The sequence below is a fragment of the Condylostylus longicornis genome, unplaced genomic scaffold (genome assembly GCF_029603195.1).
Source record: "Condylostylus longicornis isolate FDR11 unplaced genomic scaffold, ASM2960319v2 ptg000140l, whole genome shotgun sequence".
Classification (NCBI taxonomy): domain Eukaryota; kingdom Metazoa; phylum Arthropoda; class Insecta; order Diptera; family Dolichopodidae; genus Condylostylus; species Condylostylus longicornis.
Window position 1 is genome coordinate 52,746 of NW_026578108.1, and position 126,102 is coordinate 178,847.

At 31.8% G+C, this 126,102-nt stretch overlaps 2 protein-coding genes across 2 annotated transcripts; both read right to left on the reverse strand.

Annotated features, from left to right (window-relative positions):
• Positions 1–28,502: 28,502 nt before the first annotated feature.
• LOC129615639 (uncharacterized) lies at positions 28,503–29,443 on the reverse strand. The gene has a single exon (XM_055530953.1). The coding sequence runs from the start codon at positions 29,211–29,213 to the stop codon at positions 28,503–28,505; it is 711 nt and encodes a 236-aa protein (XP_055386928.1). The 5' UTR covers positions 29,214–29,443.
• Positions 29,444–59,869: 30,426 nt separating this feature from the next.
• On the reverse strand, positions 59,870–121,380 carry LOC129615637 (uncharacterized). The gene is made up of 9 exons (XM_055530950.1): positions 120,836–121,380; positions 119,929–120,223; positions 108,952–109,074; positions 108,745–108,896; positions 108,274–108,614; positions 83,253–83,544; positions 78,312–78,818; positions 73,577–73,987; positions 59,870–60,548 (listed from the first exon to the last, which is right to left on the reverse strand). The coding sequence occupies exons 1-9, from the start codon at positions 121,115–121,117 to the stop codon at positions 60,228–60,230; spliced, it is 2,724 nt and encodes a 907-aa protein (XP_055386925.1). The 5' UTR covers positions 121,118–121,380; the 3' UTR covers positions 59,870–60,227.
• Between the last annotated feature and the right edge of the window lie 4,722 nt (positions 121,381–126,102).

A 126,102-nucleotide genomic window follows, 5' to 3' on the forward strand; every position in this document is an offset into this window, starting at 1 on the left:
CACAAATTTGGAGTCGAGCTAAAAGAGTTATGAATTACAAATCTTCTTCTAAAAAAAAAAGTTCTTATTACAAAATAAGCGAAAATTTGTCAACAAATTCTATAGAAATAGCATAAAGTTTTGCTAATAATTGAGAATATTCAAAATTTACTTGTATCAATTACACCCTTTTAAATATTTCTCTTACATAAGAAAAAGTATATTAAATTAAACTGCCAATCTCAATTTGAAAATTCTTGAAAAAGAGACTTAACATTATTTTTAAATTTCTAGGTTATTAAACTTTGCTTTTATCTTATTTGGTTCATCACATGATTAAATATTTTATGTCATTTCCCTTTTTGTTAACACCTGATTCTTCCACCACTACACCAATTAAGCAAATTTTTTTCAAAATTTAAATTTTCTTCCTTTTAAAACTCAATTGGTTAAGTTTCTCAAATTTGATTCAATACTTGTTGGTTTTTTTTTCAAGTAGGAAATTTTCATTTTTAAAAATTCTAATACTGTCTCCAATTATTGACTCTAATTGCTCTTTTTCACTTACTTGAAAATTGATTATCATGCTTCATTATCCAAACGCCTCTTTAAATTTTTTTCTATTCTTCCTGATTTAGGTCTTCTAAATTAAGATTTGCTTGTTTTACGTATTGACTAAGTTGTTTATTGTAAATCTTAATTTATAAATCGTTGTACATTCGTTAGAGATCTCATAGCTCGTTGTACATATTAATATTTATTATAGCCCATTAAGAATACTAGCATTTAAGACAATGTTTTATACAAAAAATTTTAACTCACACGATTCGCAATTATATTCTTCATTTACTTACAAGTTGGTAATGATTGAGCAACCATAAAATTTTTTGATACTTTTTTGAATTTTAAGCGAAACTTTTCCACCAAATTTTTTAAGCAAAATATTTCAATATATTTCGTCACATCATCGTAATGATTTGAAATAAATTATCTACTAAAATAATGTACATTATAACAACTAAAATTCTTAAAAATGTTAGCTGCTTTTTAGAATAACTTTTGTGATCAAAAATTAATAATAGTTCATAATTACAGCACTTTAACTCAAGAAAATCTAATGTAAACACATAACCGACCGCGATGTATATTGTCTAGATTAATAAGAGTATTCGAGAAAATTATGAAAGTACGTTTTCAACTTTTCTTAGCAATTATAAGGACAATGATAAGCTTTTAGTTGAAATAACCTAGAAAAATGTGAATTTTGCTCTTAGCAGAGTTTCATTTTGTAAAATCCGAATTATATGAAAAGTTTGTCAGCAACTTCTTGTAACAACCAGCGCTCATATATAAAATTCCAAGGAAATCCATCAATTTGTTCGTAGATATAATAGATAGAAACTGTAAAATCGGCCCACAGATCAGTTTTCGACCCCTGATTTTTCCAAAAAATTTATATGTTCAATGTTTTAATGTGAAGAATTTAAATATTAATTTTCAATCAAATTGGTTGATTTTTTTTTATACGTATAAATTTATATTTAGCTCGTAGTAAACGTCCAGTTGCTGATGCCTGATTTCTTCCAAAAGTTAGGAGGTTTAGCAGACGGTTGAGTGAAGCTTTTATATAAAATTTAAAATAAATCTGTTGAATATTTTCTTTATAATGGTGAAAAATGTAAAACAGCCCCACTAAAAAATAAAGTTCCCGAAGGCTGATATATCCCAAAAGTTGATCAATCCGTGCCATAGTCGAAATAAACTTACATATAAGATGTAACGTCCAAAGGAAGAAACAACCGTCGGTTTCTCCAGGGCGAAGTTCATTGATGGGATAGGTAAGAAAAATCCAAGCCTGAAGATGAGCTCTTGGAGAAAAGAACGGCGGGTGCTGAATCATCTTCTCCGTAGACGATTCCGGTTTGGTGGATCTGTGGAAAGCCGAGTTCCGTCTTTTTATTAATTTCCTTCGAGTAACCATCAGGACGAAAGGGAGAAAGTCACTCCAGTGTTATGGCAGGCTCTAAGGAGTCAACAAGTTCAACGCCTGGCGCAGAAATGACGAGCTGTTCTGGGGAACCAAAAGAGCATAAGCCCATTGAGGGATCTGAAAAGGCTCCAAAAGGAGCGGACGGGGCCTGCACCTTAAAGGAGAGTGCCGCGCCTGCGTAGTCAAAAAAGGAAGACGGCCAGGAAAAGAAAAACTTACCGGCGCGCAAGTCAAGAAGGCCAAAAGGAGAAGGGGGTCTCATGTAGAGCCTTTGTCTAAAGGGCTCAAACCATGGACAAGAGCCGAAGGGAATGATATGGCTATGAGGTGCATCCAAATAAATCTACAACATGTCAGGGCATCTACGGATGTCCTTGCTCATAGATTTATGAAGGATCACCTCGACATCCAAGAGCCTTTTATAATGAAGAATCAGGTTAACCTAGTGGAGTTCTGTGGAAGGAGAAACTTCCAGCTGACAACAGGAAGTGATGTCAATTCCCATCACACCGTCTGGAGAAGCAGTGATATAAATAAAAGAGCTAAGTGCCTATTGAATATATCACTAAATATATGAATTTATATTTAGTAATAAATTAATGAATGAGGGCGATAGGCCGATATTCATAAATGCAATTGTGGAAAAAGTCCTTGACATCATCCTTTGCACTGAGTTTAGCAGTAACAGAATTGATGGATGGCATGTCTCAAATGAGACATCCATGTCTGACTATAGACAGATAAGTTTTATATCCTGGTCTCCGAGGGCCTGACAGAAGAAATGGATCGGGTGCCTCAGTTCACGGATTGGAGTCGATTCGAAATGCTGTTTATTGAGGGGGTTGGCTCCATTCCTGCTTCTGTCAGAGGCCTTCACTGATGCCTATCATGGTAGCTGCTTCGCCAAGCCAAGACGGAGCAATAGGAGATGCCCGTCGTGGGATGAGGAGCTTTCAAGGCTTAGACAGAGGACCAGAATGCTCTTCAATATCCCTAATGCGTCAGGTTCGGGGAATATAAAGACTGTCATGGAGGGCGTTCTGCAAGGGCATAGATGAACCCCCCAGCAGTGCGCGTCTGCACAGGGCATGATAGCGGACTGGGGCTGATGGAACGGCCTAATGGCTCCACGACCGAGAACTGAAAGCAGACGTTTGAGCTGATGGCTTCAACGTACTTTTCTGACTTGGAATCACTCGGATACGGTCATTGGCCCAGGAGTAATGACTGGCAACGATCTCGCACGGTCTTAACAATGGGCAGGATTGAGTGGGCTGTGTTTTCGTTCAACCCCTTCAAATCTCCGGGTGATGACGGCATATACCCTGTGTTTTTGCAGAGGGGAACATATTGCTGGGGCGTTGTTGGAAATTTTTCGTGCCAACTATGTATGGGTTTACATCTTCCAGGTGTGGAGGGTGGCCAAGGTGACATATATTCCGGAGACAGGTAAGCGGCCAGGCAACGACCCAAAATCTTTTCGTCCCATCAGCCTTACCTCTTTTTTATTGAAAGCAATAGAAAATGTGGGTGACGTGACCCCAGCTTATGCTGGGGTATAAGTCGTAGGATGGCATGGTGGCTATATACGGCTCTTACTAGGCCAATCGTCACCTACGCGTCGAGAGTGTGCTGCGAAAAACACAACCAGCGAGTGTACGGCCTAAGCTGGAAATGGCTCCCACTGCCGAATTGGAGGTTATGATTGGATTGCCACCACTGCATCTGCATATAGTGAAGGAGGCTCGGCTAATGACTTACCGACTTCTCTCTGCCGAGGACTAGATGGGGCGAAAAGATTGGCCCACAGGATTCACAGCGATTTTATTGAGGGCGATCCGATTCTGAGAACTGCTGATTCATTTGTCCATCGCCGAAACCGATTTTCTTGCATAGTCATTATGTTTTTGGTGACAGATTGAATAGTTTTGAGGCTACCAAAAAGTGCCCTGGCGTTAACGATTCTATATCATCTATGCCTCTTGCAAATGGTGTAAATGGACAGGAGTATATATCAATTTCGACTTTTACTGGAAGGGTTCGTTATTAGTTTTTACTCCAGGAAAGTGGGGAGTGCCTGGAGGAATAAAATGAGTGCTCCGATATAAAATGGCCTAATTTCTTGTTGGTTTTGACTGGTTATTTGCTCCTACAAAGCTGATGCCACTGTCACAGTAAATATGCGTCACATTTCCTCGTCTTGCAATAAATCGTTTTAATGTGACAAGAAAAGTTTTGCTGGACGGGCCTGATATGGCTTCAAGATGAAACACCTGTATTATGAAGCAAACAAGCACACAAATCCAACCTTTTATTATTTTGACGTCACGCTACGTGCTTGATTAAAGTTACATTAGACCAAAAAAGTCTACACCCGTGTGAGTAATCGGTGGGGAAACCATTTCTCTAGCTGCAGGTTGATCTGCAGCTAGAGTAATGCATTATTTTTGATGTGCGTGGTCTATTATCAGTGACGCCAAATGACTAGAACCTGGTATTATAATAGCATGTTTGGAATTGTCGTCTATATTTGCTCTTCGTAGTCTGCCCCCCACTCTTGATATACCATTTTTCAAAAATGGGCGAAGCTTTAGTGTCTTGCTGCTACCAGGCAGTAACTTGTTTTTTATTAGACAGCTAATTTCTGTGTTATAAATAGTTTGTTCTAGTTTGATTATGGGATACAGTGCAATTTCCAAATCAGTTGTTGTTAGTTGTCCAGTATTCTTCCTTTTTGGATTTTTTGCATTATTACAAAATCATTGATAGAAGGCGATAGTTCTTTGTAGCCTTGTAATGATGAAACGAAAATTTTTCAATGGAAAGAGTTTTGATTGGTATTCTTGTTGACGGGGGGGAACTTATTTTTAACTCCAACTATGTTTGTTAAAGTGCCTTGTCTGTCACATTTCCACTTACTTGGGTTTTCCTGGAGCCAGGAAAGTACTACTTGGGAATCAGTCCATGCATATAGTACTGTATTCGATATTTCTAAAACATCTGCAACCTTGTTTTGGCGGTGATTAATGTTGTGTTGATTTGTTGTCGTTTTAGTGCAGTCGTGAGTATACTACTCGGGCATATGCTCTACCTGAAGCGCCACAGAACCCATGAAGTTGAAGTGTTTTGGTTGAAGTATAGAAAAGCCACCTGTGAACTTTTACATAATCTATAGATTGCAATTGGTTACGAAAATTGATGTATTTATCATGTATACATGACGGTAATAGCTCATCCCAATTGGTGCTCCCCAAGTGGTTCGAAAATTCTGGAAATTTCGGAGAGTACAATCCTTATTCAAAAGGTTACAATTATTATTCGAAATTCATCTTCTTTTGGGTACCATGGTATTCCTAATATTTTACGTGACTCAGTTTGTATCGTTCCCATTTCAACTTATTTTGTCCACATTGTATTGTTTACGAGTTGTGGGTTGTTACCTGTTCATTTTTTTAAGTCTAAGGCCAGCGCTTTTTAGAATGTTTACAAGTTGTAATTTCCCTTGTACGGCTTGTTCAACTGTATCGCTACCTGACATTACATCATCTACGTACATATCGGTTCGAAAGATTTTGGCTCCCACTGGAAACATATTTTGCTCCTCTGTGCCTAGTTTTAGTAGAATTTTCATTGCTAAATATGCAGCTGCAACTGTTCCGTAGGTAACTGTGTTTAACGTATATCATTTGGTGAATATCTCCAGACAATTTTTTGCATATTCCTGTCTTCGTCATTGATTAAAATCTGGCGATATATTTTTTCCATGTCTGCCGTATAAACATATTTGTGTTTCCTCCATCGGGTTATAACAGAAATTAAATCTTGTTGAAGTTTAGGACCTGCCCTCAGGACATCACTGATACTTATATTGTTTTGCCACTTACTGGATCCATTAAATACAACACGAAGTTTCGTGGTTGCGCTTTCTTCACGAACTGCGTGAAGTGGTAAAAAATATGATTCACCTTGGTTGCCTATATCATATAGCTATCATATGGCCTAGGTTCTCATATTCTCTTAATGGGATTCGAGCAATATATCTCCCTTCATTATTACGCTTCATAAAATGCTTCACGTTCTTCATCTATTTTTACCATTTCAATCTTCGGAATTTCTTCGACGGTCCAGAATCCTTTGACCTGTGCATTAATGTCATTCAGTGTAACATGACATTGTCAAGCTGTTTTTAAGGGTTTTCACTGCTTCAGAACTCGTTACAATCCATCCAAAGATTTTTTGTTGAGCTATTGGATGATACGATTGTCCTTTTATTATTCCACTAAGCAATATTTCACCAATGACATCTGACCCTAATATAAGATAAATTTTTGCATGTTTTTCAAATTCAGGTGTCTTTATATATTTGTTCTTGCGGCAGGATTTTCGTCAGGTTTTCCAGGACCTAAGCCGTGGTGGTAACCGAAAATTTTTTAGATTGCTTTGATGTAATTGTTATGTTCACACTATTTTTACAGAGCTTATTTCTTTTGCAAAGATTACAGTTATTATGGCAAAAATTTTTGTTCTTTTGAGTTGTAATTGATTTGCAATTTCCCTTGTTATAAACTACGACTGCGACCTTTGGTCTATTAGAGCTCGCAATGGTGTATTTTTAACGCATACATTTGCTGTAGGTAATAAAACTAACGCATTCTTCGGTATGATGCAGTTGTATGATTGCCCACCTGAATTACTCTGCTTTCTTTATATAACAGACTGTGATGATTTTTGTTCATTTCATGCAAGTGTTCTTTGAAATGCACTTGTTTCTCACATGATTGCTGCTGAGACAGTTTGAACTAAAGTTGGACCTTCTTATTGCTGCCCATTTTTGAGTAATATTCATGTCTTTGAATCTTTGACATGAGTGCATTTTGTGCTGCTCTTTACAAATCTGATATTCTTTTACCTTCATCACGCTGTGATACATTTGGTTGCTTCGATTTTCATGTTTTGGTTTTGTTGCTGGGTCCTCCAAAGTTTCTAACGCTTGGAAACTTATTTCTAGGAACTGTAACATAGCTGCCAATTCTGGGATCGGGGTTTGCTTGGTGATTGTAGAACCTTAAAGTTTCTTTACCATTTTTTTGTAAAATTAGAAAAGTAATTGTAGAGCCCCAGGAATCTGTTTCAATGCCTAGGTTTTTTATAGCACAAAGGCATTCTTTTGTAGTGTCCAACATGTTTTTTAACCCAGCCGATGTTTTATTATTTAAATGAGGTAGAGATAGCAGCTTATTCATGTATGTTGAGAACAGTATTCTTTTATTGTACCTGGCTGTTATTAATTCCCATACAGTAACGTAATTTTCATTAGTTACTAGGAGATATTTTATTAAGTTCATTGGCTCTGGCGACAGTATATTTTTGGGGTAATGAAATTTTTTAACGTTATCCAATTGGCTATTTGAATGTATAAGCGAATTAAATAGGTTGAAAAAGCTGAGTCATACAGCTGGCCGTTGAAAGTTGGTAAGTTAATTTGCGGTGATTTTACTTGGTTTTCTTGTACTCTTGTGGACTCAACCGATAGAATTTGCTCCCTAATTCTTGTAACGATTTCCTGATGCTTCTTATTCAATTGCGGCATGGGAAATAATGCCATCATTTGTTCTAATGATATCTTTCCAATCAATGTTTCAAGATATTATACACACGCTGTATCAGAGTCCTTTTGTTGCATGCAGTCGTCTACCTTATTGACAATTCGATAAAATATTTTTATTTTATTGTGCTGCTTTTTGTAACGCTGCTGTTGCTCTCCATTAAATCGTTAGAGTTTAACTCAGGATCGTCATTATTGTTCTGTTGATATTAAATTGTTGCCATAGTTTGTTGAGTTTATCTAGCCTAGTGGCTAGATATTCTGCTGTTTTTCTTGAAGCTGGATCTTTCTTAAAGTTAATTAGTAACTTCTCTATGTCTTCTCCTAACCCCTTTTGTTTGGCAGCAGTTTCATCCAAATTCAGATTTTGTGACATCTTTTTTGTATTTTTTGGTTGAGCCCTCAAAATGTTAGATAGTTTAATTAAAAAACTTCTTGTTGCTTGTTTTAAAGTTAATTAATTTCTTCTTCTTCTGCTGGCGCTACATCCCGTTATGAGATTTGGCTTTCTTTACAATTTTCCTCCATTCTACTCTGTTTTCCGCTTTTCTTTTCTATTCGCGAACTTTACGAACAGTAGTAAATCACTTTCAAATCCGTCCAACCACCTAGCCTGTGGTCTGCCCCTTCCTCTACTTAACAATTACTTATACTCAAAGATTCATTTTTGTTTGCGGTCCTCAGGCATCCGTTCTAAGTGGCCAGCCAATCTTATTCTTTGTGATTTGATGTGTTTTACAATATCTTCGCCATGGATTAACTGATTCAGTTCTTCATTCGTTCATATAAGAAATGTCCTGTCTTCAAGTTGCTTGGGACAAAAAATCTTTTTTAATATTTTTCGTTAGAATATTCTTAAGTTATTTTCGTCAACCTGAGTTAAACCCCATGCCTCGCAACCATATGTCACTATCGGTCTAATGATTGTTTTGTATAGAGTAATTCTTAATTTTCTTGACAATAGTCGAGACTGAAGCAGTTTTTTTTTTGCGTAATAACTTCGATTCGCATTCTGAATCTTTTCGTTTACGTAGGCGTGCATACTATTGTCATTGAATATCATTGCATCCAGATACCTAAAATGCATGACTCCTTCGAAATTATATTCTCCTATGGTGATTTTTTATGGTGTTCTTCTTCTTTCGTCTCTACTCATTTTTAAATACTTCGTTTTTTCTTCGTTAACTAACAGACCAACTCCAAGTGCTCTTTCAGTCAACTCAACGAATGTTTCAACCATAGTTTGGGAGCTCCTTGAAAAAATGCACACGTCATCAGCGTATGCCATTATCTGATATGGTCTGGTGAGTATGTGGCCCCAGTTTCGAGTGGTCCAATAGCGTGCTGTAAGACCATATTAAATATCAAGATTGATAAAGCATCACCCTGCCTGACTCCAACTTTGACTGGAAATTCTTTAGACGTCTGTCCCTGAATCAATAAGGCAGTTTTCGAGTCCTGCATTGTTTGCAACGTCATTTGTATTAACTTGTGAGGATTACCCCATCCAACTAACGCTTCTTGTATCTTGCTTCGTTTTACAGAGTGAAAGGCTCGTTGAAAATATATACAAAGTATGTGTAGATCCATATTGTATTTATAACACTTCTCCACTGTTTGTTTTTATAAGAATATTTAATCTACAGTTGAGCGGTTCTTTCTAAATTCACAATGGTATTCGCCAAGGATTTCTTCGCTGAATGGCTTTAATCTATTACGAATATATATAATATTGGACAATATTTTGTACAGAGCATCCAACAACATGATGCCCCTGTAATTTTGACATAGGGTTTTGTCGCCCTTTTTATGTATGGGAACAAGTAGCTCTAGTGTCCAGTCGTCAGGTATTCTTTCATTGCACCATATACTGCAGATCAGAGTATGTATGTTATTTAACAACACTTCACTACCACCTCTGACAAGTTCAATCGTTATTCCGCTCTTTCCTGGGACCCTATTACTTTTCGTTGGTAGGTCTATAACTGGATCCAGAGGTAAATTATTGTACATGTTTACTTCATTGGGATTCTGTCCTTCATTTAATGTTTTCTGAAAATACTCGACCCACCTATCCATAACCTTGCTTTCTTCAGTTATAATATTACCTTCTGCATCCTTGCAAATATTAAGCTTGGCTTGATATCCTTTGGTTTGGTATCTGGTCCTTCTATAAACTTCCCTGATGTTGCCTTCTAAGAATGCCTCTTGAATTTTTTCCACCTGTCTTTTGATCATTAATTTCTTTTTCTTACGGCATAGTTTGGTAGCATACTTTCGCTTTTGATTATATTCTTCGTGGTTTGATCTTGAGTTTCGCTTTAACACTTTTTGCCTTGCTTTATTTTTAATTTCAATAGTTAACTTACATTCATTGTCAAAACAATCAATGTTTCTTTGAACCGGTTTTCTTCCTACAATTTCGTCGGCGACTGTGTTAATGGCATTTTCAATTTGTTTCCACTAGATTCACTTCCTTGGGCGTTGCTGTTGGTATTCAAAATCTCGTTAATTCTGCCTTGAAACAGTTCTCGAATTTCAGGATTTTTTAATTTTTCGGTGTCCCATTTAATTCTTTCTTTATTTCGCAATATTTGAAATTCGCTGTCAAAAACAAGCTTTATCTGGAAGTGGTCACTTCCTGATAAGTGGTTTGCCCTCTATATGACCTGACACTTAAGATGGAAGACGCTCTTCTCGAGAAGATCCATACGTGATCAATTTGATTAACCATATACCTTTTCTTTCAAAACAAGTACTTTTGATTTTCCATGCAGCTTCACTAGCTAGGTGACACAGGCGTAAACCATTTTCACTTGTGATGTTATGTAGAGAGTGTTTACCTGCAACTTCCCGTACAAATTCCTCTTTCAAAATTTTCGCATTAAAATCGCCCAAGTGTATAAGATTGTCGTACGACCCTACCTTTTCACATAATGTACTTAGATTGTCATAAAAATTATCTCTTTCCTGTTCTTCAGCATCTTCTGTTGGAGCATACGCACATATAAGTGTAATATTACAGAATTTTACCTTCAGCCTCAGCGGGCATAGCCTACTATTAATGGGTGTAAACCCTAATATACTATGCTTTAGTTTTTTATCTATGATGAATCCTGTACCGTACCTTCCTCTTGTATTTTCATCACTACTGTAGTATACTATATAATCTAGCTTACTAATGTTACCGTATCCTTTCCATCTGATTTCTTGTATTGCTAATATATCTATTTTATATCATAGGATTTCATGTGCTATTTCTTGCATTTTTCCAGGTTGTAACATCGTTCTTTTGTTACAAGTACCTGATTTCAAATCATTGTCCTTTAAATGTTTCTTAGTTCTTGTACCATTATTTCCATCCGCTATTCCAGGCATTTGTAAGGATTGCATAACACGGTTAATTTTTTTGCAGTGTCCTGGTGTTAACCGTACGACTAACCCCAAACCTGGAGGACCGGGTCATTTGATTTCGGAGTTTCAGTCTCCTAGCCTTTGAGAAGCCAATCCCGTGTCGTACAAGGCAGCACCACCGGCAGTTGCTTCGGGATTTTGTCCCGCATCAAGGAGTCTAGATAGCTATGCTATCAGGCCTTCCCTACAAATCAAAAACACTACTCCTTGCACGCTCTACCTATTAGCCCCTTTTATTGGTGGTCAGGAGGGACCACGAGGAGCTTGGTAGAATACGGTTTACTCCCCCAGTTAATTAATTTATTTATTTAATTTATTTATTTATTAAAAATCTAACCTATTTATACAAAAATAATACTACTTAAAATTAATTACTTCCCACAGAAATAGACTGGTAAGCAATTTTATGCATTTATAAAATTCATAATTTTCCCATGTTAACTTAACGTACGTATCATATAGGTTTCAAATTTACTTAAAGTAAAATTAACAAACAAAATAGATGTAATATGACTCCTATTAAAATATTGTGAGAAAGTTATGTATGGGAAAATATTTACATTAACTAAATATAATGTTTGCAAATACATGTGCGTTAATATTAAGTTTGACAATTCTAGCAATTTTGGTAATTTAATTAAATGGGAAAATAATAATAAGAGATTTAGAATTCAGAATAATTGTTGTTACGCAACAATTTCGATTGCAAGTGCAGGGTTCTGCTTCGCGACCGACGGACGTGGGAGCGGAGCGGACCGGTAATTGAGTCGAGTTTAAGCGTGTGGTATGCGAACGGGTCCAAAACGGAGTATCCACTCGTATATAAGTGTGCCTAGACCCGTGTTACAAAGTGTACATGCAATAGAGATCTGTCTCAGAGTCAGTTAGGAAAGAGGGTATAAGAACCGTACCATTTATGTCTTCTCAGACAGCAGGGCGACATTGCTAGCGCTTCACTCGGCCCAGGTTACTTCCCAGTTGGTCTTGAGCTGCTTTACCTCACTCGTAGAATTGGTATCGGTAAACAAAGTTACACTTATTTGGGTCCTTTGCCACAGTGGACATACGGGCAACAAAGTTGCCGATGAACTTACGCGAAGGGCGCCTGGGGCTGACTTTGTGCAGCCGCTGCCTTTGTGTAGCCGCTGCCTTTCTGTGGTCTGCCTTCCTCCGCCGTGCGGGTTAGGCTCGCCTGCCTGCTTGCAGCGGAGTGCGGTCTTCACTGGCGGGACACGAAAGGATGCCGTCAGGCAAAGATGTTTCTTCCAACATGCTCGGGAAAGTTCACCGCGAAAGCTACCCCTGCCTGCTTTACATACTTTGCGACTACCCGGTACTGGCTGTCCGGCGGCGCAATTGTTTTGAACACGGAACAAGTGTTCGGGAACTGGAGTCTAACTCCCTTAGGCATATCTTCGGTTTTGTACTTGGGAAGGAGATATTACAGAGGGACGTGGGGAGGCTACAATAAATCGCGAATGGCTGCGGTAGCCCGGAGGATACTCTTGCCCCACTCAGTTCCCTTGAAAAATCTAGAAAAAATATAAGATTTCAACAAAATCGGTTCAGCCGAACTTGAGATACACGGGTGTACGACAGACCGACAGGTTGCTTAAATAGTTCATTTACACTTCCCTACCATGGAGGAGTGCGTTCCCATCGAAAACTTGATATGCAAAATTTGTTGACATCACGTAACCTACCTATTGCATACACAAAGCGTTCGGTAAAAATGCAAAGGAGTTTAAGCATTTTGGGTCACTGTAAAGTAGTTTAAATTCTTGAGTTGAAATCTATATACATATATACACAAAAAAAAACGTATAAATAAAATCCGTAAAATCCGTAACGGTATTGTTTTAGTATTTGAAATTTTTACTGGAAACATATTGGTTTTTATAGAAAATTTGCGATATTTTTACAGTACTACTAATGGTCCGTTAAAATTGGATTTGTTAGTAAATGTTCTTTTTTAGCTATGTTTACTTTCAGGCATTATACATATTTGTTCTGATTATCGTATAATCGATGATTTCCAAAGAAACAGATTTTCCAAAGAAACTTATTTAATTACACTATTCAAAAACAATGCATAATCTAACACTTCATAACTAAAAATATATGCTAGTTTACTTAATTCATTATTTCTGGCAATATTTATATGACATGCATAAGAAAAGTTCTATTTTACATATTAGCCAGTACATATAGAAGGCATTTGGGAAAAGTATACAATATCAGGGGCTTTCAATAAACTTTTTGGAATGTGATACTTTGTAGCGTTCACATTGTAAGCGCATTATTGAAATAACGGTATGTCTATTTTATAAGTAACTCGAATCGTTCCAAGCCGTTAGTTTTCGTTTGCTTTCCACTATTATCGAAATATTCCATTTTTATTAAGAAATAGATGGTAATAAAAATTGTGTAGGCAGAAAAAACAAAAAATATTGTTAACAAACAAGTGTCCCAAAAACAGCGAAATGAAATAAAATTAAAATAAGTAGATGAAAATTTTGTTATTCAATAAAAACAAAATTTTTTTTTCCATAACATGTTATTTTTCATTTCATATAATACCTCACTTATATAAACATTCTAATTAAAGTTTCTTATACTGTTATATTGTACATACATATGTATATAATTTACATTTGCATGTTACATGAACAGTATGATGTAGTAATATGTATACACCCTCTTTATATGGAAGTTTCAAGCCTATTTTATTTCTATATAAACATTTACTTTACTTGAAGCCGACTTCACTCAAGTCAATTAAAATTTTGCTTACTTGACTGGAAATGTTAATATGATTTGAAATCTAATAATTAAAGGTTAATGTAATAATTATAGTGCTTGTAAGTTCGATAGTGAAGCTTGAGTTTAAAGCTTATTTTAAATCAAGTACTGAAACAATATGCAATTTGTAAAGTAAAAATTCGTTTGCATACTAATTCACACTTTATGAAATGTATTATCGATATGTGTACGTAACGTATATTCATAGGAAATATGTATTTAAAATTTGTAAAAACAAGATTAAAATAAAAATTCATAATTTATATTTATTAATTGCAAATATAAATTTTTTTTAATATTATTCGTCTTTTTATAGTTTATTTTTATTATATATTAAAATTATAAATAAATTATAATTATTTTTTTTTATTTTAATGCTTAGCTATTTTAGCTAAGGGAATTTTTTTGTATACAAATATTGGTGAGTGATTGTGTTAGTGTGATGTAAACGCAGAGTCGAGTTACTTATAAAATAGATATACTTTGATTCAAAAGTTTATCTCAAAACATTCAAAAAAGAAGACAGAAATTTCATAACTAAAAAACTAAAAATTTAGTATGTATATGGCAAAGAGCGAAACGTAGTATGAACATGTAAGTGAAGAATGAGAAACTGAAAATATGAATTGAAATCTAATTTGGTACACACACTGAACTCAGTATACACGCATGCAAACACAGACCAACAGAACGACATCTCTTCAAAAATACTGTATTTACAGTTCATCACTCTGAAGTAATGCGTTTCGACCGAAAACTCCTTAATGTCATCACATTACCTCTGATACTGTATTAAATTTTTTTGCAAGAAAAATACGCAAGGTAAAACCCAAATACAGCTTTACTATACAAACTTATGAGTGTAAATTTCTGAATTGTGTAGTAATACGGTTTTGGCATATTTTGGATGTCGAGGATAGTATAACAAAAAATAATTTAAAAACAGCTTTCTTAATCCAGACAACTAGCGTATTCAAATTTTTAGTTAATATACTCTGTAATTTTTATTTTCTATTTTAATATGTATGTCTCAATGAAGTCATGTTCGATATACATAATTAGTGTTCCATATATTTTCAGTCAGAACACTCAATTTCTTATTTACTCCATTGCAAAACTTAGTAAAAGTTTGCTCCACATGCACATTAAAAACTAATTTGTAAACGACTTGAATTAAATGGGGCAAACTGTTCACTGTGACTTATCCGATAAAATAAAAGATTTTTAGATATCGGCAAATAGTTAGGCGACAGCTTTGAAATTTGGTTTAGGGTTAGTAAATTAATCAATAATTTAGTGTGAATTTTAATGACACTTTATCGCACAAATTTTTTTTAACGTTCATACTTTCTTTTTCGAATTTCTAGAAATGTACCATTCAGCGAATTAAAAGGGATTTGGGCGACGATTAGTGTCAATCATATACAATTAAATTTTAATTTTAAAGAAAAGTATCTTTAACATATTTTTGCCATTTTGGTACCTACATACATATGTATTTTTGTTTTTCTTAAAAGTCTCATTGTAACAAGAAAAAAATGCCAAAAAAAAAAAATTTTCCAATAATTCGAAAGTAAAGGACGTAACTTATTGAATAATAAGTAATAATGTTTCAGTCGGTATAAACCGATTGAATTATAACCTGCACCTTTCGTTATTGTATAGCAATAACTCGAACCTGTGAAACCATCCTATAAAAACTTCACAGATATGTCTGACCTATAATTGAACACATAACTGCCAAGTTTCATGAATCTGACTTCATTAATTTTCCGAATATAAAAAATTTGCTTTTGGAGTTGTATGGTAGTCATCCGAACCGGTGCAGCTATCCCATTAAAATTTTTAGAGCTTGTGTAGAATATAATTGGACACATGTATACAAAATTTTATATTAATACCTTTATAAGTTTTTGAAATTTTTAAAATAAACTCTTTGAATTGTATGTTGAGCTGCCGGACCCCTTGTGCGAATTAGTCCAATTACAGTAGGGTTTGTCCTTGGCACAAAATAAAAAAACTTGTGAAAGTTTAGTGTTGATTGCATTATTCGTTTTTGTGTTATCGTGCGATCGGACGGACGGACGGACGGACGGACATGTCTAAATCAACGCAGAATTTTACGCCGAACAAGAATATATATATGTGTCCGCAAATGACTCCTTTAAGTAGTTATAAACTCCATACCAATGTTAATATACCCTTCACGAAGTGCAGGGTATAAAAATATATTTCGTCTGACAAGTCACAATATATGACAACATAACGACACCTGGCAGCCTTCATCATGGGTGAGTATTATCTTGGTTAACCACAATGCCAGAATGTATTTTAGTTAACGACAGATATCCTCTAATAAACGATTGATGGTCGAAAAAAATGATGAGCGTGTGTATAATAGAATGACCTGGTAACTTGTTTTCAATTTGTATGGCATAAGTACACATTAGATAAAAAAAACTTCAATAATTCCGTGTTTTACCCCTACAAAAAATTAATATGACGAAACTAAAAATTCAACTTTTGTAAAGTTATTGCAGTTGAAATTAATTTTTTTTTAATTTGAAATTCAATTTTTTTTTCCAATTTTCTTATTTCGAATTCAAAATTTTTTTGATTTATAATTTTGTACTGCTTTTTAAAAATAAGCAAATACAAAATTAATAAAACTAAATTTATAAAACAAAACAAAAAATTGATTTAATTACAAGTAAATATGTAATTAAACAAAGTAGATATTAAAGTAATAGTAACAAAAAAAATCTAAATTATTTATTCATTATGTAATATGTAATTCAATTATATGTTATACTAGTCGTGTGTGCTTACATTGCAAGCCTTGCAAGTATCATGTGTGTAGTTTTAAAATTGTGTTGCATTCTGCGTCTGAGATATTTTAAGTTTACTTTCTTTCCTCAAAAACACAGCAGTAATATACATATAGATATGTTTTATTTCTAATATTTTATCTTTTCTTGTGTCTTCAGAATGATCTTAACCGCATCTACGGGTGGGGTTCAAGTAATAACCTAAAAATCAATGTAAGTAAATGTGCACAAATGTGCTACCACAGGCAAAAACGGCCATTTTTTACAAACTATACTTTGAATGGCCAAGCTCTTAGTCGAGTTGATTCAATAATGGACCTGGCCGTTTGCTTCGATAGCAAGTTATCCTACACATCCCTAGTCCATCCTCATCTTGAATATGCCTCACAACACAAGTATGGTCACCCTATTACGATATACAAATTAATAGGATTGAGCCTATTCAAAAAAAATTTTTGAATTTCGTACTGCGCCTTCTTCCTTGGGAAGACCCCATCATTCTTCCACCTTACGAGCACAGACTCAAGTTAATTGACCTACCCATACTGGGTAAAAGACGTGACGTCGCGGATTTGTTATTCATTTTTCAGCTTATGAAAACGGACTTTATCTCTCTTGACATTTTAAATAAAATTGTAATTAATTCCAACCTTAGGTCTCGTTCCCATGATCTTTTTATGGTTCCTTTTCATAGTACCAATTGTGGGAAACACGAACCTTTCAGCAGAATGCTGCGTTTATGCAACAAATACATACTTGAATTTTCACTGAAGAAAGACACGATGAAAAAACTTCTATTTATTTATAGTTAAGTATAACCCTTTTCTTTATTTTAACAAAATGTTCTTGTTTTAGTTTTTCATTGTCTATATTCATATATAATGGAGTATTATTACTGATAAGTTTTATTTTGTATAATTTTTAAATTTAATTTTTAAGTCAAAAATTTGTTCTGTCTAAAAAATATGTATGTATCTGTATATGCATTCTTTAATTTTAAGCTATGTAAAATGTTTAAGCTAAACATAAATAATTTAATTAATTAAAAAAAAAATATGTTTTTTTTCTAATATATTATAAGATAAAAATTAAAACAAGAAATGGTCTTAAAAATAATTACGAAAAAGTGAGTTCGTCTAAGATGTAAAATCTTTTGAGTAATTTATTTTAACAATAAGCACTTTAAGCGATAATTTACTGTATACGCGTAAAATATTTCCAAATACACGTATGTATTTGGATTTTATAATACATGCGAATAAAATGCGTGAATGTATAACTAGTTAATACTAATACTATAATATTTCGTGGCTAAATTTTCAGGCTATTTCGTGGCTAAAAATATCCAATGTCAGATTTTTCTGGGATACTAGAGGCTAAATCCTGTCTGATGCCTTTCGTCCCATGTCTCTAGTCCTTCTAGAAGCACCCGTACTTTTTGGCACCTGAGAAGTAACTATATATATATAATTAAGTGTGAAAATTGAATTCGTTTCTTGCTTGAAAGTAGTTGAATATTTGAATGAAACTGAAGCTAAGCTTTAATTGATCTTTCAAATGAGTTCCTGCAACGTGGGTTCTTAAATTAGTTTTAACTTTTGGCCTTAATGAAAAAATTTACTCGCAGTGGTATGTAGAACTTCAAAACTGAAAAGTAAACTGATAGGGGTGCATTATCTCGTACGCATAGATATTCAACGCTTTCTTGTGATCTCTATTTATGATACTCATGTGTTTAAGTATGAATACCATTAACGTCAACATAGTTTATAGAACTTTACCGTAAGAGGCGGATCTTTTGTAGTCCAAAATTTAGAAACAATAAAAATATGTGCGATCTATAAAAAAATATTGAAAAACAACAAATAAAACATAAATAAGATACTGGCAGAAAACTGCCAGTGACGCACTTACCTACATGTATGGAGAAATACGAAAATGGAAAGACTAGCTCACAATAATAGCAAATTATAGCTCCTTAAAATCAGCAATGAACGACCGCCCAGAAATTGCAACCTATCATAAAAAGGAGCTGTCTAAGAAAGATGGAGCTCTACGCAAAACGTGATAAAGAAAGATCTGGCCGTAACAATTTCCTCATGAATCAAAAACAACTTTGAATTAATAGAAGAACAAGCTTATTTGAAGTTAGCATTCGAAATCATTAAGAACCGTTGAGCAATGTATTGAAGTATATTTCATTTCTAGCTTTTAAATAAATTTGTATCAAAAATAGCGAAATCAAATAAAATTAAATTAACTTAGATAAAAATTTTTTTACTTATATTATAATTAAAACAAAATTTATTTTTCATAATACATTATTTTTCCTTTCATAAAAGGTAAAAATATGCGAAAGCATGAAAGCAATAGATACTCGTATAAGTTAAAAATTTGATGTATTGCTATTTTATAGTCACGTGTCGTTCGCGAACGAACTAATCTTAAAGAATGAATCAGTTCACTGAACTTAGCTGATTAGTTCACTTCTTCAAAAATGAATCGTTCATCGTTCACTAAGAATTACAATTTTCTTTCACGGACGGACTGACGGACTGACGGACGGACAGAGTGAAATTAATAAGCACTTTTTTTCAAAAAATTTTTGGAAAAGTGCTAAAAAGAAAGCCTTGAACTGGCCTACCATATATCTTATATTTATGCATAAAATATTTGAAAAAGTATAATAATTATGATCGCTTTTTTTACTTAAATATTTTAAATAAAAGAAAAAACTAAAAAAAAAATTAATTATTATAAGTTAACATTCTAACGCATTAGGGACTAAAATCAAACATTAAAGTTAATTAAACAAAAGTTTAAAAATTATAGAATAGGATTTTAGTTTTTTTCGAGGACTAAAAATAAAGAGAATTATAATTATTTTTATTCTATAAATTTCTTATAAGGAATAATAAATTTAAACTCAAATGGTTTAAAATTTTTATTACTTCAAATTTAAGAAATTACTCATAATTTCTTATAATAAGTTTTTTAAGTAAGTTTTAAAACAAAGTTTTTAAAGTAAAAGTTTTATATTTTTCTCTACGTTTTAAACTTTTTGGATTATAAAAGGAGAGGCATTTTGTGGTTCAAAACTTATTACTAATTTGCAAGTCCATTACATATTCTTTTCTTTAAAATTTACCATAAATACGAATAGCTATATAATTATAACCAAAAACATGCAATTATATATGCAGAAGGCAAGTGAACGAAATGAACGATTGAACGAGGTTTTATAATCGGTCAGTGAAAAAAAGTAGTTCGCTCAGAACGAATCACTGAAATGAACGATATTTCCCATGACACATGGGTAAGGGCCCAAATCGCGCTGTCATCTCCAAGTGGTGGGTGCTGGTAATGGCGGAGGATAGAAAGGTGATTGAAATGAACAAAGTTACATTCGTGTCGTTGTCATTTTTTGCGGCGAATCCCTTGCTTTGTGAACTTCAGAATGATATATATATATATGTCAGCTAACAACAAATGGAACAAAAAATGAATAATAAAACAAAAAACAACAACAACGATAACAGATATAACAGACAACGACGGCAACGAGGACAATAAAGACGATAAAATCAGGAAGGACAATAGGGACAATAATGAAGTGGCCGGTAATACCGTCATCGGTGCCCTAAGGTCTTCGGAACCAGAGCTTATTTCGACCGACGCAGAGGTGGAGCTTCTTCTCACGCCGGTGGAAAATGCAGCAGTTGCTCCGGTTGAAGCGGATAAGCAGGATCCTATGGGACCTCTTATCAAAGAAGCCCAAGAGGAAATGAAGAGGTTGGAGATCAACGGAAAGAAACAACTTTTCTCTGATGCCTCCAAAAGACATATCGCGGCATACATCAGGGATGGTATTTCCCCAAAAGGAACCCGCGAATATGAAAAGAAAAAACCGGAATCTCCAGAAAAGGGTAAGATCAGAGAGTAACTCTCCTCAAACCTTCAAAAAAAGGTCGATGGCGGGTAATGCTGAGAAACAGATCCTTGGGAACATTTCTCAACAGAGCCCAAAAAGAATCTCTTACAAGGATGCAGTGGTGCAAATCAAAGTAGTTATTACTCATGGTTTGCACCCCAATGAGAAGTTATCCGACGTAAAGGTGGGGAAAATAAAGGTAGCCATTATGGATGAAATGGACAAAATTCCCGACTTACATCCCAGGTCTACTGCGTCGTCGCGAAGGGACGGATGCATATCCACCAAATGCAACAACAGGGACACCAGGGATTAGATTAACAGTGTCTGCACCAGGATTAAACCTTAGAGCGGCTGTAACATGGCTAGATAGCGACTACGTTCCCAGACAGCACATCTCCCAAGTAACAATTTTTATCTCATAAGACTCTTGTAGAGCCATATTAAGAACTCTTTAAGAATATTACTCTTATAATTTCAGTCTTGTAGAACACTAACAAACCCTAATAAGATCTTTATAAGAACAAAAAAGCGCAATTACTAGAGTTATTAATTCTTGTAATGAGAGTTTCGCTTCCATTAAAAGAGTTTTCAAAGCATATAACTCTCATACTAGTTTTGGTATACGAAAACTCTCACAAGCCATTAATAGCGTTACTAGAAAGAGAAAGCAATACATTGTATAATAATTATATCGGTCTTACTTCGGACTTTATAAAAAATATATCTATTCCGCTTTTAATAATTAGTTTTTTTAACAAAAATGAAACAAAATATACATATCTTTACGTATATGATATGTCATCAACAAATATTTGTATTCAAAAAACAAAAAAAAACAAAAAAAAAATTATAAGAGTGCTGGAGTGTGGTATGAGAGTTTTATGATAGTTTTGGTCAATTTTTTAGGGAATTACTCTTGAAAATTGTTACTTGGGCTGTGTCACCTATGTCCCAAAGGATGAAACAACCGTCGGTGTCTCCAGGGAGAAGTTCAATGAGAGGAGAGGAAAACAAAATCCCAGCTTGACGATGAACTGTATGGAGAGGGAAAAGAAAGGGGATGGTCAATTACCTTCTCCGTAGACGTTTTCTGTTTGGAGGATCTACGGAAAGCGGAGTTCCCTCCTTTGCTTAATTTCTCCCGAATAACCGTCAGGGTGAAAGCGAGAAAGTCACTGCAGTGCACTGGCATCAGGCAGGTTCTAAGGAACCGAGTAGACCAAGGCCTAGCACTTAGGTGACGAGCTCTTCAGGGGAATCAAAAATCACTCTACACATGCCTGGTCCGTCCACATCTTGAATATGCCTCACAAGTGTGGTCACCCTATTACGATATACAAATTAATAGGATTGAGTCTATTCAAAAAAAATTTTTTGAGGTTCGCACTGCGCCTTCTTCTGGGTAAAAGACGTGACGTCGCGGATTTGTTATTCATTTTTCAGCTTATGAAAACGGACTTTATCTCTCTTGACATTTTAAATAAAATTGTAATTAATTCCAACCTTAGGTCTCGTTCAGATGATCTTTTCATGGTTTCTTTTCATAAGACCAATTATGGGAAACATAAACCTGTGAGCAGAGTGCTGCGTTTATGCAACAAACACAAACACAGACTTGACTTTTCACTGAAAAAAAACACGATGAAAAAGCTTCTTTTTACTTATAGTTAAGTATAACCCTTTTCTTTATTTTAACAAATTTTTATTTTAGCTTTTCATCGTTTATATTCATATTTAATGGAGTATCATTACTATAATAAGTCTTATTTTGTATAATTTTTAAATTTAATTTTTAAGTCAAAAATTTGTTCTGTCTAAAAAATATGTATCTGTATATGCATTCTTTAATCTTAAGTTATTTAAAATGTTTGAGCTAAACATAAATAAATAAATAAATATTTGTTCTAAGAATTCCTGCTTGTGTCGGAATAACGGTGGATATCGAACTGGCCAGCGAAGCCATGGCGACGGCTGTCACTAGTTCCTATCATGGAAACTGCCCCTCCAAGCCAAGGCGGAGCAATAGAAGGTGCCCGTGGTGAAATGAGGTGTCGGGTTCGTGGGGGAAGTAGAAAAGCTCACTCGCGATATACAATATTTACGAAGAAATAAGTAAAACGGAAAGAAGCTCATCGAAGACATCCTGCAAGAGCATAGATAAGCTCGTCAGCAGTGCACGTCTTCACCCAAAAAGTATGCCGGCGGGCTGGGGCTGATCGAACGGCTTGATGGCTCCATGCCCGAAAACGAAAAGCATCCTGATTCGGAGACTCTACGGAATCATTCGAATGCCTCGTACGGACCTGTGTTTTCTTTCAAGCCCTTCAAATCTGTAGGTGATGTCGGGAATTTCCTGTGTTTGTGCAGAAAAGTTCGCAGTATATCGCTAGAGCGTTGTTGGTTTGTGCCATTTACGCATGCGGTTACATCCCCCAGGTATGAGGGGTGGCCAAGGTGACTTATATTCCGAAGGCAGGCAAATACCGAAGGCCACTTCCTCCTATCAGCCATACCTCTTTTTTATTGAAAGCAATGACGTACTTGAAACCAATCCCTTGTATGAGTATCAGTATGCCTATCAATCAGGAAAGGCTACTACGCTCGATCTGAAGGGTCTAGCGGGGGTCCTCGAGAACTCACTCGATGTGCGGAGGTGCCAGCTGGGTGCTTTCTTGACATTGAGGGTACTTTTAATGACACCCCATATCATGTCACCTACGAGTCGTTGCACAAACGTGGGGTTGATGCGACCACGGGCAGGTGGGTTAGTCTGATTTTACGGGATAGGTTCATTAAGTCCACCATAGCTGACGACGCACGTTTCATCTCCTTTGCAAAAGGGTATCCGCAGGGTGGCATTCTTTCGCTCCTTCTGTGGTGCATGGTAGTGGATATATAATCGCTGCATTCGGGGTCCGGGGCTCCGGAGAGGGTATTTGTGGCTACGACGGCGATGTGGCCATCGTCATGCGGGACAAATTTAAGAACACTATTGTGGTACAGATGCTTGGGTTAAATATAAATCCCAGCAAAAGCAATTTACATTCATCAAACAGAGAAGCAGGCCAACAAATTAGCGAGCCCAACTCCGTTTGGTGAACGTATTGGTTACTCTAGGGAGGTCAAGTACCTGGAGGTAATGCTATATATTCGCCTCTCCTGGAATACCCACATTGATAGAGTCATCTAGAGCTTTTTGTGTTTATAGAAATTTGAAAAAGCTTGCGGTTTCGGAAATATAAGGTGTCAAAAATTCAAATTTTACAAATTTCAAGAGGCGATAACTTGAGAAGGGGTGAAGATGGAAAAAAATTCTTCTAACGAAATAAACTATTGATTAATGTCTAAAACCCCCTTAAATTTCAAGCTTCTACAGGCTGGGGTCTAGAAGAAAAACTACATCAAAAATTTGGAAATAAAGGACTTTAGACAACGGTAAATTTGAACGGCCATTTTGTTTTTCTAAAATTTAAATATATTATAACGCGCTAGGGGAAGCAAGCCGCTGCATTTATGGTTTCATTGCAACAAATAGTTATGTAAGACCATTTTAAGGGTTTTGGGGGGTATAACTTCTAGAGGTGGGGAGATAGGTAAAAATTTTGTTCTACGGAAATAAGTTTCTAGTAAAGATCTATGTACGTATTAAATTTCAGCTTTCTATCTTCAAGGGTGCAGAAGTTTTGTAAACAAAAAAAGTGTCCACGGACGGACGGACGGACTAACGGACGGGCGGACGGACGGACAGAGTGAAACTAACAAGCACTTTTTTTCAAAAAATTTTTGGAAAAGTGCTAAAAATGGCATTTTTAGGATTTTCGGGGGGAAAACTTCTAGAGGGGGGCGTTAGGTGAAAGTTTTCTTCTACGATGTAGAAGTTTTAAAAACATGTCCACGGACGGATGCACGGAGTGAAACTAATGATTTTTTTTTCAAAAATTTTTATTAAAAGTGCCAAAAATGATTAAATCGCTAAAAAGAAGTTACATTTAAAATAAGAAGTTTACATTTAAAATATATGTACATAAAATATGAACATTTAACCTAATTAGATTGAAAGAATTGGAACAATGGTTTTTACTAGACAAATAATTCTTCATGAAATTCGTAATCACTTGAAACAGTTTTCTGTTGTATAAACATTTAAACATATATTCTCGCTAGCCGTAAGATTCTGGGTTGATTTTCATAAGGGCCTTTGTTCCTTCATACAATAATCCAAGAAAAAGCAAATATCACAAAACTTTCAAAGATTGTTTTTTTATTTCTGCCAAGGACTGTTGCTGACTTTATGGAAACAATTCGAATCACGGTTAGTTGCTATGCCACTCAAGAAGATTATTTTAAATACTTCAAAAACTAATAAACCTAATGAAAGTCATTTGTTAAATGACAGTTCAGGTATGTCTCAGAAGTTTCCATGAAATAGCTTAGCAGTTTTGGATAAATGCCTAAGGACTAGTTTCAAATATTTGAAGTCATAAAGCTTTTTAAGTTGTATGAAGGGTTGCAGCTAATTGTCCAATTGCAGTTCAGATACATTTTACAAGTTTTAGTGGTATGTCTTAGTATTTCCGGGTAGCCGGGTAGCACCAGAAAATTCGGTAGGAATTCGGTAAAGGTTGGGGTGACACCAGGAAATTCGGTAAAGAACTGCCAACTTATAATTTATACATGTCAAAAATTTTCTTCAGCTAGTTCATTAGGATTTGATTTTGTAATCAGATTGTCAAGATATATTTACAATTCATATCTGTATAGGCTGGCTGAAACATTTTTATTTGTTTTTAAAAGATTCGAACATTAAAGTACGGTAATGCTCAAGCGCTTGCAAAAACATGTTTTAACGATGGCTATGTATGTTTTAAATTTCCGTTTGGAAGGCGTTAACTGACGTGTAACAGTCAACTATACCTGTTGTTGATAAAAAAATACTTCAATCACATATAAGTGTGGACAATAAACTCAAGTAGTTGATGACGAATCGTAAACGAAACTATTTAAGACTATTCCAAAAAAAAAAATTTCAATTCTCAGTGATTTTTTTGAACAATTTTCTTGATGTTGATTTTAATGAAAATTTTGATTTTCCTTAACACTTCTGTCAAAAAAAAATTTATAAATAAATATAGAGAAAAATATAACAACAAAGTTTCATAGTGATGAACGGCTTTTGAAAAAAGTAATCAAGGCAGCATTATAGTTATTATATAGCAAATTAGAAAGAAACTGTAAACAATTTAGTTTAAATTTATTTTTATAAATTTAAAGTTAAATTAGTAAAATTTAACCTACACTTTTAAAAAATTAGTTGATATTTACTTAACCAGAAAATTTTTAGAACTTGTAAATTTCTGCATGAAACTATTAATTCACAAATCTAATAATATGTCATCTCTATTATGTTGGGACAGGATAGGTTAGCGAAGCGGAGATTTATTTTTCTTTTTTAAAATTTTTTTTTGCATAACCTGAAGCCTTTTAATGAAAGTGTTGACGCATTTGCCCTAAACAGGTGCGCCGCACAAAATCATTGACTGAAAAACTACCTTAAATATAATTAGCTTTTTTTCTTCATTTACCTACATTTTCAATTTATAAAACGATACATGGTCCGTATTATAAAATTGGGTTTGTCAATTATATAAATGAACATGAGCGTAGAAAATTAATTTTAAATCAATACGACACACAAATATTTAAGTTGTCAAAACTTCTTATTTTATTGGTATGCAGTATATTTTTATTTCTCGTGTTAATATTGTGAATATTTTTCCTCTGCGTTACCTCAGATATTGTATTGATGTTATCATTAGCAGTATCATGTATATGGAGAACTAATTTTAAGTCAATAAAATATTAATAAGTACGAAACAATTTTGTCTGTGTATGAACTCAGTTCTTTCCCTCCAATTAATATTTATATTAATAATTAAATAAATTTTTGATTGCTCTATTTTGAACTATTTGCATAATATCCATAATTTAATGCCGTAACTGAGATGGCTGTTGAATAAAGCATAATATACTGATCTCTTCACATTATCAGGTAATTAATTTGAAACTTTATAAAATACTCCTGCAATCGATGATAATTTTTTTTTTAATTCATCTTTTTGTATATTCCATTTCAAATTGTCGTCAATCCACAGGCCCAGATACTTGTATTTCGGAACTTTTTCTAATGTGATATTAGATAAATTTATGTTTAACGCAAGTGTATTTTTGCGAATCAACATAAATTTACTTTTATTAGCATTAATAGTGAGCTTATGAAGTCGAATCCATTCTTCAATCTTCTTAATCTCCTTACTTATTTTAATTTGCAGTAATTCATAGTTAACATCCTCAAAAACTAAGCATATATCATCAGCGAATAGGGACATTTCAGCTTCTATATTACACTTATGCAGGTTTTCTATGTAAATTAAGAACAAAAGTGGTTCAAGCATGCTACCCTGATGAATGTTAATTTCACTGCTTTTCTTGTCATTGATTTGAACAAACTGTGAACTCAGGTAGGATTGAAACCATGTATACGCTAATCCTCTAATACCCAGACTGTACAATTGTTTTAATAATATTGAATGATCAACAGAATCAAAAGCCTTTGATAAGTCTATAAATATTAAAGACACCATCTTTTTGCTTTCTTTGAGGTTTTGAACACAAGAAACCATATCAATAATAACAGTTTCAGTGCTAGACCTTGTTCTAAAACCATATTGTCTGTTGCTAAGTGCCCTGTTCTTCACTACAAGTGATAGTACTTGCTGCTAAACTAATTTTTCAACTATTTTGGCCAAGATGAGTTCAAGACATATTGGCCTGTAATTATTGAAATTGGTTTTATCTTCAATTTTTGCACGTTTCCAAATATTTTTTGAAGAAAAGTGCTTATTAGTTTTCCGTCCTCTGTCCGTCCGTCCGCCCGTGGACACTTTTTTGTTTACAAAACTTCTACACTTTTGAAGATAGAAAGCTGAAATTTAATACGTACATAGATCTTTACTAGAAATTTATTTCCGTAGAACAAAATTTTTACCTATCTCTCCCCTCTAGAAGTTATACCCCTCAAAACCCTAAAAGCCTTTTTTAATTATTTGTTGCAATGAAACCATAAGCATTTTTGAAATTTTGCAAACGCATAAATGCAGCGGCTTGCTTCCCTTAGCGCGATATACTATAGTTAAATTTTAGAAAAATAAAATGACCGTTCAAATTAACCGTTATCTAAAGTCCTTTTTTTTTCAAATTTTTGATGTCGTTTTTCTTCTAGACCCCAGCCTGCAGAAGCTTGAAATTTAAGGGGGTTTTAGACATTAATCAATATTTCATTTCGTTAGAAGAAAATTTTTTTTCCATCTCCACCCCCTCTCAAGTTATCGCCTCTTGAAATTTGTAAAATTTGAATTTTTGACACCTTATATTTCCGAAAGCGCAAGCTTTTTCAAATTTCTGTAAACGCAAAAAGCTAACGGTAAATTCCATGACATTAAAAAATATAATTATTTTTCTTAACTGACGCAATGGAACCTTATAATCGAGCATTATGTTAACCCCATTTTATATTAAATTTTGCTTTATTTCAAAGACTGCATAAATCGTTCATTCTAAATAGAGTGATTTTCCAGTTTTCGGACGAATAACTTTTTTTTGACTTTGGAAGGTTGTCACTCTGCCAAAATAAGATGTGCGGTTGTAAAATCACATTTTTCTTAAACTTTACCAAATTTACTATGTAAAAAAGCTCAGGTTGATGACATTTTTGTGAATGGTATATAAAATATTTAGGTTTAAAAAAAAAGTGTCAAATTTTCCAGTTTCCAGACATAAAATTCTATTATTCGGACAGGAAAATTTTAGTTTCCGGACAACAAGAATTTCTCTTAGGTTTTTAATAATATAAGTAAAAAATTGTGTTTATAGAAAGCACATATTTTTCGAGAATTAACTCGAGTTTATTCTTTGAGCTGTGCAAACGAAAAGCACTGTCAAAGTTTCCTTTTCGTTCCCCATTTGTATTTGGTATACATTTATATATGATTTGGGAGCAATGACTTTGCCTGTTTTTGGGCACAAACTGAAGCTCGTTTCATCACCATTTATGATCCACCTAGGGTCATTTAGTAAAGTAGTTTGACTTATACTCTCAAGAAAAATTGAAAGATCTTGAAACCATTTTTTGATATACTCCTCTGTAACAACAGCACGACCCTTGGTGATATTTTCTGCTTCCTTCAACGATAACCCTGGATTTCGTCTGAAAAAACCACGAAGCCATGTTCTACCAGGACGTCCATTTTTGAATGGATTTGCTCGTCCAATGTGCTTCAAAATTTGTTCCACTGTATTAAGCAAATCATCAACTTTAAGTGGGAATCCACATTTGCTTAGTTTTCCACACCATTCAGCTATTTGTAATTCTTCGTCTTTAGTGAGAACAGGATCTGGACCTCTAGTTGTGGGACCTTCTGGGGTTTTGCCCTTCAATTTGTCATGCAGTGTTGAGCGGGGTATCCCATATTTTTCTGCTGCGGCTCTAATACTTATTTTATTATTTCGGATATCTTCTAATGCAGCTCCTGTTTTATTTCCGGTATCTTTCGCACAATTCGATTGACTATTTGTTGAATTTTGATTAATTTTGTCCCCGTTCATTTTGCTGAAGAAGTTGAAAACGAATTGGTAAGACGGCGAAAAAATTTAATGTAGATAGGTTTCTTTAGCATAGTAAAAAGAGGTTGTCCGGAAAATAAACAGTGCTATGTTACATATATACTAATTTTCGGACAAGTAGCCATATTTGTTTTTTTCGCGTCCGAAAACTGAATTTTTACGAATTTAAAGGCTAAAAATTTGAAAGTAACTTTAAAATATGCAAATTTAAGTTATCATGCATAAAGATTTGTCAAATTGTAAATTTCGTAATTTTTCAGTCTTCGGACAATCGTGTCCGGGAACTAAAATTCATGTAATTTTTTAGTTTTAGAAAGCGGACTATTAATAATAAAAATAATATTTAACATTTTAAAAAAAAACAAACCTTTTAAAAGTTAATTGAATGTTTTTCCAACACAAATATATAATAATATCACACAATTTTATAAAAAATAACTTAAAAACTTACTTTTTCCGTCAACTTGTTTGTTATTTTTTTTTAGAAAATTTGCACTTTTATCACTTATTACTCAACCTTCTCACTTTCAAGACAACTTTCAGACTAATAATGTACAGTTTATTAAAATATTATTTTACAAAATGGCGGAAAATAATGAGACGAAACAAAAATGTTAATGGATTTTTGGTGTAGCTTTTGAAATTTTCTTATTATTTAAAAAAAACCACTAAAGTGTCCGAAAACCGGTGAGTGTCCGGAAACTAGAAAATTACCCTATATGCAATCCTAGAAATATTTTGTATATGAATGAAAATAATTTTAATAGTGTGATAGGTATACATAGACTGTAATTAAATGCAGAATTTTCACTTGTTGAAGGGAAAAGTGCTAAAATACAAACCATTGGTTTGGCCTAACTTTATTGTAAATTGGATCACTTTTCCAACCTTAAGAAAGACTGGAATAACGCCTTCAGATATAGATTTATTAATTATAGTTGAGATTGGCGCATACAATTCCTCCTTACAAATTTTAAACATATGAGCCGACATGCCGAATGCGTCGATGTATTTTGAGTTATTCAAATTCTTAATTATACAACCAGTTTGACGTTTATTGACAAATTCTAATTGAATGCAATCTTTAACAATAATTGACGCATAAAACACTTGATGGTCGAACTTTTGTGCTAGGTTTTCCGCAGTTTTTACAAAATGTTCGTTTGGATGACATAATTTTGGTTGAATGTCTTTGTCTGAAACACCTTGTAGAAAGCCGAAATCCTTATCTGTTTTTTTTTTTTATTATAGATTATTTCATTTATGCAACTTCAAGTTTGAGACGCATTATTTCACATTCACCAAATTTTCTAGTATAATAAGCCCTTTTTTTTAACTTCTTTAATTTGGTCACCTCATTACTATAAAATTTATATTGATGTGTCAAATTTATATTAGTACAGCCTCTTCTCCATTTTGCGAACCAATAATGTTTTGTTTTTACTACTGATAAAAATTCCTTATCTACCCATACTTTATCAGCTTTTTAATTTTTATACGGTACAACAAATTTAGATGCTTTATTGATTTTGATTTGCATTTTTGTTATAAAATCTGCAACAATTTCTTTTTAATAGAAACAATTTTTAATAGAATTTAGAATAATCGGCTCATTTTTTAGTATAGTTTGCAATTTCGAGTAGGTTGCAATTTTGTAGTTTTATATTTAGACGGTTCACTGTGATCATATGTAATACTTTCTTTTATTTTAAAAACTTCAAAAGGTATAACATTATGGTCAAAAAGATCAATATTTACATGAGATAATTTTAGTTTTTGATTTAAATTATTCGTAAAGCAGTGATCAATCAATGTATTAAAAATATTTCGTGTTGCTAAATGCTTATTACAATTATAAAAAAAAAGCATTAACATAAAATTATTGTAATTAGTTACTTTCTGTGAATTATCCAATAAATTTAAATTAAAATCGCCAAAAAGAGAACATCTTGAGAAACTATGAAATAGTACAGACAAAATTAATTTACCGTGCTATGCTACAACACATTCGACAGAAAATTAGAGGGCCAGCAGATTCAGCGCTCATTTCTCATAATATCTTTGACAATAGCTGATACGACATTGTGGCATGTTTATCATTACATTACGCAGATAAACGTAACTTAAGAACTTTGGAACACCAAATATCCAAAAAACAACAAGACTATCGATGAGTTCTATCCCGAAGCAAATCATCAGCTGTTGCTCATTGTTAACAAAATTAAAACAGAATACTACGGCCACAAATCCGTCACTGTATTGAGCGAGACACATCGCAACCGAACTCTCGATGTGTTCGTCAGAGGCCAACGACCACAAAGCGACCTTAGCCTATTCATCTTGCTTGGAGATCCAAAACTTAAATTACCGGAATATACAAATACATCCCAAACATTCCAACAACGTAATTGTTTCTCCTGTAAATCAGCTATCAAAAAATAAACCAATATTTAAAACTCAATAAAGATTAACTCAATAAACTACCAATATAAGCATAATACGTTTAGAAGCAATGGGTATTCACCGAATAGGTTTTCACAAAACCAAACCAAACTGAACGATAATAGCTCCCATCCAGGCAACTGGCTCATCCCAAGCCAATGGATGTAGACAGGTCAATTTTTTTTTCCTTTTCTACTTCCTTTGGGAGCATAGGGCATCTACAAGGCCTCGCCATCTGACTCTGTTCTGCGCCATTTCTTTTATTTCGTACAATGTGTCTTTTTCGGCTGATCTGCACCATGTTTCTTTGGGTCTGCCTACTCTCCTTTTACCCTGCGGATTATATTCAAGGGCCCTTCGCGGAATGCTACTGACTGGCTTCCTAAATGTGTGGCCTATCCAGCCCCACTTTCTTCTGCTGATCTGGGCGTATACTGGTTCCTGCCCTGTTAGTTCCCAGAGATCTTTATTGCTTATAGTTCCCGGCTCTTCCTCACTAACCATGTTTCGCTGCCGTACAGGAGCACCGATTTGACGCACGCGTCAAAGATTCTTATTTTTGTGCTCCTTGCTAACTGACGCTGCGTCTGAACCGCCAACAGTTTTCCGAAAGCCCCCCTAGCAAGCCTTAATCTGTTCTCTATATCTTCTTCAGCACGCCCCTCTGTGGTAACTATACTACCCAGGTAGCAGAACTCGGAGGCATCCTCTATGTTGTTGTTATTTATATGCAGAGGGATCGTTGTTCCTTCATTAATTCTAAACCAGTCTTGCTTGTGTTTATACGAAAAACTTCTTCCGCACCATTTTGCTCCAGACTTCTTATTTTTTCCTGCATTTCGTTGTGTGTGTGTGAGACAGGTCAATAATGTCAAAAAATATTAACTACAACAACAGGGCAGCGTTTGAACATCAAAATCTGCACAATCTGCAACCGGAAGAAGAGCAACAAGAATACGAAGATTACATTCAAAATTGCGAAGACTTCGATGAATTGAAAGATCAAGGAGAAGAATACGAAGAGCAACAATTAAATTTTACAACAGCAGCCTCTATGGCAGCTTACCGTAGCTAGAATATAAAACCAGAGACCAAAAAATACTCAAATTCCTCACACAGGTGCTAACAAAAATTTTGTCAAAGCCAAACTAGCATCGAACGAATTTCCTGTTCAAAAACCATTCGCAATAGAATCAGCGTGAGGAGACATCCAAATAAGTACTAAAATTAGAGTTAAATTAGAGTTAGAGTTAAATTTTTCGAATGTATTGGCAATAATACAAACACCGAATTTTTCGTCCCAGCAGTATTGAAAAGCTTCGAAAGAATCATCGGGGATGATGCATTTAAAGAAGTAGAAGTAACGATCGACCGAAAAAATCACTTACTCACGATCTATCCAAACATAAAAATTTCTATAATTTGGTATAATATTTTTGATTGTGGTATAATATTTCGATTTGCAAATCGTATGGTTACTAGATAAATTACGCAACTATCTTTACGGAGGGAAAAAATTAAGATCCTCACGGACCACCAGCCATTAACGTTCATACTAAGTAACCGAAATAACAACGCTAAACTAAAACGTTGGAGAATACAATTATGAAATAGTTTACAAGCCTTGCGCTAACAGACAAAAAGAGACGTTAACATCTTAAGAAATGAAAACACAAAAAGTTCCTTAACGAACACTGGAGATGAAAACAACGAACCCCAGGACTTTTCATCGACGGATACGGCTCAAAGTGCCGAATTGCTCGGATCTGTTACCTCATTGCGAAGGGCTTTTAAACGCATTCAGAAATAAAGTAATAATTAACGTAGGAAATGGAATCGTTGTTCATGGAGAACCACATCCGAATTTCAACAGACATTTTGTAAGCTTCTCAACAATCACCAAACCCGAACTGATTAGGACATTGAAGGAAAAATTATCAACATTGCCCAGTCTTACAAAGTAAGGATTACTGAAAGAATTGTAGAGGATATTGGTCTAGAAGAAAACAAGTTAAAAAAATCGAAGATGCACATAAAGGTGTCCACCGTAATTGTAAGGAACAGAAGGAACAAAAACCGGAAAAATACTATTTTCCTAGCATGGAAAATTTAGTAAAAAAATACACTGACAAGTGTGAAGTCTGCCACACTAACAAATACGATCGACACCCGAACAAACCTCAACTCAAAGAGACACCCATTTCAACACATCCAGCAGAAATTGTACACACTGATTTAATACAAATCAAAGGAGAAAAGTTTATCACCTGTATTAACAAATTTTCAAAGTTTGTTAAATTTTTGAAAATCAAAGACAGGTTTGCAATACATCTGAAAGAAAAACTGACAAAGATCGTCCACTACTTTACAGTACCAAAAATGATAGTTGTGGACAACGAACCAAATTTTATCAGTCCAGTCATCAAAGACTATCTAAGAACCTTGTGAATCGAATAGAGAATATACTTGAGTCCAATTCAAAAAAATGAAGTAAATGGGCCATAGAAAGAGTACACCCAACCATCGAGGAAATGGCAAGGTGTTTGAAATAAGAATACATAGAACGATGGTTGAAAGAAATTATAAACATGGCAGTCGACAGATATAACAACCCAATACCTAGCGTCACTAAAAACCAACCGATATCTTTTTTGGAAGAACACAACGTGTCAACTATCAAAACCTACACGACTTCGAAAGAAAAGTACATGAGGATATTATAGCCAAAATTCAAACAAAACAAAAAAAGAAAATACACAGGGAAACGAGTAAAAGACAAACGCCCAAAGGATATTATCCTGGAGAAATTATTTACGTAGCCAATAAATAAACTAAAGATAAAAACAAACCAGTATTTAAAAAGTAGCAAGTTGCAAGAAATAATAGGGTTACCATCACCACCGAATCGGGGAAAATAATTCACAAAACTCACATAAAAAATTCACCCGACACCACCTAACCAAATTTTTTTCTTCTCAGCTTTTCACTATGGTTATAGGTACCAACAAAAGCCCCGCAAATTTATAAATACCAATCACCGATAGCAACCATAAAGGAAGGAATAGCAAAAATTCTAGAAGGAAGCTACAAACTGAATCACAAAATAGACTTCAACATGTACAAAGAAGTATTGGAAAGAACCAGATAAGAAATTAAAACACTCAACCCTAGAGACCGCTTCAAGACACAACTAAATTTTCAAGTTGAAGAAATCGAAAACCTAATTTTGTAACTAACTCAACATCAAAGATACAAACGCTCAATCAACTGGATCGGAAGCGCATTGAAATGGATCGTAGGAAACCCGGACGCCATTAATTGGGATCATGTAGTACAAAGTCAAAATAAAATCATAAAAAAAAACAACGAGTAATATACAACAAGCTCAATCTTGACAAATACCACAAAAGGAATCCTTCAAGAATACAATAAAATTGCATTTCGTATCAATAAAGATGCCAGCGAAAGTAATCAGCAAATATTTTTTAGCCAATTAAGTTTAATGAAGGAAGAAGTAAAGGAAATAGTCAGGGAAATCTAATTGGCAAAGGCAAACATGATGAACACAAATTTACTTAACAAGAAAGAAATAAACCAAATTCTTGTTGAAAGTGAAAATCTACCCTATTCCAATGTGATAGAATTATTCAAATATGCAACACTATCAGTAGTAACAAAAAACTCAACAATGCTTTATATCGTGTCAATACCTAAAACAGGCACTATGAAGTACAACTACATCAAGATAAAAGCACCTATAAAATACAACAGGCAATTGTCTCTAAGTCACTCCAAACTATTAATAAATCACGTTAAAATATTCGGCATCATCAATCAATATCACAAGTACCAGAATATCATCATTTGCCAGGAAAACCAAATACAAGAACTCCAGACTAGTCACTGTATCACACAGCTAATAAAAGGAACAAGCAGCAATTGTGAATACCAGTTCAACAATAATGAGGAGGTTGAGCTCATTAATGACGAAACACTCTTCCTAAACGATTTCAGAGAAAGTCTAACATCCAATGGAACAGAAAAACATTTAGCACGGAAAAAACTGGACACTCACGAACAAGGAAGTTCAAGGGTCGCAAGTTCTACCAACAGCCATACAATATAATTCTGCTAATGGAAAAATTAAGCTAAATCTCGAGTACCTACACGAGCAGAATTTAAACAACACCAGGGAACTAAAAACACTTTTTACAGACAACGTAGTGAACAACAAACACAGATGTGACAATAATCCTGGTAATAATTGGATTGCTAGCCATCTTCCTGAGAAGGCATAACCAGAAAACTAATCATAACACGGGATACCTTAATTGATGATAATCTAGCCAAACTTCAACAAAATCTTCAATAAGTAAATTTAAACATATAATTCACGAGGGAAGAGTTAAGATACTACATAACGTGCATTAATTAAACCAGACGCTAAGGTCAGCAGGTTTTTCCATTTCATAAATTCATAATTGTAGAACTTTTATTTTTTAAAGAATGTAAATCGAAACTTTTGTTTTTAATTTAAAATATTAATCATAATTTCTCACGCCGAATTATAACCTAATCAGCAACTTTTGTTTTTAATTTAAAATATTACTTATAATTTCTCACCCTGAATTATAGCATAATCAGCAATCAAATTGTATAAATACCGTTAAAATCAAGATTAAAACACATTTTAATTTTGTAATAAAATCAATTACGAGTATAATAAAGCGGACTTCCAGTCCTTTCATTAGAATTTTTTTTTTTTTTTTTTTTTTTTTTTTTACCGAGAGGAAGGGTGAAAAATCTCGAAAGACACTGCCAGACGAAAACCAGTAGTGTGGACACCCTCCTTAAAATAAACTATAAAACTATTCGGAAACGACTAACCATTAATTTTGCTCTAACTTTTTTGATTATTTTCTGATCTGGCTTAATGGCGTATTAAGTACTCATTGCTCCAGATAAAAAACATTAAACTAACTCGAGAGGTCTCGTACGTTTAAGTCTCCTAACAAAGTTTTGATTGTCAACCAATCGAGCCGCCTCGATGTTGACATGATTAGATAAACGCATTTTATGATTGGCTGCTTGCTTTTTAACTTCGTCTGTGACACTTAGGATCGTGAGATCCCTGTGTATATCGGCATTACGGACATACCAAGGGGCGTTTACAATGTCCCGTAATACACTATTTTGAAATATTTGTATAGATTGGATATGAGTCGGCGTAGCGCTAAACAGGCTTAAATATTTGATTATATATCAAAACTCTGTTGTATATTATCAATTTGGAACGCCTTCTCAAAAGCCATTTAAACTTTCTTTATTCCTCCTTAAGTTGAGATCTCTTTTTCTTTATGTGATCCTTCCATCTGAGCTTCGCATCCAACGTCATTCCCAAATACTTCGCCGTGTTTGAGGATGGAATCAAGACGCAATTTATTCGAATCGAAAATGAATTGTCAATTTTCCTATTAGTGAAATTTACGTGTACTGATTTCACCTCGTTAAGTTTTATATTACATTTTCTAATCCATTTTAAGATCTCATCACTGGCCCTTTGCAATTTTTGTGTAGATTCATTTTCATTTCGTCCTATTGCGATATTTGCTGTATCATCAGCAAATGTAGCTGTTGTCACTCCTTCCGATTCAGGAGTATCACACGTGTATAGCAAGTATAATATTGGGCCCAATATACCCCCTGTGGTACCCCCGACCTGATATCCCTAAGCGAAAAGTACTCCTCTTCCTGTTTAACTCGAATTACCCTATTAGTCAGGTAAGATTCGAGCAGGTGAACATTCTGCCTTGGTAGCAATCGACTAAGTTTTTTATTAATCCACAATGTTAAACCTTATCGAAGGCCTGGACTACGTCCAAATATATGATAGAACATACTGTTTTTTCTTCCAGTGAATTTTCTATTAGGTCAGTTATTCTATGAATCCGATCTATTATTGAGTGGTTCCGGCGGAAACCAAATTGATGATTCGAGATTAACCTTTTACTTTCAATTATAGTCTACTCAATAAAAGTTTCTCTAGCAGTTTTGAAATCATCGGCAACAATGAGATTGGTCTATACGAAGTCGCCCTATCTATAGGTTTGCCAGGTTTGTGAAGCATGATTATCTCTGCAACTTTCCAAATTTCAGGCACGTAATTGAACCTTATGCACTCATTTATTAGCAGCGTACGCATCGTTACACCGCTTTTGGGTAATTCTTTCAAAATATCGGCCGTTACTAGGTCAAAACCTGGGGCCTTTTTAGGTTTAAGAGTCCTGATTTCTTCTATGACCTCTCTTTCCTTGACAATTGGAGTAGTCACGCTATCCCCAACAAAAGTATATTCCTCATTATCATCCACGCCCTGGCTGTCATGCGGGCAGAATATATCGGTCAGTTTTTGCCCACGTTCCATCTTTATTTTTGATAGGAGCGAGATGTTTGATAGGTTGCCTTATTTTCTTTGTTGCCCTCCACAGTGAGTAATTGGTTTTCTCACATGCCGCCAAATTTTGAACATAATCAGCAACCGAATCGTCTTTGTATTTTCTAATACAGCGTCTTAGTTGCTGTGATTCACGAATATATCTGGTTTATCAGTAGGATCACGCGTTTGCTGCCACCTCTGTCTCGGCCGCCTGCTTCGTCTTACTTTTGCTAGTATATGTGGGGGTTGGTTAAAGCCCCCCTTCTAATAACATTAATTTTGGAACTACTCCAAGCCGCATTTTGAATAATTTTAGTAAAGTCTTCGGCCTCCTCATCTATGTGCTGGGTCGTTCTTATCCTTTTCCTTAAATCTATTTGTCGTTCAACCTCTAAGCGAAATCTTGACCAATCTGTAGTTCCATTTATCAGCGCAGGTTTCGCTCTTTTTATAACTATATTTTCCTTAAGTTCAAGAATAACCACCGAATGATCGGATTTAAGATCATAGTTATCATGTACCTCGATGAAATTTTGCGCAATCCGTTTTGTTATGAAGAAATCTATTAAATCTGGACACTCATTAACATCGGTTGGCCAATACGTTGGCTTCGCAGTAGAGTGAAAAAGGCACCCCATGCCGCCAATTGCTGTCCTAAGTTCTCTTCCTCTAGTTGAAGTATGCCTTGAACCCCAATCAGTGTGCTTGGCGTTAAAGTCACCCCCATATAAATCTATCGCCTAGGTCTGTGAAAACGTTTTGAAACATTTCTGCCGTAACATTTCTTGCATCTGCTGCAGATCACAATGCACTATATGTATGTTTTTTTATTATTATCGCCGTTCCGCTCTTCGCTATATTTCCGAGGTGGATAGAGTTGTAAATTCTATAACCTCGAAACTGAATCCTGCTTCTTAAAGTCATATGTGTTTCTGTCACGAGGCACACGTCTATATTCTGTGTATGTATAAAAACTTCAAGCATGTCCTTTTTATTTGCGATACCATTGCAATTTCATGTTGCTATTTTAAAATTACCTCGTGCAATAATTTACCAGGGCTTTTGGTATTCGATTTTTTCCCTTCGTTCTCTAAAATCCCAATCTCTGAGAGATTTTTTCCATCATATCTAGCATGTTCTGCATCATATTTTGCATTTTATACAAAATATTCACGTCACTGGCCCTTGCTTTATTGCTCGTGCCACCGTCATCAGTTTTCGTTTGGAGAACGCCCTTGTATGTTACATCTTTTGAGACTATTCTCGAGGTGAATTGCCTCGGTGGCAGTTCAGAATTTCTCAAGTTGTTGTTGCTGTTCTCATATCTACGTTTTTTCAGTTCCTTAGCTACAAGGCATCCCCTTTAGTTTGCTGGGTGGGCCTCCAAGCAATCGGAACACTTTGCTGCTGTACTCTTTGGCTTACTACAATCTGATGTTAAGTGCCTGCTTGCACATTTAACAAAATTCGGTTCTCTCTGGTAAAGTTTTTGTGTATGCCCATACCTTTGACACCTTTTACACCGCGGAATGGTCCTATCCTTTCGAAGTGCCTCTATCCTAACTTTCATCCTGCCTATGTGATCGATTTCATAAATTTTTTTCATTTCCTCTTCATTTGAGAATGTTAATACGAGTATAAACAGCGGTAGAGGCACCATAATGTTTTTCCCATTTTCTTTTATCTTTTCAATTTTATTGGTTACACCTAAGATCTTATAGCCCCTAGAGCTCAGGTCTTCCTTTATGTCTTCCGGTTTACAACTGGGGTGAAGATTTCTTACCATGACTTTTATTGGTCTGGCCTGCTTGTTTTCATAGGTATGCCATTCTAGTCCAGATCCATTCATGGCTCTGATAAGATTCCTGTAGTCTATTTTGGAATTTACAATAAGCTTAAATTGATTGGTATTCATCATTTTAACCTTGTAATATTGATGTCCTTATTTTTCAATGATGACTCTATTTGATTATAGTCAACCACATTACTTATGACTACTGCAGGCGGCCTAGAGTTTTTCGTGACATCGCCTCGACTTTTAGAATCAGGAACATCCGCTTTCTCCGCGTTGATCGTCACCTGAACCACTTCCGGAGATGATTCCATTTTTCTTTTTTTACTGGACCTCTTTTGCTTTAGGATCCAACCTGTTTCTCTGGCGAGTTCTTCCTCATCTGTTGAGTAGGCGTCCAAGTTTGACCTCACCTGCTTGTGGTGCAGCGTCTTTTTCTTTATGACAACTATCATTAGACTTATTGTTTGTAATTTGACCATGTTTCTCTTTCTTTAGCTTCTCATTCTCAGCCCCCACTTGAAGAATCTCGTTTTTCAAAGCCACACAGAGCTGTTGTATTTGGTTAATCCTTTTATGAATGTCAGAATTCTGATCATCACTTTTTTTGGCTTGAGCCTTACTCATGTTTATATTCTTATTGGTCTGTGGAGCTTCAGTGTTCGGTAGTCCACCTTCTATATTTTTATTCTTTTCTAAAATCCGCCCATCAGATGTAGGTGGGGAACGCCGGGTTTTCGCGTTCCTCCTGAACGGATCAATCAAATGCAATAAATGGCTCTCCTCAGAATCCGTAGAGCCGACCTCCGAAGAGGGTTGATTCTCCAACGTAGTTGAATTACCACCTGGGGTACTAAATCCTTTTGTTTTGTCCATTGCACAAATGATGAAATTCTGCATTTTATACCTACTGCCAGGATTTAAAAACTGCCGTCCCTCAGGGATCAGACGCAGACCAGGGAGCCGCCTATTCTAGGTCAGACGCTTCTGGATTTACCGCCCACACGCTTCCTAACCAGGAAAACCCGGATTAAGCACCGAGTACTCGCTTTCACCCGCTCTCGTCAGCCTTACTAAGTAAGTTGCGCAGGAGACACCCGGCAGATAACTATGTTACCTACCTTCTGGGAGATAATGGATTTGTTGGCAGAGCTGATGTTTTCAGAGGGCATCCTAGCATTTTCAGCTTCACTTGTTAGAAATAAATTTTTTTTTTATAACGAATTGTCGTAAATTCGTTAGCTTGTATATTAATATTATCAAAAATGATATAAATTGATCTTATATAATAAAGGGCATAAATTTAACTTCTGCTAGACACTAGCAGAAATGCATCCATTACTGGACCTCTTACTACTAAATTTATTTGTTGAAAAGAACTCAGTTATTTTAGCTGAAGCAAAAGAAAAGTTTAAATCTGTAATTTAACTTAAATAATAAACCAACCTGCTAGATGAAATCACATGCAAACCTGGTTTCCAAGGCAACTACAGCTACAGATTTTTGTCTCCTAGCTGAGCCCTTATTTATTACGGCCGCTTTATGAGAGGGGAATTGGTATTAAGATTTGTACCAAATTTAATATCCTATGCATTTTAATATCCTAATATTCTATGCATTTTCTGAAAAATTATTGTTGCCGTCAATAATAATTAATTTTATATATTCTTCATGAATTAAATAAAATATATTTTATTGTTCTTGACTGCGATTTCGGGTAGGCGGTTGTCTAAAGATTCAGTTATACTTTAGATTATAATTGTACGTTTTTAAAATACATATTATTTTTGTGCCTTTGGTAAATACCATCATTATACAACGATACCTCAACCCCGATATTCTCTATAAACTTTGTTTTAACTAAAGGAAGTAATGAATGCTTAAGACGATTTTTTATTAATATGGCGACTCTGCTGTCCCTGCCAATAATTCTGTCGTTCTTATTATAGAAAAAGTTGGCATAGTCAAATTACCAATCAGGCTTCAAAACTGTTCCAGTTACAAGACAAAATATCAACATTATTATGACTAATAAAATTGAAAAATTCTAATTTCTTATTTCGTATGCCACGTCCATTCCATATGAATAATTTAATATTATTATTACTCATTGTTGAAAAGATACTTAATTGATGACTGATTAAAGGATACTAAATTGCTCGTATTGAGTTTTACAAATAGTTATTTTAGTAGTTAATTTAAAAAATAAATGTTTGTGTTATATTAATGGCAAAAATATTATTATTGTCATTTGACATGTTATTATTAAAAATGTTAGTGTTGACAGAATTCCTATTTGTTTAATTAGAATTTATTTGGTTTGGTGTCTCGTATAAAAGTGCACTGCGATGTGCCATTGTATAGGCTCATGAGTAAACGAGACTTTTGTATGTGACTTTTGTACAGTGACTTAAAGTCAAGACTGTTTTTTTTACTTTTTGAAATTTTGAGTAAAACTCCATGTCTATGTAAGGCGGGTGCATTATTAAATATGGTTTGGAAACCTTAGAATAGGGGCCCATGTTTATCTACATAAGTATAATCTCTTCAGATTTCGGAATCACATGATTTTAAAGAAATTTGAAATTTTTAGTTTTCAGTTTTAAAAAAAAGGTAATTTTCAGGGTAACATGGAGCTTTCTCCACTGGCAACCTCGTTTACTGAACTTTAATTTGGTACACGGGAAATCATCGTACTTAACTTTACTTTTGTGAGGATAATAAAATATTTATTTTTAAGCTCACTTATTTTAATGGTGGTTTTTGAAAGTATAGGGCATATAACATTAAGCTAGTGTGTTTGTTTTATCAATAATTTGAATGAATAAACATTTCGCAACACGAGATTTCATATAATATTTAAGTTGGTTACGATCCATATCGTCAAAATCAAATAGAACGATCTTATAAGGTTTATCACTCGACTTTTGATAAGATACTTTGATACACTTTTTGTAATTTGATTGATACAAGTTTTTATAATTGCAGAAATAGTTTAATACCAATATATTTTTTTTAGCATAATTAGTATTACATCATCACTAGAACACTGAATTATAGCGAAAGGAGGTAATTTCTTTTTAGAATTGTGTTTAGGACTTTGAGCTGCACTATCAGAAAATTTAAGACTATTACAAAGTAAAACTTGTGATTATTGATTTTTTTTGTCAATTAAGAAATTTAAGACTATTAAGGCCGGGGAAATCGGCGTGTTAGGAAGTAAAAATACCCACAGGAAGCATGCTTGTGGTACGAATCCACTAAAGGTCGAATAAAAACTAACCGCATCTGACCCAGAATGAACGGCTTCCTGGTCTTTTCCCAATAGGACGGCAGTCAAACCAAGTCAGATTTTTTTTGAAAAAACCTGGTTGGGTTAATAGGCATATATCTTATAATTAAATATGAAATGTCTATAATATGTAGAGAACATGTCTGTCAGCGAGGGCTTGACTCAATATTCAAGACATTTAGAAAAGACCCCACTGGAAAAAGATCTATTAGAGATATGATAAACCCGATTGGCAAGAACTAAAGGGTTCCGAGGTCTCCCCCTACGTGGAAAGTCTTCCACCTTAGGGGGAAGTTAGAAGGAAAACTATAGAAAGTTATAAAAAAAGAAAGTCTGAATAAGAGAAAAAAAGCAAAACCGCTGAAAGTAATGTAAAAAACCCGTTACATTAGAGAAGTGGACCAATGATCAATTCACGTATAAGATTTAGAAAACTTGTTGTGTAAGGACCTGAGAGAAAAAATCTGCAAAACTCAAGGTTGAAAATCTAAAATTAATGGGATAGCAGAATGCAATTTCAAATGGCACCTAAAAAAATAAAATAGGTGCACGAAACGAATAAGTCAAAAAAGGAAAATGAAAAGGAATCGGCCTAAACAAGTCTTGGAGAATCATGAAAGGACTCCAAAAACGAAGAATTTTTTTGCATCATATAAGGTAAAAAATTGTGTTACATACTCACAAGTGGCTTCCAAAACGTATATCTAGCAACCCTGCAGGAATTTCTGAAAAATGATAGTGAATAAATTACGGATTGATTCGTGGAATTATCCACTAATATGTAACATAAAAAATGATAGTTTTACGGATCTCCTATGCGCTTGGAAAAAGATTCCAAACTATATCCAGCAATTACTATAATATAAACGTGTGGATTGAGGCACTAGAGTGGCCTCAATTAGAAGTATAGAATTAGGGAAAGCTATTCGAGAATGGCGATGTTTCTATCATTCTCCTAGCAAAGGCGATGTCTGATGCCAAAAAAGTCTCGCATCTTATTGACTTTTTTATGTCGAAAAGGATTTCGGCAAATTTTTTGAATTTGGATGATTATTTTAATTTGAACTCCGATCACTGTGCTGTCATATTAATCCTTAGTGCAGAAGATCCAATTTAGTCAACAAACCACAGACTGGGTAGGCTTCCAGAATGATGTTATAAGAAATATAAATCTTAATTCTGAGCAGTACGCTAGAGATCAACTAGATTCTGAAATGGAGGGTTTTATTAAATTGATACAGAAGGCCACATGGCGAAATAAAGGCTATTAAGGTTTTTACTAATTAAGGAAGAAAAGGTACTAATTAAGAAAGAACTAGTAACAGTGTTCTATGGGTTAATAAAAGCCGTTGATTTAGTTGATAAGAATATTTTATTAAAACTTTTGTGATACTTTTGAACCAAACCGCTTTTTAAATGTAGGGCAAGCAGGGAAGATATTTCAACATTAGACTGGGATCAAAATTTCAATACGGACCGTACAAATTCAATTAAATAATATGGGAATGGTAGCCAGTTAAGAAACCACTTTTAAACAAAAAAAAAAGTCGCAGCGGTTGGAATGGGCAAATAATCACAAAAAATGGATAGAGCAAAACTGGGAGCAAGTAATATTTTCAGATGAGTCCAAATTAAATTTGATTGGACTTGATGGATCACTCATAGTTCATCGCCGAACTGGTGAACGTTATAATGAAAATTGCATTTTGCCAACTATGAAGTTTTCACCTTACATAATGATTTGGGGGGCTATTACAAGATATGGTGTTGGAAGGTTAATTCTTTTGGGGGGTACAGCAAATGCCCAGGAGTATATAAAAATTATTTATGAAGGTGTAGTTCCAACAATTGAGCAGCTTCCGAAATACACAAAAAAAGTACTTTTTCAAGATGACTCTGCGCCATGCCATAGGGATAAAACGGTAAGTATTTCTGATGTGCTTTCAAGTTTTAGTATGTTATTTATATTATTATTTTTTAAGGTTCAAAAATACAAGACAGATTTTGGTATTTCATCACTTCTTTGTGCCTGCAAACAGCCCAGACCTCAATCCCACTTAGAATTGCTTAAGTATAATGGGTAAGAAAATTCGGGAGAAACGGCCACAATCTTTTGTGAAAATGAAAAGTATCATAGAGACTTCTTTAATGCCTCGAAGAGTTTAGGTCATTAAAGCGAAAGGTTCTACAACAAAGTATTAAGTCTAAATTACCATGGTTGCATTTTCATTATTAATATTTTTGTTTCTTGCTTATCTACTGGTTGCTTACTATTTCAAGTATAATGTGTAATATTTTACTTAAAATCATAATATTTTGAATGAATTAACTTTAAAACTTTGGTTTTTAATCTTAAATACTGATATTTTGTTAAGTTCTGAGTCTTTGGATTAAGATTTTAAAGTACTGAATAAATATTAAGTTCTATTGTGTTACCTTTTTTTTAAAATTGTTAAAAATACAAAATATTAAAAAAAAATTTAAATAAACTTGGTTGTCTATTTGGTTTAAATATCTTATTTTGTAAGAACTCCTTAAAAGAGTACAATGCGAGAGTTTTTCTGCGCTGGATGTACATAACCGATTGCAGCAAAAAAAAAATTTTTTTTTTATTTGTGGGTTACGCCACTCTGCTTCTGAGACCCTCATATATGAAATTTAAAGTAAATCGGTTGAATATTTTCTTTAAAATGATCAATAGTTTGAAACAGGCCGCTAAAAAGTGCAATTCCTGAGGCCAGATATTGATTAACGTTGATTAATCCTTGCCATGGTCGAAATAAACTTACATATAAAATTTCATCAAAATCGGTTTAGCAGAACTTGAGATACACGCTTGCACACACAGACCGACAGGTTGCTAAAAATAGTTTATTTACACTTCCCTACCATGGAGAAGTGCATTCCCACCGAACACTCGATATACAAAAGGAGTTACCATCACATAACCTACCTATTGTATACACAATACGGTCGGTAAAAAGAATTACAATATTACAAAATGTTTTAAAGTATTACTAAAGAGACACATTTAGTAAATACAAAAAAAAATTTTATAAAAGGTGTAAAAAGTATTATCAAATAATAAGAATCATTCGAGTGATTAGAAAATTGACAGATTGCAAAATTTAGATTTAGTTTTATTGACTGAGGACAAATTTTGATTTATCTATTTATTTGGCAGCATTTTCAGTTGTTAGTTGCATTATTAACCAAGATGATTCGTTGTACGATTTTAGATGAAATTTAAATGATTTATTTTTTATCGTTTTCATCCATATAGGAATTTTATTGTATTCTGATACAGCAGCATTATATATTTCTTTGAATCCACTCTTGTCTGTTCTGTAATTTGTAGCAGTTCTTGTTGCGTTGCTCTGGATCAGGTTTCCTTGTGTAAAGTGAGCGTTTGTTAAGATGTGTTTTTGTAATATATTGTGTGTATATATATCCTGTATATATCCTGTATTTTTTACTGAGTTCGTCTGCGTGATAGTTCCAGTTTAATTCATTGTCAATTTTTAAACCGAGATACTCGTATTGTTAGGTTTTAACCCTTTGAATTACTTTATTGATAATACACATAGTTAATACACATACGAATTTTTTTATTATCACAGTTAATTTTATATTGAATATAGCCATAATTGTCGTCAATCACAAAATTTCTTTCTAAAAGCTTTTATCTCAGTTTTAAAGAATCTAATGTTACATTTTTCCCTTGAACATATATTATTTTGTCATTTGTGATTTCTTATAATGTAAATTTATAATGAAGATAGAAGGTTGATCAAAGAGTATCCTTTTAAATATTCAATATATTTTAACAATGTTAAGAAGACTTACGTTCAATATAATTTTTGGTAATTGGTATTTTACTTAGATAAGGTAATGCAGCTCATAAGGAAGATGATAGTATGGCGAAATTTTTAATTTTATTTTATAAAATTTTATTAAATTAAAATTTGAGTCTCACTTGAGCAAGCAAAAACATTCCATATGTTAATAAATTGGAAAGGTTATCAAAAACTAAATCAACTAAGATTAACAAACTAAGGATTTTCTAAAATCCAGAAGCTACTCGTATAATAGGTTTTTTGAGTGTTTTTATGAGTATATTAAAGTTCTTTACATATTCCTTTACAGTTTTTAATTATTTCAAATATTTTGTGTTATAAAATGGTCAGGTTAGTTTTTATGGGAATTTTAATTTTTAAATCAGAGTTATAGTCACTATTCAATAATTTAATAAATTACTTACAATATCTGTTTATGAACTTTAATTTAACTGATTAAAAACACTCAAAATTTAATAGCTTTAAGTTTTATAATGATCCAATAATAAATAAAGTTGAGTCAAACCAATTGTTTGTATTGCAGCACTTTTCACTTCAACAAATGAAAATCCTTCAACAATTAACTGTGTGAGTTAAGAAAAATAATTATGTTTTTTAATGGCATTGTATTTACCATTAGCTTACATCGTTTAAATTTAAAAAAGCTTGTGGTTTCGGAAATAAAGGATGCCAGATATTCAAATTTTACAAATTTCGAGAGCTGATAACTTGAGAGTGGGTAGAGATGGGAAAAAATTTTCTTCTAACTAAATAAACTACTTATGAATATCTAAGAGCTGCTAGAAAAACGAAAAACGGTATCCAAAATTTGGGAAACACGGGTTTTAGATAAATCAGCTAAATCATAAGCTTACATATATATTTTACCATTAAGGGCAGTGCTGGCGATTTGATTTTTGTAACACAGAAATAGTGTTGACCCCAGCGAGTTCCCCCGAATAATACCATAGTCTATAGCTTCAACTATACTTTGTAAATTTCGGTATTCTGTGTATTGTTTCCTGTTTTCGAGATGGCATAAACACCACTTAAATTCGGTTCCAGTTACTCCTAGACTGCATAATACTTTCAACAGAATATTTCGATCCACTGATTCAAAAGCCTTTGCCAGATCGAAGAATACTATAGCTACTTTCTGTTTGGTGTTCAGCTCCTTTTCAGTATGAGTTATAAGAGCAAATAACGCAAAAGTTGTGCTTGATTTCTTTTTAAAGCCGTATTGTCTTTTAGTTCTCTAAATAATTATATAGCTGAGTATTGACCAAAGTTTCAATTATTTTTGAGTTTGTAGATGAAAGTGATATCGCTCTATAGTTTGTAATATTATTTTCGTCATCATCCTTATATATGGGCACGATCTTACTAATTTTAACACAGTCTGGAAATGTATCAGTTTGCAAAGAAGTGTTTATAACCGATGTTAGGAATGGAGAAATTTCTTTCTGAATTTCTTTGAATAAATTCATTTGAAAATTGCCATATCCTACTGATTTAGTTTTCTTCAAGTTTCGTACGCAATTTTGCATTTTAGATAAACTGATGACATTAAAGTAAAATTTACTTGTAACTTGTATTTTTAAATAGAATACTTCATGTTGAATTACTTTTGCTAATTTTTTACCTATGTTACAATAATAGTTGTTGAATTCATTTAATTTTCCGTTTTTGTCGTTATTGGAATCGTTTTTCTGGTAAAATTTTTTGGTATCAAATTTTCTAACACATATTATATCTTTGAAGTTATTCCATATTATTCTAGAGTCATTTTTGCATTTTTAAATTTATTTTCATAATAATTTCGTTTTTTTGTTCTTTTAAATATTTATATTTTGTCCAAAGTTCTATATTACCTGCATTGTTGATATGCTTTGAATATCAATAATTTTATATTTTAATACCCGAGATCATTTCTTTGTCGATCCAAGGTTTTGAAAAATTTTTCTTATTACCAACCTTAATTGAAGTCTTAGATTCGTTTTTTGCATTTGTAATTGCGGTTTTTATGAGATCGTATTTTTGATTTGCAGTTAATTCATATTCTAAATAAAAAGAGCATTATAATTTACTTTTTCAAACATTCTCTTATTATTTGAGTTAACTTTTTGAATGAAGTTGTCTCAACAAATAACATCAGATAATCTGAGAAATTATATTTCAATTGGGTTATAGAAATGTTTTGATTTAAGATCTAAACACGTGTTACTACTCGGTCGTGTAATATTTTTGTAGCAAAATAAATAACCATTTTGTTTTTATTATATTTTTGTACAGGTAAACATTAAAATCATCTTTCTCGAGTATGTTAAAGTTAAAATCGCCTAAAATTATTGTGTTTTCTTTGTTTTTATTAATTAATTTTTGCTCTAATTTATTCTCTTTCTCCATCTAAAATCATTTATTTTTTCAGTGTCTTAAAAGGTGATAATTTTGGGGATATGTGCATAAATATATGTACGTGCTCCATCACCTTTTCTATTTGTTCTACATGAAAATATTTTATTATAATTTTGAATATTTATAAATTCAATATCTTCATCATTTATCCAAGTCTCGGTAAGTGCTATTATGTGTATCGGTTTTCAAATTGTATCAAGTAAACACAGAAGTTCCTCAATTTTATTTCTTAAGCTTCTAATACTTATATACATAATTTTAAAGGAGTCACCTTGGCTAAATTTTAAATCATATACGGAATTTATTTTTTTATTATTTATTTGGGTAAGATGGCAAATCCAGATCATAAATTGGGTTATTAGTAGTCATTAAGTGAAGTTATATCGTTTATTTTAACAACTTTTGAGCTGTCATCTTTTTTGATGAGTATATTGCCATCTTTCACCCAAGTAAATTTTATTTTTCCATCTCTTTTTAAATCTCTAGCTTTTTTATAAATATAGATAAAATGCTTAGTAAGTTTTTCATTTATATATATAGGTATTTTTTTCATTAGTTCTTAGATGTGTAAATATGTCTGACAATTTAATATGCTTATTTTTTTTGCATTTAAAATTTTCTGTTTACTAGTGTAATTTCTTAATCTTATAACAATAACTTTACTATTTCCAGAATTTTTAGAGTATTTGCTCTTATTAATATATATGTCCTCAATCTTGTCATTATTTAATTCTAAACCTAATTTATTAAAAATCAATTCTAAACCTAATTTATTAAAAATTATTGATCGATATCACTTTGAGCATTATCAATTACACCACATATTTCAATAGAATCTTTATGCTTTTTATACCCTGCATTTCGTGAACTGCACTGATTGGGGTAGGTGCCATACAACTCCGAAAGTTAATTTTAAATATTTGGAAAAATATTAAAGCTAGATTCATGAAGCTCGGCAGTCGTGTGTCCAGTTTCAGGTGAGATGTATTTCTGAAGTTTTGGTGGAATTGCTTGACAGGTTCGTGTAGCTGCCATAAAATTTCGAAAGTTAATTTTAAATACTTGGAAAAATATTAAAGCTAGATTCATGAAACTTGGTAGTCGTGTGTTCACTTACAGGTCAGACATAATATTCGTGAAGTTTCTATTAAGTGGTTTGATAGGTTCAAGTGATCAAAGTTATTTCTAATTAACAATCAAAGTTATTTCTAAATTTTATTTTTTTTTTTATTTTATTCAATATATAAACTCAAAAAGAGCGTTAGCTCGCAAAGAGTGTTTACATTGTTCTACATTTATGTAATGTTAAATAAGATAAAGAAATTCAGTTATGAAAATTCAAAGTAAAAAGTAAGTTAACTAACTAAAACTAATTTTTTTTTTTAAAAAGTATTGAAATATAGAAAAATTTATAGATTACATTTTATTTAATTAAAATTTTAAAATTTTTTTTTTTATTTAACTTTAAAGTTGTGTTGTGACGCATGATTTTTAAAGTTTAAAATTAAAATTGAAATATGTATATTAGGTACCAATTTTTAAGAAATTTTTTTAGTTATTTTTTAAATGATTTAATATTCTGCTCTGACTTAACTCTGAATGGTATTTTATTATATTCTTTAACGCACTCGCTATACATATATCTTGTTACCTCTTTTTGTTCTGAAATCACCCGCGTGCCTAGTATAGTAGTTATGTACTTCAATTCCTTGGTATAGAGTAGAATTACTTATTACATGTTTGTTGATTATTTTAAATATGTGAATAACTTGTAAAAGTTTGTGTTGCTGAGTGATATATAATATATTAAAATCATTATATAAGTTACAAGTTGGTATTCTAGCCTCTAAATTGTATAAGTTTTTAATTGCCTTGTTTTGCAAAGTTTGTATTTTGTTAATATTTTCTTTGGATGCTGATCCCCAGATAATTAAACCGTATGAAATATTGCTATGGAACATGCTAAACTAAATAGACCGGTTCACTTTGGTCGGTAATTCATTACAACTCTTTTTAAATATACCCGCTATCCTTCTTCATTTTTTGGAGACAGTGTCGATATATACTTTCCAACTAAGGTCTTTATCTACCATTATGCCCAAATTTTGTAACTATTAACTTTTTCTATTGTAGTGTTATTATATTTAAGATTTAGATTTATGTGATCTGGTCCTTTTGTTAACATATATTTTGACTTTGCTGTGTTCATTCTGCCTATATTTTGTTATCATTTTTAAAACTATATCATTATCTACGTTAACATACTGTTCTATACTTTTATAATCATTACCAGAATACACAACAGCCAAATCATCAGCATACATAAATATTTCCCCACGTATTTGCATGTTTGCTAATTCGTTGACATAACATAAAAATAAAGTGGGTCCAAGCGAACTTTCTTGAACTACAACGTAATCAATGTTTTCATGGTTACTTTTTAGAGATCCCAATTCAGCAAACTGACTTCTATCACTTAAATAACTTTCGAACCATTTATATGCCACACCTTTAACTCCTACAGTATAAAGAACTTTCTTTAAAATATTTCTGTCAACAGGGTCAAAAGCCTTAGTAAAATCATAAAAAATAACTGCAATCTTTTGCCCTTGATTTAGATTTTGTTGAATTACGTTTATAAGATCAAACAAGGCCGCTTCGGTGTTAGATCTTTGACGAAAATCATATTGCCTGTTGCTTATCATATTAAACTTGTTAAGGTATTCAGTAAGTTGAGTATTAACTATAGTTTCCAATATTTTGCTGAAAATTGAAGATACGAGTATAGCGATTGGTCTGAAATTTTCAATATCTTCAACGTTTCCACTTTTGAATACTGTTATTATTTTATTCTGTTTTAGAATCTGTGGGAAAGAATATGTTTCCAACAATGTATTTACCATAGAGGTAACGTACGGGGTCAGCTCATTGTAGAATGTTTTTACTATTTTGGGTATCTATTTTGGGAACCTGAAGAATTAGAATTATTTAGGCACTTTATGCATTTTTTTCGACCGAAATTGGACACTCGTTTAAAATGAAAAGTTTGATTGGCAGTAATAAAGGGGTAAAATGTAAATACTTCGATTTCTTTAGCTAATTTTTCTCCTACTCTACTATAATATTGATTAAATTTATTTAATTTATCCAATTTTGCATGTTCATCCATACTATCTTTTAAAAACTTGTTTGTATCTGGTTTTATATTAGTTGTTAATTCTTTAATTACCTGCCAAGTTCTTCGTGTATTACTATTACACTGTTGAAATTTTTTCTCATGGTACGAGTATAATTTTTTTTCAGTTTTTTAATTTTAGTTCATTTGTTTAACCAGTACTTATATAAACCCTTGATTTGTACATTATTAAAATTTTTCACTAATTTTCTATGCCATTAATTTTTGGTTTGGATTAAATCAATAACCTCATTATCAATCCAATCATTAGAATATTTTTTTATCGACCGTATTGTGTAAACAATAGGTAGGTTATGTGATGGCAACGAATTTTGCATATCGAGTTTTCGGTGAGAACGTACTTTTCCATAGTAGGGAAGCGTAAATAAACTATTTTTTTATATTTAGTTAACGAAGTATAAGTTATGTTATTTTTAATAGTGTTAGCTATTATATCATATTTTTGACGACAAACTGTACACCAAATTAAATAATTTTTCATTCAGTAGTTTTTCTCTCAGTGTATTATAATTTATTTTTACATATGTTGAATTAACTTTATTGCTACCTGGCTTAATACTACTAATACAATAAACAATATATCATGATCAGAGATATCGTAATTAAGTTGAGATATTTTCATATTTTGATTGATATTATTTGTTAGTATATGGTCAATACATGTTCCAGTAGCATGGCGTGTTTTTAATTTGTTGCAAAAAAAATGCGTTTGAACACATAACATTTTTATAATTATCGGTTCTTATATCATTAAAATCAAGTAAATTAAAGTTAAAATCACCTAAGATGAGTGTATTTTTGTTTTGTAAAAATTTTGAAAATTTAATTTCAAGTGTTTTAAAAAAATTATAAATAAATTCATTTATTTGTATTGGTGGCCTATATACAGCCATAATATAGCATTGGTTATTTTGTGTTGAAGTAATTTTAATAATTATTATACTAGTGATATTGTCGCAAAAGACATCAGTTATATGATAGTAGAGCACCACCACCCTTGCGATTAGATCTACAAGCGAGTACATTTTCATAACCTGGAATATGTATTAGATCTTTTTCATCACTCTCAATCCAGGTTTCCGTGAACACAATAATATGAATCAAATTGGGTACTTTATCTAGTAAGTATAGTACCTCATCTATTTTGTTTTTTACACTGCTAATATTAATATACATAATTTTTAAGCTGTGGTTATTGTTAAACGATAGTTCATTGATTTTGTTTATTCTAATATTCTCTGGGTGAAAAAGCAATCGATAGTGAAGATTCAGGCTAGTTAATGACGTCATAACCTTACTGTTGTCCTCTTTTCTCACAAAAATCTTGCCATCCTTCACCCACACATATTTAATTTTGTTTTCTCTTTTTGAAATCCCTAGCTTTTTTATGTAAATAATTAAAATATTTAGTGAATTTTTACCGACCGTATTGTGTAAACAATAGGTAGGTTATGTGATGGCAACAAATTTTGCATATCGAGTTTTCATCTAAGTTCATATTTTCAGATGTAATTTTATCATTATCTATACTATCTTTGGGTGTCGAAGGTGTCCTAATTTCGTCACTAATTAAAGTTGAGCGACGATTTCTGCGACGGTTTTTACAACTTTGGCAAAACCAATATATCTCATCGCTAGTAGATAATTTCTTGAATTTTTCAATACCCAGTCCTACACAACTTATGTGGAAACTGCTTTTACAATTTCCATCGCAAATAATCTTATTTTCACTTTTTTTAAATACTTTTTACAGGAACTACAATTTTTCATGTTTACTAAATTCGCCATCTTTATTTCAGTATCAGAAATATTTCAAAAACAAATTTTTAAACTGAGATTGTCAAAGTACAGGGTATTATTCAGTCGGTTTATATCGACTGAAACGTTTTTACTTCTTTTGTTTAATTTTTATAATTTCGTTTTCATTTCGGTGAATTCTTTTGTTTAGAATTTTATTTTCAGTTCTTAAATTTATGTTTTCCTCTATAAGGTTGTCTATCACTTCATTAATTTTATTAAGCTTGTCATCTAAACTTTTAAAAAAATTTTCAAATACATCTAGGCGTATTAAAACCTTGCTTACTTTTTCAATAAGGTTATCATTAGAAGTATTCTTAGCTGATGTCTTATGAAAAGAATTCTTTGATGTAGCAGGTGTTGAATGATCCATTACCATCAAGCGGCGTTGTTGTCGTTGTTTTTGCAACGTGTTGAAAAATCACACAACCAAAAAGCTTCGTCATTATCGATGAAGTACTTTTACTCATCATCGTTGAGCCTTGTAAAAGATAAGTGGAATCTTTGCAGCCTCCACCACATTAAATTCGTTTCACTTGGCGTTTGAAATAATTTTTGCATGCTTCACATATTTTTTTATTTGATATTGCGGCCATGTCTCGGTTCTATATGTTTTTTATAGTTTCCCTTTTCTTATTTTTATTTTTTTGTTTAGATGTTAAAAGCTTTTTTTGCTTAGATGTTTTTAGAGTATTTTATTTATTCATTTATTTATCAAACATAATATAAAATAGCTTAAAACTAAAACTTATATATAAGTAAATACGCATGTATACAACATATTTAAATATTACATATTTAGATTACAATAATACAATAGTACAATAATACTTAAACTTTAAAAACTAGACTACCAGAAATTTATAATTAAACGACAATTATGGCAAGTTAGAATACAAAACCTTTTTTAGTTGTTGCTTATTTGTAGACAAATCAATAATTCTTTTATATTCATTAATATAGATGAACATTTTATTTATTGGTTCGTATTTACCATAATTCGTCCAATGAAAGGCCGTGTTAAATACATTTTCTGACCTGAAACGGTTACTGGTATTTAAACTAGAATCTATGATAGATTTAATTCTTGGAGAATCAATTTGGCCGTTCTTAATTTGAAGAATGAACAAGACGTCCGCAACAATTCTCCTAGATTCCAAAGAATTCAAGTTTAAAAGTTTAAGCCTATTATTGAAGGTGATAAATTCAAGGGATCTTCCCAGTTTAAACTGCGTAAAGCAAATCTGATAAATTTTTTCTGGACTGCTTTAATTCTTTTTATATGTAATAGGTAGTGGGATGACCAAACTTGACATGCATATTCAAGATTGGAGCGAACCAATGACATATAAATTCTTTACCCCATCTCTTTATAAAAGCAAGCATTGAATTGGCTTTATTATGGTATTTAATGAGGCCTAAAAGTCAATTTGTCACCGAAGATAACACCGAAATCGCGAAATAACATCATTTATCGGTATAATAAACAACAAAGAACCCAAATGACTACCCTGAGGAACCCCAGAATTAGCAACAAACGGATTTGAGGCGCAGGATCTGAGTGAGACATAGTACTAATCCAATCCAACAAATTTGAAGGGAAACCAAATTTGCTCAATTTATATAAAATTACACTATGTGGTAATAGGTCAAATTCTTTTAACAAATCTGTGTAAATGACATCTGTTTGAAAACCGGACTCCATGACATTTAAATAAAAGGAAGTCGCATCCACTAAAATACTTGTAGTGGACCGTTTCTTAACAAGGTTTAAACATTGGTCATAAAGGAAATCAAAGATCATTAGTTCAAATAATTTAGGAATGGACGATAACTTGGCAATTGGCCGATAATTAGTCACATCATTTTTAAGTCCTTTTTTATGAACAGGTCCAATAAAGGACTCCTTCCATAACTGTGGGATATGACCACGAGAAAGTGAATGAGTAAATAAAATAGATAGTAGACCTGCTAAATAGAGAGAACAATTTTTAAGTATCACTTTAGGCACATTATCATGCGAAGGAGAAAAATCTGCCTCAAGCATTTCCAAATATTTTTTTACTCGAGAAATTGAAAAATCTATTGATGAAATCGGCAATATTCGAAAGTTATGTAAACGACTAAAATTATTGCAATCAACTTCAAAAATATTACTACCATAAGAGCTGGAAAAAAATTCACGAAAGAAGTTTGTTATATCAAGTGAGTTATTAGACGAGACGCCCATATAATTCATAAAAGATGGATATTGATCGCATTTTCTTTTTGAATTAACGAAATTCCAAAAAGATTTCGGATTATTTTTGATTTGATATCCCATATTAGTAAGGTAATTGTCATATTTTGACTGAAGATTAACCTTGTATATATTAAAGAGATAAGCAAATTTATTATAATTGTATCCATTTTTATGTTTTAAATACAAATTCCATGCTCTATTTTTTTTATTCCTCAATTTTCTTAAATCTTTGTAAAACCACGATGAGGAAGAATTTACACACCGATCACGTATAGTAGGCGTAAATTCATTAAAAGCGTGATTAAGAATTTGATAAAAAATACTAACCATCTGCTCAAGATCTAAGTTTGAAAAAAGAGAGCTGAAGTCGATTGAACGGAGATAATTATTTAAAGCCATAAAGTTAGTTTTAGAAAAGTTAAATTTGTAATTTGCTTCCAACAAAATTTCAGTTTTATTTTCATAAAAGTAAGAACAACAAATTGGTGGGTAATAGTTATCAATTTTGACTAAAGGTAAACTACAATCAAGAGATATTAAATTACACCAGTAGGAAGAAAAAACTAAATCCAATTGCTTATTCTGATAATTTAGTTTATTAGAAATTTGTTGAAGGCCATTAGCGTTACAGCTGTCAATTAGAACTGCTTCGGAATCATTTACTATTTGGTTAGGAATTAATCCTCATCATCAGGGATCCAGAAAATATTTGGAAGATTAAAATCCCCAAATAATAATATTTCATCAGCTTAATTCATGAGAGAAATAATATAATCAATAGCTAGGCATAGATTCTCATTGACATTAAAAGCAAAATTTGGAGGGATGTAGCAATTTATTATGAAGATATTCTTGTAAGTTAGCTCAATTTTTACAGTAACAATTTCCAAAATTGAAAATTGATCTAGGTTAACTTGATCGACATTAAACTTATTTTTGACTGAAATCAGAACTCCACCGTCTTTCGCGATTACTGCTCCATTTGCTGGATCATTTGGTGAATCGTATCTGTCTTTTCTATATACAGCGCAATTTTTCCCAAACAATTCAAGAGAGCTAATCGTATGACAGAGCCAAGTTTCCGTCAAAATAAAGAAATCGCAATCAAGGATAGCTGAATTCACAAAAACTTTAGAGGTTTTTGAACACAGACCTCTAACATTTTGATAATAAATTGAAACAGAGTTGGGTCGGAAATTCAAGTTCGAACAGTTGCTAGAAGAAGAATTTACATTAACAGGAACGAAAATATTTACTATGTTTTTCTCGGCTTAGTTGCAGATGATTTAATCTTCGGTTAGCGACATGACCACGGTAAGTTTTCAAATCAGCTTCAACGTCTTTTGAGGTCATACCTATCTCTTCGTGAAATTTAATATATATATTTTTTAAGCTCTGAAGGTCATATGGCAGTCCCTCTTGACGTATCAACGCCTTAATATTTGTTCTCGATTTCCCATCAACACAATTATGATCTGGAAAAGGGAAACGTCAAGAAAAGAGAAGCGACACAAATATGGCATAATGCATGAATTTTGCCATTATCGTAAATCGGAATGGTTTTGTGTTTTATTTTGACCTATAATTGAAATTATTAGTTACAAAAATTTAGTTAAATGGCGTTAATTTGAAATGCAAGTTTTTTTAATTTAATAAAGAATAAAGTTGGGTCAAACCAATGGTTTGTATTGTAGCACTTTTCCATTCAACAAGTGAAAATTCTGCTTTTAAATACAGTCTATGTATACCTATCCCACTATTAAAATTATTTTCATTCATATTTAACTATTTCTAGGATTGCATATATTTAGGATGATGCATTCATGCAGTCTAATAAATAAAGCAAAAATTAATATAAAGAGGGGTTAACATAATGCTCGATTTTAAGGGTTAATTGTGTGAGTTAAGAAAAATAATTATATTTTTTAATGTCATGGAATTTACCGTTAGCTTTTTATGTTTATGGAAATTTGAAAACGTTTGCGGTTTCGGAAATATAAGGCGCCAAAAATTCAAATTTTACAAATTTCAAGAAGTGATAACTTGAGAGGGGGTGGAGATGGAAAAAAATTTTCTTCTAATGAAATGAACTATTTGTTAATGTCTATAAGTCCCTAAAATTTCAAGGTTCTACAGGCTGGGGTCTAGAAGAAAAACGAAATCGAAAATTTGGGAAAAAAGGATTTTAGATAACGGTAAATTTGAACGGCCATTTTGTTTTTCTAAAGTTTAGCTGTAGTATACCGCGCTAGGGGAAGCAAGCCGCTGCCTTTATGCGTTTGCAAAATTTCAAAAATGCTTATGGTTTCATTACAACAAATAGTTAAAAAAGGCCATTTTTATGGTTTTGGGGGGTATAACTTCTAGAGGGGGGGGGAGATAGGTAAAAATTTTGTTCTACGAAAATAAGTTTCTGGTAAAGATCTATATACATACAAAATTTCAGCTTTCTATCTTCATGGGTGTAGAAGTTTTGTAAACAGACACACGGACAGACGGACGGATGGACGGACGGACAGAGTGAAACTAATAAGCACTTTTTTTCAAAAATTTTTTGGAAAAGTGCTAAAAATAGATGTAAAATATAATTAGTTTTTGTTTTTAAAACTTAGACTTTTGCAATTAGATTCGTAAACAAAATGGCAAGTGAATAAAAAGTATACGAAAATAGTATTCTGTAGTACAACTTTTGATTCTTTCACATACGCAAATTTGTAATATTCGATTTACATACTGTCGAAATTTTAGACGCAAGAGCCACTTAGCGAAATAACACTACGTAGTAGCCCACCAGTTTTACTAGTTTTAGGAAGTTTAATCAAAAGAGTAGAGGTGTGTTTTAAGTTGAGTTAAAATGTCCTATTATAGGTCTACGAGAATTCGAGTCTCTTAATGATTTTAAAAATATTCTCTTTTCATCTTTCTGCTTTTGTGAGAATATTTTGCAAATTAAAGTTATTTTACACAGCAAGTTGCCCTCTATATTGTAGAGCACTCTGGTAAAAAATATATCAAAATTTTTCTATGTTTTCAAAATTGAATTATTTGATGTACTTGATGCCAAAGAAAGTCAATAGAGAATACATTAATAATTTTAGTTTCATAATTTTGTTTAAAAAACTTATAAAAACAAAATTTGAATGCAAACACAATTTAAGTAATTTTTTTTTATTATAATATACATATAGTAGTATTACGATGTAAGTGTCATATAATTTTTTATACGGTAAATACAACGTTTCAAACAAACAAATTTTATCCGAATAATGTAAAAAATACAAAACAGTGTAAACGAACGACTGCAACGTATTCTGAAAGCGGTTTCTTTTGATGAAATTTAGTCTCAGTTTTTAAAAAATATTCAACCAAATATCCTTTCGAAAAAATATTTTGCTGGCATACATTTTACTCTTGAATATCTTTGAACTTCCATTAGTAATATGCCGCAGAAGTTCAAATATAAAGAAAAAGAATTTTTCATTAAACACATATATTTTAAATACATATTACATAATATTTTAAAATTGCATGTTGCTCTAATAATTTAATCATAGTTTTTCCACATTGTTGGCATAAAAAGTTATATCTGAATCTTGATGCAAATGTTCAGTATTATCAGACGGACCAAATGAACTCAGTTTTGCTGTAGAAATTATTTGCTTACATTCGGAAAAAGAAATTGCTGCTGCTCCTTCCGCCAGTGCTTTTTCGTCTACATTAGGTATTTGAATAACTTGAGCAATATTTACATTGCCTTTAGGGTTTGAAAACCCATAACACATATTGAGATCATCCCTATCTCTTGCTAAATGCATTTTCATTGAAGGGAACGAATAGGATATTGGAACTCTTATTGTTTGTTGAGTAACCTAAAATGAGAACAAAAAGTTAATAATATTCAACTATAAAAAAAACTAAATTTTAAATTTCTTAGAAGTTGGAGATAATTTAAGAACTTCTTTTGTGTTCTATAATTTTTGTATCTGGGCATTGATTTAAATTTTTTATGATTCCGTAGTACATTAACAAATCCCATCATTGTTTCAAATTTTGTGAACAAAACTAGTCTAACTTACTCTATCATGTTTTTGTATTCGTTAAGAAAGGTGAAACAAGAAGTCTCGTTCGTGTCAGCTGTTTATCCAAACTCTTCCCCTTATAAGTCAAAAGGCCTCGAAATTTACATGTTGTTTCAAACGTTCTTAGATATTTCGCTGTGGTATGAATTGATACTCTAGAACCATTCAAATTCAATCGTGGTATATCTACTAATTTTTCTTCTACAAGATTAACCGATTAGTGTCAAGGATTCTCGGGATTTGTCCCCAGAAGAGTTCTGAAACCAAAAAATAATAAGCCCCTTCGTAACCTTCGTTTCCCATATATCACATCATTCCAAAATCCCCTGGGCCGAATTAAGATGTTATACGACCGGTTCCGAACTTCAGCTTGGCTGGGGCTCCAGATAAATAGCGCAGTTGCAAACGGAGTGTCCGTTCTTCGGACCGATGAACGATCGGCTTTTACACGAAGACCTTGAAGAAGTGGATGGCATCTGATCGAGAGCAAGGCTTGTAGCAAAGGATCAAATCCTAAGCCGCAAGCTCGTTCTTGGTTTCCGGCGGGGACATTAAACCCAGAAACGATCCTGGAGATGATAAGGCTTGGCAACCGAAACCTGCCAACAAAAACTAGAGGTCAAGAAGGGAGATTATAGACAGGCCCTGATTATCCTCAACAAAGAGTCGCTGGCGTACTTCGAAAAGCAGGTCTTCGTCATCAACTACGGGTTCGGTTTGATAACACTCAAGGTATGTGTGATAGTGCACCTTGATAGATAAGTATGATCGAAGCCGTGCGAGCCAGAGAAGGATACTAACGTAGGGGAGCCCGCAACATGGGCGTCACTATACTTGTCCACGACTCTCAGGACCGTATATCCACTTGAAATTTGAGGAAGCTAAAGGAACACATTAGATCCTAATGGAGCCGTTGGAGCCGGCCTGATCATTGCGCGTGAAGGTAACACACATTACACTACCCGGGGAAGCTCAAGCACATATATAAGGGGTGAGTTACTTTTAGAATTTTTCTTGAATACTAAATTTAGCATACGCAACGAGGGCTCGGAGCCGACTTTCATTACTAAAAATCAGAAAGAGGTTGTAGATATATTCCTTGCATCTCAACCAATCTTTGGGATGGTCACTAATTGGAAAGTCTCGCAAGATCATTTCTTTTCTGACCGTCGGTATATATACTTTTAATTCACTATTCAGCAGAACCATATACGGACCTTTAGAAATCACAAAAGAACGGATTGGTTAAAATACAGAGACTCGCTAAGCGATCTCCTGAGGTTCGACGCTCCAGCCTGTCATATTACGATCAGAGAGCAGGAGGGGCTGGTTGGCACGCTCCCGGAGCCTATGAAAAATGCTTTCAGTTTGGTATGTCGTTTTATTCGACTAATAGGAAAACGAAAACCGCTATGGTAGACCATAGAGTTGGGGGCCCTACGACTGCATTAAACAGAGTAAAGTAAACCAGAGAATCGAGCGACTGAGACGCATATAAGGGTAACCTCAAGGCGTACAAAAGTGATCTGAAGAAGGCGCAAAGACTTTCCTGGAAGGCATTCTTCGCAGAAATTGGCAAGCGACACAGTCGTGCCAAGTTGCCTGTTGGCTCTTGGTCATCAGCCTTGTTGACAACAACTTTTCAAAGCCCTTTGGTATCATTAGTAACAGAGAAATTGCCGTGTAGGACTTTGCCTCATTCAAGGGTTTACCCGGTTATCACATTATAATAATTTCCGCTACTTTCCAAGTAGTAAGATCGTACCTTAGATTCACTTCTACATTTATCACTTTTTCAAAAATGCTAATACCTTTCTTGACAATTATGTTACTTCCGCAACATTAATGAGATCAAATCCTGGGCTCTTATCCGATTTAAACGATTTATTGAATGGAAAATAGTTTTTATGTAAACAAAAAGATAATGCTTTCATCCATTGCAAAATCTTTTACTAAACAAGCACTAGAATTAATTTCATTTGGTTGAAAAATTGCTTCTAAGTGTTATGCTTGTCAAAATGTATCCCCATTGCTTTTTGCCCATGATCCATCTATTTTTTTTTTTTGTGGGATTCCCTGTATCGGTTTCTTAGTACCCACAAGTACTGGTTTCTTTATTTGTGCTTAGTACTCGTTTTTTTATTTGTCGATAAGCCTTTTATATAATTCTAGTATAATACTGATTTAAGAATTTTCTATTTATCTTTCTAGTCACCAGTTTGCACTATTAAATCAGGTACAGTCTAAGGATAATTACTTGATACAGATTTGAATTCAGAGAATCTTGTATTTTCTAGACGGCTTTCTGTATCAATTTAATAAAACCTTCCACTTCAGCATATAGTTGATCTCTATTCTGCAGTTCAAAATTGGGGTTGATATTTCTAATAGCATCATGCTTGAAGACTACGCAATTTGTGGTTTTGTTGACTGTTTCCGCACTAAAGTTTAATATGACAGTAGAGTGATCGAGATTTAAATTAAAATCCTCTTCCAAATTCAAAAAATTTACCAAAATTCTTTTAAATATGAAAAGTCAACAAAATTCTGGGCTTTTTTGCCATCCAGTAGGCCAATAAGCCGGACTTTTAGTAGAATGTTCGGAATATCCCAACTACCGAATAGCTTTCTCTACTTCTCTACCCTTAGCTGAGGTCAAGTAAACACTCTATAAAAATAATATGTTTCAATAAAATTTTATTAACACGCGCAGCAAACATTTTGTGCGTGTCTACAAAATTTACACATATTGCAATTTAATATAATTTTTATTAAACAGCTATTACAAAATAACAATGTCAGCAAACACTTTTAAAAATCTTCCTAACACGTTGGATGGGAATAGTTCAAAACTATATTGAAGAAGATTATTCCACTTTTTGTGTCGCTTCAGAAAGGAAAACTCATCTTGCGGGTTATGAGAATTAATAAAAAGATTTTGAATAAAGTATATAAAAAGAACATAAGTTTTTTTTTCAATCGTTTTTATAACGCAAATACTATTACAAATATATAAGAGGTAGGATGTAAAAAGAAAAAAAAAGAAAACAACTGAAAGGCTTTTGTTTTTTAATTAAATGGAATTAAAATTATTGTTTTTTCTTACTGATAAGAAGATATTGACCTTCTTGTTAATACATTGTAAATTTAAAACAAATTAAGAATAACAAAGTAAAAATAACTGAACCAAGGCTATTGTTGATTGATCCATTCAAGTATTTTGGAACGTGTGCCGGAATTTAGTTGTTAATTCGGTAATTACACAATTTCTGGGATGAAATTAAAAATATAGTGAAATGCAACTTTAGCAACAGATTATATGTTGATCAACTTTTCGACAAGCTAAGAAGCCAAGTCTTTTAATGCAGTAGATTTTTACAACAAACAGTAGATTTTTACAACGGCATTAAAGCAATACTTCGTAGATTGAACTTGAAAACTCAATTACAATTTCAAAGTGACCAAGTTAACTTAACACGACATGTGAATGCCAATACCAGTAGTGCTCCAAATGTGTTTAAAAATAAAATAACCGAACCATTAAATAAGGAATATCTCGAAAACGCGACGCAAAGCGAGTCAGGATATGCATTCTTCAATTATTCAGCAATAATGGTAGAAATACTAAGAATTTGAACAACCAGCATAGCAATAACTTTAGAAGTGGCAAATGTTAATGTTAATCTTTCAAAAAAGGAAATTTCATAACAATACAAATAATACCAATTCGGGCCTTTCAAATGGCACTCATAACTCAAGTGTGTTTCGTAATGATAACAATTTTCCTAATTTTACAACCCGAAATTTATACATTAATAATTCTGGAAATTCAAATAGTAACACACAAAAAAAATCAATATCGAAATTCAAACCACAATATTCTAATTCTCAAAATAATACCTCTCATTCCCAAAATAATACACATGGTGAGCCAATGGATATAAATAATGGAGAAATTCTTGATGCTGGCTGCATAACACTCCCAAAAATTTCCAACGTAAAAATATTTGTTTAAAGAATAAGTATTTGTTTTATTCCAACATAAAAGTTTTTTATTTTGCATAAAAATTAAATTCCTGGTGGACACTGGTGTTTCAGACCCCATATTCCGACCAGATATATTCCAAGAAATTTCAAAAATTCAACTAAAACATCCTAAAATATTAAGATCGTTTAGAAGGGAAACAATAACAAAAGAGGCCGTTTAATATATTTGTTGAATTTGAACCGAGTCGTGCTCGTCGTTTACAACTTTTATGAAACTTATTACGGGTATATTTGAAATGAAATCATTTCCAAATTCCTTGCTAAAGCCGCGTTATTTAAATTGCTAAATAAAATTTTTAAAGTTTTTTTCCTGAGTTTATCTTAGCTGTCTTTCTATATCTTTTTTATTAGATAAGTCCTTTAAAATTAAGCATTAATTCACGATTTATTTAGTTTTCAATTTCATAATTATTATTTGTTAATTCTAATGTTGCACAAATCATACAAATATTCCAATTCACTTTTCTATAAACATAAAACTATCGAACTTTTTCTTAAACGTAAAAAATTTTACGTTTATGTTAATCACAATCAATCGATTAATCACAAATTCGAAGGCTTTTCAAAATATTAATTTATCCTGCAGACCTTGCAAATAATTGCTAGATTTTCTGACTGCTAATAATTGCTTAATTGTTTTAGCTGTTTAAAAACTAGAAATAACATAAACATTTGAAGGTTATGCACAAGTTGTTATATTAATTTGCTAAAATTATAAAATGACTCGGGAATAAATAAGATACTCTCAAAAGTTTTACCGATTTTTAAAATCTGTCAATTAATACTACGTTTCATGATAAAAATATATTATGCCAAATTTTAAATTTACAAATAATGTATTTTGAAACAACATTTTACGACTAAATTTACTACAATCCAAGCAAACATGGGATTTTGTTACAAAAAAATTTTTCTGTTGCAAATAACAGGTTTTTGACATTTTTAATCGATTTATTTTAGTGAAATAACAAATTTTAGCAACATGTTTATGATAGCAAAATGTGTATTTTCTCAAGAAGAATAAAACCTTATCATTAGTTTAATTTTTTAAAATTTTGCAAATATATAGGTTTTGATTCTACTATCATCATATCACGATTTTGAAAAAATCTATGAAGTTACTACGGATGCGATTGAATATGCTATAGGAGGTTTACTTTAGCTGGAAAACAGACCTTTCTTGGGGCTTGTATGGTGCCTTAAACAACTTCGCTGATATGTTTTCGGACGAAAAGTAAAACTTTTCAATAGCCATAGACCTCTGGTCTGGCTCAATAATCTTAAAGAAGCCAACAGTAAGTTGATGCGTTAGCGTCTGCAAATTCAGGAATATTTTTACGAAATTTTTATAAACGCGGTCAAGAAAGGCCGACTTTCTTAGCAGAATGGAAATGAATTTGGGTGAGGATATCAAAGATTCTCAAGGGGTTTCAAATGCAAATGGACAGACAAAATCTAAAGATGTGTTTACTCCATTGAATCTGTATAGAAACCAAATTATTATTAAACAAGTTAGCACTTTCGCGACGATTTCTATAAACGAAATTGAAGAACTTACTTTGATATTACTAATTAAAAATCACTTCAACCTAAAATCAATGCGGTATCTACTTCTGACGAAATAATTGAAAAGCTTAATTATGTCTACATTGAACAAACAATCTATTGAAATATTCTAAGGTGTGCAAGACTACTTAAACATATTATTGAGGTGGAAGAATTGGTGAATCTTACCAAATCAAAATATTTAGAAAACTCCAAATAAACCAAATTAGGTCGTACACGTGGATGTTTTTTTACTCAATAATAAATGACTATTCGTTTAATGATTGATAAAAATAGTAAGGTTACTCTATTCACCAAAATTTAAAATAGAAGTGAGCCAGAATTTAGAAAGGCCATCATGAATTATATCAGTACATATCACAACATTGAAAAATTCGTAACCGAGAATGAGTTAGGAGTGAAGTCCAATTTATTGAAAAAGTTAAAAAGTTTATCTTAATGGAAATTTCTTTATGCAACTGCAGAACAGATGGATGACGTAATCAAAGGAACGAGTTAAAGGCAGAAAAATTCATTAAAAAAATTTTTCTCCTCGAACTGGACTCGAACTAGTGACCTACCGCTTTCTAGGCGGACGCTCTACCAACTGAGCTACAGAGGTATGAAGAAATTGCCGACGAAATGTTCTCTACATTGCTTATACTGTAATTCACATGATTACTAAGTATTTGTTGTATTTACATTGATTGCTACATACAATCTACTATTGAAACACACAATAACAAGAACATATATATTTATAGGATTGTGCCTATTGCACTAATTAAATTATGAATTTTACTAATACAACATCATAGTTGCGGAATTAATAAGAATGTGCTTATTACACTACTAATTTATCTTAATAGAAATTTCTTCATGCAACTGCAGAACAGATGGATGACGTAATCAAAGGAACGAGTTAAAGGCAGAAAAATTCATTAAAAAAATTTTTCTCCTCGAACTGGACTCGAACCAGTGACGTACCGCTTTCTAGGCGGACGCTCTACCAACTGAGCTACAGAGGCATGAAGAAATTACCGACGAAATGTTCTCTTCATTGCTTATACTGTAATTCACATGATTACTATGTATTTGTTTTGTTTACATTGATTGCTACATACAATCTACTATTGAAACACACAATAACAAGAACATATATATTTATAGGATTGTGCCTATTGCACTAATTAAATTATGAATTATACTAATACAACATCATAGTTGCGGAATTAATAAGAATGTGCTTATTACATTATTAAAAAGTTTAGTTAAAAAGAAAAAAATATCCAAATCCACTATACATCCTATTCAAATCATAAAAGTAACACCGATATAGAAAGGCTTCATAATACCATCAACGAGCATCTGCAATTAACGAAACATACAAAAAAACTCTAACCATTCTAATTAATGGTTACTATAACAACAGTATTCACTGTTCAACTAATAAAAAACCTCTTAATTTTATTCGGGTAAAGTTACTGAACAAGAATGCGAGAAATTTATAATAAAAGCTTAGGAACATAAATTCGAGCATTCAATACAATTAGTCATGATAGGACGGATTTAGAAATGGGACCTGGTATTAATTATATAAAGGATACTCAAGGCGATAAAAACCACTCTTAATTTCGCAAAATAAACACCAAATTACTTGATGATAACCATGTAGTAGACACAGAGACTTATAATAAATATTACAGAACACATGTGAGAAAAAAAAGAAAATTTCAGCACCCCCTCAAAACTAGATTCAAATTTAAAGCAAGAGAAAAAATCTGATGTGGTCAGCATATAACCGACCACAATGTGTGTTGTCTAGTTAAATGAAAGTGTTACAGAATATTATAAAAATATCTGTTAAATACTACTTTCCAATTTTTAGGACATTAGTAAGCTTATAGTTAACATGCCTAGAAAAATGTAAATTTGGCTCTTAGTAGAGTTTCGCTTTGTGCTACCCGAATTCCCTGAAATGCTTGCCAGTTAGTTTCGGTAACAATCAGAACTCAAATATCAAATTTCAAGAAATTCCATCAATTCGTTCCGTAGATATGATTAAAAATGTAAAATCGGCCCGCAGATCAGTTTTCGAGCCCTGATCTTTCCAAAAAATTTACATGTTCATTTTTTTAATACGAGGAATTCAAATATTAAATTTCAATGAAATCGGTTGATTATTTCTCTTTATATACACAAAAGTGTATGTTTGGCCCGTAGTAAACGTCTTGTTGCCGATGCCTGATCTTTCCAAAAAATTTATATGTTCATTGTTTTAATACGAGGAATTCATATATTAAATTTCAATGAAATCGGTTGATTATTTCTCTTTATATATACAAAAATGTATATTTGGCCCGTAGTAAACGTCTAGTTGCCGATGCCTGATTTCTTCCGAAACATAGGAATTTTCGCGGACGGTCGAGCTGAGCTTATATATAAAATTTCAAGTAAATCGGTTGGATATTTTCTTTAAAATGTTCAAAAATGTAAAACAGGCCCGCTAAAAAGTACAGTTCCCAAGGCCTGATATATACCAAAAGTTGATCGATCCGTGCCATGGTGGAAATAAACTTACATATAAAATTTCATCAAAATCGGTTCAGCCGAACTTGAGATACACATGTGCACACACAGACCGACAGACCGACAGACCGACAGACGGACAGACCGACAGACCGACAGACCGACAGACCGACGGACCGACAGACCGACGGACCGACAGACCGACAGGTTGTTAAAAATAGTTTATTTACACTTCCCTACTATGAAGAAGTGCATTCCCACCGAAAACTCGATATGCAAAATTTGTTGCCATCACATAACCTACCTATTGTTTACACAATACGGTCGGTAAAAATAAATGGGGAATGAAAAATTTAGCTTCGTAACCTAAGAATGATTCAGAATAACATAATGTTTGAAGAAACTTAAAATATTTACGTAGTTTTAGTCTTTTTTTCTTTTTTAACCTTTTAGGTCACATTTAGGATGCACCCAAGCAATATATTAATTTTCATAACCACTACTAGCTTCCTAAAAACCTTCCAAGGTCAATTTATTGACATAACAGCATCTTAACAGAAATGACAATTGCTATAATAACTTAGAATTAGAAAATGTCAAACTTATCACATGCCACTTAAAAGTCCTTTATATTATGAAATATTAAGAAACAACCGAAATTTTATAGAAAAGTTTAAAACCATTTTTAAACAAAATAATAGTAATAGAACCCATACTGTACCCTACAATTTTAACAGATTAACATTAAAAATCAATAACCTCTTCCCACACTCACACAGTAGACACAAATGTCGACACATAAATGGCATTGGAAAAGTTTTGAAATTTTTAGTAGTTGTAATGGGCAGTGACAACGAAACTAAGGTACATGATAAACTTAATGAACTTACCGAAAATAATAGATTAATAGCAAAAAACGAGAAAGAATAGAGTTGACCTTGTCAACTCTGTGATACCCGTACGAATTAGTTATCCTATGTGCGAACAAATAGGCCATCACTGACTATGGACAGATTATGACTTCAAGTTGACGTATTACCATATTAATTTATGCAAAATTTCAGTACTGTGTTTTTTAAAATACTGTGTGTGCCAAACTACTATTGAAGTTGTATACTCTGGCAGCTACCAGAAAGAGCCAAAAAAATTTTAACGAATTTTATCAAGCCCACCGGCCCTACTAATATATTCGCTTGTGTGCAATATCAATATTACAGCTTTTATAGTTTCTGGGATATAGTCAAATAACTTTTGAAGTTGTATGGCAGGTACCAGAAGGAACCAAGTAATTTCAACGACTTTTATCAGACACCTTAGCTCTATTAATATATTCGTTTGTGTAAAATTTCAATACCATAGCTTTTATAGTTTCTGAGATATAGTCAAATAACTTTTGAAGTTCTATGGCAGCTAAACGAACCGGTACCCCGACCATGCCCAATTTAAGTAGGGTTCTGGCACTTATTACAATAAATCATTTGTGAAAATTTGGTGAACTTAGCTCAATTAGGTTTTGAGTTATCGCTGAGACGGACGGACGGACAGACAAAGCTAAATCAACTCAGAATTTGACACTGATCAAAAACTTACACTTGAGTCTATATCTAAGACCGTTCAAACCTTCGAGCATACGTTCGTAAAGGGTATAAAAATGGCCATATAATAACCAAAAGTATAAAAAAGACCAAAATTCACCTTAAATGGAATGCTTTTGTAATAAATATTGAAGATATAATCTTAAATAAATTCGAATAGTGCCAAATAACAATTAATAACATTGTTTTATTACCTATAAAAACAATGAAATTGAAACAAAAGACAAAATCATTTTACCGAACACAAGTGTTATAACTAAATGAAAACTTAATAATTTTATGCTATCAATTACATTTTGATAATTTTGAAAATAACGTTATAGAAAAGCAATATATAAAAAAATCCAATATAGATACAAACAAAATCGAAAAATTGATTAGTTACCCAATACAAACTTTAATGATTGCAATAATTATTACTTAAACTGTTATTGAATAGTTTTAAATGTAGTAGATGTTATACTTTTAAATTAAAGTTAAATTTCAAACGAATTCCAGAAGAAAATATTATATGGGTTAACTTTTAGATCTCATTGTAGCGCATCGAAAAAAACAACAAAAAATAATAGCAAAAATTTTCGAGAATATTCGAGTTAAAAAAAATTAAAAAAAAAAAAACAAAAATTCTGCCTTTGACGAGCTGCATCTCTTAAATTATGGCTCATATAAAATGATTTGTAAGGTTAAAAATAAAGAACAATCAATCGCCTGTAAAACAAGCTTTATGTTTTATGGTTCTGAAGTTATAAGTAATTATTCAAATACAGGAAAACACCCCCCTATATAAATCCCCTTCCCCTACTTTTTTGCTGGAAATTGATCAAAGAATCATCTCTGAAATTATTTGCCACCTTATGCGAAGCACCCTGTATAAAAAGAATTTTTTTTTATTTATAATGGAATACAGATTTCGAAATTGTTAATTTCGTTGAGAATAATAGTTACGATAATGAGAATAATATTGTCAATTTCTTTAGTTTTAATGCCTTTCTTAAATTATTTATCTATAATCTGCTATTTTGGAAGCCACTTTATCTTATTTGATGTCAAAGTATTAACGGTATTATTTGATGTCAAAGTAGCAGGGTGTACCTAGCATTAAAATTGTCTCTTAATTACATTCTACCTTCATATGATTATCAGCACATTTAACATATTTAGCTGCTCTTTTGCAATATCTTGGTGTAAGTGCGAACCTCTGGAATCTCTGGCATTGTGGAATATGGATTCATTCCTTTTAAGGGACTCAACTTTTACTCTTTTGTGCTGAAGATATTTTATTTTATATATTATTGTGTCTTCAGTTTAATCGAAAAACCACATGAAAAGGGGCCACTTTTAAAGAGTATTCACTTTTCTTTTTAGTTTTTATTTATGACATTTATGGACATAAATCCTCTTTGAATAAGTTCACACTTAATATCCTGTGATTCACACGGTGAATGTAGGTTTCTGACCATTAATTTTATTTTCCTCTTCAATTTATTTTTATAAGTAGTATGTCATTCCAATTTGGCTTTATTAACAGCTTTAGTTAATTGTTTATATTCATTTGGATTTTCAACATTTATTTTTAGTTCACCATTTTTCATCACATTTACCTTCACGTCAATACTTTCCTATTTGAGGAGACGAAGGTTTACGTTCTTTTAGTTCAGCATTTTCCTTGGTGGGAATTTCTCTACTTTAGTGCTATTTCTATCACTAGAGAATTCTTGATTTTTCTCTTTTCTTGACTGGCGACTTCTCCAAACGTCTTGAACCATGACTCTGTGTTAATTTTGTCAACCCCTTGCCGATAATCTTGGTCTCTGCGGACAATTTGGTAGATATCCATACCGAAATAATATTCTTAATACATTTCATATTAATTATAAGGTATATGGCTATTAACCCAGCCAGGTTTTTTTCAGGTCAAAAGAAAACAAAAATATTAAAAAGTCGATATCAGATACCTTGCTGAGTACGAGAAAAAGGACAGTTCTGATAGTTCGCTTGCAAAGTGGCAAATGTAGCCGTCAAACTGGCAGACAAATGTCGCCGAGACAATTCCAGAAAATGATATTTGATAGCTGATAGGAAAACATATTTTCTTACAGCTTTAAGGGCTAAACAGGGACGTTTCCTTGACATTTCCTTGAATATCCTGAAGTATAACAGCCAGATGGTTTTAATACAATAGGAGATAATGAAACGTCCCTTCCCACAATGGATCGAATCTTGAAGCCGCAGTTTCTGAGAAACTCGTTCTAGATAAAGCGGTTTTTACTGCCAATACAGAAATGTTTCGCACTGGCTTATGACCCACGAATCTGCTGAGAAAATAGAAATCAATGGCCAAAATGTGAGATTGTGTATTGACCCATGGACAGAAAAGTCATTGGAAAGGTAGCAATCGGGACAGGGATTCTCATTACAATTTCAGTTGGTCTTTTTGGCGAGAATTTGAGCATACAAAATACAATAAAACTACTACATACTACAAAAAGCGTAGAAATAATGAATCGAGTCGCAAAATACGTGTAGCATCAGCAGCGTAAAACACAAGGACTTGTCCAAAGGTCCTTGCGAAGACTGTCTTAGACTTAGCTCCGCTTCATACCCATGTCAAAAACGAAGCTATGAAAGCGGCTTCACGGTCTAACGTTGCCAAACGCAAAATCAGGCTGACGCTAAAGATTATATTCGGATTTGGTAGACTTCTAAGGGTTAGAGGGCGTCACATTTTCTTTGCACTGTGACCAAACACAAAACATGTTGTGCAGTTCCACATGGTTAATTGACCAGAGGGATACAATGTTGGCATCACCAAAACACAGTGTGACTCACTGTGTCATCACCAAAACTCCAAATGAGAAGGCTAAAGAGCTTGTTTGGAAAGGAGCGGGGGCTCCATTTGTCAGCCCGACCTTTACTTTGGAGCGCTTGAGGTGCTTCGAGAGGAGGTTGAGCTGAATGAATCTTATACAATTTCATTACTTTGGTAAAATTGTTAATTTTACAAATTCAACAGAGAATTTGTTCGATTGTACGATGTTAATTTTCTTTTCCTTTTATAATAATAAAAAGTGTTATAAAATATTTTAAATAATGATAACACACCTTTTGATATTCCAAAATATTTTTACTGTGTATATGATGGTGTTCGCCATTGGTGATATATTGAGTGGTATACGAACCGGTATTACAAGGTATTAGAACCATTGTTTGATAATAATTCTTGTAAGGTGGAGGTGATTCTGGTCGCTTCGACGTTGGAGTTTTTTGAAATTTGGATGACTTTTTGGTAATGTTTGTTATATTACAACTATGGTTCGTATTCGGACGCTGCCCAGATACAATTTGTATTGATTCAACAGGATACGGGGAAGCAGGAAAATTATCGACTGATACTTTGTCCAAATCGGCATAGTTCCACAAGTTTGCACTTCGTTGTTGCGCGATTAATGAATTTGAATGCTGTGTATTAGTTTTATCTATCATATCTGCATCCATCTTTGTTCCACTTTTTTCCTAAAGAAAAATTAATCATATAAAATGTTGTCAACTATAACTTCATTTATTTTTTTTATTGATTCTTTATTTAATTTTATTTATTTATTTTCTGTTTGTACAGGGGAGTAAATTGGATACTCAGGACTCGAGAATAACCGAGTTAGAGAGTCTTTGTAAGGTACTATAAAACAAGATCTACAAATTACTGGCAGAGAATGTAGATTTAAAAAATCAAATTAAATCTGCATCAACAGAAAAGAAAAGCAAAGATGCGGAAGTTATTGTATATGAAACCGACGAGAAATAACTGGCTAGAGAAACTGACTGGATCCTGAAACAGAATAATGCAAAGAAGCGAAAAATGGAAAAGTCTCCTGAAATAAATTCAGAGAGGACAGTTAAAAAAATAATGAAACCAGCCCTAAAATGAAGATTGAAAATCCAAAAAAGCACAAGCCTCCTCCGGTAATATTGAGCAATATTAAAAACTACTCCCACATAGTTAAGATATTAAAAGAAGAAAGAATAAACGTTAGGGTCAATATGATTAATAATGATCAATTAAAAATAAATGTGGAAAATGAAAATGAATACAGATTACTAACAAAAGCTATAAATAAGGCTAGAATGGAATGGCACACGTATGAGAATAAACTAACAAGATCAGTTAAAGTGATGGCTAGAAATTTCCATCCATCGTGTGAGCCATAGGATATAAAAACAGAGCTCATTATGTCGAGATGTTGTAAATATAATCAAAAGGAAAAAAGAAAATGGAAAATATCTTTCAGTAAAACTTCCGCTCTTTATGTTATCTTTTGACCATTTGGAAGAAATAACCAAGATCTATAAAATAGAATACTTACAGCTCGTGAGAGTAAAAATTGAAGCTCTTAGAAGCAGCAAATCCATTCCGCAATGCAAGAGATGCCAGAGATCTGGACACACAAAAAAGTGTTGCCATAGAGAGACTAGATGTGTGAAATGTGCTGGTAATCATATGACAGCAGAGTGCAACAAGACGGATAATTTTCAGCCCAAATGTGCAAACTTCAATGAGCCACACCCCGCTAGCTATCGGGGTTGTTTAGTTGCAAAAGAATTGCAAAAAAGTAGATTGAGAAAAAATAAAACCAAACAAAATCAAGTTAAATTTAATGAGCAAAGAACTCCAAAAATAACCAGAATAACGACACCTAGCAAGGTGTTAAAGGGAGTATTCACAAGCTCTTCAAAGCAAAACTCCACAAAACAGGAAAAAGAAGGAACCTGAGAACAAAACCCCACAAATAAAAAAAAACTGACGCAGACATTATGCAAATGATGCATAGTATGTTGATTAAAATTGACGAGATCTCTAAAAGATTATTAAAAATAGAAAATGGATACGCTGAGGTATATGCGGGGACACCAAAGATATTAAGAAAAGATGTACGTAAATGAAGTTCCTAAAGTAACTTGGAATGCTTATGGTGTTCTTATTAAGAAACAAAAATTGGAGATTTTTGATTGGAGAAATATAGACATTTGTCTGAGGCTCATTTGACATATTATACGGGCCTTAAAATAAAAGGCTTTGACTGCTATAAGGCGCTGGATCCCAGTAATCAGCCAAGAGGAGGTAGTACAATACTAATAAAAGAAAGTATAGAACATAATGAAGAATTCAAGACAGAAACAGCTAAAATTCAGCTTATTTCGACAAAAATTAAATCGACTAAATAGAACTTTAGTGTTGGTGCTGTATACTGTCCACCAAACAGCAGCATTAAGAAAAATACTTTTAAAGATCTCCTGTACAAACATGGACACAGATATCTAATAGGAGGTAACTATAACGCCAAACATACCAATTGGGGTTCTAGAAGCATCTCAACTAGAGGAAGAGAGGTAAGAAGCTATTCAAGAGCTCCACTGGCACTCCTACTTATTGGTCTACTGACACCAACAATATTATGCCTGATGTTATTGACTTTTTTATAGCCAAAAACTTTCTAAACATTGAAGATAATTATGATTTTAATTCAGATCACTTTGCTATCATATTAAAACTAAGTGAAAAAATAACCAGAACATTAAATAAACCCACTTTGACAAATAGCACTTCAGATGGGCGAGCTTTAAACACGAAATAATAAACAATATATAGGTAAATATTAATATACAATCAAGAGAACAATTACATCTTCTAAAATTTATTAAAATCATACAAAAAGCTGCATGGAACAATACAAAAATGTCAAAAGTACAAACCGACAGCAAATAGCTATCCTGGAGAAATAACTGATCGAGGAGGTGAAAAGGGAAGAGCCAGACGTAGATGGCAACGTTCGCGTCACCATGATGATAAAACTGTTTTAAACAAATTTTCCCAGGTGCTTAAAAGAAACCAAGAATTTAAATCGGCAGCATACGAAAATTATATAAAAAACTCTTCAGCTAAGAATGAAAAGAATTATTCCTTATGGAAGGCGGCAAAGAGCAAAAAGAGACCGATTAAGCACGCTCCGCCACTGATGAAAGCAAATGGCAGTTTGGCGAGGAGCAATATAGAGAAGGCCGAAATGTTTGCTGATCACTTGGAAAGCATATTCACACCAAACGGAATAACATCAGATGTAGCTTTGGTAGAATCTATCGCAAATGAAGCAGGCAGCACAGCTCCACTTACTCAATTGGAAATTGCGGAAGAAATAAAATCCCTGAGTTTGAAAAAATCGCCGTATTTTGATCTTATTACTGCGGAAATATTGAGAGCTCCCAGACGAGGCATTGGAACTTTTAACGAAAATCATGAATGCAGCTATGGGTTTTGTGTATGCGGAAAGTCGCGGAGGTAATTGTGGTGCCCAAATCCGGGAAATCCTTGAAGGAAGCAAAATCTTACAGGCCCATTTCACTATCACCAATTATGTCTGAGCTTTTTGAAAAGTTGCTATTAAAGAGATTGAAGCCAATAATATAAAATAGGGGCCTACAATAGACAATAGACCAGGTCCATCGAATAAGGAATATCATAGAAAAAAGTTTGGAAAATAAAGAAATCTGCTCTTCTATATTTCTAGAGGTAGCGCAGCGACAAGGTATGGCGCAAAGGCCTTATATTTAAGTTAGGACATATGTCATCGCCATTTGTAGTAATTTTGGAATCTTACTTAGCTGATAGATTATTTAAAATTAAACAAGACGGTGGAAAAACAAAACACAACACCCAAAAAGCTTCCTCTAAATAAATTGTTTTGTACACTGTGTTATCAAAATTCTTCTCCTACGATATTACTTTGTTGTGGAGTAGGAGCTGATTGAATTCAATGAGGATCACAACTTATTCCCAAATGAGGCTTGAAGCCAAAAGACAAACCGTTTCCATGCACATTTTGAATCTTTTCATTTCTAAATTCGCCCGGGGCTGAATTAGTATGTTATACGACCCATTCCGATAATCAGCAAAACTTAGGGGCCTCACTAATAAACCTGTGGCAAACGTTGCACCGGGATTCCCAGGACCATTTCAAATTCTTACCCATGAAATCAATAATAGAAATATTTGAGTTAAAAAAAACATCAGTAAGGAAAGAGAAGACATAATTCTGATTTGCGGGGAAAGGTCTGCTTACTTTAGCGGCAAACAACAAGCTGTTTTATAGCGACTATAAATAAACTTAATTAAAAGTAGCTTAAATGATTTTCGGAAACAAGCGTTATCGCAACTGTCATTTTTATAATTTATTTTTTGAGCGAACTTGATACAGGTTTATAGACATAATCTGGCAAGAGGTTTTAGCTGTAACCTTACTGAAAGCTGAGCATGCAAAGAAGTCTTCCTGGGAACAGATTTGTGGAAAAATTGATGAAATTGTGGCAGTTCCTGGATTTGGAACTAATTTAAAACTATACACACATGACTCAGCCACTTCAAGTTGCCAACTGGCTGAGCACAACTCATGGAGTACACCATCTTAAGATTGGCTTGTAGCTATAAAAGGTAAATTTGCAACTATCAGCAACTTGAGGAAAGTATATTCGGAACGGTTGCATTGGCAGATCTTGTTCGAAAGAAGTGATTTTCAGAACAGTAATTGTTGAGGCATACGCAATTTAAAGTCTTTTAAGTCGGTGGGCCGCATAATATTATGGCTTTTGCCTTTTCAACAGCTTTGAAGGTGTTACGGATATTTATCAAAAAGAGCTTTCTCAATTTGATTGCCTTTAACCCTTTAAAAATACCTCTGCATACTCGAGCTCAGTTTTCGTAAAAACTTTTTTGGCAGTTTATATATTTTAAGAAACTTACTAAATTTTATTTAAAACCACGTGGTAAAATTATTGAGTTTTTATTTACCTTTTCTGAGTCTTTATTGTTTTTCGTCGTGTCTGTCTTATATTTTGTTTTAATGCCTTTGACAGAAGGCCTTTTATTAAATCCGTAATCGCTTTGCTCATCGTCATCTGAATTATTACTTGAAGATAATTTTTGATTCTTGTTTTGTGTTTTCTTTTTTTGTGTGACTTCATATTTGGCAATTTGACTTAAGAGCTGTTGCTCGAGGCCAGGAGTTCCCACTATAACATCTGGGGCGACTTTAGAATTTCCATCGTTATTGAAATTTGATGTTTTATTGAAGTTTTGTTTATTCGTTTGATCATCGGGTTTATTTTCCTTATATTCTTCAATAGTGCAGTATGGTAGATCATCTTTTTGTCCTGCCATGCAAGATGTCAATGGAACGAATGTTGATAAAAATCTTTTATGCTCATTGTTACGGTATGTAGCCTGCTGATATTGAACTTCATTGATGGGTATATGCATTTCAAGAGCAATATCCGGTGCGGCAGAAAGAAGAGTCTCCTGTAACAAAAAAAATTTTAAATTAAAAAAACGATACAAGATGTCCCAAATTTTAACAGCTTTTAGACACTAATAAATAGCTAATTTCGTTAGAAGAAAATTTTTGCCATTTCCACATCCTCTCAAGTTATCGGGTCTTGAAATTTGTAAAATTTGATTTTTCGACGCCTTATATTTTCGAAACCGCAAGCTTTTTCAAATCTCTATAAACGCAGAAATCTAAATACGATAAATTCCATGACATTAAAAAATATAATTATTTTTCTTAACTAACCTCTTTAAATAAATTTTTGCTTTTTTTCAAGGATGGCATAAACCGTTCATCATATATATATGCAATCCTAGAAAAAGTTTCGCATAAGTATGAATGAAAATATTTTTAATAGTATCGTAGATATACTATGCTGTGTTTAAAAGCAGTATTTTCACGAATTGTTGAAGGGAAAAGTGCTACAATACAAACTATTGGTTTGACCCAACTTTATTTAATTTATAATTCTTAAACAATCATATTTTATTCACAACTATATACAACTGACCGTTTGTGCTTCCGTTTGCCTAGTCTACGTTTTTAAGATTTGCAAAACTTCCTAAGAATCGCAAAAAGATTCTCAAGACTAAGCAGCTCAGAATTCTTACGATCTCAAAGTAACCCAAAATAGTGTGATATTCGCTACAAAATGAACATGCTATGGAAAATTATTTACATATAATTGCATGAAATAATATTAGGCGCATTGATAACAAGTGATACACTTTCAGTTTAATTAAAAAGGTAGCTATTTACCTTATGATTTATATAAATTGGTTTTTCTTTCCTTTTACATTTTAAAAGTATTTCTGATTCATGGCAAAATATACATAAAACATACATACTCGTACATATATATTATTTTTTAAACAATATTTAATTTTTTTCTAATACAAAAGTTGCAGCCTTTGATTTCAAAGAAATAAACTTTTTATACAATAAGGTAGGTAATGTGATGGCACCAAATTTTGGATGTCGAGTTTTTGGTGGGAACACACTTCTCCATAGTAGAGAAATGTAAATAAACTATTTTTAGCAAACTGTCGGTCTGTCAGTCTGTGTGTGCACGCGTAAATCTCAAGTTCGGCTGAACTAATTTTGATGAAACTTTATATGTAAGTTTATTTCGACTGTTGCACGGATTGATCAACTTTTGGGATATATCATGCCTGGGGAACTGGATTCAGTGCGCCTGTTTTACATTTTTGATCATTTTTTAGAAAATATTCAACAGATTTACTTGAAATTTCATATATAACCACATGCGAAACCTGCTAACTTTTGAAAGCAATCAGGTGTCAGCAACTGGACGTGTACTACGGGTCAAATATAAATGTTTACGTATGTAAAGAGAAATAATCAACCGATTTCATTGAAATTTAATATTTAAATTCGAGGTGTTAAAACAATGAATTTATAAATCTTTTGGGTGAATCAGGGCTTAGAAACTAATCTGAGGACCTATTACATTTTTTACCATATCTAGGGAACGAACTGATGGAGGGTTTTAAAATTCAATATTTGAGTTCTGGTTATTATCAAAAGTTACTGACGAGCTTTTGGTATAATTCAGACGGCACAAAATGAAACTCTACTAAGAACCAAATTCACGTTTTTCTAGGTATGTATGTTAACTGAAAGCTTATTAGTGTCCTTAAAATTGTAAAGAAGTGTTAAAAACGCATTTTCATAATCTTCTAGAATATTCTTACTAATCTAGACAATATACAATGCGGTCGGTTATGTTGCTGAACACATCAGATTTTTATATTATGTGCCTGTCTGTTATTCAAAATATCCGTTTATATTTAAAAAATATGATATCCGTTTGAGGGTTGTTGTGGGTTAAGCGAATTTCCATAAATTTTAAATTTATTTATTTACTTTCCTAACCAAACATATTCAAAAATATGTGTAAAATTATAAAAATAAAAATTGTAAATAAAAAAAAAGGTATCATTCTACTAAACTGAAACTTTTTTCCGAGGTATTTCGAAGTAAAACAATTACAACGCAAAATGACAAAAAAAAGAGTTAAAAATGCCATCTTTAATAATTTTTGAAGCTCTATGCATCCCTGTCACTCTCGCGGTCCTAGGTCTTTTGGTTCCTGAGATATTTTTGCATTTTTTTGTCGTAAATGACAGATGAGTACATTGAACTTGCGTTATTCTGTTGTATATGCCAAATTTGTAGATGTACAACAAAAATTTTATATGAAAATAGCATTTTCAATTTAAGCAATTATTTTGTCGTACGTTAATAAACAACATATTAAATTTCGTAACGTTTATTGTGTCGCACGTGTATAGAAATAGTATTGTATACCACATAATAGTAACAGTCCGACAGAGTATACATTTTGTTGTACATGTTTGAAATTGTTGTTATGCTATGGTGTCATCACGTGACAATGATTCAAGTTCAATTTAACTTCAATTTCACATTCTTTTATCCAGAATCGGTGGAGAAATTTTTGATGAAGAAAGATCTAAATGTTAGTATTATTGAATAAATACGAAATATATTAAAGCCATTGACATATTTTGTTAAATAAAAAAAAGCATTTTTTAAATATGAGTTTGACTTGGACGATAGACATTCAGATTTTAGCGTCGATGAAGAACTCGGAAATTGTGAAAAATTTTACGAAAGTTTTTTAGTTACAGGTAATTATATTACTTTTTTCATTTGAAAAGTATTTAATATTTTTTTTGTGCCTCAGATAACACCTCCAATAATAGTAACTCCTCACCATGCGATTAACGAAGTTAAAAAGTGAATGCTTTTACAAAATAAAGTTGGGTCAAACCAATGGTTTGTATTGTAGCACTTTTCCCTTCAACAAGTGAAAATTCTGCTTTTAAATACAGTCTACGAGTATGTATACCTATCACACTATTAAAATTTTTTTCATTCATATACAAAACTATTTGTAGGATTGCATATATTTAGGATGAACGATTTATGCAGTCTTTGAAATAAAGCAAAAATTAATATAAGCAGGGGTTAACATAATGCTCGATTTTAAGGGTTACTTGTGTGAGTTAAGAAAAATAATTATATTTTTTAATATCATGGAATTTACCGTTAACATTTTGCGTTTATAGAAATTTGAAAAAGCTTGCGGTTTCAGAAATATAAGGTGTCGAAAATGCAAATTTTACAAATTTTAAGAGGCCATAACTTGAGAGGGGGTGGAGATAGAAAAAAATTTTCTTCTAACGAAATGAACTATATGTTAATGTCTAAAAGCCCCTAATTTCAAGCTTCTACATGCTGGGGTCTAGAAGAAAAACGACATCAAAAATTTGGTAAAAAAGGACTGTAGATAACGGTAAATTTGAATGGCCATTTTGTTTTTCTAAAGTTTAGCTATAGTATACCGCGGTAGGGGAAGCAAGCCACAGCCTTTCTGCGTTTGCAAAATTTCAAAAATGCTTATGGTTTCATTGCAACAAATAGTTAAAATAGGCCATTTTTGTGGCTTTGGGGGGGTATAACTTCTAGAGGGGGGGAGATAGGTAAAAATTTTGTTCTAAAAAAATAAGTTTCTAGTGAAGATCTATGTACGTATTAAATTTCAGCTTTCTATCTTTAAAAATGTAGAAGTTTTGTAAACAGACACACGGACAGACGGACGGACGGACGGACGGACGGACGGACGGACGGACGGACGGACGGACGGACGGACGGACGGACGGACGGACGGACGGACGGACGGACGGACGGACGGACGGACGGACGGACGGACGGTCGGACGGACGGACGGACGGACAGAGTGAAACTAATATGCACTTTTTTTCAAAAAATTTTTGGAAAAGTGCTAATAAGAAAAATTATTAACTTGTGGAAACAAAACTTGTGGGGAATTTCACGACATCGCATGGTGAGAAATTACTATTATGGGAGATCTTAACTGAAACACAATAAAAATTCAAATCTTTTTAAATGAAAAAATAATATATTTAAAATAACCAGTTTTAAAACTAAAATATATTTAAAACAAGCAAGGTATTATTGGAATACGAAAATTAGTTGTTGAAACTTGCTTGTTTGGCAAAGCTCTGTCAAGTTAAAGAAAAAAGATATAAGTAGTCTATTAATTTTCTACAATGGGCAGATGTACGGTATATTTTCAATAATTTTTTGATTCTAGAAAAACCTGGCGAGTCATAAAAGAAGTAGTTACGAACAACAATAGTAGATCAGCTAATAAATTTATTAATGAAAGTATGACAGATTCTGATAAAATTGATAAATTGAATAACTTTAATCAATATTATTGCACAACAGGATTTTTGTGTTACGGAAAATTTTTTATTCATTCATTCTTTTATTGAAATTTCGTTCACAAACGTAAGAAAGTAACATTTTTCATACAATTAAAATTTTTTACTTACATCTGCATTCATAAGAACAGGCTGTTCTAAAATAATATCCTCATGATTCCTTTCGCAATTCGATTTATCTGCAGACGAACATGGAATATATGTATCCGAAATATAAGCTTTATTATAAACTGCTGAAAAAGATGCTCCACATATATTTTCATCACAAGTATTTTCAAGCTCTACGAACTCACAGCCATAGCTATTTTTAATTTGTTGTATTTCTTCATTGGAATCTTCAATATCACATGTCAGTAATTTTAGCTGTTCCTCAAGAGAAGTTTCCGATTTTCCATTTTTTTTCCTGCAAAAAAAAATTGCTACAAAACTCTGTGTACTAGTTATGTAAACTTTTCCTAAAAATTTACGCAAACGTAACTTTAATTTTTCATACACTATTACAAAAATTGCTAATCGATTTACTGAAAGAATGAAATAGCGAGATTTTTGTATTAGTGGTAAAAAAGTAAATTATTTGTAGTGTCCTACATTTACAAAAATTGAAATTAACAGCAAATAGCCAATCATCTTTAAAAATACAAAGGTCATATAAGTTTATCTTCATTCTAAATGAAAAAGTATGGATTAAGTAAACATTTTGTAAAGTGTACTTGAAAAATTAAAAATAATAATTTGTAAAACTTATAAAGGACCAAAAATTTCTCCTAAACCGTAAATATTGAAATAAAACTGAATGACACAACTGTTTTGCTTCACTATGGGAATGGAACTATGGCGGATATTGAATACTTTGAAAAGTTATTCTATTGCCAAACAACAAACTAAATAAAAAAGGCGAAGATACTTCAAGTTTGACGGAAAACTAGGACCTGTGTCTCAATTTTAAAACAAATTTTTGAGAAAAACAAAACTAAGTTCAGAGCGATATCTATACATAGTAAGATGCTCGAAAGAGCATTTTAAGCTTCAAGTCGAAACATTGGGCCATTTTGAAATATTGTCAAGCATTTCCCAAAATCTTTTTTCAAAGAAGTTCAGCAATGGTAACAGTTTGGAAAGTCCGTATGAGTTTAGAAATTGTTTCGTTTAATTTTAGGTTTTACTTTTGTTCTTCGATTTCTCCGAAACTAAGGATCCAATTTCAAAAACTCCTCAGGCCTTTGATAGAATATTTTTAAAACATTCATAAGAACACAACGGACCTTAGTGGCATGTGTGTACACTGCGTGATCGTGATTAAAAGAGATATATCCTTGAAAATTCTAAAAAAAAGATCAATTTGGCCTTACACAAGCAAATTTTCTTCCAATTATGTGTGTTATACATTTGAAATCTAAACAAAAGATGAAAGTTGCTTATCAAAACATAATCAAAACTTTTCTAAGGCTCGAAAAATTATTTTGTACGAAGAGAGCTTTAATCACCACGGGTTTTTTACGATTACGGCTCTCTCATTTTCATGAAAATTTGATTATTAAATGTATGTCGACGTCCAAGAGTGATTTATATTATTTTAGTAGATTCAATATAAACTATCTGACTTTTTTGGAATTAAACAGTTTTATCAATTGTTTAGCTTTATGCAATCCGAATCATGTTAATTTTATAAATATTGTTCACATGTTTCTTTTTTGAGGTTCATAATGTGCATAACTCTATTAAAAATATATTTCAACCGCATCAACTTAATTTATAATTTAAAAACATACAAATGATACAAACACTTTAAGTAGTTCAGTTTACCTTATCGATGTAATTTACTTCTTACAGAGAAAAGTAAAATATAAAGAAGTTTTCACATGTCAAAATTGAAACTTTATATTAATTTATAGAAAAGTTTTGGAAAATTCTATATTATTCTAACAGCTACCTTAATAAACAGCCAAAAAGTCGATGGTTTATTCCAAAATTCCGAATATTAAATTTCAAGAAATTTTATCAATCCGTTCCGCAGATATGGTAAAAAATGTGAAATCGGAACCCAATCTGGTTTCCGAGCCCTGTTCTTTCAAAAAAATTTATAGATTCATTGTTTTAACATCTTGAATTTAAATATTAAATTTCAATGAAGGTCTGATATATTCCAAAAGTTGATCAATCCGTGCCATAGCCATAATAAACTCACACATAAGATTTAATCAAAATCGGTTTAGATGGACGATTGCACACACAAACCGACAAATCCACTAAAAGTAGTTTTTTTACGTATATTTAAAAATATACGTAAAAGCAAAAGTGGTTTGTATTTTGTGTTTCTCTAAATTCAAAAAGTGTGGCCATAGTACGAGTACAAAATTGAAAGAAAATATTGATTGTGTGAATAAATTGGATATACTCGTAGTGAATAAATTTTTTTTTTAATATTTCATAATTAATATAATTTTTAATATTAAATTTAAAAAAATTATCATATTTATATCAACACTAAATATAAGGAAAAAATGTGTTCGTCAAAGTTTAATGAAATTTATGCAATTTTCCGGTCAATAATTTCTTCGCATGTATGTTACCTTTCTTTTTCTTTTTACTTTCATTTAATATGATTTGGTTTGTATAATCTGTAATATAATTAATTGTAATATAATTTACTTTATTACCTTTTTTATTTTAAATAATTTATATCATCTTTAGTACAATCCTTTACCTTCCTATTTAAGTTTATGCAATTATTTTTTTAAATAATACATATAAATTACAATAAATACATATTTCAAAGATAAATAATAATATTTTAAATATTTTAAATATATATGAATAGTTTTAATATTTTAAATATTTTTCATCAAAGCTTTTTTCAATTTCCCATAACTTTTTGTGTATTTTCTTCTATTTTATATGTGTTTTTTAGAGTTGGCAATATGAAAAGCAACATTTTTACTGGTCGAAGACACTCTCTTTATATGTTAGCTTTATTACCGACCGTATTGTGTAAACAATAGGTAGGTTATGTGATGGCAACAAATTTTGCATATCGAGTTTTCGGTGGGAACGTACTTCTCCATAGTAGGGAAGTGTAAATAAACTATTTTTAGCAACCTGTCGGTCTGTCGGTCTGTGTGTGCACGCGTGTATCTCAAGTTCGGCTGAACCGATTTTGATGAAATTTTATATGTAAGTTTGTTTCCACCATGGTACGGATCGATCAACTTTTGGTATATATCAGGCCTTGGGAACTGCACTTTTTAGCCTGCCTGTTTTACATTTTTGAACATTTTGAAGAAAATATTCAACCGATTTACTTGAAATTTTATATATAAGCTCAGCTCGACCGTCCGCAAAAATAAATTCCTATGTTTTGGAAGAAATCAGGCATCGGCAACTAGACGTTTACTACGGGCCAAATATACATTTTTGTGTATATAAAGAGATATAATCAACCGATTTCATTGAAATTTAATATATGAATTCCTCATATTAAAGCAATGAACATATAACCTTTTTGGAAAGATCAGGGCTCGAGAACTGATTTGCGGGCCGATTTTACATTTTTCACCATATCCACAGTACAAATTGATGGAATTTCTTGAAATTTGATATTTGAGTTCTGATTGTTACCGAAACTAACTGGCGAGCATTTCAGGGAATTCATTTAGCACAAAGCGAAACACTACTAAGAGCCAAATTTACATTTTTCTAAGTATGTTAACTATAAGCTTACTAATGTGTTAAAAATTGGAAAGAAGTATTTAACAGACATTTTTATAATATTCTGTAACACTTTCATTTAACTAGACAATACACAATGCGGTCGGTTATGTGCTGACCACATCAGATTTTTATTTTTTTTTTGCTACGTATAGCATATATGAATAGCTATCCAAGATTTTGGTATATCAAGGAAAGTAATTTAAATGATGTAATAGATTGTTTTTAAAATCAAAATTTTCACTTTTTAAGATGTGCTGTTTCGCAAAACATTGGTTTGACCCTATTATATTTTTTACATTTTGTCAATACTTTCTAATTTAATATAAACTCGATTTTCGTAGTTACTACAAAATATGGACGTAATACGATAATACTGTTATTAAACTCCAAATAGCTAAGTGTCATAAATATGTTACTTTTATATGATGGAATGCTTTATTATGTTTATTTTATTTTGTATTTAATAAACATTAATCGAAAATTGAGGTTTCATGCTGCGTAGATGTATACATATGTATATATGTACAAAAAATTTTGAGATGTATTAAAATAAAACGCAATATTATTGATGAGATCTGATTAATAATCAAAAGAAACTGGAACAGTAGGCACCATGTTTAAGTAATACATATATAAGTTCACTAATTGAGAAATGTATTTAAATTATCACTTTCAATAGCACATGATTTGAATAATATGAATAATGTTCATGCATTATTGTAGTTTATTATCATTTTATTAAGTATACATATATGTATATACAGTTTTAAATTTTTTAGTTACAGTAAAATTTATATGATAAATTAATGTATGTGCATAATTCCCACAAAATCATAACTAATCATTTCACACGATTGTTTGAATTTTCTTAAAATTTTTCTTTTGGAGAAATCAAAAAATAAATAAAAAATCATAAATTTTAATAAAGAAGTTCCAAAACCAATGTAAAAGGAGGTGGTATGATTTAAACTTTTCTATTAAATACATTGAAGAAACAACAGCATTTAGAAACGTTCCAAATATGCCAAACAAGACTTAAATGAACTTAAATTGAATGAATGCCATGCTAACAAAATTACAAATTCGAATATTGACGCAGTTAAACATGCCATTTCTTCTTTGGAAAAAGAAGTAAAATAAACTAGACAAAAAGACAATAAATTTTATCAGAATTCTAGCAGCAGTAAAATTACTGCAAGTAAGGTCTGCTAAAAATTAAAGACGGAAGATCAACTAATGACAAAAAGTAATCGAATCTAGTTGCAACGATAATAAAAAATGATGAAAATAATAATAGCAAAAAAAATTTTTGAAAAATTAAAAGAAAATGTTTATTATATCTCACATTCATCTAATTATGATCATTCCTTTAATTAGTACAAAAATAAATTCATAATAAATCTTTTTCATTAGAAAAAATCTGATGTGGTCAGCACATAACCGACCGCAACGTATGTTGTCTAGATTAGTAAAAGGATTCCAGAAGATTTTGGAAACACGTTTTAAAAACTTCTTTAAAGTTTTAAGGGCACTAATAACCTTTCAGTTAACATACCTAGAAAAATTTGAATTTTGCTCTTAGCGGAGTTTCATTCGAAAAGTTCGTCGGTAACTTCTTGTAATAACGAGAACTCAAATATTAAATTTCAAGAAGTGCCTTCAGTTCGTTCCGTATATGTGATAAAACATGTAAAATCGGTCCCAGATATGTTTCCGAGCCATGCTCTTTTCAAAAAATTTATAGATTCATTACCTCGAATTTAAATATTAAATTTTATTGAAATCGGTTGATTATTTTTCTTTATATACGCAAAAATTAATATTTGGCCCGTAGTGAACGTAAAGTTGCTGATACCTGATTTCTTCCAAAAGTTAGGATTTTCGCGTACCATCGAATGAAACTTATGTATGAAATATATCTGTTGAATATTTTCTTCAAAATGATCAAAAATGCAGAACAGGCCGGCTAAAAAGTACAGTTCCTGACGCATGATTTTTTTTTTTTTTTTTTTTTTTTTTTTCCTTTGTTCCCTCCTAGAAGGAGCATAGGGCTAGTGCATGATTTCTTATGCACTAGTTTCATAGCGTCATAGGGTTTAACTAGGTAGGTGACTAGCCTGCCGTAGTTTTTATTTATATATTAATTATTTTAGGTTATTAATATTTACTGTTTATTTTTCTTAGTTTTTTTTTAATATCGAATATTAAAAAAAATCTAAGACGCATGATATATCCCAAAAATTTATCAATCTGTGACATTGTCGAAATAAACTTACATACAAAATTTCAGTTAAATCGGTTCAGCCAAACTTGAGATAAACGCGTTCACACACAGACCGACGGGTTGCTAAAAATACTTTATTTACACTTCTGTACGTTACTATGCAGAAGTACTTTCCCACCGAAAGGACGACATCCAAAATTTGGTGCCATCACATAACCTACCTTTTTGTATACACAATACTTCACAATGAATGTAAAGTAAGGTTCCCTAGTCAAGATCTTGCACATTATGATATGGTTAAAAATATAAATTTTAATCTTATTCAATTTATTCAATTTATATTATAAGGTATAGGAAAAAGAAATCCTCCGTGATGATTGGAAAAAAGCTTTGTTAATTCTAATTTTGAACCCCAGAAAAACTATATAAATTAAAAATGTTAGAGAATGATTTCATTAATTTAGAGTACATATAAATTATTTATAAGTAATAATTAATAAAAGATTAATGATTAAAAAGTAATCAAATGTTAACGAAATATCAAGCTGGCTTTAGAAAAGAAAAATGTTTAATTTTGAAGAAATTAACTATATTTGGAGTGAAAAAAAATGAAAAAATTTTTACGAAAAAGTAACATTGTCAGTTTTTATACCCTGCACTTCGTGAAGGCCGAAGGGTATATTAACTTTGGTATGGAGTTTGTAACTACTTGAAGGAGTCATCTGCGGTATGGACATATATATATATTCTTGCTCAGCGTAAAATTCTGCGCTGATTTAGATATGTCCGTCCGTCCGTCCGTCCGCCCGATCGCACGATAACTCAAAAACCAATAATGCAATCGACACCAAACTTTCACAAGTTGTTTCTTTTGTACCAAGGACGAACCCTATTGTAATTGGACTAATTCGGTTAACGAGTTCGGGTAGCTGCCATACAACCCAAAGAGTTTATTTTAAATATTTCAAAAATTGTCAAAGCTGTAAATATAAAATTTTGCCCACATGTGTCCAATTATATTCTACACATGCTCTAAAAATTTTAATGGGATAGCTACACCGGTTCGAGTGGCTGCCATACAACTCCAAAAGCAAATTTTCTATATTCGGAAAAATAATAAAGTCAGATTCATGAAACTTAGCAGTTATGTGTCCAATTATAGGTCAAATATATTTCTGAAGTTTTAGTGGAATTGCTTGACAGCTTCGGGTACCTGACATACAACTCCAGAGGCTAATTTTAAATATTTGAAAAAATAATAAAGCCAGATTCATGAGACTTGGCAGTCGTATGTCCAATTATAAGTCAGTCATATTTCTGAAGTTTTGGTGGAATATTTGGAAAAATAATAAAGTCAGATTCATGAAACTTGGCAGTTGTGTGTCCAATTATAGTTCAGATATATTTGTGAAGTTTTAGTGGAATTGCTTGACAGGTTCAGGTACTTGCCATACAACTCCAAAAGCTAATTTTAAATATTTGGAAAAATTATAAAGTCAGATTCATGAAACTTGGCAGTCGGGTGTCCAATTATAGGTCGGATATATACGTGATGTTTCTATAGAATGGTTTCACAGCTTCGAGTAATTGCTATTCAAACGAAAGGTGCAGGGTATAATTCAATCGGTTTATACCGACTGAAACTTTTTACGTGTTTATTTATAAGATACTTATAATACGGTATCAAAGAGAGGTGTAAAAGTGATTTGCCAAAAATAAGAACAAAAGTAAATTTTTGTATTATTTATAGAAAATTTTCAGATAACATAAATAAAATATTCGAATTTAAAAACAAAAAATTTGATGTGTCAGCACATCAGCACAGAGCACTTCTTTCCAATTTTTGGGACATTAGTAAGTAGTTAACATATTTATAGTTAACATACCTAAAAAATGTAAATTTGGATAGAAATTCGCTTTATGCTACCCGTATTCCCTGGAATGCTCGCCATTTAATTTCGGTAACAACCAGAACTCAAATATTAAATTTCCATCAATTCGTTGCGTTCATATGGTGAAAAATGTAAAATCGGCCCGCAGATCAGTTTTCGAGCCCTGATCTTTCCAAAAAATTTATATGTTCATTGTTTTAATACGAAGAATTTAAATATTAAATTTCAATGAAATCGGTTGATTATTTCTCTTTAAATATGCATTGTATTTAAAGAGAAGAAATTGTATTTAAAGAAAGAAATGTATATTTGGCCCGTAGTAAACGTCCAGTTGCTGACACCTGATTTCTTTCAAAAGTTAGGAGGTTTTGCGGAGGGTTGACCGGAGGTCATATATGAAATTTCAAGTAAATCGGTTGAATATCTTCTTCAAAATGGGCAAAAATGTAAAACAGGCCCGCTAAAAAGTGCAGTTCCCTGATATATTCCAAAAGTTGATCAATTCATATCATGGTCGAAATAAATTTACATCCGGCATATGCTCTATCTGAAGTGTCACAGAACTCATGAAGTTCAAGTGGTTTGGTTGAAGTGTAGAAAAGCCACCTTTGAACTTTTACATGATCCATAAATTGCAATTGGTTGCGAAAATTTATGTATTTATCATGTAGATGTGACGGTATTAGCTCATCCCAATCAGTATTTTTGTTACATATGTCTTGTAGAATCATTTTTGCTTTTAATACAACTGGTACTACCAACCCAAGTGAGTCATTCGGGAAATTTCGGAGAGTACAACCCTTTTTGTGATATATTTTGGTTTGTTCGGAAGGGCGATTATTTTTCTAAATTCATAAGATTTTTGCTCCCACTGGAAAAGTATTTTGTTCATCTGTGTTTTAGTAGAGTTTTCATTGCTAAATATGGAGCTGCAGCTGTTCATTGCAAAATATGGATAAACGTATACTCTTGAATCGAATTATTAGGTGAATATATCCAGACAATTTTTTGCATATTCCTGTCTTCGTCATTGATTAAAATCTGGCGATACATTTTTTCAATATCTGCCGTATAAACGTATTTGTGCTTGCTCCATCGGGTTATAACAGAAGTTAAATCGTGTTGAAGTTTAGACCCTGTCCTCAAGACACCATTTATACTTATGTTGTTTTGCGACTTACTGGATCCATCAAATACAACACGAAGTTTCGTGGTTGCGGTTTCTTCTTTTATAACTGCATGATGTGATAAAAAAGTATGATTCATCTCGCTTGCCTATATCACATATTTACATATGGCTTAGATTCTCATATTCTCACATAAATTCTTTGTAGCTTTCGGTAAGTTTTTGATTTTTTGCGAACTGTTTTTCCATATTAATTAGGCATGCGATTTCTCTTTTTTTACTGTTGTTATTAAGCAATACGGCTTTATAGTTTTCTCTTAATGGGATTAGAGCAATATATCTCCTTTCGTTATTACGCTGAGTAGTTGCATTATAAAATGCTTCACGTTCATCATCTATTTTTACCATTTCATTCTTTGGAATTTCTTAGGCGGCCCAGAATTGTTTGACTTTTGCATCAATGTCATTCAAGGTAACATCAAGCTGTTTTTAAGGGTTTTCATTGCTCCAGGACCCCCTTACAATCTATCCAAAGATTGTTTGCTGAGCTATTGGATAATATGATTGTCCTTTTATTATTCCATTAAGCTATTTTTTACAAAGCTTATTTCTTTTGCACCGATCCCAGTTATTATGGCAAAAGTTTTTGTTCTTTTGAGTTGTAATTGATCTGCAACTTTTTTGTTATAAACTACGGCTGCGACCTTTGGTCAATTAGGGCTCGCAATGATGTATTTTTAACGCATACATTTGCTGTAGGTAATAAAACTGCCGCATTGTTCGTATGACGCAGCTGTATGAATGCCCACCTGAATTGCTGGGTGTATTATGTTTTTTTACTCTAATTTCATCATGTAACAGTCTGTGATGATATATATTGCATTTCATGCAAGTGTTCTTTGAAATGCACTTGTTTCTCACATTATTGTTGCTGAGACAGTTTGAGCAAAAGTTGGGCCTCTTACTGCTGCCCATTTTTGAGTAATACTCATGTCTTTGAATTTTGACATGAGTGCATTTTGTGCTGCTTTTTACAAATTACACATTCTTTTACCTTCATCACGCTGAGATACATTTGGTTGCTTCGCCTTTCATGTTTGGGTTTTGTTGCCGAACCCCCAAAGTTTCTACCCCCTGAAATCTTGTTTCCAGGAAACGTAACATAGCTGTCAATTCTGGAATTTCCTTCGGGTCTGCCTGTTGTTCGTAGAGCCTTGAAGTTTGCTTATCAATTTTTTGTAAAATTAAAAAAATAATTATAGGACCCTAGGAATCTGTTTCAATATTTAGAATGCCTTTATTTTGTAGTGTCGAACATGTTTTTTAATCCAGCCGGTGTTTCATTATTTATAGAGGTAGAGATAGCAGCTTATTCATATATGTTGAGAACAGTATTCTTTTGTTGTTGTACCTGGCTGTTACTAATTCCCATGTAGCAACGTAATTTTCGTTAGCTCCTAGGAGATATTTAATTAAGTTCATTAGCTGTAGCGACAGTAGGATTTTTGAAGTATTGAAATTTTTGAACGTTATCCAATTGGCTATTTGAATGTATAAGTGAATTGAATAGGTCGAAAAAGGTGGTCCATGAGTCGTACTGGTCGCTGAACGTTGGTATGTTAATTTGCGATAGTTTTACTCGGTTTTCTTGTGATCTTGTAGACTTACCATATTGAATTTGCTTGTACGCATGCTCCCTTATTCTTCTAACGATTTGCTGATATTTCTTTTCAACTTTTTCGAAATGCTCAACTTTTAGGTATTTTGATTCTTGTTCATTTGCAGCATGGGAAATGTCATCATTTATTCTAATGATATCTTTCCAATATGTGGTCAATGTTACAAGATACTTGCATTCGTCTATATCGTTCTTATTGACAACTCGGTAAAACATTTTTATTTTATTGTGCTGCCTTTTGTAGCGCTGCTGTTGATCTATGTCCACTAAATCATTAGAACTTAACTCAGCTTCGTCATTATTGTTCTCTTCTAAATCGCCGTCCTTTTTATTGTTTTCGTCCGCTTTTTAACTTTGGAGCTTTTGGGTTGGTTTGGCCTTGAACTGGTACCTTACTTATGAGTCGGTCTTGTAGATTCTCCTTTAGTTGATATTAGACTGTTTCCATAGTTTGTTGAGTTTATCTAGCCTAGCGGCTAGATATTCTGCTATCTTTCCTGAAGCTGGATCTTTCTTAAAGTTAATCAGTAACTTCTCTATGTATTTTCCTTTTGTTTGGCAGCAGTTTCATCCAGATTTAGATTTTGTGACATTTTTTTTGTATTTTTTGGTCGAGCCCCCAAAAATGTTAGATAGTTTAATTGAAAAACTTCTTATTGCTTCGTTTGAAGTTAATTAATTTATTTATTAAAAATCTGACCTACTTATACAAAAATAAAACTACTTAAAATTGAGTATTTCCCACAGAAATAGACTACGCAATTTTATGCATTTATAAAATTCATAATTTTTCCATATTAACTTGCGTATCATATAGGTTTCAAATTTACTTAAAGTAGAATTAACAAACAAAATATATGTATGTTATTTGACTCCTACTAAAATATTGTGAGAAAGTTATTTATGGAAAAAGATTTACATTAACTAATAATGTTTGCAAATAAACATTAATTTTTGACACATTAGAATTTTAGCAATTTTGGTATTTTAAATAAATGGGAAAATAATAATAAGAAATTTAGAATTCAGAATAATTGTTGTTACACAATAGATTTTTTTATATCAAACGAATTTTATTGTTATTTGACTCCTACTAAAATATTGTGAGAAAGATATTTATGGGAAAATATTTACATTAACTAATCATAATGTTTGCAAATAAAGATTAGTTTTTGACAGATTAGAATTTTAGCAATTTTGATAATTTAAATAAATGGGAAAATAATAATAAGGAATTTAGAATTCAGAATAATTGTTGTTACACAATAGATTTTTTTATATCAAACGAATTTTATTTAAATTCTAACTTTCAGGTAGTTGCAGTCAAATTACTATTTTCATTTAAATTATTCTGTGTAATTTGTCTAGGAAAAATAAGTTATGAGTATAAATAGTGATACAAAAAATGCTGACGTTTTTCAGAAAATTAGGGCTATTAATGGCAAAAGACAGTCGATTAAAGAGAGCATTCTCATGTGTAATCATGAAATCGTAAATAACAGAAGTAATATTTGTAAAAAGTTTTTGGACCGTTTCATAAAGATTTTTGATTCGAGCAAATATGAGGCTAAAATTTATGAAATATAAAATCAAATGAATGCTATTTTATACCTTTTTCTTATAAGAAATTAGAAAATTGTCTTAGGTAATGTAAAGGAGACTCTACAGGACCAGATCGAGTACATTATAATATGTTAAAAAACCTTGGCAAACATGATAAGTTAGTATTACTCGATATGCACTATAGTATTTGGCTCAATGGTATATTTCTTGAAGGCTGGAAAAAATCAACTCTAATACCAATTGTAAAGACAAACGAAATTGCAACAAATATAAATAATTTTAGGCCTATAAATATCTCTGTCGAATTGTTCTTTTAAACTTTTAGAAAAGATGGTTTGTAAAAGATTATCCTGTTATTTGGAATCAAACAAGTATCTGTTTATCAATCTGCTTTTATAAAAGAAAGGTCCACGATTGATAACTTATCTTATGTTGAAAATGAAGTTATCAAAGGTTTCTCTGAAAATAAAAGAACGCTGCCTATGTGTTTTAATAGAGAAAAAGCATATGATATGGTATGGAGAAGAGGTGTGTTTAAGAAATTAATTAATTTGGGAATCAAAGGAAATATGATGATTTTTATACAACAATTTCAAAAAAAAGGATAATACAGGTTGACATAGGAAATGAATTTTCAGGGGAGGGGCTGTAATACAAAATGAGATTTCGCAGCGTTCTGTCATGTCAGTAATTCTTTTTTTAATACATGAAAATACAGAATAAAAGCAAAAAATCTCGGTTAAATTCTCCGTTTTCGCAGATGATTTAACTATATTTTTTACAGGCAAAAAATTAAAAAAAAAACAAGTAAAAACGTTTCAGTCGGTATGAACCGATTGAATTATACCCTGCACCTTTCATTGTTGTATAGCAATTACTCAAACCTGTGAAACCATTCTATAGAAACTTCACGGATATGTCTAATCTATAACTGAACACACAACTACCAAGTTTCGTGAATATGACTTTATTATTTTTCCAAATATTTTAAATTAGCTTTTGGACTTGTATGGAAGCAATTCCACCAAAACTTCAGAAATATCTTTGATCTATAATTGGACACACGACTGCCAAGTTTCATGAATCTGACTTTATTATTTTGCCGAATATAAAAAATTTGCTTTTAGAGTTGTATGGCAGCCACCCAAACCGCTGCAGCTATCTCATTAAAATTGTTAGAGCATATTTAGAATATAATTGGACACATGTATACAAAATTTTATATTTGTACCTTTACTAGTTTTTGCAATAATTAAAATAAACTCTTGGAGTTGTATTGCATCTACCCGAACCCGTTGTCCGAATTGGTCCAATAACAATAGGGTTCGTCCTTGGCACAAAAGAAGCAACTTGTGAAAGTTTGGTGTCGATTGCATTATTAGTTTTTGAGTTATCGTGCGATCGGACGGACGGACGGACGGACGGACGGACATGTCTAAATCGACGCAGAATTTTACGCTGAGCAAGAATATATATATATATATGTCCATACCGCAGATGACTCCTTCAAGTAGTTACAAACTCCATACCAAAGTTAATATACCCTTCACGAAGTGCAGGGTATAATGAGTAAGATAATGCACGATAATTTGGATAGATTTGTGCTCGGGTTAAAAATTTTCGGTAATTAAAACGGTTCCAATGATCTTTAATAGAGGTAGAAAATCTATTAGTCGGTTTGATATATTTATTAAAAGTACTAAAATTAAATATGTTCAATCACAAACACTTGTAGGTCTGCTTTTTGATGAAAAGCTTAACTGGAAAAGTCATATCATTGAAATAAACACGAGGGCTCAGACACATCTTAATATTTTAAAAATATTAGGTTATTCCTCTTATGGGTCTGACCGTTAATTATTATTGCGTCTTTTAAATGTTATAATACTATTTAAATTAGAATATGGTAGCTGGATCTATGCATCTGCTAATAAAATGATATTGAATTTTTTTAACTCTGTTCTAAATTCTAGTATAAGAATAGCAACTGGGGCTTTCAGAACAGCTCCAATTCTTGGACTTCTAATTGATAGTGGAGAATTGCTCTTAAACTTAAGGGGAAAAAGCAAATGATGAAGTACAGAATAAAGGTAATGTCTATGCATGAGCATTCTTTAACTCAATTATAATTTACCAACTTTCATTCATTCAACAACAACCTTTTTGGAAACAATAGAAGTTGGAAATTGATTCAGAAATTTCCAACTATGAAAAAATTCAAAGTAGTCCGAAAATTAAAATAATATAAAATTTACGGATTTTAAAACAATCTTTAGTCTCCAAGTAAAGATGACACAGGATTTGGTTTCATATAATAACGGGTGTACCATTTTTTCAACGCAAATGAAAATTCCGCAAATAAAAATATTTTCATTTGCTCACGTTCTATTAGTATTTTAAAGGTAATAGATAAATTGATTCCGTCGAATCCTTTCGCTTTAAGAACAAAGAATTATTTATGATACAAATAAGTGCTTTGCTTTTTAGTCAATGTCTTTTTAGGCAATGAAAAGGCATATAGAATTGCAAAGGGGGGAGTTCGTGGATCTTTACTTGGAAGTTATAAATTTAGTCTGGTAGATCGATTTTCGCTAATTTGGGATAATCAGCAGCCCATTAGTAAACTTCGTAGCATTATAAATTTTATATCATATTGGAAATTCTTAGACAAAGTAACACGAAAAATTTCTATAATAATTACAAGATTAAGTTATGGTCACACAAAATCAAAGCATGAATATTTTGTTTTTTCTACTTGGTGCAAAAATCTCGAAAGACGAAGAAGGTATGGCGCTACCTGCCTTTTTTCTCCGAGAGTGGGAGCGCGTGGCTCCCACCCTAACACCTGAAACTCTGAACGGATAAAACTGGTCCTACAGACCAACAATTACGCGTACGCTAGCTTGGTTTTTCCGTACAGGAGTTAAATACTCTCCATGAGGAAATTGATATTTTGTGCTAAATAGAAAGGTCTTGCTGTTCTAGACGAGCCTTATGCCTTGTGGCACAACTCCTAATTTCATCCAAAAAAAAAGAAACTCTAAGTCCCTATGGATGTCACTGCTATGTACACACCATGGCGCATTTACCATGCCTCGTTGAACTTTATTCTGCAAAGATTGAATTTTGTTAATGTGAGTCTTTTTGGCACAACCACACAGTTGAATGCCATATAGGCATATTGGTTCAATGATTTGGTTATAAATCAATACTTTATTAGCAATTGCCAAATTGGACTTACGACCTAGGAGCCAATAAGTTCCTCTATATTTTTTTTTTAATTCTATGAGTTTCTTCTTTATATACTCTTTCCATCTTAGCTTAACATCTAAAGTCTTTCCTAGGTATTTTGCTGAGTTACGCATTGCCACGTTCGTTCCATTTAAGTTAATTTGTGGTGTGCTATTTTCCTGTTGGTGAAGTTTATGTGAATCGATTTTGCTTCATTCCTATACTTAGTCCACTGTCTTATTTCGTTCCTTGCATCCTGTAATTTTTTTGTCGAATCGTCAATGTTCGATTCTACTGCCAATATTGCAGTATCGTCAGCAAGAGTGACTACCATAGCATTTTCTATTTGTAGATCACGTGTAAACCAAGTACAACGCTGGGCCCAATATACTGCCTTGAGACACATCTGCTCCCATTTTTCTTATCGTGAAGTATTCAGCGTTTTGTTTAATTCTAAATAATATACGAGCTAAATAAGATTCCAAAATTGCTACAAATGGTGATGGTATAAGTTATCCTAACTTCAATGTCAAATGAGCCTCCGACAGTAAACACATATCTATATTTCTGGTTTTGAAAAAAACCTCTAATTCTTGTGTCTTATTAAGAACACCATTAGCATTCCAAATTACTATACGTATTTCATTTAAATACATCTTCTCTTAATTTCTTTGGTGTCCCCATATACTATTTTTAATAATCTTTTAGAGATCTCGTCAATTCCAATCAACATAATACGCATCATTTGCATAATTTCTGCATCAGTTCTTTTTATTTGTGTGGTTTTGTTTTTAGGTTCCTTATTATTATTATATCCTGTTTTGCTTTGAAGCGGCTATGAATATGGTACTCTGTTTAACACTTTGTTTGTGTAGGTGTTGTTATTCTGGCTATTTTTGGAGCTCTTTGCTCATTAAGTTTAACTTGATTTTGTTTGGTTTTATTCTTTCCTAACCTTATTTTTACCAAACAACCTCAATAGCTAGCAGGGTGTGCCTCATTGCAGTTCGCACATTTGTGCTGAAGATAATCTTCTTGTTACACTCTGCTATCATATGATTACCAGCATAATCATACTATTATATAATTACTCTCTTTGGCAAAACTTTTGTATCTCCAAATATCTGGTATCTTTAGCATTACGGAATGGACTTGCTGCTTCTAAGAGCTTCAGTTTTCCTCTCATGTGCTCTAAGTATTCTATTTTTTAAATTTCAGTTACTTCTTCCGAATGGTCGATGAACATAAAGAGCGGAAGTTTTACTGAAATATATTTCCCATTTTCTTTTCTCTTTTTGATTTTATTTACGACATCTGGATATTTAAAGCCTTTGCTCATGAGTTCATTTTTTATGTTATCAGGGTCACATGATTGATGGAGATTTCTAGCCATGACTTCTTGACCCTTCATGAGCGCTCTAAAGCTTTAACAGGCCTTTGCAGTTTATCTTCATACGTGTCCTTATTTATAGCTTTTGTTAGCAATCTGTATTAATTTTCATTCTCCAGATTTATTTTTAATTGGTCATTGTTCATCATGTTGAACCTAACGTTTATTTTTTTTTTCTTTTAATATCTTAACTGTGTAGGAGTCGCTTTTAATGTTGCTAATGATTAATATAATCGGAGGAAGCTTGTACTTCTTTGGATTTTCAGCCTTCATAATATTTTTTTAAACCTTTTTCGCTTCTTTGCATTATTCTGTTGTAGGATCCAGTCACTTTCTCTAGCCAGTTCTTTCTCGTCGATTTCATATACAATAACTTCCACTTTCCATTCTTCTTTTCTATGAATACTTTATATAAATAGAATAATATTACTTTGTAATTATACGAATTATGTTCTATGTTAATTTCTTTAATTGAAAAGAGCCGAAAAAAAACTTTTTTTGTGTTGAGGCTCTGAAATAAATAAACTGTTAATTCTGTGAACGTATTGGTTACTCTAGGGAGATGAAGTATCTGATTGTAACACTCGATGAGCGCCTCTCCTAGAATATCCATATATATAGAGTCATCGGGAGGCTACAACGACCTTATTAACGTGTAGGAGCTTAATCGGTGGGACCTGAGCCACCGATCGGGCTGCCACTACTGCAAAAGCTGCACAGGTTGGACTGCCTGATTTATATTTCTACAAAACAATCCAAAATTAAACGATATTTCTAAAAAATTTTCCTTTTAAGATTTGGCAACCTTTCCTTCAGGATTATTTCTACATATAATTTAAGAAGTAATTATATTTCGGGTTTCTGTACCCAGAACCCAGATCTCTAGTTTTGATCACTTTTTTGGTGTTTTGGCTCCGATCATTTTTAATCAACTCCCACTTGCAATTAGGGCTGAAAGGAATTCTACTCTTTTATTTAAAAACTTGATTAATGAATTTTGATTTTCGTAAAATTGAAAATTTATAAAAAGTTATTTTAGAAAAATCAATGGCAAACTTTTAGTATTTCTTATAAGTATACTTAGTGCATACTATTGTATTTTTTTTTCTTTTCTTCCTGTTTTCTTATATACTCTTCTTATCCTTACTTCTACTTATTTTAATTTTTATTTCGATTTATTAATTTGATTTTTAGTCATATTATTAATTTAATTGTTTCTCATATTATATTATTAGATTTATATTTTACATTCGTCATTTATATTTTCTATATAAAAGAATGTTAACTTGTTCTCAAATTCTTATTTTCTTCGTATTGTTAGACTAAGAGTTACTTTGTATATTTAATTTAAATCTATATTGAATTATTTTTAGGGTATAAGAATGAATTTGAAAATAAATGAACTAAAACTAAGCTAAACTAATCGGTTTTAAGCCGAAAGAAATGCAATAGAGATCCATCTGAAAATCAATTTGGAAAGCAGGTATAAAGACCGCACCGCTTATGTGTTCTCGGACAGCTGAGCGGCATTGTTGATTAAACCACCGTGTTACGAATGAACAGCTATTATAAGGGTTTATATGATTACAACAACTTTTAACGAATATAGCTGCCATTTTACCATATTTGCTTTTTGCACAATTTCAGTACTTTTCAAGTTGTACTCGTATGGCAGCTACCAGAAAGATCGAGGCAATTTCAACGACTTTGCCAAAAACCTAGCTCGATTATCATTTGAATTACCTTTGGAACACACGGACGGACAAACGGGCAGGGGAACAGATGTGGTTAAATCAACTCAGAATTCGACGCTGATCAAAAACATATATGTACTTTAGTTTATTTTTCAGACCATTATTTCACAACGTTACAAGTGGTAAAGCCAATTTATTATACTCTTTGAACATACGTTCGTACGGGTATAAAAATAGAAATTACGTTTGAATAATAATAGAAATTTTCTTCAACACAATTTATCTGAATAGATTTGTTATTTTCTTTAATTCTTACATACATAGATAATGTTTTTTAATTCTTACATAAATAATAGTGTTTAAACCTAAACAAACTTATAGTCACAATTCTTTTTAAAAAGACCTTTTTTAGAAAGTAAGTTATAAGTAAATAATCCATGGAAGTGGACCATCGCAAATAAATTTTTTTTAAAAGATATATAACGGTGTCCAAAGAGTTAAAATTAATTTTACAGTAAGTCTAATAACTTCATGTTAAATAGGGAAGTAAACATACTTAATAGAAATACTAGAAACAAGTTGAACTTTTATCTGACGCTTTTTAGGACTGAGAAACGAAAACAGAATTGCTTATACAACTGCTTAAGGCAGTTTAATGAATTACCAAGCGAATTGAGAGAAATAGACAACCTTTGTACTTTTAAAAAGAAAATAATTGAACAAATTATTTATTAAGGTGAAATAATAATTTATATAATACTTAATGGTTTTAAAATAAATATTGGGTATAATCGGAAAGTAATCGAAAATGTGCATTAATGCTCGATGCAAAAAAAAGTTGCTGATGCTATAACGATGTGATGCGTTTACTTTGCTGATGCAATATTATTTTGACATTTTTAGGCACTTTCTAAATAATATGTTTTTTGGCTTTTATTTTGCAAAGGTTTTGTGCAAAACTATCAAAATGATTAACAACTGAAAATCTATTAAAAAAAGTTTTTATTTCACTTGAGTTTCGGAGATTTTAATATAATGGAGCATTTAAAAATATTAATACCTTGCATAAAGAAATAATTAACTTTACTAGTTATTGAGTTAAAATAATAAATTAAACTTAAAAAGCTAATAAACACTTAAAAAGCTTTGCATCAATACAAAATCGCAACAAAAATGAACAGCTGATTTAATACGATGCACATACGATGCGTATTTTTAACATTTTTGGACACCAAACTTTAAAGTATTGATGCATTTTCGTACATGATTTTTACATGATTACACATCGATGCTCCATCGATTACTTTCCGATTATACCCATTACAAACACAATTTATAAAAATATTTTCTATAATCTGAGAAAACTTTTATTGAGTTCATATATATTTCATGCGCATATTCATGCAAAGTTCTACTTTTCGATATATTACTGGTAATATATCGAAATACTGGAATATTATTTTATATGCTCTAATTTTATATTTTGAAAGTTAAACTTTTAACACAGATAATTAATATAATGCTAAAATTTTAATTAATATAATGTTAAGGCCAGTAGGAAAAAAAACTGAATAAAGAAAAAACAAAAAATATGCTTCGGCAAGTAGAAATTTTTGAAAATTCGTTAAAGCCCTTGTATTTTAGAAACCGTTGAGACTTCCAAACCTACTACTAAAACTACGTTGAGACTTCACCTACTTCCAAACGAAAATTTTGAAGTTGGAAACGACGTCATTGACGTCCTAAACGAAACGAACGTCTAATGCCGTACTCATTTCTGTATCATCCAGTATATTCAGGTTAGATGCATTTAAGATACATCTGGAAAATTGCTTATTAATTCTATAACAAGCAAGAGCATTCAATAACTGGTATATCCAGGAACGTCTTCGGAATTATTATTTCCCGTACTCGCCATTTTTATTACTATGTTGTTATTAACTTTGTTTCTTGTTCGTTTGTGCGGAAATCAGATATAATTTAACTTTTTAGAAATTTGTAAACTGTAATGACGCAGTTCTCAGTCGACCTACCGAACTGTGAAAGAACTAATTGAAAAAATATAGATTACAGATTTAATCTTATTGACTCCAAATAGCTTTTCGGGCCCGAATAACCTTTCCAGGAACTTTTTTGCAAAAACAAACTGAATGTAGTCAAGTGGGAATTGTAAAAAAGATCTCGGCATGCTCTGCAAGTTATGTTCGCGGACCCTCCTGAAAATCGATTCTGCTAGGATCCAGACCGCATTATAGGTCCCAAGAAACGAAAATTGACTAAAAAATATGATTAAGTTGGATAACATTGAAAAAATCCCGTTGTGCTCTAAGTGTCAAAAACAAATTAAATTGTCTCCAACTAAAAGGAAAATAACCTTACAGCGAAGACCACATAAATAGAATTTCGAATCGTCAACCTCCTTCCGACTCTTAACTTTCTTTTTTTCAATTTTTTTGTCTGTATTTGCGTTTTGTCCCATTTTTTATGTTTTATATACCTTGCCTCAGTGATGCTTGCCGTGATTATCAGATTAAATTTGGAAATTAAGAAGGCATGCAACTTTTATTGTAATGATTGTTTAAATATTTCCTCTTACAAAAACAGAGGAAATATTGACTTTTAATATAAACTAAAAGTTTGAAGTAATACTACGCTTTTCTGGTGGACCAAAAGAAAGAAAATAATTTTTTTAGCCTTGTGTGGATTAGACTATATATAAGGTACTTAAGCCACACAAAAATTTCTTCTTATCGTAAATTTAAATATTTTAAAACTGAAAACGATAATCCCCTTTCTAAAAGGAGATTATTGAGTTGCTGTATGTTCTTGAACTTCTATACATACAGCAAAATATAAATTTTTAATTACGTAAATCGTTTTGGTGTATGATCTTTATTACAAGACCCCAAAACATTTTGCATCGAAAAGTTATGTATTGCGGCATTACGTGTAGCAAAGCATTTTGATGTGTATTACCATCAAATATAACAAATCAAATTATTTATCAGTATCAATTCGATTGTAAGTGGAAAGAGATGGAAATGCAGGGTTCTTATTCAGATTTGGCGATTTTTTTAATAGGGTATTACATTTGTTATACTAAATATTATTATTGAAAATAATTTAATTAATGTATTATATTTTAATAATAATTTTTTAAATTTAGATATAATATGAAATGAATAATAATTTTTAATATTTGTTTAACATATGATATATTTAATGAAAACATTGGAAACCGTAATTATATGGATACTCGTAAACTAAGTAACAGATTTTCAAATATGAAAATTTTAACGTGTCCAAATATCTTAAAATTAACAAAGTTGTGTCATTAAATAAAAGTAAGCTTAAAATAGTGTTAGAATATTGCTAATCGGTTGCGAGAATACTATTTAGTAATTTATTTATTTACATATCAATTTTGAATATTATTTTTTTGTAGAAGTATGCAAGCTACTTCTTGAACTTTAGAACTGAACGGAGTCAGGTAGAAAATATATTTAATACATAAATATAATACACTTTGGAATCTTACTTATGAGGAAAAGACTTATTTTTTGGTAAATTTGTGAAACATAAAAGCGTGCAAAGAAAGTACATTAACGATTAAAAAAGTGAAAGGAATACTTTTCATTATTTTTTATGTAATAGGATTTGAATTTAGTGTTTCCTGTTTGCTAAATATTATTTGTGAATTATTTTTTTTTAAATCTTTATATTGATGAAAAAGGAAATTAATTTCTTTTTTAGGCCTGTATATGATAACAAATCTTTGATGTTTTGATGTAAAAATTTTGAAACCCTACTTATGAGAAAAAAAATTGAATTTCAAAAAGTGTGCATAAAATAAAAATCAAAAATAATAATCAAAATTGATATATAACGTAATAGTTTCCCGAAAATTTATTTAATATTGTTGTCGATCCTTTCTGGACGAAAATATTGAAATTCCGACATATCAATATAATGTATTTGCTTAATATGCAAACAAATCCACCTAAACCAGTTATAGATGGTGAAAATATTATAGAGATTATTTTAATTACAATTTTATTTTATATTAAGTTCAAAAAATAAAAGTCTGTTTTCTAATTTTATAAATTAAATTACAAAATTCTATTTTTAAGTGGTTTTTTTAAGTAATACTTAAAAAAAAATTCGCGTTATTATTCGTTTACAGTTTATGCCTAGAATTTCCCGAAAAAACCCGTTGAGGATGGCGTATACGGTACAAAGTGATTTTTGTAACCGTTAAAAAAAGTATTGACAACGATAATTCCATAGTCCGTAAATGCTTCCTTTGAAACGTCTTTAAGATGTCAACTAATATATAAAAAAACTAAAATATGCTATGGCGTGGTTTAGCAAATATTTCAATTTAAGCTTCAAAAAAGTTTTACTTGAAACATCAGTTTGGCTTTTACGGCAAGTAATGCTCTGTACAAGGATTAGTTTAATAAAATTTTTTCATACATCTGTGTATAGAAGAATATTCTTTGTATATTGATAACAATATTTAATAAAATGGAGAAATAAACAAGAAAGTAAGTGCTATGAATTATTATTGATATCGAATCACGATAAGAAATACCTTAATAAAGTCATCATATTTTGAAATGCCAGTTTCCAGCTCAGTTTGATTTTGCCAGTATAATTTATGAACGCAAAATGAATCACATAAAACATGCGAATAGGATTCGAAAAATTCCTATCCGCACTCATAATTCTACATGCTTATATATATGCTTCACAAAGTAAAACAAAAAATATTTTATATACGAAAAACACCGCAATTATAAAAACTATTTTTTTATTTCAGTAATGTACACTGTAAGTAAACATAATTTTATTAAAATTTTAACCTAAGGAAAATGTTTTTAGCCCTAACTTTTTTTATTTAAAAAATAAAAAGCTTATTTTTAAATAGCAAAGGCAAGAAAAATTGACTGGATACAGCTCATTATGTACTAAGTGGAAGTATGCCCGCATATATACATTTATGCATTATTTAATTATTCCTTTGAGTGATTTGACACGTTCGGGTAGCTGCCATAGAACTCCAAAAGGAAATTTTTATTTTTTGGGAAAACAATAAAGCTAGATTCATAAAACTTGGCAATTGTGTGTCACATTTCAGATGAAATATATCTCTGAAGTTTTGACGGAATATCTTGATAGGTTCAACTAGCTGCCATACAACTCCAAAAACAAATTTTAAATTTTCGGAAAAATAATAAAGTTTGATTTATGAAACTTGGCGGTCATGTGTTCACTACAGGTTCGTTATATGCCTGAAGTTTTAATGGGATGGTTTGACAGGTTCAGGTAGCTGCCATATAACTCCAAATGCTATCCGAAAAAATTATAAAGCTAGAATCATGAAACTTAACGGTCATGTGACCAGTTATAGGTCACACTTATGCGTAAAGTTTCTATAGAGTAGTTTGACAAATTCGAGTAATTGACAAATTCGAGTATGGCAGCAAATTTTTAAACTCAAAGGTGGAGCGTATGATTCGGTTGGTTTATACCGACAGAAATGTTTTTACTTATTCATATTCACAGTTTTTAATTAAGCCCATAAAAAATGGAACACCTAATTCAAAAAAAGTAGTAATGTCAACAATTTTCAAATTTCACGTGTTTATTTTTTATTAATTTATTTTTTTTTTTAAACCAAGAACCGTTTTAGCAACTTTGTCGCAATATGTAGCACAGGTTGTTCAACTTCAAAGAGAAGAAAGGAAAAGCAGGTCACTAAAAATGTCTAGCGAGTTCTTTTCTTAGAGATTTAGCCTTATATTTTTATTTTGGACAGAAGCTTTCCAATCTGATTTTGTTTAATCCTCGAAATTAGCTCTAAACGTCCAAATTTGCCGCTGTCCACACGAACAATTTTTCCTTAAAAAAAAAGAACTCCAAGGAATCACCTCCAGGAGCTTCGACACTATTAAAGACCATCCGTATTTGAATATTTCTAACAGTTTCTTTTTCTTGAAACATACTTTTGAAAAAATGTTCCACATTAGCTGCAATTTGTAACCGATTGCCATGCGCAGCCAATATTGTAAAATGGGATAACAAAAAGCATACAACGAACTTCACAACGCTTTTAAAACAAATATCACAATCTTCTAAAAAATTTAATTTTCAAAACTTTTTTGTTTTTTTAAGATTGGTGCCTCTCCAAAATTTTTCGATATTCGAATACAATTCTAGAAAACAATGCTTTTTTTGTATTTTTTTATAATTTAAGTTCTCTTAGTTTTTTTTCCAACTCAACTTTATTAGCGACTCAAATGAGACAACGGACTTGAAGCTTTCCACTTCGCCACTTCTTTACTCCCGATATAAATAAAAATATTTTTTAAAATTTCAAAGCAAGGAAAAATCAAACTAGTCGTTGAGAATAAAAGTGAAAGAAAATTTATTTGTACATCTGTGCAAATTAGCACCGAATACCTTTTCCCTTTGTTTAAATCTATGTAAAATTAACATCAACAAAGATATTTTTAAAAGAAAATTTTTAAATTTAAAAAACCTGTGTTTTACTTTCAAAGTTTACCAATTTTGCAAAAATACCTCAATAAACAGATTGTGTTAAAATCTTAGAAATTATTTACCTCAACAAGGATCTACGTAGAGTACCCCGTTCGATGTTCATTCGAATTAAATCTTGATTCCTTTTGCCCATTTGCAAATCATTTTTTTCATAACTTTGATTGGATCTATCTTGTTTGGATTTTTCTGGGAAAAGTTGTCGTACAGCTGAGTTAGGTTTGTTGACATTATTAAATAAACGTGAATGTTTCCGGATTGGAATAAGTTCATTTATGAGGTCATTTTCTTCTCTGGCACATGAATTTTTTGTTTCTGTAACAACCGCTACTTTATTTTGCGTTGAAAACCTTACAGATCTCTTATAGTTTTCATCAGCTTTTTCATTTATTTGTTTGTCGACTTCCTTCAAAATTGATCAAAATTTAGGAAAAAACAAAATATTAATTTAAAAACAAAATTCTAAAACTAGAACTGCGAAATATGACTGCAGATTATTTTGAAAAACAAGAGCTAACAAAACGGAAAAAACTTACTAGTTTTTGCTCATAGACACCTTGTTTTAACTTTCCACCTTTGAGTATTCCATTAATTGTGGAGTTGTCGGATACCAACTCGCTTTTTGCACTATCATCGGTTGTTGTTTTTGTTTGAGTTCTCGCATCATGATTTTCTTGAAAAGTATCAACTAAAATTAGATATCCTTAATAACATGTTTGAAATTATTTTAAACACTTAAAAACCTTTGGAATCATTTTCGACTTTATACTTGGGATGCTCTTCTCCCGCAATTATCTCCTTTTGAGTAATCTTTTCTTTCGATGTTGTATCTTCAAATGGTATTAACGAGACGGGGGCAACCACACCTGAAAAATCAAAGCACATTTTAAAAGTCGACATATTTCTATTAAGTACTGTATTTAAATAAAGTACTGTTTACGACGTACAAAAAGTCCTAAACATTATTTAATTAGTCATTTACAGTACTTGATTACTTCATATAATCAGTACTTAATTAATCATTTAATTAAGTACTGCAATTTCAATAATACATTTAGAGAACAACAGTATATAGAATAATTTTGAATAGATTGTATCGCTTTTACTATCCGCGAATTTTTGGAAAGCTGAAGTTAAAGGAGTTAGATACATTACTAATGAAGTTTATTACAAATTTTAAGGGAACCGAGAAGGGTAGGAGAACCCTCCCGCGTTACCGCAGCCATTCCTGACTCATTGTAGCTTCCCCGCGCTCGCACTTATAATTTCCTAATCCCAAGTAAAAAGCCGGAGATATCCCGAAGAGAGTAGGAAGGATTTCAATTTGTTTTATTTTTTTCATTTATTTATTTATCATTCTTTCAAAAGGAGCTCTGCATCTCGTACGGAATATATATAGAAAAAAAATAAAACTCGAATATCTACAAATTATAAAGATCGAAGAATATACGGTGGCAAAAATTGCAAAAAAGACACAGAATAGTATAAGATCAATTTTAAATCAAGATTAAGAGTAAATATAAAAGTCAATGAAATTCAAAAAAGGAAAAAAGCCCGCTTATACCCATTATATATTTCTTTTTCGATAATATATTTCTCCAGCAGAATTTATTTTGTTTCTTTTTGAATGAACGTAACGACAACAAGTTCAAGCCTATTTTGTCTCACAGCCAACAAAATATGAATCCCACTTGCTGTTTCATACTGATGATATTTACAATTCACATCAAGTTTTAAATTCGTTTGTTGGTTTGTTTGTGGTGTTTTCCTGTATAATACAAATGTGTGTTGCATAGCAAAAATTTCGATTATCCCGAATTTTCAATATTTTATACTGACTATGAATTAAATTTTATCGATGTTCTTTTAAATTTTATCGATATAGTAAAAATTTATTTTTGATGGCTTTTATTCTGTATTTCTTGCAACAGATCCTAATTTTTTATGAAAATACTACTCCATGCTTCAATTCCATATGTAATACTATGAAACATTGAGTAATATGAAAAAGTTTAAAGGCATTCCCAGTTTTCTTAAACATCATTTCGTTGCTAATTCCTTTATTTTTCCAATATAAGTGAAATTCTGTTTAAAACATATACCAAGATATTTGTTCTTGTCACTGGGTAACTTTACGTTTATTCTAGTCAAATGTCACAGAGTGATATTCTCGTTTACAACGTTATTTTACAACGACATTAAGTTTCAAATAAATTTTGCTTTTTTCTTATTCACTGACATATCATCATTTACACTTCTTTCTATTGCCATGACAAAAGGAAATATATGGAAATTAATACACGCATTTAAAAATATAAAACTGCTAATATAATATGAGAATAGTGCTAGTTCAAACGCACTTCCCTATATGACACCAAAGTTTAAATCCCGTTTCTCACTTTTATACACCATCACAATAAGTGAATTTCCTTCTATTCCTTAGACCCTGTTACTCCTTACCTATATTTTCAAGTTTGCCCAAAAGACTGTCGAACGAATCAGAGAATCCGTTTACTTCATCGGTTTAATTTTCTGCTGGTCTGTAAACGTAAAGTCCGTGACATTAAGAATTACCTTTGTTGTACTAATTTAATATCAAAATGATCATCAATGTGCAATTTAATTGATTTTTATTCTAGAGAATCAGATACAGAAACACCAACATCATTGTTGTGTCCATTTTTAGCTGTAGCTAAAAAATTTATGGTTTTTTAGATTAATTAGATATGTTCTCTTCTCTTTGCTAATCAATTTGAATTTTAAACATAATATATCAGCAAGTTCTGGTTTTTGAACTTAGTCTCCGATCTTCAATGTGTTCTTAAAATATTAATATGATTACAGCATTAATAGTCTAGTTACAAGATTTAAAACTAAAATTTTATTATTTATAAGGAATTTAAATGATTCAAATAATTCATATCTCAGACTTTATTCAATCTGCAAAAACTGAATTTAGCCTAATTTTAATACTAGATAATTCTCCTATATCTGTGTTTAATTGTTTTGTGAATCTATTAACACACTTTTTACCGACCGTATTGTGTATACAATAGGTAGGTTATGTGATGGCAACAAATTTTGCATATCGAGTTTTCGGTAGGAATGCACTTCTCCATAGTAGAGAAGTGTAAGTAGACTATTTTTAGCAGCCTGTCGGTCTGTGTGTGCACGCGTGTATCTCAAGATCGGCTGAACCGATTTTGATGAAATTTTATATGTAAGTTTATTTCTACCATGGCACGGATCGATCAACTTTTGGTATATATCAGGCCTCGGGAACTGCACTTTTTAGTGGGTCTGTTTTACATTTTTGAACATTTTAAAGAAAATATTCAACCGATTTACTTGAAATTTTATATATAAGCTCAGCTCGACCGTCCGCGAAAATTTCTATGTTTTGGAAGAAATCAGGCATCGGCAACTAGACGTTTACTACGGGCCAAATATACATTTTTGTGCATATAAAGAGAAATAATCAACCGATTTCATTGAAATTTAATATACGAATTCCCCGTATTAAAACAATGAACATATAAATTTTTTGGAAAGATCAGGCATCGGCAACTAGACGTTTACTACGGGCCAAACATACACTTTTGTGTATATAAAGAGAAATAATCAACCGATTTCATCGAAATTTAATATATGAATTCCTCATACTAAAGCAATGAACATATAATTTTTTTGGAAAGATCAGGGCTCGCAAACTGATGTGCGGGCCGATTTTACATTTTTCACCATATCTACGGAACGAATTGATGGCATTTCTTGAAATTTGATATTTGAGTTCTGGTTGTTACCGAAACTTACTGGCGAGCATTTCAGGGAATTCGGGTAGCACAAAGCGAAGTTTTACTAAGAGCCAAATTTACATTTTTCTAAGTATGTTAACTATAAGCTTACTAAAGTCCTAAAAATTGAAAAGAAGTATTTAACAGACATTTTTATAATATTCTGTAACACTTTCATTTAACTAGACAATACACAATGCGGTCGGTTATGTGCTGACCACATCAGATTTTTTTAACTGTTTTTTAAATTGTGAAATATTATCAATAATAGCTTTTATTTTTGGCGCTATATCTTGCCTAAGCTAAAACAGTTTTGAGAAAACAAGCAAAATGTGAAAACGGTTAACATTACTACCTTTTTTGTATTAGGTGTTCCATATAATTTTTTTTATAAACACGCAAATAATTCTTTTCTGTGAGGTTTTTCGATTCAAATAAACGACATTTTAGCACATTCCTCAAAGATTTTATATTTTTTCTGGTTTTAATTAAAAAAATGTTTATAAAGTATTTTATACGCTGCACCTTGACAATCTGAGCTTACAAATTTGCTTTTTAAAATATCTAGAATTAGCTTTTGTTATTGCGTAGAACCTTCACGGATAAATCTGACCTATAACTGGACACATGACTGCCAAATTTCATAAATTACACTACGTTTATTATTTATTTGAATACATAGAATAAAAATTTGGAGTTTACGGCAGCTAAAACCTAAAATTGGACACAAGATTGCCAAATTTCAGGAATTTCACTTTATTATTTTCCCAAATATTTAAAATTTCCCTTTGCATTTGTATGACAGCTAGCCGAATATGTCTCTTATCTCATTCCACAACGTATGTAACATATGATGAAACATACGACTATCAAGTTTCATGAATCCATGGCAGCTATCCGACCCTGGCAAGCCAGTACATCGAAACATCAGGAATATATCTGACCTGAAATTGGACAAACGACTTCCAGGTTTTATAAATCTAACTTTATTATTTTTCCGAATATTTAAAATTGGCTTTTGGAGTTGTATGGCAGCCACCAAAACCAGTGCAGCCATCCCATTAAAATTTTCAGAACATATGCAAAATATAATTGGACACACTTTGGCAAAATTTGATAATAATATATTTATAAGGTTTTAAACCTCTTTGAGTTGTGTGGCAGCTAGCCCGAATACGTTGCCCGAATTGAACCAATTACAATAGGAGCCGTCCTTGGCAGAAAGGAAAAAATTTGTGAACGCTTGGTGTCGATTGTATCATTCGTTTTTGAGTTATCATGCAATGTCCGTTCCCTCATGCAGACATATCTAAACTAACGCAAAGCTTTGCGCTAAGCAAAAAAATATATAAATGTCCATACCGGAGACGACTCCTTCAAGTGGTTCCAAACCCCATACCAAGTAGAATATACCCTTCACAATAAAACTCACAAAAACACAGTATGTACATTTAAAATATTTAAGTAAAAGATAAAACACGCGTTGAATATCAAATTTTCATATCAAAGAAATAAGATATTGAAGTTTAGCGTGTTTTGAGATCTGAAGTGAATCAATTATTTTGCAAGAAAATGATTTTTAGTAAAATTTTAAAGTTTACTTACACTCAATAAAGTTTATTCGTGTAAAATTAACATATATAATAAATTGAATTAAAAGTTAGAAACAGTAACATTTCTAATTAAATTATATTCTTTAAATATGTAGGCGTTAAGATCACTTAACATACTCGTACAATATAAATGTTTTCAAATAAAATGAGAAAAAAGTTTATTTCATAAAAGGGTTAAGTGCGCATTTACACTTTCATCCACAAACAATTCAATAAAAAAAAACAAAATATTAGCAAAACCGTTATCATATTTTAGAAGTTTAAAATGTTACTAGTGTTTGTTAAGTATTATGAGGGCTAAAATTTTGCTATTATTGTTAAACTTTTACTATTATTGTTTAATTAAGAAAGCGTAAGTCAAATTTCTTATAATATGGGAACAATAGAATCAAGAGGAAAGCAAATGGTAAAACCAGTTTTGAACCAAGAAAAAGAAAAGAAGAAATCTATGGACAACGTTCATACTGAAGAAACTCAATTTAGTATGTACACTTCACTAATCTATTAGTGAAGAAAAAATTAAAAATTTAAAAGTACAGTTCATTTTCATTCCAAATGAACATAAATAGTTCTATCAAAATATAATCGGAAGAAAACCTGAACAGTAAATACTAGTGGGATATTTGATGATATTAACGAATTAACAGAAAATTATTTCACATTTTTGTTTTTGTTTATTAATTTGAGTACCCACATGAACATGTAGATATTATATCTTAATTGAAAAAGTGCTTTATTTAGTAATTTAACAAATATTATTATACATATTTAATATTTTAATACCCAGTATTTAAATTAATTCTTTTTCAATTAATTTAAAAGAAAATTACATATTTTATTAAGTTTGTAAGGTTTATTATGAACAAATATGACGAACTTTTTTGTTATTTTTTTCAAAATTAAATTTTGTTTTTTATTTTTTTAATGTTTGAAAAATAATACAAAAAAATAAAATAACGCTTTTTAATTCTTCAACAGTTTGTTTTATGTAAATTTTATTGGTGTAAAAAGGAGTTAATTGCATATTTTTCTAAATTCCACTTTTGCGTAACATTCACAAAAATTTGAAATACAAATACCCTATTTGAAAGTACTTTAAGAACAATATAAGATCTAAAAAATAAAAATTCTATGTTTCAAATAGGTAAGAAGTTGCAACGTTATTAAAATCAAAATATAAAAATGCGTTTTTCTCGAAATATTGAAAATGTTACTTAACTCCTTCTTCTTCTAACCCCTTCAATTGTCTGTTCAACGGCATTAATTGCACAAGAGCATTAAAAATTTCTTTTTTTTTATACCTAATGTCTAAATGCTCGATGTTTGGTGGAATATTGTGTACCACTCTCTTTTTTAAAAAATCTACCTACTTAAATTCTGCGTTTAAGCCCGCTTTTACAAAAATAAGGTACAAAATTACCATTAGTAAACTTTATTTCCCCTACGCCGCATATTTAAAAATTTTTCAAAGTTTCCTTTAACGAAATTGTTCTAGCTTCACAAATTTCAAATTTTTCCTAGTTTTTCAAATCAGATTCTGGAAGTCATATACACTTCTTTTTGTAAACATTTTTTCAATATTCACGTGCACCCCATCAGCACTCATATGAGTATGTCGTGTAAGAAAATTGAATCGTATATCTTTGGAACCAGGTGGTTAATTATAGTAACGAGGGCTGACAAAAGTGCCATGCTGACAAAAGCAAGTAGAACCTGAGGCTAAAATTAACATAATATTGAAATCCTTTTTGTATTCAGATATAACATTACCGACCTTTGTTTTATGTTTCATTATTATTCCCAATTTCATTTCCTTGATTGCTGAAAAAGAGACATCAGTCCCATACATCAGATTTTGGTTGACGAACTAATGCATTTAATTCTTTCAAAACTTTACGATAAGTTTCTTTACGTTATATTGCGAAAATTAGAATTTTTCATATTTAAATTGTCATACATGTCACATATACGTAATTCTCGTGATAACTATCGTACATTTAGAACGTTTTATCTCCTTTAATTTCCTATCGTTCATATGACTAATATTTAATGATTTAATATGACTAATTACAGCAGATCTATCAAGTTTTGTTTCAGATTTGCAGCCTCTACTTTCTTTTTTTTTGTTTCAAAAAAACTTCCAATTCATGCTTTCTACTTATAACACACTATCTTTTTGACTTTTTTTTTAAAAATCACCTCGAGCTCGCTTGATATACATTAGTATATCTGTTCTCTAAATTAGTTACTTTATATTTCGTCAATCTTTTCGCATTTTGTTTTTGTAAATTTCTTTAGTTTTCATAGGTCCTTTGGTTATTTCATTTTCTGTAATTTCGGAAGTGGTAGTATGCAACCACACTTTTGATTTGGAAATACTCGTTTTTTTAAGCCCTTTTATGATTGCTAGAGAGACGTTTAGACCAATCCTTTCTTATTCTCCTTTTTTGTAATTCTTTTGCCCCCCAAGTGCTTCGGTAACCACCGGTTTGTACTTCACCGCAGTTTGCAGATTTGGCTTGAAAGTTATCTGTTCTTTTACACTTTGTCTTTGACAAAATCGTTATGTATGTCAGATCCTCCTCTTGTATTAAAAAATGGACTTATTGCTTTTAAGAGCCTCAATTCTTACTGTCATTTGCTGAAGATATTCCAATCTATATACGTTATTTAAGTTATGTTAATATGTTTCCTTGATTTTACTTATCACATCTACGCATTTGAATTTCCTTTGGATAAGCTCACATTTACTATCATCATGGTATTATGGAAGTAAGTTTTTCACCGTTGCTTTAATTGGCCTCGTCTATTTATGTTCATAAGAATGCCATTCTAATTTTGCTTTTTCAGCAGCTTTAGTTAGTCTATATTCATGTTAATTTTCAGTATTTACGTTATTTAAGTAGATTGTTGTTCGTCATGATTACCTTCACATCAATATTTTCCTCTTTGAGGATCCTCGTTAGTTTTGTAATACAGACTATGTTACTCACTATTACTGATCGAGGCTTATGTTTTTTAAGTTCAGCATTTTTCTGTGATCAGGATCTCTCTACTTTAATGTTTACCCCCAAAAGGCAGTTTCATATCTGGTGAACTTTTGACTTTTCTCTTCTTTAAATTTCTTTTGATTTTGAAGAAACAGAAGAGAGGCGCTATTTTGAACGGTTGTTGTACATTTTTGTAAGTCATTGAAGAAAAGAATTTGGTATAAAATAGCATTTATAGAACCCTATTTTTGTCAATAATTCCTAAACCAGATCAGATAGCGTAATGATTTATACACCAAATTAAAGCTCAATTATCAAGATTGCCACCTGTGTTAAAATTGGAGAAAGCTCCAAAGTTACGTCACCTAGAAAATTAACGTTTTTTAAAAATGAAAAGTTAAAATTTCAGGTTTTCGAACTTTAAATTCATGTGATTCCAAAATCTGAACAGACTATTACTGATATAGATATTCATAAGAAAGCCCTTACTCTTAAGTCACATATTTGTTAATGTGCCTGTGTTATACAGTCGCGGAGTTATACTTAAAATTTCAAAAATTAAAAACATCAGTCGAAATTCACTTTAAGCCTTTGTTACGAAACACCCTGTATAAGTGTTGAAAATTTTTCTTTTTGAGATGTAGGTACTCAGCTTTTCATTTCCAATTATATCACAATTTCAGAGTTAATAATCTGAATGTAGTTGTTGAACCGACGCACATCGCATTTTTTTTTCATTTTTATGATAGTGTGGCTCCTAGAATTTTCAATCGTTTTTGTATTCATATAGGCAATGAAATATCGAATTGTTTTTGAGGTACTCCAAACAATTTCTTCTTTTTTTTGGTTTAGAATGTATTGAGGAATTTGCTTTAAGTTTGTCCCTTGAGCTTTAAGATATATATACATATATGTATAAATTTTTTTTTGAATTTTTTATCATTATTGAGCGTAGTCGATATTTTTGAAATTAATTGATTTTAATTTAATTTTTTCACTTCAATTTCTATTTTATAATTATTTCATAATTACTAATTACTAAACATAATTAATTAATTTTAGTTTTTCAATATTATAAAATAATTATGACTTACAACTAATTTTACTTTTTAGCACTTTTCCAAAAAATCTTTGAAAAAAGTGCTTATTAGTTTCACTCTGTCCACCCGTTCGTCCGTCTGTCAGCGTATTTGTTTACGTCTACACCCTTGAAGATAGAAATCTGAAATTTTACATGCACATAGATTTTTACTAGAAACTTATTTCCTTAAACAAAATTTTCTATATCCCCCTCTCTAAAAGTTACACCCCCTAAAAACCTAAAAATGGCATTTCTCCCACATAAAAAAAAGTTTAAAAAATCAGGACAATAGTTAAAAAAATAACACGTCGCATTAACATATTAGCGTGCTAATTGCTATTGAGGATACTTTAGAACCACAACACTTGTAATCAACTAGTATACTTGTTTTTGAGTTACTACTGAAGTCAGATGAATCAAATGTTTCTCTAGGATTTTTTAGTGAAGTGAAAATGAAATAGTAAATTTCAGCAGTATAATCTGTTTTATGAACAAAAATATTTGAGTATTTGAATTTGAATTCATTAATTTTACTTAGCTCATTACAAATTAATTTTTTGCGCTCTCTATAGTGTCACACTTCTGTAGGTTTCAGGACCATCATAATAAAATGGAAAACGGATAGGCTGGCTAAATATGACAATACGACCGTAAGATCATTTCGACAGCTGCCGGGAAAAGAAGACCATTTTCCACTATCTCTGCGAGTAACTGACTCCGAGCGGGGCTAAACTGGTCACGTGGAGCAAAGTACGCGCAACTGGACGAGATATCGAAGGATAGTATCGAGAATTTAGACTCCTCAAGAGAACCGGTTGGTTTAGATAGGACACCTGTAATCGTACACTCAATGACGCCCGGCGATCGCGAGGTAGTAACGGCGTGTTTTTGCTAATTGGGGTACTACGTCAATCAGCCTTGGTCCTAATCATCATTGTCACAAAAAAATTAATGAAAAGAAAAATAAGTAAAAATCAAAAACTAGCTTTCACCAAAGAAAAATTTATAATAAAGAGCTATACGTCTTAATTTTTTCCATGATGACAGCAAATATGTTTTCATAGTATTTATGGCAGTTTCTTTAAATGATAATAACAATGATGTCAGGGCCCTTAGTAACTGACAGTATGTTCCGAAAAGAGGACAAAAAACGAGTAAGAAAGTAAAAAAATTTTAATTTTTCTGAAGCTCCAAATATTTATTGCCATGCTTATTGAAACTGATGCAGAAGATTATAAAATTGCGTTTTAAAAATTTCTTTACAATTTTAAGGACGCTAGTAAGCTTTCAGGTAATATATCTATAAAAATGTAAATTTGGCTTTAACTAAATTTCGCTTTGTGACACTTGAATGCCCTGAAAGGTTCACCAGTTAGTTTAATTCTATCAATCTGTTCAGCTAATATGTTTCAAATATAGAATCAAAATATAGAATATGTAAAATGGGTTTGGTAGAGTAAAGTTTGGTTTACGAGCCCTGATTATTCCAAAAAATTTAAAGGTTAACATCCCGAATTAAAACATTAAATTTCAAGAAAATTGATGGATTATTTCTGTTTATATGCATAAAAATGTAAAATTGACCCTGGAAAGGTCCAGTTCAGGAGATCTGATATATCCCAAAAGTTGATAAATCTGTGTTATAGCCAAAATAAACTTTCTTATTTTTTATTAACATATGAAATTCCATCCAAATCGGCTCAGCCGATCATGAGATACACGTGTTATTTACACTTCCCTGAAGAAAGAAGTGCGTTTCCACCAAAAACTCCATATTTAAAATTTGTTACCATCACATAACCTCCACTTATTGTATGGAATGCACTCGGCAGAAAGCAAAACAAATTCATATACATATGTACTTCTACATTTCTCTCATTGAAAAAGTATTCTATGTTTTTAGAGGTACCCTTCCTTGCAGAAATTATATAAAAATTTGGTTTTATACACAGAGCTATGTATGTATTTCCGATTCAATAAGATTACGCCTTTTTCAGGTTGTAAAAGTCGCTTTACATTAAAAATCACATATATCTGAAGCAGCTTCCAATGTTAGGACAAAGCAGATTTTACCTAATAAAAAAAATAATTGTTTTCAAAGTTATTATAACTTTTGAGCAATAATTGATTTTTGTGTCAATAATTTTGTCCCCAAATCGAAGTAATCGCTTTATTTTTTAAAATTTGTTTTGATAGACAATAATTTAAACCGTTTATATAAATTGTAAATATCGAAACTTACCTAAACTCTCTATGGAATTTTGGGAGCATTCAACGCACTCTACACATTCATTACAAATATTATTTTCATGTTGTTCATTTATTTTATTTTGAATATTAATGCGTGCGGCAAGAATCGCAGCTCTTTGTTGTTGTAATTTTTGAATTACTTGAAGCTGCTGAATATGATGTGTTCCGAAAATGTGTCCGCTTAAAGCTTCTGATATAGGATTAACCGGACGATTATCCTTATACCCATCTGGTGGACTGAGAGTTTCTTCAGTAACTTCTGCTAAGTTTTTTGGGTTTTGTGTATTCTAAAATTAAAAAAAAGTTAATATTTTTGAATATTTGATTATCTTGATTAAACCTATAATATAAACACAAATACAATGCTGTACTACATATGAAATTATCAAAATAAATTTGTCGCTCAAAAATAAAACATGTACTGATTATAAAAAGAAATTACTTTTCCACCAATTGTTCAATGCCATTGGAGTTATAAACAAAAAATCATTATAAACAAAAAAATTACGAATCCAGCACAGTAACGTATATAGCAATAACAACAAATGACACGATTAGTATAATTTAAAGTTCTCAACTTAAAACAGCCTGCAAATAACTTATCATATGAGTACATACATACATACATAAACAGTATGTAATCGATTTTATTTGTCATTTCAAAAAAGCAAGAAATGCATTGTCTGAAGCTCTCTTTTTGTTTTAGAGAACGAACCATGTAAATACCAATTAATATTGATGACCAAAAATATTCTGGAAGATTTTAATTTTCTATGTATAGAATATAAACGCGTCACATATTTTGTGTATTTTTTTGATTTAGAGAAAAGAAACAATTGTTTTTTTATACTTAAGCCTTGAAATTGATCCTTAAATCTTGTATATATTTATTTACATACCTTTGCTTTTGATTGTTGTGCAATGTGTGACTTATTCTCCACTTCATAATTACATTGGCATGATTCATCATAACATTTTTTGACAAAATCTTGTTCAGCACAGGAGCAAGGTTCCTCATCATCTTCAGAATATGTACATTCTTCTCTTATAAGAATAATATAGTCTGCTTCGAAAAATTCATTTCTAGTCTCATCGAATACAACACGATTTTTTCGAGTTTGTGGAGGTCTATTTGTTTTTTTTAGTAAACCTTTTAGTGTGCCATTGTTAATTTCCCGCATATTTTAAAGTAAAAAGGCTGTTTTAAATCCTCTTCATTAGAAATAAAGTTTTAATTTTCAAGACGTCTCTATTGAAAGAAAATGTTCTTTCATCAGTAACTACATCTCTGTTTAAAAAACGAAGAAGTTTAAATTTTCAAATTTTTTTCGACTATGTTATAACTTTTTAATTTTATTTCTTAGTAGTGTAAAAACCAGTGTTTAATTTGCATATGTATATTTTTTAAAATTTTCAAAAAAATTTTGCTCCCAAAATTATACAACTTTAATACCATGTAGATATTTTTCTTTCGTAGAAAATTCAAAAAACAATTGAATTTCAGCGCATGCTCTTAAATTGATTTTGTTTTCGGGGTTTTTTTTATGTCAGTTAACACGAGTTTGCAAAGCTATCATGCTAAATGTTCACTCATGCTTGATATACATTTTTACAATAAAAATTTTATACCTAATATCTAAATATTTCAAAATAATAAAAAAACCAACATTTTTTGCCATGATTTCCTAACATTGAATTTTAAAAATAAGGTATTCATTCAGAATAACATCTTAATTTTCTTCGTATGAATTAAACAAGCAATATACGAGAATTCTACGATACAACGTAATGGGATTTTACTTACTGGGTTTGACATAAGAAATGAGCTTCGACTGTTATAATAAAAAACTATTTAAAGTTTTTCAGCTTCAACAAAATGAATTGGCTTAAATTATTGTACATAGTTTAGTTTGTTAAAAATAAAACAAAAAAATAAAGGCTCTAAAATTTTAAAGCAGAACGTTTGCATTAAAACTTTTCCCTTTCGTTATCATATCTTTGTTTTTATGGACCACACTTCATACCGTGAAATGGATATTGTGAGTAAAAATTGTGGTCATTTTGGGCTAAATACGAGTATATTTGTGGGCGATTTCAAATTTGTCTCAGGATATTTATATTTTACCATTTTCATTGTACCATTTTTAGCACTTTTCCAAAAAATTTTTGAAAAAAAGTGCTTATTAGTTTCACTCTGTCCGTCCGTCCGTCCGTCCGTGTGTCTGTTTACAAAACTTCTACATTCTTAAAGATAGAAAGCCGAAATTTAATACGTATATAGATCTTTACTAGAAACTTATTTCCGTGGAACAAAATTTTTACCTATCTCCCCCCCTTTAGAAGTTATACCCCCCCAAAACACTAAAAATGGCCTATTTTAACTATTTGTTGCAATGAAACCATAAGCATTTTTGAAATTTTGCAAACGCAGAAAGACAGTGGCTTGCTTCCCCTAGCGCGGTATACTACAGTTAAACTTTAGAAAAACAAAATGGCCGTTCAAATTTACCGTTATCTTAAGTCGTTTTTTTCCAAATTCTTGATGTCATTTTTCTTCAAGACCCCAGCCTGAAGAACTTTGAAATTTTAGGAGCTTTTAGACATTAACAAAGAATTCATTTCGTTAGAAGAAAATTTTTTTCCATCTCCACCCCCTCTCAAGTTATCGCCTCTTGAAATTCGTAAAATTTGAATTTTTGACACCTTATATTTCCGAAACCGCAAGCTTTTCCAAATTTTTATAAACGCAGAAAGCTACTGGTAAATTCCATGAAATTAAAAAATATAATTATTTTTCTTAACTCACACAATTAACCCTTAAAATCGAGCATTATGTTAACCCCTTTTTATATTAATTTTTGCTTTATTTCAAAGACTGCATAAATCGTTCATCCTAAATATATGCAATCCTAGAAATAGTATCGTTTATGAATGAAAATAATTTTAATAGTGTGGTAGATATACATAGAGTTTTTTTAAAAGCAGGATTTTAACTTGTTGAAGGGAAAAGTGCTACAATACAAACCATTGGTTTGACCCAACTTTATTTAAACATAAAAATATTTGAATTAACAAAATTCATGATTTTCAAAGAGAATTGTGCAACTGAAGCTCTACTGTGGATCGATTTTATCATTTTTAGCACTTTTCCAAAAATTTTTTGAAAAAAAGTGCATATTAGTTTCACTCTGTCCGTCCGTCCGACCGTCCGTCCGTCCGTCCGTCCGTCCGTCTGTCCGTGTGTCTGTTTACAAAACTTCTACATTTTTAAAGATAGAAAGCTGAAATTTAATACGTATATAGATCTTCACTAGAAACTTATTTTTTTAGAACAAAATTTTTACCTATCTCCCCCCCTCTAGAAGTTATACCCCCCAAAGCACTAACAATGGCCTATTTTAACTATTTGTTGCAATGAAACCATAAGCATTTTTGAAATTTTGCAAACGCAGAAAGGCTGTGGCTTGCTTCCCCTACCGCGGTATACTATAGCTAAACTTTAGAAAAACAAAATGGCCATTCAAATTTACCGTTATCTACAGTCCTTTTTTACCAAATTTTTGATGTCGTTTTTCTTCTAGACCCCAGCCTGTAGAAGCTTGAAATTTTAGGGGCTTTTAGACATTAACATTTAGTTCATTTCGTTAGAAGAAAATTTTTTTCTATCTCCACCTTCTCTCAAGTTATGGCCTCTTAAAATTTGTAAAATTTGCATTTTCGACACCTTATATTTCTGAAACCGCAAGCTTTTTCAAATTTCTATAAACGCAAAAAGTTAACGGTAAATTCCATGATATTAAAAAATATAATTATTTTTCTTAACTCACACAAGTAACCCTTAAAATCGAGCATTATGTTAACCCCTGCTTATATTAATTTTTGCTTTATTTCAAAGACTGCATAAATCGTTCATCCTAAATATATGCAATCCTACAAATAGTTTTGTATATGAATGAAAAAAATTTTAATAGTGTGATAGGTATACATACTCGTAGACTGTATTTAAAAGCAGAATTTTCACTTGTTGAAGGGAAAAGTGCTACAATACAAACCACTGGTTTGACCCAACTTTATTAAGAAAGTGTTTATCAGATTATCTTGATAACGCATATTCGAACTGCTTCTGAAGGTACACCAGCCACCCAACTTTTTGCGGAAATCAGATATAAGAAACTGGGTTTTTCCTATGGCCAAACTGTCGCGGCATCCTATACCTGAACTTTAAAAAAAATTAGAAGCTGTTAAAATTTACCGTTACCTAAAACTAGTTTTATCCGAATTATGATATCGTTTTTTTTCTAGACTGAAAGGTTTAGAAGTCTGAAACTTTAGAAGCTTTTAAACACTAATAACTAATTCATTTTGTTAGAAGATAACTTTTTTCACCCTCATCCCCTTTCGTCCTTCAAAATTTGTAAAATTCGAATTTTTGACACCTTATATTTCCTAAACTGCAAACTTTTGCGAATTTCTATAAACGCAGAAAGCTAATCGTAAATACCATGCCATTAAAAAATATAATTATTTCTCTAAGCCCACGCAAACAACCCTCAATCTCGAGCATTATTTTAAACCCAATTTATATTAATTTTTGCTTTATTTCAAAGACTGCGTAAACCGTTCATCCTAAATATATGCGATCCTAGAAAGCCTTCAACATTGTTTAACACAACTTTATTACCGACCGTATTGTGTATACAATAGGTAGGTTATGTGATGGCAACAAATTTTGCATATCGAGTTTTCGGTGGGAATGCACTTCTCCATAGTAGGGAAGTGTAAATAAACTATTTTTAGCAACCTGTCGGTCTGTCGGTCTGTCGGTCTGTGTGTGCATGCGTGTATCTCAAGTTCTACTGAACCGATTTTTATGAAATTTTATATGTAAGTTTATTTCAACCATGGCACGGATCGATTAACTTTTGGGATATATCAGGCCTCGGGAACTGCACTTTTTAGCGGGCCTATTTTACATTTTTCATCATTTTAAAGAAACTATTCAACCGATTTGCTTGAAATTTCATATATAAGCTTCGCTCGACCGGCCGCAAAACCTCCTAACTTTTGGAAGAAATCAGGTGTCAGCAACTGGACGTTTACTACGGGCCAAATATACATTTTTGCGTATATAAAGAGAAATAATCGACCGATTTCATTGAAATTTAATATTTAGGTTCTTCGTATTAAAACAATGAACATATAAATTTTTTGGAAAGATCAAGGCTCGAAAACTGATCTGCGGGCCGATTTTACATTTTTCACTATATCTACGGAACTAATTGATAGAATTTCTTGAAATTTGATATTTGAGTTCTGGTTGTTACCGAAACTAACTGACGAGCATTTCAGGGAATTCGGGTGGCACAAAGCGAAACTCTACTAAGAGCCAAATTTACATTTTTCTAGGTATGTTAACTATAAGCTTATTAATGTCCTAAAAATTGGAAAGAGGTAATTAACAGGCATTTTTATAATATTCTGTAACACTTTCAGTATCCTAAATTGTTGCTCGTATGCAAGGTATTCCTAAAATTTTTTAAAGAAATGAACATGTCTCTCCTCCTGGCCATAATACCTTATCATAATAATAATAAGTAAGGAGTAATAATAATAATAACAATAATAATAATAAAAGTAATAATTATAGTAAAAATAATAATAATATTAAATATTATAATATTAAAAATAATAATAATAGTAAAGTATTAATAATAGTAAAAATAATAATAATAATAATAATGATAATAATAATAATAATAATATTAATAATAATAATAAAAGTAATTATAATAATAATAGTAAAAATAATAATAATAATAATAATAATAATAATAATAATAATAATATTAATAATAATAATAAAAGTAATTATAATAATAATAGTAAAAATAATAATAATAATAATAATAATAATAATAATAATAATAATAATAATAATAATAATAATAATAATAATAATAATAATAATAATAATAATAATAATAATAATAATAATAATATAATAATAATAATAATAATAATAATAATAATAATAATAATAATAATAATAATAATAATAATAATAATAATAATAATAATAATAATAATAATAATAATAATAATAATAATAATAATAATAATAATAATAATAATAATAATAATAATAATAATAATAATAATAATAATA

Excerpts from the sequence above, each read along its gene's own strand:
- LOC129615639 (XM_055530953.1), bottom strand. The coding sequence starts at position 29,213 with ATGAACGGGGACAAAATTAATCAAAATTCAACAAATAGTCAATCGAAT.
- LOC129615637 (XM_055530950.1), bottom strand. The coding sequence starts at position 121,117 with ATGCGGGAAATTAACAATGGCACACTAAAAGGTTTACTAAAAAAAACA. Across the intron at positions 109,075-119,928 it reads AAATTCCATAGAGAGTTTAG|GTGTGGTTGCCCCCGTCTCG; the intron begins GTAAGTTTCGAT and ends TTGATTTTTCAG. Across the intron at positions 83,545-108,273 it reads CTACGTAGATCCTTGTTGAG|GAAAAAAAATGGAAAATCGG; the intron begins GTAAATAATTTC and ends TTTTTTTTGCAG.